The following is a 134,791-nucleotide window of genomic DNA, read 5'->3' on the forward strand; positions in this document are numbered from 1 at the left end:
CAGTTACAAATAAAGGGTAAATTCCAACTGACTGATCAACGCTGAGTCATCTGGGTTTTCACCCTTGAAATCACTAAACGTAATGAGCGGAATATACGAATGTCATATACATACATATGTATGTAGTGTGAGTAAGAGAAGGAGTACATATGTATGTACCATTCATGTGAGCATTTGAGCATGCACGTAGCCATGCACGTACTCGTACACACATACATAAGTATGTGTGTCGACCCATCAGGGTATTCCCCGCCCAAATGCCACAAAATAGCAGCACTTACTCGTATAGTGGCTGGATGGCCAGGCGGTCAAGAAATTGCTGCTGGGGCTCGAGTGGGTTAGGGTGACGGTCAGGGTGAGAGTGCAAATGAATGGGAAAAGTAAGATGGATGATTTCAATTTGTTACAAGTGCTTTTAAGTTTAGATCGAGCTGGAAGGATGCGAATGGCCCAGCGGGCCAAGCGCACCCTCAAGATCCAGGCGGCATCCCTCTGAGTGGCTGCGTGTGTTTCTGTTTATTTAGTGGCAGTTAGTTTGCTGATTTAATGCCATTTGCCACTTGAGGAGAGAGTGGACGTCGTCAATTTTACCATTTCATTTGACAATGCATTTCATTAGGGTTTACCTCCAGATTACCTCTGGTGTGTGGCTTGTATTAAATTAAAGTGGAGTCTGCACGGAAGGAGCAGGTTGAGGAGAGCTACATATCTGCTGCAAATGTCGATGCCGATGCCGATGCTGTTGTTTTGGGCTAATAAACACGGTGCTTCACACTTGGCTGACTGCAAAGTGTTCTGTGTGTACTTGGGTGTGGGGGGTCGGCAGGTACGACTATGTTTGTATAATTAAAAGCTCTTGCTGCATTATTTATAAGTCCTCTCACACCCTTACCAGGTCCGAACCCTTACAAAGCCCTTGCTCTTCAGTCCTGAAAACGATTCCTGAAAAATATTTCGCATTTTGGGTCATGCAGGGCTCATCTCTCTGGCAGGCGGTCTGTGCGACGGCTCTTTATGTTGATGCCAATTCTATAAACGGCAAATCAAGTGACGAGCGGAAGCGAAGCATTAAAATGTCAACGATGTCAATTTAGGAATCAATTGTTCCGAAACAGCTATGAACTTTTTTAATTAAATGAAATATGCCAACTGGAATCGCAAGTACTTTTTGTATTGATTTGTTGAACGTGCGCCACGACAAGGAAGTTTTGCCATCTCATCCCTTGCCCTTATATCAGGCTATGCTCCGTTCTCCATTCTCAATCTTATATTCTCCATCTTCCATGGCCAACCCTCGACCTTTTGGCCGATATTGGTATGATGACTGTGTTGCAGCGAAAATGACAAGGACAATGCCAAGACGCAGAGTTCCCGACAGCTTCGCACCGTCATAGGGCACAGAGAGTCTCTGAATTCCAAACACTTTGGAATTTTGTGTCTAAACAATGCGGACTCGCAAAATGACAGCAGCCTGAAATGTTGGAGAAGAGTTCAACCAAATTCCAATAAAAGCATTCAGCAACGGAAGACGTTGCCGGAGGGAGGCCTGTTTGTGGGCAGGGCTGGGTGCCCTCTCTCCATTAAATTCGCATGCTACTCGGATCTGTCACCAATCCCCCGGGGAAATCAAGCAAAATCAAAGGGTAGGCTTGTGTTTCATAATGCATTTAAAAACTCTTTATTGGAAATTAACTCATTCTATATTAATATACGATCCAACAATACAATATAACATATTACAATGCAATACAATACAATGGAATACAATCCAATTCGGAACAAAACCCATGCACTTGCCCGCGTAGGTAGACGTGGACTCGTACAGAGAGGCCAATGGGTAGTACTTATTCTTCGACAAAACCAGTCGCCTTAGATAAACACGAATGCTAAGTTGAACTTCAATAACTGGCTAGATGATAACTATTATTAAGATGCATTTGAGGAAATCTCGAGACCTTACTCGGTACCTAAATCGTTCATTGTTCTAGCAAAGACGAGAGGTGTCATCCGTAGAATTCGTTTTGACTCTTGGGATGCTTTCAGCTTCAACTTTTACCAGAGGATTAGTTGCCGAAACTGGATTTTTGTTTTATAAAATTAAATTATACAGGAAAGTATTTTCACTTTTGAACCAGCCCATTTTCAAACTATTGTTCGATTTGGCATCAATTGTATATGGCCCTAGATACTCGTATTTTATTTTATTTCATTTCATTTCGGGTATGCTCGTTGCGGCATCGTTAAAATTTGATTTCGTTCTTCTACCTTTATATTTAGGTTTTGCATGTATATATTGAATCGCAAATTTATGGTTGATTAAGGTATAGAAACTTTAATATATTCATATGAATTTCTTGTATATATATTTCTTTATTTACTTATTTTCTTTCTTTGCTCTTTTACTTGATCATATCAATATATGTATATATGCAAGTATAGTTCATAAAACGTTTAACAATAATTTCAGTCGGTCATTTTGGTATGTAAATTATATATACTTAGGCTATAATTACTACTGCTTCTGCTTTCTGCTTTCTGCTTGCTGCGTTTGTTTTTGCGTTTTCATCCGAATGTTCGTGTTTTCACATTTTTGAATCTCTTTTATCCTCCATCATTAACTTGTAAACTCTTGTAATATTCAAAATTAAGACACGAAATCGTTAAGGTATAGATATGATTGTATTATTGAATGATTGTTGTAAAAACGGCAGATATCTTTCCCAACTATCCTTCACATGGTGGTTGGGCCTGAACAGGCACAGACCCGTAAAAAGTATGAAGTTCGAATATCCTTCCGATCGGACTTACAAATGTCGGTACTTATGTCGGTAACATCGCCAACATATTAAGGACGCTCTTGGAAAAGATATGTAATCATCGGCGAGCCGAGTAGGATCAGTTTTTACTATGCCAAATTTATTAAGTAGTTATTCGCATGGAATCGTGAAATATCGGTTGAAATACGCAGATACATAGAAGAATGATTGAGCAGATTGTATAGTACATGTACATATGTATGTCTATCAGAAATCGTCTAAACTCAGCAATACTTTAGATCGTTTCAAGGACCTTAACCTAATACTAGACTTCCACTAGGGTCATTGGAATTTCAGGTACTTTGAAAAATCTTATGAATTATGTATTTGGCATATAACGAAAACACTAGAACCCTCTACAGTACTCGCACAGAGGTGTGCTAGTGCTTCTATATGTATGCTCCGCGAATGCTCTGAGAATGTGCCCTCTGCACCGTTGAAAGACTGGTCTGGTCTGGTATGGTATGTGGCGAATATGCTATTCTAGTTGATCTAAACTAATCTCGTTGTTTATTCATCATTGATTTTTTCACAATTGGTTTCTAAATGTATTTCTTGTCTATTCGATTGGTAAGTAGATGTAGCGTAAATTTGCTATCCTCTAATCGTTGTGCCTACGGAGTAATCGGATTTCGAGCGGCCCTAAAATATATATTAATATATGCACGTAGCTTGGCTTGTCGTTGGAGTACAAAGGAACTAACTGCATCACTGTGCGTTGTGATTTCACTCAAGTGATTTCACTAGTTCTAATACTATGTAATCAGATGTCCAACGTGCAAACAAACTACTCGTAAGTAATAACGAAATGGGGTACTTTAAAATCAAGTCCCTTTTGCTTATGTATCTCGAAGAGGGGACCACAATAAAATAGTCATATGTATAGCTGGGCACCTTCCCGGGTACGTATGTATTACCATTTTAAAATGGATGTAGTCGAGGTAAACCTAGTTCAGACACTAGTTAGTATAGCACCCATGGCATGTCCTGGGCCGAACAAGAGCAGGCAGATAATGCACGTTGAAGGGTTAAAAGAGCACGTGAGCTTCGGCTAGCCGAAGCCGGTTGTTTTTCTTACTATCATGCACACACACATACATACATATGTATGTACATACATACATATGTAGACGGTGAGACACCCGTACACCTGTACTGTTCATGGGCACCGTATGCTGGCACGCGTTTGTGTAATCTGAAACCGAGACCGAATCATATCATCATCGCAGGACTCTCATCTTTTCGTTTTGAGTCTTGTTTAGAACAAGTTTCTCAGTGGGCAACTTTTGAAAGCATCACTAAGACGTTTCTTCAACTTGGCTGGAAGTAGAAACAAGACAAATCAGTTAACACGAACACCAACGGAATGAACAACTTTGATAGCTTGGTAAAATTGCCTACAAAGGTGACATGTAGAACTGCAATAAAAACTGAAGGGAAATAATAATTCAGAACATAAATGAAAGAGTAGAGTTTGTACGGAGTTTGATTGTTTCAACCTCTCAGTATGTATGCCCTACCCCTAAGGGACTTTTGTTTTCAATCTGCTGTGGTCTTCAACTTTGTCGTTAGTGGCTGTGGCTGAGACTGTCAATGTGGTGTGATGAACAATGGAAACGGAATTGATTGGCTGAACCTACCTTTACCCAGGCCTCGAAGTGGGTGCTTGGTTATACTCGTACGACATAAAAGTTACACAGCTTAACAAAATCGAAACTCTTAAGTACATGTGCCTGTTCTTGTACAAACGAGTACTTACTGAAGTCCTTTGATGCGCGCTTAAGGCAGACGGGCCTGGGGGTGCCTGGATGACACACGCAACTCACCTTTACCTCGTGGCCCAGCTTGAATGGCCCAGTAGATCTGAAGGCTAATGCCGTCGCAGAATTGTTGGCATGGCATTTGCTTAATACATATTTGATAACGTAGCACATTCCATTACACAATCTTTTTACAGTGTTCTTAGCAATACAGGAGAGTAGGTTTTGTAATAGAGATAGGCAGCAGACAGCAGCACCAGCACCTCAGCCTGTTGACATACGTATTGTACCATATCCTATATCTGGCACACGAGCACGTGGATGTACCTGTAGGCACGTACAATATGTATGTATGGATGGTTCTGAAGTGGAAGGTGGAAGTTGGAAAATTTGGTGGTAAACAGACACAGAGATAGACGAGATCGGTGGATAGGTAGATGGGAAGATAGATAGATAGATAGATAGAGAGACAGGTACAGAGAGAGAGAGAGAAATATAGATAGAGACACGCACACACATATAGAAAAACATATAGACTAACAGTCATGCCAAATCAAGATCGCTATACGTATCGGATATCGGGCAGGCAGAAAGTCAAGGTGTAGGTAGTAGGACATGTATAGGGGTTGGGGTGGGTCGGGTCGGGTCGCTTGATGTGTTTCGAGGGGTTCTTCGGGGTAATACCGCCTAGGAATTAAAACCCAATGTATTGTTGTGTTTTTTTAATATATATTTATACATATATATATTGTTTTATTATTCTTCTTTGGTTTGGTTTGAATTAAATGTTCAAAGTAACAATATAATTAATCAACTATTAACGCTTTCCTTAGGTTTTTGTTTTGTGTTTTTTTTTTATCCTTTTCTTGTGTATAGAACTGCTTTCACATCTAATAATGACTTGAATGGTATTCTTTCCAACATTATTATTTTTTTTATTTTTTGTCTGTTGTTTCTCTATTAAATTCATTTCCCTATTAAGTTACACATATATGTACATATACATATACATATGCATATACATATACGTATACATATACATATACATACATATACATATATAGATAATAATGTATAATTATCTGCTTTAATGAACTTTCTGATATACATATACATACATTATCATAACTATAATATTAACGATAACACAATATTAATCAAACGAACAAAATTAAAATCGGCTGAACCATTTAACATTTTAAACATTTATGATTACGTTAAAAACTTGATAATGATTGAATAATATTGTATGTTTCAAGTTGCCTCTCCATTGTTTTGTGTTTTCTTATTAACGTTTATTCAATATATTAAACAATTCAACTGCCCGTCAACATCGTACATCGTATAAGTATCTGAGAGAATAACGCAATGGATATTGTAGAATCTAGGTAAACATTTTCAATACGTATTTACTTTATAGAGCGCATAGAGTTTCGAGTTCGAAAGGAGCATAAGAGCTAGGATACGAGTGTCCGGACTCGGATTTAGTAAAACTAGATTGGAATGCGGAAGGGAAACGCAGCTAAGCTAAGTAGTATTGTAGCTCTAGTAGTATAAGTACAAGTACAATTGTGGGTTAAAGTAACAGTTAAGAATTGTGGATTCCTCTTCCTTTGGTAGAATCATCATCTTAATCTCATCGTCATTGTATTCATCTATTCGCTACTCATGATCTAGTCATGTGAGCCACGTTAAGGCATTCTTTCATTAGTTCGATCGTTCCTAACTTGGTATGGAGCGATGGGGGCACGAGGGGATTGCTTTATTAGATTGACAGAGAGAGGCGTTGAGGACGTAGGTAACGATAGTCGTAATACTGCTGCCGCGCCGATATGTGTACAAGAAACATATGCAGTTAAGAACGGTTAAGAAGAATCTGAGAGTGGTGTTTTTACTGATAGACGTACTGATAGGGTCTCGGCATCTGTTCCTTTATATAATTGTTCATTATTCATCATAACATAACATAACATCTTAAGCATTTTTGGTATATTCATTATATGGTAACTTTCTATACGAATTGTACATACATTGTACATTTCTTGTTGGTGGTTGGTTGGTTTGTATTGTTGTTGTTGGATCTGTACATATGTACATATGTATGTATGTATGTATGTATGTGTCTATGTAGAGTAAGCGTTTACAACACCATTTCTGCTATTTAAATGCATGTGACTAGTGTGAATTCATGTACTTATATGAATGTGTAACTGCATGTGTATGTGTGGTGTGTATGTGTGTTTATGCTTTTAAAGATAAGCCATATATATATTGTACAAATGAAGTTCACAACGTTCAGAAATATGTTAAGAAAAACTTGTAGCAAACTGTCATGAGTTGAGATTGAGGTTGAGTTGATGTTCATGTTCATCATGTTCATGTTGTTGTTGTTGTTGTTGTTGGCTGTGCTGTGGGCTTTTATAGAAGCTCATCTCGTACATACATATATGTACATATATTTGATGTATAACATTACTTTTGTTAGTTACTTTTGCTGTAGATGTAGTTGATGTTGATGTTGTTCTTGTTTTTGTACTGGCTGTAGTGGTTTTCTTGTGCTGTTGTTCTTGTTCTTGTTGTTGTTGTTGTTGTTGTTGTTGTTGTTGATGATGATATATCATACATAAAACACCGAGAGAAGAGTACATGTCTGAGAGGGACCATCGAGTCGTAGTTGTGGAGATTTGGTAGAGTTGTTGTTGTTGTTTCGTGTTGTTGCAAATGTTGTTCAGGTTGTTTTTCAGATATAAATATTTTAGGCAGAGTAGAAGTGGCGCAGATTAAAGATTTAAGAGAGTGTTTTAAATCAAAAGAAGAGAAAGAGAGAGAGAGAGAGACACCAGAGAAAGAGAGAGAGAGATATTTATATATATAGAATGCAGTGTGATTAAAACATTTATTCATATATATGTATGTATATTATTTAGTTTTAGTTGTATGTACTTATATATCGACTAATAAACAATGTATTCGACTGATAATTACGAGGAAATCTAACTCCGGTCAACCGGATCACAAATGTCCTTCCAACTGTCCCATTAACCCGATTTATTGTGACACATGTGATTCATATTCATTCTATGTATGCTAAGAATCGTTGTGAGCGATACCATACCCATATAGAGCGTGCATAGTCATTGATAGGAATTATGGGTACATACATATATGCACACATATCACACATATGTGAAACAGATGTTCGGTTGATGATGTCGATGCATGGGGTAGTGATACGAGTATGTAACGGATGATAACACAAGTCAGTTCGAGCCTAATTGAAAGTAAATTAAAGTTCATCTTTAGCTTTACCATAGAACACCACTTCTTCGAAACCTGTTATTGGCAATGCAAGTGCAACGACTAGATCTGGAACTGGATCTGGGGATGGCTCGATTTGTATGTTTGTACATACATATGTACGTAAACCCATGCACAAAATTATTGCATTCTCTGCCTTAGAAGGATTTTTCTAACTATTTGGAATACATTAACAGGTATGTATTTATGTATATGTACAATTTTGGTGTAAGTGAGTTGCCTTGTAAACACATTTGTGTTTACATTGTGTGTAGGTGTGTTTCAATACGACGGTATAACGGACGACGGAAAGATCAACAGCTTATTGTTCCAGGAATTGTAAGTGGCATCGTATTCTGTGGGAATTTGTCTTTGTTTTTTATTTACTAGATTTGCATGCATTTTTCTGTTACTGTGACTGTGACTGTTCTGTTGCTGTTTTGTGTTCGCTCTCTGATCTACTGTCGTGTCGTTTGGGTTTGGGGTGTGGGTACGACCTGTGGGCCGGCGTGTGCGCTTATCGGTGAAAAATGTATGCTAAATGTATCACAGCATTATGCTCTCGAACTGCCTAGCGTCTCTTATAAGCTATTCTCCTTGTCTAAAAGACTACAGCTAATATTTTATTGTTTATGTTTTTATATTGTTTTACAATATTTCTTTTCCTACGGAGTACTCGAAGCCGTCGCCAATAACTAATCACCCATAACGCCACGGATGTGTGTAAATAGAAACAAATGTGAAATGAAACTCAAGTTCGGCAATGTTCAATGTATCATAGTATAGGCAAGGTATATAAGTATAATTATAGGTTTAGGTATAGTTAGTTGGTTAGTTTACTTACATTTCAGAAGCATCAATCAGTGAGATCAGTAACTGTCTCGAAAGATTTTAAACTCTCAATTGTAGTGTGGTATGTATTTTTGTATAGGAAAGAAACAAAATGTAACAGCTGTTAAAGAAGATTTGTTTTTTGTCAATTCCGAAACCAAACTGACTGAAACTTGAAAGTTTGGAATTTTCTTGGGTTGTAGGCGATCAGATCAGATAAGATCAGATGTCGGATCGGCTCAGTTTGAGAACCAGAAATAATTTCAACGTCTCTGCAGTCAATTCGTTTGCAAATGTGATTATTTTTCTGTGGTTAAATTCATGGAAATGTATATAACATGTGTACATACATACATGCGTATGTATATTTTGTATACATACATATACTTATATATTCGAATGGCAATTACAACATATGCGCCGATTTAGTTCATAATCTTCCCATACTCATTTATGGAATAAAGTCCAAAGTGATTTCAGCAAAGTATTTCGACGGTTCGACATTGTTCAGCATCCTCCTCTGTCGCACCATTCGCTTAATTGGTTTTTCTTAGCTTTTTGCTTATATTATGTTTCTATTTGTTTTTTATGTTTTTATATTTTTTAATGTTTTTTTTTTAGTTTCGTTTTGTTTTGCAGCGCATCGTACCGTTTCGTTAGTTTCATTTAGTTTCCTTTCGTTATTTTATTGTATGTTATCAACTAAACAACGGTTATGTATTGTGTATTGGGCTTGAGTATATTACATTATCATCGAAGCAAAGTGATTTATATATTATTAAAGGCGTTTACTATATGTTACTTGGTTGGAAATAATTCGGTTTATGCTTTAGCTACTTTAAAATTCCTTAGTAGTTCACCGTCCTGTTCGCATTTTGATTCGCATTCGCATGTCTCCTTCTTTGTTATTAAGTTATCGGACCTAAGCTGTTAATTCATTAGCATTTTTGGTACACCGCGTTGGAGGTCTTGCCAAAAACTCGGTAGAGTAGATCGGATCGGATCGGATCGGATTGTGTTCGAATTATTTCTGCCGGGTTACGGTTAGCCGGTTAGCTTTCTAAGGAGTTATATTCGTTTTCGACTGTGTTTCCCATAATTAAACTCAACAGATCTCATAAGTATTAACAAATTCAAGGTCAGGATGCATTAAATAAATTTGGTTTTCATCAGTTGGGGATTATTTGAATTGTTACTTTTGTTTCTATTATATTGGTTTTTTATTTTTGCTTTTTATGATGACTGACATATCACTGCATGACACATTTTCCCTCTATTTGAGTTTTTAGCTCATTTACTTGCGTTTCTATTTGATTTTTCAGTTCTGTAAAAGAAATTGAGTATGGAAACAGCAATAAATAAGCATATTTTGTAGAGTAGACTACAAATGATAGGCAGCTTAACTGTTATGTATATGTATTTTTGGTATGTATGGATTCTCATGTATGTACATGTACATGTACTATGTACTGTAACTGTTTTACTGTGGCGGTACTTTATGGGTGGGCAGCTGTAAATGTTATGTTGGGTACGGGCAGGTACAGTCGCCGTAGCCATAGCTGAACGTTCAAATTTTAAGGATTGGGTGTGGGTGTGGGTGTGGGTGTGGTTGTGGCGTGGACTACTTGTCGTAGCGCTTCGCTAGCCAAATGAGGGTAATCAAATACGAATCGAAACAAAGTTGCAGGAGTAGCTGTAGTTTTTGTCGTGTCTGCAGCAGAGACAGACACAGTACGAGTGTGTAGAAGAAGTCAAGAAGTCAGTGTCAGCTCCAGATAGTAGGTAGTAGGTAGTAGGGAATAGGTAGAGGTAGAGTTAGAGTGATAGATAGGAGTTCGTAGATGCTGATGGGATGGAATGTGTGGAGATCGGTGCGGAAGAAATACACATACATATGCAGTATACGTGCATTATATATATCTTACATACGATGGGCCATGGTGTAAAATACATATAGTACACATATTGAAAGGAAAGAGTAAACGAGAGGGAAAAAGTTATGTTTTTGTTGCTTGTCCATTTTAGATCGGAATTGGGTTTAGTTTGAGTTCATCATGTTTGCTTTGTATTGCTTTGCTTCACATTTAGTTGTTTACGAGTGTTCAGTTTCAGGATGCAGTTAAGCACGCAAGTCGTTAAAGTGTTCAGAAACATTATATAGTTATATAGTACGAGTAGTAGAATATCATACAAGCCGTTATCAGTTATCAAAAGTGCAGTTTGTGAGTTTGATGTATTTAAATAATATTGTAAATGTTTGAAATCATTGGAAACGTAATCTTACAGCTAATTGACGGGACACCCTTGCCATCTGTCTAGTATATGTACATATACCCTTCTAAATATTCGTTCATACCATAACCACTGAGTTCTCGCATATCTAACCATATCTAACATTTTCCCGAATAATTTATCTACTTTTGGTTATTGTATTCGTGTGGGAGCTGTCAGGCTGTGTGTTGAGGAGTCTTCTCTGAGTGTTTCTTAAGTATCTTCTGGGTAAACTCATTTACAGAGACACAGTTAGAGAGAGAGCGAGAGAGAGAGGGAGTGTGGCAGAGAGACAGAGAAAGAAGGTGAGCAAGAGTAATCGAAAATTGTTGTTGGTGGTGGAGGTGGTGGAGTAGTTCATGAATACAAACGTATTACAATTAGATTACCACACAAAAGGAAACATACTGTCTTACGAATGGTAGCACTTACCTTAATCTAATTAATCGAATGACATGAAACCTATTAAACCTATTCCGTTGTGGCCCAGTATCGTTTGAATACAATAACCGAATAACCGAATAACCGAATAACCGAATAACCGAACAACCAACACCAATATCGATATCAACAATATGCATAAGAACGGAAAACAAAGGGAAATCATATATAAGAAACTAAGTACGAGCATATGCATATGTACACGAAAGTCCTAGACCCACTCGCATACCATACGCGTACGTACGGAGTACTTGCAACTGAACGCGCAGTAACGGATGAAAAGGAAATGAGAAAATGGAGTGCACGCTGGTTATACGAGTAAAGGTAAGTATTAGACGTAGTTCATAGATTCATTCGTTGCATTACAGTTTACAGTTGAAGTTTAGATCTTGGACAGTTAAGGTTGCAGTTGGAGTTAGCGTTAGAGTTAGCGTTAGAGTTAGCGTTAGAGTTAGAGTTAGAGTTAGAGTTAGGAGATTAGAGCTTACATATCATACGCACAGGAAACAGATTACAGATACGAGTGTGATAGACAGATAGATAGCATTAGTTAGTAGAGTTGTTTCAGATTCAGATAGAGTTCAGTTAGAGTTGTTAAAGTTGGATAGTTCGCTAGCATTTAGATACGAGACACACAGGTACACACACAACACATACTATAAGTAGTTGCTACTACGAGCGCCGGTAGATCGAGTACGAGTATTTAGCTGTGGATTATTACTGATTGATGGTCAAACATGTTCGGTGTTGTCTGGAGCAAAGTGGCACATGAGTAGCCGCTTGGGGGAGGGGTTGGCAAACGAAAAGGAAAACAACTGAAGAGCTCATACAACACAGTTACAGGTACACAAAAGGAGAGCTTTCTGCACGGGGCTCGCCTGAAGACGGCCGATGATGAGTCGGATAAGCAGTCGTTACATACATACATATGTAGATGCCAGTAGCACTGTGCCAGAATCGGAATCAACAACAATGACTTACTTGTGAAATCGTCGAGCTCCTCCTGCTCCGCCTCGGCGGCCAGTTCCTCAGGTGTCTTCTTTTTCCTCATCAGAGGATTGGGCTCCTCTTGCGGTGCCGCCTCAACGATTTCCTCTTTCTTCTTGATGTTGTACTGGATATATGGCAAATAGAAATAAAATTATCGATATATCAGAAAAAAATAATACATGTTGGCTTTGGATGCCAGGAATTCATGATTTATTGGCAGGTACACTTTTGATCACTTGTTTCGTTCCACTGTTGTCTGTTCCTTTGTAATTCAATCTGACTCCGTTAGGGAGTCGCTCAATAAAAGGACTCCCTACTAGAGTCAATTTGAACTGCTGCAGGAAAGCACTTTGCAAAGTAATCACTAATTAGTAAGCACTAATCGCTAATCGCTAATCACTAATCACACCCGCCCCAGACACTCACCTTGTCGCGAATGTCTTGCCTCATCTTTTCGCGCTCCTCCTCCATTTTCCGGTGCTTCTCCTTGCGTCGCTCCTCGGCCTCGCGGATGGCCTCCTGACGCTCCCTCTCCTCCTCCTCTGCCTTTTCCTTGTCATCGCCATCATCGCCGCCATCACCTCCTACAGCGCCTATTAAAAGCGAAGCACAGGATACGGATGAGAAAGGTTAAAAACAATGGCTATTTATAGGGCCATATCATAGGTATGTATGTATGTCCATATATGTTTCTATATCCCTCCGCACTGCCATTGGGGAGCGGTTCTTCTTTGAATACTTGAGAACGTTCAAGAGCATTCGATTCGATTCTAAATCGGCCATGACCAATTTAAGCTCGCTGGCATCGATGCCTGACACTTTGACACATTTGATTACACAGCCCGCCTTTGGGCTAGGCTCCCTATCGGGTTATCGCTATCAGTCCCAGTCCCAGTCCCAGTCCCAGACCTATTCCCATTCCAAGTCCCAGAATCAGTGACACTGCCAGTGACAGGGTAAACAGTTTGAAACGCGATTAGTTGGGATTGCGCCTCAGCAATGTATGGTCAGTGCCTCAGTCTGGAAACACACGACCAGCAGGGCATTACGATTCGTTTGCGGAAGTGCGACGCGGAATTAGCTGTGACCTTTGGGAAACTGACCTTTTCTGAGGCAATAGCGCCAGAGTCAGTCGTCTACTCTTGTGGCAGTTGCAGTGGCAGTGAGTGCATTTCGATTCGAGTAGCCAGAGACTCAACACGTGCAGGATGTATCTGAAAGTGTTGGCTGTTCTGCTCTCTGCGGTGAGCGTGAGCTGTGCAGACAGCTTTGCCAGCGTTGAGAACGACCTACTGCACTTCTCGTACAAGCTGGAGCAGTATCTGGACACCAGCAAGCTGCCGTGTCAGGACTTTTACGGCTATGTCTGCAGTCAGAGCGCCAATATCAGCCAGACGGGGAAGGATCGCTTCCAGACCTTCCTCAAGGTGGCCGACGATGAGCAACTAATGGACATGGAGCTGCAGCTTGTCAACTTCTTCAAGTCCTGCGAGAGTGCTCGCGGACCGGATGCCTTGAAGAACTCGCAACTCTACAGGGCGAGCGGCGGCTGGCCTGCGATGGAGACCGCCAAGCCGAACGCCACTGCACGGAGGAACCAGACCCTAAGCTGGCTGGGCCTACTGGGCCACTTCCACGAAATGGGGTCGCCCTACTTCTTCAATGCAGAGCTCACAATGCAGTCGAACAAGAGGCTGGTTGTGCTCCGGCCTGACATCACACGACGGCACACCATGAGGAAGTTTGAGCAGCGGGTTGGCGAGCTTCTTCAGAGCTTTGGCATCGAGCAGAGTCGGGCTCATGTGGCCGCTCTCGAAGTGCTCAGCCTGGAGCGCAGCCGCCGGGAAATTGTCAAGGCGGACCATATAGAGGATGAGGTGCAGTTCAGCTATGGGAACTTCAAGCGCAGCGCTTTCGGTAATGCCTCCTTGGCCAGACTCGACTGGGACGGCTACTTCAGGAAGCTGCTGGGCGGAAAAACGCCACAGGCCACCGACACAATCGTAGTGAAGCAGCTGCCACGGCTCGTCAACTACTTCGTGCTGCTGCAGAACACTAGCATGAACCGTCTGCTCAACTGGATCTGGACGGACTACCTGATGGGTGAGTGAAGGAAGGCTGTTAGTCAAGTCCCGTGCCAAACTTGGCCCTTTCTTGCAGACATTGTGGACTCCGACTGCCACCAGCTGGCGGAGACGTACGCCGGAGACATATATGCCCATGTTGTGCAGAGAGTCAGTGCGGACAGGGTGGAGCTCACCCAGATGTATTCGGCGGTGGGAAAGGCCTACACGGAGCAGCTCGCGAAGAGCGTGTGGGTCGACGAAATCTCTCAGCAGAGCTCTAAACAGTTCCTAGGCCGGATCATGCACCTAACCCTTAACGGAGACGAACGCCTGGACGCCATCTACCACGACATTGTGCTGGGACGGCGCAGCTTTTACCGAAATCTCGAGAAACTGCGGCGCTTCCAGCGCAAACGTCAGCACACGTCCCAGGCGAGCCAGCAGTTGCGCCAGTATGCACAGATATTCGACAGCGTCAACGCCCTGCTGGGAAAGCAAAACCTGAGCTCTCCGCTGAACCACTTGCTGGTGGCGGAGCACTTTGCCAGGAGCCTGGTGGCAGCGGGAAGCAACAGCCGTACTCCAGGAGCCTGGCGCAGTACGGACTCGGAGCGAAGGTTCGCCGCGTTTCAGAACTGCAGCGGAGTCCCTGCCACAATGGTGAACCCGAACGAGCTGCTCCTTGGTCTGCTGGCCCAGCGACAGGCCCTCAGCTGCTTCAAGCAGTGGCTCAGGCAGCCTGCGAGGATTCCGCTGCAGGAGCGGATAGACTCTCTTCTCGGCGTTGGGCGGATGAAACTGTCCCTGATCCGGCTCTACTTCATCGGAAGTCTACTTGTGGACTGTCGCTCTGAGCTGGGTCCACTGCAGCAGGAACGCAAGCGGCAATTGGTGCACGCCGTTATGCGGAACTCACGCGAATTCGGTGATGCCTTCCATTGCCATTCCGGCGATGCTCTCGCCGGACAGTACCAGCACTGCAATCTTCTGTAGGCTCAGGAATCGGAAAGGACTCCGGGGCTGCACTGAATTTCGGTCGGACCTTGAACTTTTCAGGCTGCTCTCTGGCTCACGGAATAAAATCGATAAAAATGTGGCACTCCACGGAACTATGCAGTCACATGGTCGGACGGGCCCGCGCGTGCCGTCGGCGACCCCTTTACTTTGAATCGATTGATTTTGCGAGCTGCTTCCATCTGCTTTGGTTCTTCTCTCTCCCTCGGCAGAGGCAGCTTGGCATATGTTTACACTTAGGTTAGGTTAGGTTACGTATGTGCTTATCGTAAGGCATAGAAGGGAAACGAAAAATAAACGAAAGTTGTGGCAAAGACTTACGTTGGAGAGAGATTCGGTAAGAGTAGCGAGTAGCGTGGTGTGTGTTGGTTCAGATTGAGGTTGAGGTTGAGGTTGAGTACATGGTAGTACGTATTAGCATTGAGTAGCAGTGTGGTTTAGAGAGAAGACGAATCAGTGTTTCATAAACGGATAAACAGAACAGAAATCAAGATGCACAAGGACCATGGATCCGCAGGGGCTGCAGATTCACGAATCTCAGGTTTAGTCGTGTCATACCAATGAAATTCATGATTTCTGGGCGCCTTCAACCACTGCTATCTCTCCGTAGCTGTGCTTTCTGGTATTTCGGGGCCGAACGAATCAGTGCAAGTGCAACCGCTGCCTTGGCCGATGCTGCCACTACTGTCCACGCTGCGACGGTGCCACCTCACACACACTCTGTCGCCTGCCTCAGTCAGGAGCTGCAGTTCTGACACACTCATGCTGCCGTCGCATGAGTCGTCGTCGTTGTCGTTGTCGTCGTTTTCGGCGCTCTCGGCGGCTGCTCCGTCGTGGTCGCGGCCCCACGGTTGCCATGGCTATCCCAATCGATTGTGGCGACCACCACGAAGTGCAAGTGCGAACGCGGCCACGAGCGCACACGAACTGATAGCCGCTGGTGAAAACTGAACTTCACTGGTGCCGACTTTTGGGCGATGCGGCGCGCGGTGCGATGCTCTGGGTGTATGCTGGGCAGAGCCGCTTATGTCAAATCAGAGACGGAGTCAGAGTGATTGAACTTCAGCCGCAGGAGTGCAAACTTGGAGTAGGAGTACTGGCAGCACTCGCCTGTCTTTTTATGTCCTGCCGCCGTGCCATTTACAGCAGCCGCAGTCGCTGTCGCTGTCGCTGTCGCTGTCGAGGTCCGCGTCGCTGGCGCTGGACCACGTCGTGATGTGAGCATCCCACGTAATGACCTAAGCACAGGGGGTGACTCTGGCCTGGTCGTGGAGAAGCGCAGCGCCGGCGCCGGCGCAGATTCTTTCGATTCCGGGCCATGAGTCGAATTTCGATGAGAGCAGCTAGACAGCTTTTTCGCTCGCTCTAATTGCTGCTGTCCCACTCGTGGACGCAGGCAGCGCCATCGACTGCGGCAGCTTCGCTGTTCTTCCTCTGTCAGCTTCGGCGCAATCGCAAAAACTATACGCGCGATTCTGTTCTCTTGAGTGCTTCTAGAAAGCGAAGCGAAGGCTCTGCTGCGTCGTGGGGAGGACCGCACCACACTGTCGGGTGTCTCTGCTCTGCTCTCTTTCTCTCGCTGTGGTTTTCGTTCTCGTTCTCGTTCTCGCTCTCGCTCTCCTTTTTCGTTTTCCTTTCTCTTTCGCTACTCCCCGCTACCCGCTGCACTTGTGTGCAAAAGGCAACGCACATTAAATTGAATTTATAGTCATCAATTTGCTGAATAGCTTTGTGAATGAACTTTTTGGGGTGACTGTGACTTGATTTGCAGACGCATTTATTGTTTTCATAAATTAGTCAAAGTATTTTATAATAAAAATTGATTTCCCGAAATGGTGTCAAATGGCTGGAGGGCCACGTCCACATCCAGGACGACTATAGGTCCTAGATCTATGTTCAGTGCCATATCCGGACCAACACCAACACCAACATCTACACCCACACTCACCCCACCCCAGCTCCCGGTCCTTCCCAGGAAATGTTTCGCTTTTATGGGACTTTCGTAATTTGCTTTATGAACTTTACGAACTCTGAACTGCCAGCTCGTGCCCACTCCCAGGCCTGTGCTGTCCTGTCCTTTTGTGGCTGCAACAAAGGTCTGCTCGGAACGTGCGTATCTACGAGTATGTACATGTATGTATGTACTTATAAGTCTATGTACATGTGGTACATGTAGTACACACAATGTATTTATATGTATGTATGTACATGCATACATGTGTATGTATATGTACATATGTATAAAGCGGAGAGCTTATGGGGAAACTCTTTAAAACTCGGTCCAGTTGCAGATCTGAGAGATGCCCCGAATGGAGTGCACAATTCAATTAAAAACTAATCAAGCCTATTGTAATATAATTATCATGACAACATAATTAACACCGCTTGAGCAAGATGTTCTCGCTCCCTCCCTCCCTCCATTCCTCCATTCCTCCATCCCTTCTCTACGCATCGAGCATCTGCCTTTCCATCCCTTTTACTCTGCCCTTTCACTCTGCCCTTTGTTCGGCATTTTTCATTCCTCATTTTTCTTCGCTATCTTTTTTTTCCGGCTCCTAATGGAATCGGACAACCCGTTGGTGGGCGCCATTGATGGCCCTTTAAGACCTTCAATTTGCATCAGGAATGCTCCTGACAGCCCGAAAAATCGGTCCGTCTGTACAAATTGGTTGTTGGTTCTTGGGGTTTCTTTCTATCGTTCATTTCGCTTTTTTCTCTTTTGCCGTTAAAAGCTTTACTCTTCGCTGCGTGTCATGGGTGAAATGAGGGTACTTAATACCTATCAGGCATGTGGTGCTGGGACGGGGGCTGTAATATGTATTTACGTACATACATACATACATACATATGTATGTACGATTGTACATACACCCGTACATGTGTCTGCAAGTATTTGGTCGAAGTCATAAGTCTGATATACGAGCCGTGGCTCTTAGCAGTCTTAGAGTGCGTTTTATTGCTTGGCCTGCTATTTTGAATACCAACACGTCAGCGCAACCCGATGATGATGATAATGGAACGTGGCCGAACCGGAACTGGGAGCTGAGCAGCGGATCTGCGGAGCCGCCGTAATTGTCCCCATCCGCATATATGTGGCTGGAGGATAGAGGATAGAGATGAGGTCTAAGGCTGTACAAGTGGAAGTGGAGCGGATGCTTGCCTGGTGACACTTATTCGACTTAATACGCGCACACTAAGGAATACTACATTAGAGTTCCATTTCCATTTTTATTGCGGCTGAGGATGAGGATGAGGCTAAGGCTGAAGCTGAGGCTGAGGCTGAGGCCCCTCACCTACGCACGTTCTTTCGCATGTACATAGGACATGTACATGGGCAGGGGACAGAGATAGGGATGGGAAGTGTAGAAGCACAAAGAAGCTTCACTCATTTGCGCGAAGTGCTCAACGCCCCACCCCTCTCTCTGACGCCGTCATTTGTTCGCTCCTGTCATTGTAAGGAGCTGGTGAAAAGGCACGAACAGCAAATTATTTTCTTGCTTAATCCGGTTCTAGCCCGCTCAGCTTTGCATTGTAGGATTCTGCAGAAACCGCCACCATCTTGCACACATCTGGGTCAAAGAGACGGCAGCGCACAACGCACAACGCACAAATGACAGGAAGCTGGCGATAGGCCTTACAGGAGCAGGGCTACGCAACGGTTAAGTGTGGGCGGACTAGACGAAGAGAGTGCCTGCGACTTCCACAAAGAGGTTGGCTTAATACGCCTATTCCTCTCACATGCCCCATCCCCCGCGTTAATATTTTCATTGTCATAGTCGGTAATAGCAACTGCCTGTGTCCCCTCCGTAATTACATTTTAACAGCTTCAAGCAGCCCGATATTTACTTATGGCCACACTCGCCCCGCTCGAGTGCGGGCTACCCACGGATGCTTCCCCATGTGGAGGCTGGAGGGCGCATAAGTAAGGGGAGGTGGGCGTGTGCAAGTACTGAAATTATGCAGACAGTGCGGCTCTGTCTCTGCCAGCGCGGACAAGTAGAAAATCTCATTGGCAGCTCGTTGCTGGTTGCATACGGCTCGTGCTCGTAGCGCGAGCAATTAGTTGCATGCCTCATCTGGTGGCGGACCACAGCTAGCATTTCCCCGGCTACCCTTTTCCAGGCACGGAATGCTCGGAATGCGACTCCGTGCCGGCAAACTGGAAAATGTTCTGTCAAAAATGCTACACAGCTGTGAGCCCACTCGCAAACTGCATGCAAATATTTCGGTCGCTGTTCTGTCCTTGGATATTTGAGGAATTTTTAATATACATAATTTATGCCGAGCCCCGCAGTCCATCCACCCTATTGGGTATTGGGACTGGGGACGTTACGGTTACGAGAGTGAAACGACTGCAGTGTGTGAATTACAGCCCATTGTGCGGATTGCTATCAAGGGAAGCACACATGTCCGCTGGGAACATGGGACATGGGATTGGGGAACGTAGCCCTTTCGCACACCTAGGTGAAAATTACAATATCTGCAAGATTATGGATCGATATTGTTATGCCATGCGAAGTGTACATATGTATAAGTAGACTCGTAGTTTTCTTTGAGTTGTGTCCGCCTTGTGTCAAAGTGTGGCATACCTTCGGGCTTTCTACTTGTGGTTAGCATATGCCGTGACGCACGTGCCAAGACAATTTGAAAACCTGCAGATATCAGCAATATTTGCCTGCTCTAAAGGACTCGGACGAGGACGACCAGTGTTGTTCGAGTACTATGCATGGGGAGTGTGGCAGTCCTTGCATGTGTAAAAATGTTTACTCATCAAAACGCATTCGTTGGGGCTCTAAGGCTGGGGGCTCCTGTTCCTTCTACCCCTTTTGATACAACACACTCGTACTCGCACGAGTCTCCATGTGTCGCTCTGCTTAGTACCGCGGGTGTGGCGGGTATAGGGGGCTTTTAATGAGATAATATGAGATACTTTATACTTATACTTTACCTCATTGTAAATTCGTAGTATATAGGTGGTAGTTGAGTTGTAGTTAGAGTAGTTATAGTAGAATAGTAGAAGATGTAAGTAGGTTTGTAGTTAGTATGGTTCCATAATTGTTTGGGTAGTACATAGCAGTAGTAGTACGATAGTAGTACGATAGTAGTAGTAGTAGTAGTAGTAGTAGTACGATAGTAAAGTAGAAGTAGAGCAGAAGTAGATAAAGAAGCACTTTAACAAAACAATTTTCGCAGAAAGAAAGACTTCGAATGTAACGCTTTAAAGTTAACGTATTTTTTTGTACAAAATCAAACTATGCTTTGGTCTTAGTTTCCACTACTCGACAAAATCCCACTGTTTTTCTCAAGGAACCAAACCGATTTGTTCTGATAGAGCTAAAAACATGGTTGTTTTAGTTTAACGTCTGGAAAATATTAAGCTTTGAAATGAAAAAAAGAAATTTTAATTTTGACTTACAAAACTCAGGAAAAGTCGAAAGTGATCCGCTTTTTAAAATGAGAAAGTTCATTACAACCAGATGTACGATACTTAAGTTATGTTCAAAAAGGAGGAGCTACTTCTAAAAAAAAAACGTACAAAAAATACCAGTTTTTAAGAACTCCTTAAACAAAAAGTTCTGCCATAGAAAAAGAAAACATCATCAGACCATTTGTAAGCCCCATATCTTTCAGAAAAAGTTGGTTTGGTTCGTTGAGGGAAAATCGTGTCGGGTAGTGCTGTTGGCATAAAGATGATCGAAAGATGGATGTGTATGTGTACAATGTCTATGGAGTGTTGTAATCAGAAACAAATTCAAGAGGTTCATAGTATAATTGTCCCATAAACTTTTGCCCGCTGCGGATTCAAATTATAAGTAATTTTCCTTCTTCTCGCATTTGAGTTTGCGTCTCGCCTTTAAGCATATCTTAATGGAGTTCGATCGGAGACAAGTTTGCCGTACGCTGCTCAAAGTTTTCCCGTCTAATTAACCAAACTGAAAGCTGAAAGCGCTTTCATGGGATGGAGCTCAGGAAACTCTCAGTTTGGGTATGTACGTTTGTTGGGTATCGATCGGAGGCACACAAAAACCAATATATGGCGGAGCAGCGTGGCAAAATGATGAGCAAGTATCTACGAGTAAAAACTTCCCAATTGCCGCCGGATGCTTATCATGAGGCTGAAGTTGAAGCGGATTCTAGTTTGGAATTTCAGCGATTGATGTCGATCGAATCGGAGATTCTTCTAATATGTATTGGTTCGGGTACATTGTGGGATTTATGGAATATTTATGTTGGATGCTGAAAGGTGCGATGGCATCAGCGGTAGCACCACCATCAAGTCAAGTCGTAAAAGAAATGCAAGCGAGTACGAGTACAAGTAAAATGTAAAAATACGAAAGGTTGAGAAATTACCGCCTGCAGCATCTGTGTAGCGTGTGGTCGGGAAAGTAAAGGTAAAGTTTCATTAATATTCCGCTCTCTGTTTGGATTAGTTGCTACGCTTATGGACTGCGAGTTGCAAGTTGCAAGTTGCGACAATTGTGTGTGTGATGTACGTATATAAGTAGGAGAATAGTTAGTTAAATGCGGGGTTAATGTTACGAGTGGGTGAGCCGTACATATCATAATCATAGAAGAAGCTGAATAAGTAGAGAAACGTTGTTGAGGAGCTGTTTAATAGGAGTAATGTGAGATGTTGTGACTATGACTGTGTGGGACTCGTGGAGGAGGCACCCAGTATGGAATTGTTGTATGGACAGATCCTGGATGGCCAAGCAGCCAGTCTCTCCTCTCCTTTGATTTAAATTTCCGCTTTATATTTCAGATGGGTATGGGGATGGGGTATGGGTGGGTGCATGGGGATATGGGCGTGGCAGTCATGGCAATGTTAGAGTTCGAAATAAAGAGCGTAAAGAGAGACGAGTTCTGGTAGGCAGGAAGAAAGTGTAATAGAAGAAATTGAATTGTGTTTTCTGTATGGTTTTCTTTTTTTTATGTATCGGGGCGATGGCAGCTGGGCTCATTGCTGGCTTTTGTTGTTCATTGTGTTCCTCATTGTTGCTGTTGTTGCATGATTGTGTCGGGCATGGAAGGAGGGAGGTGTACTGGAGTGGAGTGGCTTGGGGTAGAATTGCTGTGCTTGGGAGTCGTTCTTGGTTGGTTCTTGCTTGGACTGGGTCTGGGGTCTGGGGTTTGGTGGGCTGGTTTTGGGAGTGTTTGTCAAGCTCTCGTGTTGGTGTGTTTTACAATGAGGTAAAGTTCGGCAGTGGAGGCATTGCGGGAGCGTTCAAATATATTGTATTCTTTTTCTTTTCTTCACTTTTCTTTTCTTTTCTTTTCCGTTAGTGCCTCGAAGAGGAGGTTCTTATGCTGGCAAGGGATTAACGTCATATGATCTGTGAGTGTACTTAGCTTACATAAATTACGATAACTGCACATAAATACGTAGTTTTTTGGGATTTTCATAGAGTGGTTCATGGGTGGAATGGACGGGCAAACAGGCAAACGGACGGGCGGAACGGGATCCGAAGTTGGCATTGCGGAAGGTGGGATGGGGGCACTGATGCCCTGCGGGGGTTAAGGGGAATGGCAATGGTGTGGGGGTATGAACAGGAGAGTGCATATGCATATGGGGATTACTCGGTATATGCGTAGATTACTTGAAAACATTCTGTACGTGGCTATTTGTGTTGTGCAATGCTAAGCTTAGGTCAAAAATATATCGAGACTCGTTTCGCATTGAAAACCTTCCTCAGAGTTTCAATCCTGAACGGCTCTATGTGTACTATACACACATTTGTAGGTACTACTGGGAATAGTCGCCAAATTTCAATCATGTATTCATGCTACTGCCAATCAACCGAAACCAAACCGAGCGTCCATTCAAAACTGAAACATAAGCGTGAATTGTAAATTGTAAATTGTAAATTGTAAACTAAACGGGTTGTGCCATCCAATACAATGATTCAGACTAGTACATATTATTGAATTACTCGTATGTATATTATTAATGTATGTCATCAAAACTTTCTTAAAACTTTCGGATCGTTATGTTAGGTGGGAGGTGGGTGGGTAAGTGGCGGGTCTCAGCAGCGATAGCAACTTACGTAACGTTATTTGTTTGGTGGGATGCACTTATTTGAGATTCACTTTCGAACGCTTACCTGCAAATTCAAGAAAGTTAGAGTGTTATGAATCAAGGTGAAGACATGGAAATTATTGATTTGGACAGAGTACAAGTAGTTGTCAGGCACATGCATATGCACCTGACAATGTGTTTGAAGGAAAGACGATTGTTACACCCATGTTACATGTATGTAAGTATGTATGTATGTATGTATAGTATACAGTACATACATATGTATGTGCACGGGGAAAATTTGTGCCGCTTAAGCAATACTTTATCGGATAGCACCCTCCTCCCCCTGGGTCAACCCTTTTACGATGGATCGTGGCCAGTGGGCCCGGCTAGAGCTGGTCCAACAAGTCTGGTAGCGGATACAGCAAATCCATAAATTACCCTTATGTAAGACAGGCAATAGTAATAAAGGCTAACTCGAGTCAAGCTCCAATAAATTGTCTGACAGCGAGAGCAGTCGTTGACAATGGAAACGCATTAGTCCTCCCATACCACACTCGCTACATCAAATCGGGAACCAGAAAAGATGTTCCCACATGCGAGCCAAGCGTAGGGAACTGAAACCCGTTTGCCCTCTGGTCGCCGTACAACATGCAACTAGACGAGGACGAAGGAACTAAGTAATAGCGACGGAGGCTTCCTTAAATATGGCTTTTATGGGGGATATTTTATTTCGCTTTCATCACTCATCCGCAGTTTTATGGGGATCTTTAAGTGGCTGCTTGCTGCACCATTGAGCGCCGCACAGCGTCGAAGGTAGTCGCCACGGATACGGATATCTGCAACTTAGTACAAGTCTCTCGGTAATTGGCACACGTACGAGTATCCGTGCAATCCTACATACATATACATATACATATACATATACGTATACATATGTACGAGTATGTATTTATGTATTTCGGTATGTAACCGAATTGATTTGGTTTTTCGCACTTTACGCCCATGCTAATGGCGTTTCCGTGTTCCACGAACTTGGCAACTGCCATTCCACATCACTGCCAGCTCTGACAGCCCAATGGTCGGGCTTGGTCGGGGCCGCATTAGCCGCAATCTCGACCAGAGTCGCAGCTGACAGCTCGAAAAAGGGAGCTCGAAGGGGCAGTTGCAAATGATTGCGCCCACTCGAGTAAGGGGAAAAGGTAAAGGGAAGTGGGAAAAGGGAAAGCGAAAGCGAAAGAGAAAGGAAAGTGGTGCAGCAAATCCAACATCAATCTATACAATTAAGTGTATCAATTTGTTGAAACCACTTGCCGGCGCATTCGTGCAGAATCTGTGTGCTCGATAAGGGGAGTCGGTAATGCGCACCGGGTCCAACCGGCTGCAGCCACAGCCACAGGCGCGTAATGGCGCAGGAGCAGCATCGGGGCCTGCAAATTGAACGGCTCTTCTTATGGAATAGAATGCGATGCGATGCGATGCGATGCTAGCAAAGGGGCATTGTGGCTGGGGCAGAGGGCTGCTCTATGTAAATGCTACGTTCGGGCTCCGTTCAGGCTCCGTTCAGGCTCCGGCTGTGCTCCCATGTGCGCGGGTTGATAAGCATTTTAACTTGAATATCCTTGCCACATCCCCGTCCTCCTGCTGGCCCCTTTTTGAAAGCATTCAATGATTTTCCGAGCGATTGCACAGACGCTGATTAAACAGCAGACTCGAAGGCAGCAGCAACAGCAAAAGCTACAACAATGGGACCAAATGACATTACCCAATGCCTCACCGGAGAGTGGAGAGTGGGGAGTGGGGTGTGGCGGGTAGGGTGGAGTGATGGGTGGAGGGTGGAGAGCAGGGTGTGTATCTAAAAGCGTTGGCCACTTTCCCGCTCATGTGTGGTAATTTGTTGTGCTGCTGCGCAGCAGCTTGAACATGAATTATGTATACATTCCACTCCCAGAAATCCCACGGGGAGGGGTACGGCTATATTGATCGGGTGCCAAAAATAAAACCTGCCGCCCCCGCCGCTCGGGTGTACGAGCGAGTATCTGCGCGCGCGTTTTCGCCTGACTTACCTTTAACGGCACTTAATTGGTTTCCAACCATTTGCTTTGCTATGAAGGCCGCCATCTTGGGGCTGTCGCTTTACAGGCGTGGCTTGATGAGGTCCTGTCCTGTCCTGTCCTGTTCTGTTCCTGTCGGAGACTCCTGCAGGTCGCTGGTGAGTGGTCCGCTCTGGCCTCTTCGTCTGCAAGGCAGCAAAGAGAAAAGAGCAAATTAAATTGTGATGTGACAGGACGAGCTAAGGCGGGGCCATGGCCATGGCCACCGCCGACGAACCGCCAAGCTGGCCTGTCACCTGGCCCGGGCCTGATACTTTAAGCCGCTTAGCTTAAATGCCGTTGGTAGGATGCCTTTGCGGCCCCTTCGTGGACGTTTCCTTTGAAATCTCCCTCTTTTTCCCCATTTTAATTCTGTGTCTATGTCTCCGTTTCTGTTTCTCTGTCTCAGTTGATGCCAAATCATCTCCCTCAGTTGTAGCTGTCGGCGCGCCCCCTGATGCTGTACTTAATTCGGGGAAATCTAATATCCCAGACCTCGGTTCCTCTAGCACAATAATGCCGTAATGAATGTGGGCTCAGTGCCTCCCAGCCAAAAATTTCAATTTTATTAACGCCGCTGGCGGGGTAGCATCAGCTTTGGCCTCGCATCCAGCTTCAAATTCGAGAAAAGCATCCAGCTGCTGCTGCTGCTCCTGTTGCTGTCTGTCTCTGCGTCTGTGTCTGTGTCTTTGTAACCATGTATTAATATTTGCGCAAATTGGGCTAACGAACTTAAGCTGGAAGGCAGCAGGCAGCAGGCAGAGTGCTTTCTGGCCAGCAGCGCAAATTAAAACAACACCAGCAAACGAGCAACGAGCAACGAGCAACGAAATTAGTTTGGCATTAAAAGCGTTCGCCAGCGGGCGGAGGCCAGATAGCGGATGCTGGACGACTGGCAGTTGGCAGTTGGCCCGGTCCGGGTCCCGGTCCCGATCCCGATCCGAGGCAGTCTCTCTGCTGCCTCCTGTTCGAACTAAGGAATTAAGCGGAGGCTGCATGGCATTTCCAGCTCGGGGCCCTGTGGCCAGCAGACAGTCAGGCCAAGTCTGAATTGTTTAATGGCCAGAGCTACTGCAGTTTGCAAAATTCACTTTAATCTCAAGCTTCCCAGAAAACTGAAAATCGGTAGGGGGAAGGGGTTGAGGGTTGGACACACTGTCAGTGTGTAAATGTATGTAAATAGAAGCGAAAATTTATGGCATTCGTGCTTAGAATTTTATGGGCAGGTGGCTCAAGGTGTGGCCCAGCAACAACAGAGCCCGGTTCGTTTCCTTTTGCCTCAGCAAATAAACAGCCCCGACCGGATGGCTATCCAATTACGTTTGAAGTTTTTTGATACAGCTATGAGAGTCGGAGCCAGAGGCAAAGCCAAAGCCGAAGCCACAGTCAGGGCCAATAAACACGCAAATAAGCTGTGTTCGACTTGTGTTCTACGAGTATTCCACCGCTTGACTCAGTCCTGGTTTGTAAAAGGGTCAGTAAATATCAAGTATACGCCTCGCCTCGCCACCCCTTTGCCACCTTTGCTGCTTCAGCAGAATATCAAGTATGCGCAGAGTTGGCACAAACCAATTCGCTTTGGCTTTGTCGGCTGGCAGCGGGGCCAGCTGAGGGCAAACGGCATCGAGTCCAAGTGAAATCGCAGATCTCCTTGGGAACTTGGCAGATTGTATGCCGAGGTTGCACCACTTTTGCAGCATTAGGCGCGCGTCCGTCGGCCACTTAGCGCGTGAAAATGTTCAAAAGTTTGCGCAAACATTTGACGTAAGGCGCGTACAAGTTTGGAGCACACTTTGCGCATACTTTGGACACTTTTGGGAAGTTGGAAAAAGAATAGAGGCGTACCAGAATAGGGCGGCCACTCACTCACTCACTCACTCACTTACCTGACTTTAGTTCAGTAAGTACTCCTTTGAGATTGCCGGAGATTCTCGTGTGTGCAATGGATGGCCGTGGATACTGCTGTTGCGGTTGGAGGTGGAGGTGGCAGAAGGAGCAGAGTTTGGAAATCGTTGGCGCTTAAGTGTGTGTTTGTTTCAAAGAAGTCCACAAAGAAGAGCCAGCTCGAGACAGATAGGGTTTCTGCAAGGCAAAGAGAAGAGGAAAAGTGTGCCATCAGAGGACAGATTCACGCGGTCTGTTGGCGTATCATCTAATTGGAAAATAGTGGACACACGCGTCTCCCCATCACCCATCACCCATCACCCCGCACAATATTGGATAAGGGCATATCCCGAGGCGCAGTGTTGGTGGCTTTGCTGTGACGTCGTTGTCGCTGTCGCTGGCTTTGTTGTTTTTATCAGCTTTTCTTTCTTTAGGGTTTCCTTTATGCGAGCGTGCACGTAAGTGCCCATTGGGGGCGAGGTGGCGTGCCAGCCGCGGGCTGGTGCCGGAGGAAAACAACATTTTTACGTAACACGCACGGCAAACAAATTCGATCCAATGCAATGCTTTTTTTATATTCATTTTTTGGGAACAGAGTGCCAGTGGGGTGTGTGCCCGAGGCCCGAAAGTTTTTGCGCTCGCTCGCGCAGACTTTTGACACTGATTATTACATAAAGCTCGTCTTCCCACAGCCAACTTATGGCGTAATTGAATTAGCTCGAAAGAATTTATTGCTTCTAATTGAATTAGTTTTCCATTTCGTCTGTCGGAACGATGGGCGATGCAACGGTGGGCAGGGGGGCCACGGTGATCTGTGATTGTGTGGAAGCTGCTTGCAATTTTTTCCCGATGTGCGTTTGATGTTTTTTGTTTGTATTGTTAAGCCTGAGCCTATACGTATGTATGGGTATGTATGTGTATGTGTACACATATATTCGTAAGTACATAATGTACCAGGATGTAATGCACTTGTGCACACATTCACACTCATACAGTCACAATCGAACGCACATGTGTCTGTGTGTGCTTTCTGAATACTTTTGGTTTTCCACTTTCCGTGGCTATGTTTTATTCGGCGCTTCTTACTTCGTGCTATGTTCGCACTCTTCTGCAGCACACTGTCATGTTCCCTACATGGAAAACTCGACTCGTGCGGCGCCAGAACCAGAGCCACAGCCACAGCCAGAGCCAGAGCGGTGACCAGCTGTAGGCTGCTGAGGCGCAGGCTGCGAAGTCGGCGCCAGCGCCAGTTTCGTTCCCCTCTTCCTCCCTAAAGTCCAATAATCGAGCCGAAAGCACTCAACACCCAACACGCAAGAGCGAAGCTTTTGCTCTGAGTCTGAGCTGGCCCTGAGTGCTTTTCGTTCCTCTTCTCGAGTGGCAGAGAGAGAGGCACTCGTCGCCCTGCTCTGGCCCAAGGAAAATGTACGCTCGTTGTACGCGAATTTCGCTCACCCTCGTTTAGTGTGAAGGTAAAGCGCTCAGAGCGCATCTCTTCTTTTGTGGCTGTTCTCGATGCCATCCGTGCTTGCCTTTATGTAATGCCCGATGGCGGTGGTGCTGCCTTTCTGCCTTTCTCTTCGGCTAATAATATATTTATCTGCATCTACTTTTTGTCTATTACATAATTTTTTCATCCGCTCCCAGCCCCCACTCGCGTTTGCCTATTTCCCCAATCCCAAGCTCAGTCTCGTCTCTCTTGCTCTCCCACTCTCTTGACTTTTTGACTTTGAAATACAGCGTTGAAATACATCTGTGCGCTGGCGCCTGCGCCCTGGGCCACAGGAGACACGATATTGATTCGATTCGATTCGATTCGATTCGCGTTTCGGCTCTCGCTGTCGCTCGGGTCGGTGCGTGTTCGCTCGTGGTTTGTCTCAAAGGCCAGAAGCGCTCTGATAATATGCTGCCTGTCCGTCCCTGTTATCGCTTTGTTTTCCCTGCTGCTCTCCCGTACGGGGCATATGCTAACGAGTTGTGGACGACCATCATCATCATCATCATAATCAGTCCCACTCCACATCCAAAATGTCACATACACATACATACATACATACATACATACATACATCCACAACCACTGACATCGTCTTTGGCTTTGTTCGTTTTTCAGCTGTCTTTATAGTCTGTTTGCATATGGAACTTTGTGCCGTCCATCCTCAACTTTTTCGGAGCGGAAAGCGGCGGAAGCGCACAGCTTGAAAGAAGGAAATTGCAAAGTTCTGGCCACGTCCGCCCGGTGGTCCGGTGGTGGCCTGTGGTCGGCATTTAGCCGAGACAAGTGCATCAATTGCCTTGGAGCGATCTCTATAAGCAGCTTCGTAGGTTTCTAATTAGTTTGATACAAATCCAGCCATCCCCTTGCAATCCTTGCAGCACTGCCTGCTGAACTGACTCTATTGTTTTCCGCTCAATCAATTATAGTTTCATGCCAGCTCGCAGGAGCTTTGTCTTCATGTACATATATACATATGTACAACATTATATATTTATGTATGTATGTATGTATGTATGTATGTACGTGTGGACAAGTCTAGCTTTTGTTGCTCTCTGCGAGGGAACTGGAACTGGAACTGGATTTGCTCCGCTTTTTATATACCAATCAATTATATTTCTCGCCAGTGCTCGCTGCGCTGCGCGATTTAACTTTTTCCTCCACAAATTGCTTATTCCTCCCGCTCCCGCTCCCGCTCCAGCTCCCGCGGAGCTGACGGACGCTCCCTGCTTAAGATGAACGTCACGTCCTGGCCACCACGGCATTGATGTCTCTGGGGTAATACACGGAGTGCGGCAGTACCGGAATGGAATGGAGTCGGAAGAGGGGGAATGGGTACAAGTATGGGCTTGGGCTTGGGCTTGGGCACATTGTATATTGTGGCTAAGGCAAACTGAGGGGCGTACGCGAAACAGCACTCGGGGAAACATTTTCTTTTTTCTTTTTTTGTTCTCTGATAGCTCCGGCGAAGAGTGATTAGAAATTTTCACCTCCAACTGCTGGCGGGACGACGCGTCAGTGGGCTTACCTACAACCGTCGAAGGCACCGTATTACTACAAATATTCGTATTTCGTACAATTCCCCGCCAGGCACTAGGCGCGCGGATCTACAGCAACGTCACACTGAGAGGAAAGTTCGGACAGCCACGAGGCATACATACCGAAAAATGTCTCTGCTGTTGCCTCCGACTCTGCTCTGGTGCTTTTCCTGGTGAAAAACTACACGAAACTGCCGAAAACGTACAGCGAAATGCCAAACTGTTAGCCAGTGTAAATTGTGTGGCCATAACATTCAGGCAAGAGAGAGAGAGAGAGAGAGGGAGAGAGAGCATTTCAAGTACCACGAGACCAGAGAGACAACAGAGAGAGTGCAAAAGGGGGACGGAGAAGCAGAGAGCAAGATTTGGGCCCGCTTCTGTCAGTTTTGACAGCCGCCTTCCCCCCCAAACCCAAGCCCAGAAATAGAAAGCTTGCTGGCCAAAAGCTTGCAGCCAAATAGCCAGCTAATAACAAACTTTTCCCTGCCATGTAGCTGCAAGTGAGGACGTTCGTAAGTGTTGTTGTAAGTAAATCTGCTGGATGCGGGTCTCTGCCTCAGCCCCCACATACTCGTGGAAGTTACGGCGGGGCTCTCGGGGTCCGATAAGCTAATAGCTTCATACGCCGAGTACGGGTGGCTGCTCGCACGGATGTGCCGGATGTACAGGAACCGCCGACAGGCGTTGGGTTCGCTAATTTCTGGCTCCATGTGCTCCGCCTTTTATGGGACTGTTCCGCTTGGAGGCCGCACGCACCAGCCATATGATATCGAGTGTAAGCGGCGCGCTGATAAGGTAGGCCCTGTTGCTGCTGCCACTCGAGCCTTGCTGCACATTCGTTTGGGAGTGGGGAATGCCTGCTCTTCAATGCCTGTGGGTGTGTGCGTGCACAGGGCGTATGCGTAATGTACATATACATATAAATTATTTAATTAAGCCATACACGTCATCGTGCGGTGCCGGAGCCCATTATTTTGATTAAAATCAAACCCATTTCGCTTTATGCCACCTGTTTGGCTGCTCCGCCATCTCACCCTCTGCCTATCTGCCTGTCTGCCTGTCTGCCTCGGCTTCGGCTTCGGCTCCGGGGAACTTTGTTGAGGCGCTTCGCATCGTCTATTGGTTTGGTTATGATTCTTTTTGGGACTGCCTTCCGCTCTTCGCCAGCTCTTCCTTCCATTGTTCAGCAGGCGGCAGCAAATTGGGCGCGTCTGGCGCATGGCAGCCGTTTCCAGCTTATTTGGATCCTAATGACTGCCGGGAGACCCATTCGCCTGGAGATTTCCGCCACGTAGACAGCAAGACAACGTAGTCAATTTGGTGAGACATGCACCGAAACGGAGATGCCCTTGGGGGACAATTGAACAAAAAGTGTCCCACGCCATCATCAGGTGTTTGCTGGGCACAATGTTTGCGTCTCAATACAAATGAAAATACTTTACTCGACTTCTTTCAGGAACACACCACAAGTCCAGCCGGATGAAGTCGGGTCAGATTAACAGCAATGGAAGAGAGCAATTTCCTGGAACCTCCCAGATAAAATATCAAATGGTTGCCATTTAACTCGACATGTAAAATAATCCGAATAATAATCGTAAAATGCCTTATAAAATGATTACCTCTGCCTGCATGTACATAAATATTCTATTTTTACATACAGTAGCTGGTTATACCCGGGTCTCGAAAAGTCAATAGATTCTGTTGTATTTGTGGTTGAAAAATGTAACACACAGAAAGAAACGTTTTCGACCCTATGAAGTATATACATAGACACATACATATATGTATGTATGTACATATGTACGTACATATATATGTACATATGTACTTTTGATCAGTTTCAATAGCCGAGTCAATCTCTGCGTCCGACCTGAGGAGCGTCTAGTACTTAGAGACCAGAAGAGCTGGCGAAAATGCTTTAGATGACAGCTGTAGAAATTATGTAAATGTAAGACTACAAAATTTAAAAAAAATCATAAGTTATGTACATATGTACATATGTATGTACATACATGTGGGGGTTTATGTTTATTGTTTACAAGTAAAGGTTGTTAATAAGTGATTAAATATGGCATAATGATACAAAAATATGATTTCTGCGTCGGTCGCAGAAGGAGGTTGGATTGAAATTCCCTCGGCCCTCTCTCGCCGATCGGTTGTCCGCTCTCGCTCTCAATTCGCTCTCCTTCGTTTCTTCTTTGCGTTTGCTCCCGCGTTTGGCATTCGCTTGGAATTCGTTTTGGTGCTTTGTCTAGGGATCGCAATTGGCAAAACCCAGCACACATACATAAGGTACATAATGCATATGTATGCATGTACATATTTATATACTGACCGAGTATCGGGCATAAAAGCTGTGACGTTTTCCAGCGGATGTTTCAACTCCGGACGCAAACGCTTTTTCGAATTTTGAATTGCCCACCACAGAAGATATTCATATTGTATTTTCCCTGTCACAAAATAATTATATTGAATACCACGTCCCATGGTCCCCCCACCACGGCTTCCTCCCTCCTTTTGATATGACAAGTGCTTTGCCCGTTCCGCTCTCCCCTCCTCGGCACTCTACTCGCCGCTCCACGTCACCTCATTTGCGGTCGTTTTCAATCAATGAGAGTTCAACAGCAGCCGCCGCAAAGATGACAACTGAACTTCACTTCTCCCCCAGACAATGGCAGCTCGAAGGCCCGGCAAAAGCACAAGCCCCAGCCCCAGCCCAAGCCCAAGCCCGGCGGGATGAGGCTGCTTTTGCGAGTAAGTTGAGACGAACTGTTGGTGGCATGGGGGAGTGGGGGAGTGGGGATGTGACAGGCAGAGTGGCTTAATTTAAAACGGTTTCATGTTGTGATTTTGACAAATGATAATTTTTTGCATGTGTATGTGGCAGGGCAGCAGCCTTTGTGCCTGACATGTCGGGCAATCTCATGCTCCGGCTTCTGCTTCTGCTTCTGCTCAGAGTGAGATACTCATATCTATGTGTTGAATTGTGTCGGTGTCCGTTTCCCTGTGGCGTTCGGTCGATGAGTTGGCAGATAAATACCCGAGTCTCTAACCAAAAATGTCCGGAGTCATTGCCGCACGGAGTATGTCAAAGGCTCGTTAAGTAAGTAAGCTGCCACACACACCACACCCACACCCACACCCGTACCCACACCCATACCCACACCCACACCCGTACCCAAGGACAAAAATGTTTCAGTTTCAGCACATCAAAAACTATGTAACCAAGGGAACCCACCCACCCATCCACCCGTCGCACCAGCACAACCACTTCATCCACAGTGGCAATATCAGCAAAGAGTCGTCTGCCAGGGACAGGGCGAACGGGCCTGGATCAGGCAATCAGCAATCAACAGCCCCTACTCCCAACCAGCGACATTGCACCCACTTATTGATTTCACAAAAATCCCAAATCCATTCCGCCCTTGCCCAAGGTAGGGAGTTTTCGTAACCATGGCCCCGTTGCCATGGCTTTCGGTTGTTGGCTGTTGGCTGTTCTCTCTGTCATTGCCATGGACGTGGAAGAGACGCGGGGCTTAGCTGCCAAAGTGGCTAAATGCGTATAAACGGCTTGCAGCATGTCCGAAACCCAATTCAACTGCAGACACCCGCAGCAGCAGAGCGATGCCATTTTTGAGAATCAGCAGGGAGCAAATCCGATGGCCAGCTGCAGTCCAGCGGAAGCGATTGAATCCACTGGGGAGCCGCGATGGGCTGGCTTTGAGCCGCAAATTGTGCAGCAGACGATCAACAGCGTGACACTGCATTGGACGCCATTCCAAGGTGCCTTGGTGTACAGCGTGGAGAAGTACAACAGGCGCCACGGCTGGCAGCAGGTGCACTGGAGTAGCAGCTCTCCCATCGAGATACCCAGTCTGGAGGAGAACTTTGGCCACCGACTGCGCATAAGAGCGCTGAACCTCTCTGCGGACGGCCGCTGCTACGTGACCCTAGCCCTCTCGCCGGATGTAATTGTAAGTATAATAAAGCTGGGCGTATCCCCGTTTTGTTTTACCCTGAAACGGAAATGAGGAAGAGCCCGGGAACAATCGTCGATTCCGGACACACTTTAGTCACGCTTTCTATTGCTTCTCCGAGTGCACGACACTCCGGGACTAGTCGCGGTCAGTGGGTTCATTTATTGATGTATTTATTTCACTTTTAGGCCCGCACTGAGGCGGCGCTGCCGACCACCAACTGCCTGAACCGTGCCATTCGAAAGGGGCAGCAGTTCCTGGTGAAGCGCATGCTGCGCCGTCGACCGAGCCTGATAGAGTACCCAGCCCCAAATGGCTTTCTGCCGCTGGCCAATGCCATCATGCAGGGCGAGATGTGCATCATAGATGTGCTCCTCTCGGCCGGCTGCAGCGTGCATCTGGGCAACCCGAGAAACGGACGGACTCCGCTCCATGTGGGTAGTGTTGTCTGAGGAGTGTTGCATGCTGCATGTTGCATGTTGCTGGAACTAGTGACAGCCTCGATCCATTGCAGTTGGCATTTTTCCACGGACACCTGCCCTCGGCGCGCATCCTGCTGAACAAGAAGGCGCGGCTGGAGGCGACGGACTGCAACGGCATGACGCCCACCCACTGCGCCGTTGACGCCAATCAGATGGAAATGGTGAGATTCGCCCTGGAGGCGGGCGCCAACATTGAGGCTCGGGATGCCTGTGGCTGGACTCTGCTTATGCGTGGGGGTAGGCGGGGGCAGGGCCTGCTTGACTGTTTCAAATGGAATTTAATCTTGGTTTCGGTTGCAGTGGTTATGGACGCGGGCCTGGAGCTCATCAAGCTCCTGGTTACCCACGGCGCAGACCTGGCGGCTGTGGACGGTGTCGGCAAATCCTGCAGCGACTTGGCGAAACTTTACCGCAGGCAGGAGGCACGGGATTACTTTGACAAGGTGCAAAAGTTTAGGCTGGCAAAGGCAGCCGCGACCGCAGCAGCGGTGCCACAGGAACAGCCACTCGAACAAGCAGCAAGAAAGGATTTCCGCGAATAGTGCCAGCATAAGCAAAGGAAGAACTTTCTAATGAGCGCGAGACAGAGAGACACAGACAGAGAGAGAGAGAGCGCTTTAAGACCCACTATATGTAGAGTTGTAATATATTTAGTTAGGCAAGAGCCGAGTGTTTTCCTACAATCAGTATCGTTGAAGCGAAGTCAGACACAGCTGGAGGATTGTGTCTGATGGCCGCACGAGTAGCTATTGATGAAGTCTTCGTTTTGCTTGAGACCCAAGTAGAAGAGAGACTCTGCGAGGTTCTTGCCAAACTCGCAGAAGTTCTGGGCGTAGAGGGTGAAGAAGAGGCGCTTGTTGTTCAGGTGGTACTTCTTGAGGATTGTGTCCTCGTGGTCGTAGATCTCGCGGTGCGTCGTTCGGGAGATAATCCAGTCGCTGTAGTCGTGCCACGCGTAGCGGAAGCTCTTCAGGTAGATGACAGCCAGCATTCGGGCCTCGTCCAGGACGTTGACGAACTGCGGCAGCTTGAGGCACTCCACCTCTTCGCGGAATCGCGTAAAGTCTCGCTGCCGCTCGGTGCTGTTGAAGAGGGTCATGTAGAGGTGGACGGTGAAGGTGGGGTAGAAATAGGACATCGGCTTGTTGCTGCTCTGGAACAGATAGAGGCTCCAGTCCAGCATGGTTCGCTGCACGCCCAGCTCGTAGGTGGAGTTCCTCTTGCGGTGCTGCTCCAGGTTTCGGATGTTGTGCTCGTAACTCTCGCGGTAGACGCGCAGGGCCCTGTACTCCCGGTTCAAGTCCCCAGAATGGAAGTATATCGCGGGCGTGCGGAACTTCTCCTTGTACGTGGCCAATTTGCTGAGAATGGGATGCGAGTCCGAGCGAAAGATTTCCTTTGACCTGGCCACGAAGCGGTCCAACACGTCCAGGAAGTCGCGCAGCTCGTGGCTGCTGGACTCCACCAGGTTCTTGGTTATTATGAATCCAAACAGCGGCTTGAAGAACTCAAACGTCTCGCGATAGCAGTCCTCTACCGAGCGCAGAGTGTTGCAAGATATGAAAAAGTCCATGAGCTTCTGCTTCGCCTCAAACTGCTCCGGATCGTTCTGCAGCTGCGTCATCAGCTGCATGAGCTCACTTGTCTGTGGCATGTGACCTGCGGACGAAGCATTCATACATACATGGATCTGGTCCCTCCTGGTCTGTACCTACCCATGATCGAGAAGAGTGGTCGATTACGACTGCACACGTAGTCGTAGTAGCTGTCGCAGGCGTATATCTCCGGGTTAATCGAGTCCCCTATGCGAATGGCAAGATCATTGAGCTCCTTGATCCGCAGCTCCGACATGTGTCGCACATAGGCAACCTGCGCCTGCGCTGTGCCCCACCAAACACACAAAAGTAGGGCAAGTGTCGCTCCCGCGCCCGACTTCATTCTTCCCGCTTGTAGCTGATTTTTCCGGCGCTGCGTTGTTCCTCGATCGCGTACTCGAAAGCACTGAGAACGAGCTCTGGACTGCTGCAGCCTATCCGCGCCACGTCCATTACTCAACCTCGAGCATCTGAGCACCCAGTAATTGCAGATTACGAGGCTACCCAAGACGTACCCTCTAGATCCGCACTGACCTAATGGCGGGTATCTTTCGTTCGAAATGAAATACTTTGAGTATTTGTTTTTATAATTTTGTATGCTTAAGCTTGAGTTTCTGTTTTGCGATAAGCATGTCAAGTCGTATCAGTGAACTGCTCTCCCGCTGCTGTTAATTGTTCTTTATTATTCATTTAAACTCGTAGCTTCAAGGGTCTGCCTTAGGTTCGGCCTTAGCATACACATCGGTGCGCCGTTGCTGGTAAATGGGAATTTGACGACGAACTTGCTCAACCATGTCAAAGTCTGTGGGAGGGAAAGTGCTCTGCTGAGTTGGGCCTTCGGCATGTAGGGAGCAAACCGAACTCACCGATTCTCTCTACAATGAACTCGCATCCCTCACCCGCCTCGCGCTGGACTCGGGCCCAGGGGTCGACGATCATCGAGTGACCGTAGGCCACATATCCCGACATGTTGTCCCTGGCGGGCGAGCAGGTGACCACGAAGAGCTGATTGTCCGTGGCCCTGGCCCGCTGCAGTAGCTCCCAATGCATCGGCCCCTGGCAGATACAGAAGGCCGACGGATAGACCAGCATGGAGCAACCTTGAGCGAAACGCATCCTCGTGTATCAAGTCAACGCTGGAAGACGCACTAGAGACCTACCCATATTGCGGTAGATCCGAGCCAGCTCCTCGAAGCGTTTGTCATGGCAGATGCCAATGCCGACCTTTTGCTGGCCAATCTTCACCACCGTCAGCTCTGAGCCAGCCGTCAGCGCAGCCCCTTCATCGAACTGCACACCCCCTCCGTGAGCGGCCACAATGTTCATGGTGAATAGATGAATCTGGCAGGATGTCAGCAAATGGACTCGGATGACTTACATACGAGGGCTTACCTTGCGATGTCTTCCGATGAGGCTCCCGTCGGGCGCCCATACGGTGCAGGTATTGTACAGTCTTCCCGCCTCGCGCTCCACGATGCTGCCCCCAATTATGTAGATGGCTAGCTTCTGGGCGAGGCGCGACAGCGCTTGGCAGGTGGCCCCATCTGGTACCGACTCGGCGTACTTGGCAAAGTGCTCCACGCCGTACGGAGCGTTGAAACTCTCCGGCAGAATGGCCAGCTGCAGCGTCGGATTCTCCGCCTTCAGCCGTTCAATGCCCTCCGCCGCTCGACGTACGTTCAATGCCACATCTCCGCCCACGGGCAACTGCAGCAGTGCGAGAGTAAGGGTATCTGCAAACAAATTCTAATTCAGTTAACATTGAACATCCTCCTCAAGTTATCCCACTGTTGGTCATCGGTAATGCGGCACTGCTGGACAGCTACTCAAATGTGGCACTGAACTGACTGACAAGCTGCTCTTTATATTCCTCTTAGGAGTCCGTTTACATAACGCAATAAACGTTGTACGCTCATTTACTGTGCCTACTAAATATTTTACAAACAACCGATAAGAGATTTTGCATATATAAATATATGTATGTATATGTATATGTATATATGTATGTACTATACATATGTATGTATATATTTATTTATGTATTCGTATTGCATGCACATTGTGTGCATTGGCTTTGCCATTTTAGATTGTGCATCTCATCCTATAGTATGTACATTCAAATGCATTCATGTATATGTAAGAATATTGGGAATATTGGGTACTGTAAAGCTATTAAGCGTTTTTAATAGCTGTAGATTTTTAATTTAAAGACAATGTCGAGGGGGTTCGCTTCAAAGTTAAATGTACCTACCATTTGTTTATTCGCTATAATAGCTACCGTCATAGATCAAGGCTGATGCAGAGCCGACGGGCCGAATTGCCTGTGCCCTTATGCAGAACATCTTAGGCCTCCTCTCTCTCTCTCTAGGTTGGATGAAGGCAGCTTGGGGCTGCTGCGAAAGAAATATAGAGAGCGAGAACAACGCGGGAACGAAGAAGGCGGGACAGATAGGCCATGGTCGCGCGTAGGTATATTCTAGACATACATACACACATATGTACATATGTACATCACACATACATATGTACATATGCACACATGGACGCATATGTACGCAGGGGGTATAAACTGAAATTGATTCATTATACGATAATATAAATAAATCGGGCTGGGAAAATAATTGTGCTGAATGTTTTTAAATGAATATCAATAGCAAAAAGGTGTGCGAAATACATCAGTCACCTTACAATGCTTATGATCTGCTGTCAAATCTTCTTCGTTGGGTTTGGTCTAATGTTATTTGTCCGAATTTCGGTCAAGATATTGACCGAAATGGCAACAACAAAGTTCAGTAGAAAATCCAATGAAGTTTCGTTAAAATTTAAAACGAGAAGGGACGTGTGAGACGCTTCTTACGCGTCACAACTAGTATGCCCGGTACTCAGTAATACATTTGTACCTTAGTGGTTTTTTTTCTTCCAATTTTACATTTTTTCTTCATCTGTCATCTACATCTACATCACTTCTCACGCCAACACGCTCCTTTAGCTCGGCCCCCTCCCATAGAGCCACATACTGAAGAGGGACTGCATAGGCAGGGGCACGGCAGATGCAGAGGCACTGCAGAGGCAGAGGCCGCACACTGTAACAGCAGAGTGTGAATGACAGAATGTGCAAAAAACAACAAAAAAGCTGCGGGACGGGGTGGGCTTACCCCCTGAAAATTATTCTTCTTCTTCTTTATTTCTTCATTTTGGCTATAATAATGATTCAATCGGATGCCACTTTGGTGATCTGATAGATATGGTCATTCCCTACGGAATGCCGTCTTTAGTTTTCTTTTATCTTTAAAATTGTTGGTTTGTGAGGGTTTCGCCCTTTTGCGGGGGCGGGGCTCATTTTTGAAATACACTTGTAACAGTGTGAACATACAGAAGTCTGGATGCAAAATTTGGTGGCTCTAGCTTTTAAAGTCTCTGATATCCAGGCGGTCAACAAGACGGACGGACAGACAGACATGGCTGTATCGACTCTGCTATTGATGCTGAATATATATACTTTGTGGGGTCAGAAACGTTTCCTTCTCTGCGTTACATGTACATATGTATATGTACATCCAGTTTGTGCACAAATACAATATACCCTTTTACTCTTCGAGTACCGGGTATAAAAATATGTTCAACTATTGGACGATAGTCTTATTGATTTTGGGCAGCGCATCATGAAGATTCCTGGACATTTCAACAGGAAAATGCCGCTATTAAAGTGTTTATGTACACACAACAACATTTTGTAGAGAGAAATATTCCGATTTTGATGTATGCAGCAAAAAGTCCGGATTTATACCTAATTGAATACTTTTGGTGCATACGTTCTATCAAAGTGCACATGTACGGAAGACAATCTGTCACAATAGAAGAGTTAATAGAGGATATTGTCACGGAATGGGCGACCTTGGATACCAGCTTACTTCTAAGATTGTTATATTAAATGCCAGGTCGAATAACATAAATTTTAAATAGCAAAGGTTCCAACCTTAATTTTTATACCCGGTACTCGAAGAATAAATAGGGAATATTGCATTTGTGCTCAGAAGTGGATGAATTCTCCTTTGAATTGTTATTTTGTTGACATTAACACATTCAATTAAATTAATTAATTTAATTAAATTAATTTAAAGACTTAAAAGAATTAAAGAATTATATTAAAAAATAAAAAAAATGTACTAAAGGTTGTTATATTCGTAAGGTGACTTATTTCGCACACAGGTTCTTGGTCCCCATCCGAGCGGTTTTACTCAATCGATTTAATCAGAGTTATAAACGATAAGGCAGCCCGACATATCTGTAAGAGGAACCAATGGACTCTGATAGCTTCAAACTAAGGTCTTCAAATTCAATACCGCAAGGAAGTTCCCCAGAGAAGCCTCGTAGAAGCCAGCCTTGATGAGCAAATCCCGCTGGGCTCGCTGTATGATGAATGCCAAGGATCTCCGTTGCTTCGGGCCGGCCTGATACCAATTGGAGAGTTGGACGGCAACATCGACCCGATGACTCTGGAATGCGGCAAGGACCATTAAAACAATAGCACTACGGAAAAAAGGACCGGAAAGTTGTACCTCTACTTTTATGATTTCTCCGCCATAGCAATATATGAATAGTTGCAGCATGATGGAGCCCAAAAATGACAGGTACACCAGGAGGGCCATAACCGAGTCCATGTTCTGTAAGTAGGCAACATCATTGGAAAGAAGTGTTCTCAGGTGGCACGCCAACGACTCTGCTCACCGTCACCAGCTGGTATATGATTACGCCGACCTGCAGCGAGGTTATGAAGAACTGCCCAAACACAATTGGCATGTACATCACGCGTAGCCGCTTGGAGAGGGCCAACAGCCGCACATGGTAGTCCACCACGTCAGTCAGGGCCTCCTGCATCTCCTGTTCGGGCAGAGCAAAGTCCGTGTCTTTTATGTCGCGTTGCAAGGTCTGGAAGTGGGCTCGCAGATTAATGGCGAACGAGATGAACAGGCCATCGACGGCCGAGGCGTAGGTCACAACGACGATGGTTACGAGCAGAATGTACACGAATCCGATTTCGTATCCGGGACTATCCACATAGTTGAATGGGAGCCTGGCGGAAGAAAGTTTGCAGACGACATGATTCAATTAGAGAATCACTTCCACAGAGTGGCACCTACCTCAAGGGCATTGGCAGCTCCCTTACATACGTTGTGCCAAGCCAGCTGTTGGCAATAATCTTCAGAATGGGCGACACCATGAAATAGAGTCCTGTGGCGGCGCAGGAGAAGCAGTATGCGCGGCCCAGCAGGGAGGCAACCTTGTTTGCCTCGGCCACGTATCCGCGACCGTCTCCAGTATTCCGCTCACTCGCTGTCAAAAGTTTTGCTCATTATAGTAATTAGCATTGGGCTTGTGCATATTGCGCATAAATTAACATCACATCGAATTTACATTGCTGGTGCATTCGCCTGAAGCTCCGGATCATCCGCCAAAAGTCCTGCTTGTACACGAGGAAAGTTGCTATCTTGAAGAGGGTCAGCAGATTGGTGAGGAGCACACTCAGCCCCGCCGTGGCCAGCTCCATGTCGTTGCGGTGGTACACCACATTGTGGATCAGGGGGTACTGCGCTGATGCTGCAAACAGCAGCGACGCAACGTGCTTCAGGCTCAAAGCCCCACCGACGGAGCCATCCGGCTCCTGGCTGTGCCCCATCGCTCTCAGGCAGTATTCCTGCAGTTTAAATATTCTCGTATGAGCCATGGCTATCAATGGCTCAACCCGTTATCCTCTCACCTGTTATATATACTCGCTTGAATATTTTAATTACCGCACGCTTATGAATTATTAGTTAATTATTTGTTTTGCCAACGACTCCCCTAGCATTCGACTAATAACCATAATTGCCGCCATATCGATGACATGTTGACATGATAATTGGGACAAAAACTCATTTTGATTGAAAAATTGGTCCGTTGAAGGGAGTCCCTTTTGCCATCAGTCCTGTCCTTATATTCTTACTTGAAGTCACAAACTAAATGTGACTCTATCGAATGGGTAATACCTCAGCCTGGTACAAGCAGATTAGGTTTCACCATCTACAAGAAGTACTTATACTTCAGACTTGAAGTACGCGGGAAAATGTAAACGAAGAGTCAACCCAATGATCCTTACTGTGGGGTCCAATAAAGAGAGTTAAAGAGTGAATGAAGTACACAACTGGCTTTTAAATTGTTCCATGTCTTCCACGGAATTTGACTAGTATCTGCTATCAATGACCTCGATCAGCCTTATGACTTTGCACAGACAGTTCGTGGTAATCTCGCAATGGATTGCATACATCTATGGAGTCAAGTAGGCAATTATGAATTCGATTTGGTCGTGCGATGAGACTGTGCAAGACAAGTTAGATTTTCCATTGAAAGTCAGCGGCTAAATTCAACAACGATTTCAGTTTATTATTAACAACGATTTTTTTTAGTAGCTTGGAGTTTGATTCGAAATTCCCTGCTCAGCTCAACTGTTTAGAAATTGGGCGGAAGATAGGCATTGCCTGTGTGCGAGGAGCCTGCGGAGCCAGAGGAGATGATCTGGCCGCCTCCAGTGCCGCCAAGACCGCCAGCCTCGACATGTCCATCGTTTCCGCCCAAGGCGCCAATGACGGAGGTCACGGGGGCCACACCTTCGTCGGTCAGCTGGCTGCTGCCTCCCAAGGCGTCGTATTGGGCCTGGATCTGCTGCTGCGCATGGGCTGCCTCCTCCTGGGTCTTGTACTTGATGAAGAAGACCTCTGGCTTGCTGGTGGAGCTGGCCTGCTCAACCACCTCGGCCTGGACGTCGCTCTCGCCCTTCTTACTCAGAACATAGATGACCGTCTTCTCCTCATTGGAGGCTGGGCTGATCTTGATGGTCTTCTTGTTGTTGCGCTGCGGCGACTTGATGAACACAACGTTGTAGTTGCGCTTGGGCACGCCTACGGTGATGTGACGCTCCTTGTAGTCCTCAGCCTCCTCTGGAGCTGAATGGATGTAGAAGCGCTTGGACACGATAGCCTGCTGCTGCTGCTGCTGCTGGTGGTGGTGGTGGCTGGACCTGCTGCACCTGCTGCACAGCTGGCTGCTGGAAAAAGGTCTGCTGCTGCACGGGAGCTGCCTGCGCACTGCCCTGGAAGAAGGCCGACCCGCCACTGGCGGTGCTGACTCCGCCAAAGCCGGATGGGGCAGGATTGTAGTTGTAGCCTTGAGGCGCGGCCAGCGCCATGGCGGAGAGGCACAAGACCTAGGTAGAGAGTAAGAGAAGAGTCGGGTTTAGTCCGTTAATTAGCCGCAGTCCTGCCACAGTCTGCCGCCTTACAATGAATCCACGCATTTCTGGGCTTGGTTGAGCTGGTTTAGTCGGGCTAGGAGGATGGATGTATAACTTCCTTAGTTGTTCGCTGTGAACTGTATGACTGGTGTGCTGTTCGCTCGGCTTTTATACATCACCCGCAATTTACGGCTCCGACGCCGGCACTCGACGACTTGCTCGTAATAGGTGAAGTTCAGCAAAGATTCAGAGGCAGAGACCCAGAAAGAGTTGCTCTTGGTGTCGGGGTACGGGCCAAAGCTGCCAAAAAGAGCACACACAGCGTCAATTTGTTGCATGTTCATTGTATTTGTCTTAGTTCGCTTTTCTCCCATCTTCCAACTTCCAACTGCCATGGGGCTCTTCTTCTTTGCCATTTACCTTCGCGGCGCGTCTCTTCGGATCCCTCGTTTAATGGCGAGACTCGCTTGTAGTTGCTGGCAATACACACAGATACATGTCCAATTAGCGTGGTTCCCCTGGCCATCTCTTTGTTGGAGAGCTTAATTGTTAGCCCCGATCCCTCTATGACTCCATACCTCCCTTCCCCCCACCTATATGCCCACACGGCGCGAGGCTGTCCGGTGTCATTACGCTGCGAGCCGCAACTTTGGACAACCTCTGGCTGTTTTGGCAACTGCTGCACAGCGCATCGATTAAAGTTATTAAAAGTGAAATTGCACACAAATATTTAATCAATTTTGGTACGGCATGAAGCCCAAGCTAGAAACTGTAACGCTCACCCACCACAGACGTGACGAGACGAGTCGAGACGAGGAGAGGAGAGGTGAGCTGAGTTGAGATGAGTCAATCATGATTCGCGGTTTCCTGCCCCGTGCGTTGCGGCCACTTTGAAGCGGCCCTCAACATTTGGGCTATCCTCGGCTCCAGACGATGCGCTGAGCATTGTAAGGTTTAATTAATGACCCGCCGAGTTGAATATTTGCTTGCTTGTTTTTTTCTTGGCGATCGTTTCTTCATCAGCTGCAACGCGGTCCATTTATCATGTCCAGCGGCTGGCCCCAACTTTCTTGAACATAAATACCCCTTTTGATTGTTTCTTGAAACGTTTTTGTTCAAACTCATATCTAACAGATGTACTGAGGCCAGCCCTGCTGGGTCCACTGAACACTTTGCGGTTTGTGTAATGAGCCGTTTACACGAATGCACAGAAGGGATAGGGGAGAGGCAGGGGTCTCCTGCTCGAGGGGCAGGCTAATGAGTATGCCATATTCACTCTTCATCAGACGCAGCCGAAGCAGTCACAGCAATCGAATCGGGTGATGGGCTTGCAGCTGGACACGACAAGCCATTGTGAAACACGAAAATGTGTACCCGTCCGTACGTGTATTTCGGCTAACAGCTAACAAGTTCTCGGAAATATTTCAATGAAAAGCGGCCAAGTGATGTTACTCGTCTTTTGAACGACCATTTTGCACTGGATGTATGTACAAACACACATATGTATGTATGTATGTATGTACATATGTATGTACGTGTACAGATGTATTTATATTCAGTATTCATAGCATGGGCTACCATGGTTATGATATTCAATAGTCAAACAATAACATACATACTTTCATTTTAGATGCTCCAAATGCACCAACAGGGAATTTAATTTTATAGTCAATTTCCCGCCACAAACTACCCTCAGTGTCTAAATTTGTTGGGCTTAAAAGAAGAATTCAATCACGTTCAACATTTCGAGTGATTTAAAGCAAATCCATGAAGTTGTCCAACACTATGATGGATAGATACATTGGAAGTCTACGTGCCCAGTTCTCTATCATCGGACTGTTTGATATCCCACTGCTGGTACGAACAGAAGGCATCCACTGTTTGTTGCAACCATGGCCCTGGCGGGTACATAGAGTTCAACGAATGTACCTCATATAAGAATAAGTAGTCTACTTGTTCGATTTAATTTTCAGCAGCTTGAAGCATTATCAGGCTGGAATTATTGGAGATAATGGAATGGAGCTTTCAGTAAACACAAAGCTTTGTCCATGCTCTGCTTGTTATTCGATGCCCAAACCAAGATATAATGGAGAAAGCTTTGCGCTTTGCGCTTTGGGGCTCGCTCTCAACACAAAGGGGTAGGTAGGTGTTGTGTGGGTCTTGAAAGTTGTTGTTTCAACTCCATTGGAGTCTTCTTGCGGTTGAATGGGGAATGTGAATGTGAATGGGAATGCGTGTGTGTGTGTTAATCCATGCAAACAACGTGATTTTGCAATTAAAAAATAGTAATTGAAAACCAACAAACTAATTATCAGACTTGATGAAATGAAGAACTGATCTGCAAGGCAACCAAAATTCATTTTCACACTCAGCCACTCACCATTGGGTGCATCGCCATCGACTAGCGGCTGTCAGCGGGAATGGCTTTGCCAATTTAATATTATTATTTTGCTTTGAATTTTTATAATATTTTAATTATTAAATTCGCATTTGTGACCATATTAATTTCCCTCACACGAAGGGCCACGAAAGAGAAATTTATGTGCTTCGAAATAGCAAAATAAATAAACGAAAAAGTATGTTCATATGTACTTGTGTCTCGTATTCAAAGTTTATGCAACAGTTTATGCAAGACAGTGTTAATGCACGCCCCCATTGCATAATGCCCCCAGCCAATGACGGTCAAATTTGAAATTTGTGAAAATAATGCTCGTACATACGAGCAGTGGGGAGAACAGGAGTCGGGTGTGCCCACAATTTGCGTACTGCACAGTACGCCCCCTCCCCACATAAGACCAACATAAGCCCTTACGCAATAGCTTTTTAGATGAATTGTTCGAGTAGTAGGAGAGTAGACGGGGAAAGGGAAATGGAAAGGGAAAAAGGCGGCATAGAGACGCACGCCACGCGGTCATTTGAAGGGATTGTGTTTCATCTTGACCCCCCCGATACCATTTGGGCTTTGATTAATCTGCAGCCACACATCAAAGCATCATCATCATTCATCTTGCCACGCTGTGCCTGCAGAAAATGTGACCCACATCGTCATAGCCAATGATGGACTGCCATTCGGATTTGGAGTTGCGACTGGCAGCGGCAGCGGCAGCGGCAGAGACTGCTTGCCAAAAATTAACTTAATTGTTGACTGCAAAAAGGCAACACACATCATAGTCATAGTCATAGTCATGGTCCACACCATAGTCCCCGTCGCCCCCAATTATGCAACCATGTATGGTCCAATTAAATCTGCAAGCCGAGCAAAACGATCCGTGATCCTCGATAATTGGGTCATCGAAACCAAAGCTAAAGCCTCGAAGCTGTTCAAGTTGACGCCATTGCTGACGGAATTATTGTTAATCCCAATGGTTCGTCAATCATCACATGTGGGTATATGGGCAAAAAACGAAAACGATGAAAGCTAGCAAAAATTTCGGAGCCCAAACAGAGTCTTTTGTGTATGGACACTCGAGTGTATGACTTCCGGCGAGATGGCTCTTTTGTGTCCAAGTCCAAGTCAGAGCCAAAAGATGACGCAGGGCTTTGCGGAGTTGGAGAGTGTTTCGTGGGGCTTTTCGGTAACTGGTCACAATAGTCAACGGTATCTCAAGGTTGTTTGAAAACGCAAGCCAGTTTCTCAAAAGACGCTCTTCGTCTTCATCGTAGTCTTCATCTTCGCGTGGTCTAGCCGCATTTGTGGGTTTGGGCTCAGGTTCAGGTTCAGTTTCAGTTTCATTTAAACTCTTCGTCGCATCGGCAACACATTTCGTGAGCGACACTTTCGAGTCTGGGGCTTATAAGTCTGGGCGGACAGTGATTAGCATTTAGTTGAACGGTGATTGCCAAGCGTCCAGGTGATAGATACCCGAGCCGAGACATCTATCTTCATCTTCAACTTCACCAGCGGAAATGCGTGTCTTCATTGTAAGCAAGTCCACTGCCGTTGCTGCCTCAGAGAGTTATTTATGCCTTTGCATTTTTGTAGTTTTCGTGTCTTCTGGGCCTGGCAGTGGCCGTGCCCCAAGGATACAACTACCAAGCGCAACAGCAAGCCCAACAGTCCGGCTCTGGTCCGCTGCAGTTGCCCGCCATTCCCCAGTTCGCCACCATCGCAGAGCAGAACATCCTCCAGCAGGCGCTGCAGTCCCCCAGAGTGCATCAGGTGTTGTCTGGAGGCTACCAGCAGAACCAGGCTCCACTCTACCAGCAGCAGCAGTCAGTTCTGCCACAGCAGTCGCAGCTGAATGGAAACTTTGCGTACAACCAGCAGCCCCATCAGCAACAGTACCAGCAGCAGCAGCAGCAGCAGCAGCATCTTGTCTCTAAGGATATCTATGTTCATGTGCCGCCAGCAGAGGACTCCGAGGAGCATTATCCACAGCCGGCACTGCCGATCGCGCCGCCACGCAAGCACTACCGCATCGTGTTCATTAAGGCGCCAACGCCGAGTGTCAGCAAAGCTGCTTTGCGAGTACAGCAGGCTCCAGTGGAGGAGAAGACCATCATCTATGTGCTGACCAAGAAGCCCGATCCACTGGATCTGCAGACCGCCCTGGAGGAAGTCGCCCCCAAGCAGCCCAGCAAGCCGGAGGTCTTTTTCATCAAGTACAAGACCCAGGAGGAAGCTGCGCATGCGCAGCGAACCATCCAAGGTAGGCAGCACCCACACCCACACCATCCGCTCTTGAGTGGCTCATAAATATGCATCGAGCTGGTCTTTTGCAAGTTTGAGCCCAAGGCCTTCTAGCGGCAGTGACCGAGGCATTTGTCATCGAGTCCATTATACTCCAACGGAGCTGAGAGCGTAGCATTGCTCACTGATGATTCTTCTCTTTATTACAGCTCAATACGACCAGCTAGGTGGAACTTCGCAGGTGTCGGACGAAGGAGTGGCGCCCGTCACGTCGGTGATTGGAGTTTTGGATAGTCAGCGGGCCAGCGGGGCACCTATCGGGGGGCTGACGGGGGTCGTGCCCAACAGGTATTTGCCAGCCCATCTGCGCACCTAGGAATGTCCATACTCAAAACGTAATTTAAGCTGACTGTCGTACTTATAAGTATCCAAATGATGTACATATTAAGATCAATACATTTTATTCTGTCAATCGCCACGAAAACATCAAATATGGAAATATTTCGACACTAGATTGCTGTTATTGCATTTGGAGATTATGCAATGAATCGGCCTCACTTTAGGCTCACAAAAATGTGTCAAAAGATGCGATCGAAATGGTTTTATATGGCATCACATTACCACATCCATTAGTCGAATGATCGATGGGCAACGGCGAAGAGCGGCGAGCAGCGAGCAGCACGAGAAACCGGTCGCATTAATTAGCATATGATTTGTCTTACATAATGTCGATGGAGCGAAATTAAATCTTGATTATCGATGCAGCTACCAAATATCAAATACCAAATGAGCATACCAGGGCCCAGAGCCCAGAGCCCAGAGCATTTTGCCCAGAGGAGAAAGAAAAATCCAAGATTACATAAGCAGCTTAATGACACCGACATGGATGGATCCCAGAGTTTCTCAATGGCTTTCTATGTTTTCTATGATTTTTAATATTTTGCTTTACTTTTGCCTCGACAAATCGCGTTTACAATAAATTAGAATAAGCTAGAATGGGGCGACTGTTGAGTGAAATGGAATGCTCTGCTTATTTGAAGCTCTTCGCCGGGACATACTTCCTTTGCGGCACGCTGGATGCAAAGGAGGAGGTCTGCTGCACAAAGGAGTTCTGCTGAGGGATGGGCTGCTGCTGCTGCTGAACGATGGTCTGGATATGGTGCTGCTGCTGCTGCTGCTGCTGGACAATGCTGGGCCCCTGCACCTGGGACAAGATGTGGCCCAGGTTGAGGGAGCCACCAGAGACGGTGGTGATGGGGGCAACGCCTTCGTCGGAGATATGGGTTGCGCCACCCAAAGCATCGTATTGAGCCTGAATCTCCTGCTGTGCACGCTGTGCCTCCTCCTGGGTCTTGTACTTGATGAAGTAGACCTCGGGCTTGTGCACCTTGGACTCTGTCTGCGTGACCTGCAGCTGCTGCTGGATCTCAGTGAGATCGGGCTTCTTTGACAGCACATAGATGACGGTTTTCTCCTCGTTGCTAGACTGGGCGCGCTTCAGAGCGGCGGCTGTGTACTTTAGATTCTGGGACGGCGCCTTGATGAACACAATGCGATAGTTCTTGCGAATGGGCAGGCTGTCGAGCTGCGGCTCGTCCTGGCGGATCTCCTCGGTCTCATCGGGGGCGGAGTGAATGTAAATGTCCTTGGTGACGATAGCGGGACGCTGAACGAACTGTGTCTGCACGATCTGTTGGGGTTGATGCTGAATCTGTGGGATGTGCTGTATCTGCTGGATCTGCTGGGGCTGCTGCTGGTGCTGGATCTGTTGGACCTGCTGCAACTGTTGGGGCTGCTGGTAGACGATCTGCTGCTGCTGCTGTGGCTGTTGCACGGTATTGAACACGGTCTGCTGTGGCAGCGAGCTGATCACTGTCTGCTGAACGTGCGGCTGGGACACAGGAATGGGAGCACTAGTCTGCACTGCTTGGATAGGTGGCTGCTGGACGGAGATCTGTCCCAGGGCAGGGCCTGCCGGGGCTGAGTATATTCCTGTGGCGGACACGGGCGTCTGCGGGCGCAGATTGCCGATGGAAAGCGCAGGTCCCTGAGGCTGGTACTTGTAGCCTTGGGGGGCGGCTGCAGCAAGAGCCGCTAGACACTGCAGAGGAAACGAGAGGAACGATGAGCATGAGAACGGGCAGCTGTTCGAGATGTTCGAGGTGTTCGATCACTTACCAATAGAACAGCAAACTGCCTCATTTTTTTCACTTCGAACTGTCTGAACTGCAGAGGTCGACTGATGCCCTGGCTGCACGATAGCAATGTTTTTATAAGACTCCAACTTGGTAGACGCCACGCATTAGAAATGCCATTTCGTTTCCCCAAACAAGAGACAAATATTTGGGCACTGCTATAAAATTATCGAATCTATTGTCGCCCCGGCCAGGCGGCAGCGAATATGTAACCCACGAAAGCCTCGTTAGTGGTTGGCAAATCACGGATCTATATCCGAAGATGCATCGCAGAGGCGTCACAGCCCGCCCGCTGTTATCTAACTCGGGCCCAGTTCCAGCCGCCAGCCGCCAGCAGCCAACCGCCAGCTTCCAGCTTCCAGTTTGGTCGTTTTTATATTTGAATAATCGTCTAATATTTTCCATTGTCATCGCTGAATCCAAATAAATGCAAAATATTAATAGCCAAAGACTCGCATCGGTTGACAAAACGAGGAAGACCAAAAGAAAGTCATTTCTTATGCAGACACAGACCCGCAGGTGTGCCCAAGTCGTGGGAGACGACCCGCCTTGATTATACGCTGAGAGGGGGAGGGCAGTCCGGACCACATAGGCTCCTCCCCCCCTGCGCATCAACTAGTTGATGCTTAATTTATTTAGTGGACAAAATCATCGCCACATTTGCAACCCAAAGCAAAGACAAAACCAAACCAAGAAATAACAAAACTTTTGTTTGTGGCCAAAGAAAGCCACCTCTGGGATATTCCACCTTTTGTTTGCTCTAATTTCAATAAAACTCTACACAATGAAACAAGTTTCATTCCATCACACGTCCAATCTCTAGTTCGTATGATCCACCTTTTGTGTTGAGAATGAGGCTGCGGATAGACTGTAGACTGTACAAGTCCTTGTACTTCTTGGCTGCTTCTAGTTTCCAAAACTGTGGATTCTATTAGTTCACGAAGCGGTTAGGGCACATAATTTCCTATGTTTATTGACACACTGAAGTAACACTGAAGAAAACAGTTGTTTGCTCAACCAAAGACAAAACGAGAAGGGACGTGTGAGACGCTTCTTACGAATCACAACTTTTATACCCGGTACTCAGTCAGTGTACCTGTATTATTTTGTTTTTTTTCGAATTTTACATTCGACATTTTACATTTTTGCTACACCGGTCATCTACATCTGCATAACTTCTCACGCCAACACGCTATTTTCGCTCGCCCCCCTCCCCTAGAGCCACACACTGTAGATCCACGGCAGAGGCAGAGCAGCGACAGAGGCAGAGGCCGCTTCTAGAGGCCGCCACACTGCAGAAGCAGAGTGTGAATGAGAGAATGTGAAAAAAACATCAAAAGCTGATTGACAGGGGGAGTTTAGCCACTGCTCATTGTGGCTCTAAAAATGATCCAATCGGATCCCAATTTGGTGATCTGATAGATATGGTAATTTCCTACGGAATTGCTTTTATTGTTTTTATACCCGGTACTCGAAGAGTAAATAGGGTATAATGTATTTGTGCGAATAACGGTTGTATGTAACGCACAGAAGGATACGTTTCCGACCCCATAAAGTGTATGTGTTCTTGATCAGCATCAATAGCCGAGTCGATTGAGCAATGTCTGTCTGTCCGTCCGTCCGTCCGTCCGTCCGTCTGTCCGTCTGACCGTCCTGATGAGCGCCTGGTACTCAGAGACTATAAGAGCTAGATATGATCTGATAGATATGGTCATTCCCCAAATGGCGTTTTTAGTTTTCTGTTATCTTCTAAATTGTAGATTTGGGAGGTTTTCGCCCTTTTGCGGTGGCGGAATACACTGGTTTCAGTGTGAGCATACAGCAGTCTGGATGAAAAATTTGGTGGCTCTAGCTCTTATAGTCTCTGAGAACTAGCCGACAAACAAGACGGACAGACGGACAGACAGACATGGCTCTAACGACTCGGCTATTGATGCTGATCAAGAATATATGTATATACTTTATGGGGTCGGAAACGTTTCCTTCTGTGCGTTACATACATCCACTTTGTGCACTATTGTATTTGTGCACCTATCCCATTTACTTTTCGAGTACCAGGTATAAAAAAGACTTTATAGAAGTAATACATATTACGAAGAATTTAAATACGAATACAGAGAATATAATTTTTTAATTTTCCAACCAGTCAATTGGAAAAAGATTTTCGAATTCCATTCGAATGTAAGAGCGTTACTTATCTTACTTATTACATTATTATTTATTATCTTATTATATTGAAATTGGCTCAACCTTCCCCTACTGATGTCATACTCGTTCAGAATGAACCTCTCTCATCTCGCATCGTTACACTTTGTACTCACATTCTGTTAATCAAGGCATTTGAATTCTATCGCAACTAAGATTGGGACGTGCAACCGCCGCTTAACAACTTCTTTAATTATCCAAGTTAATATCCAGACATGTATTCGTGCATCCACAAAAACACTTCTGGGATCAACCCCAAAAATAAACTGTACGTTTATCTGTTGTAAGAGTTTATTCCATGGTGATTTTCAAAAAACAAATAAATTGATCCGATAAATAAATTAACAGTTTTTGCAATGTTCGATTTCAGTCTGTTTTATTCTGAAAATTGTATCTCCTTCTTGTAAAGTTCGAAATTTGCACTTAGAACTGTGTGAAAATGTATTTTAAATGTATTCTCTAAAAAAAGATATAATAAATCGAAATAAAAAGTTTCAAGCATCAAATGACTTTATAAAATAACAACGAGTAATGTACTCTTTAGCGAATGCTAATTGGATTGATAATACATTTGGAAAAAGTACGGACCTGTCATATTATTTTTGTTTACCATGGTCCTAGAGCGCACAACACTTCCGTATATTTTCCGGAGTCTCTTCGTCATCCTCCAGGCCTGCACTACATGCTGAAATTTCTGTTGTGCTATCTTTGACTGTGATGATCCGAAGAGCCATGTAAAAGTACACACCTCCCTTTACAGTTCAGCTAATTGTAAAAATCTACGTTTATTATAATAATAATCTACATATACAGGAAAAGTTTCTTATGTCTAAAACCTCCGGTTGGGCGGTGGCAAATACGCGCTAGTCGATGGAGCATTTAGATCGCTCGTGCCCACAGAACCAGCACCTCCCACGATAACAGCACCCTTGGAGGCAAAGTCCAAAACCGGGGACGAGGAGCCCGCATTGTGGTTGCTGGAGGGACCGGGCAGCGAGTCATACTGAGCCTGAATAGTCCGCTGAGCATTCTCCGCGTCGCTCTGCGTGCGGTACTTGACGAAGTGAACCTCTGGCTTGTGGTTTGCCTGCCCCTTGATCTGGTTGAGCTTGTTGGTCAGATCGGCTATGTCAGCCTGCTTGTTGAGCACATAGATGGCGGTGCGGTCGTCGGAGGCCGAGGTGGCCAGCTGGAGGGCAGCCTGCTCGAGTCCCGTGTTCTCCGGCCCCTTGATGAAGAGAACTCGGAGGTTCTTCTTCAGCGAATTGGCAATCTGCTCGTTGGCGTGCGGGCTGTCATACTCCTGCTCCGGGGCGCTGTACGAGAAGAACTCCTTGTTGAACTCGTTGGCAATGAGGATGGGCTCGGAAAGCTGCGCAGCCCCACTGCTGGATACTCCAATGAGTCCGCCGTGGCCGTCTCCCGCATGCGATCCGGGCGTGTAGTCGTACTGGCCTCGGGCGATGGTCACCAAGCAAAGCATCTAAGGTTGGTGGGTTAGATTATTAGACATTTGAGCTTCAGCCAGCGCACGAACTGGGCCAAGAACTCACCAGAAAAGCGCGCATTTTGGACGAGTGTTTGAGGATTGCGCACCGGAAGCCTGGGGAAGATGTGTGTGCTGCGTGGCCGTCTAGCTACCTTTGTCTCAAAATTGCATCGCAGCCAGTATTTATACTGCAGCAGGTGTCTCTACGCCTCTGGCAGATGAAAATGCACATTCCACATCGCTGTGGTTGAGAAATTCGGCCGAAATTGATATCATTTTCCCGCCTGTTCCAGTTAATATGTCCGTTGATTTTTAATTGGATCAAATACTCTACACATTTGTAGGTCGCAGAAAGTGTAAGTCTATTCAAATTTGGGAATCGCTGCGGCTCAGGCTGTGTTGTATTTAGGCAGAGCTGTGAACCCACTGCACTCTTCAAATGCATTTCAAACGGTCACCGACTTGGTCAGACTTATGCAATCTGATTGAAGGGTGTGCCTAAGCCCTCGGCTTTCATTTGCATATTGCATCGAAACATTAATGACAAATGTATGCACATATCCGTCCTCTTGCACGATCTTGCATGAATGCCCCTGTTTCCCCCTATACTCCTTACGACACATACGTGGACTCTTCTACTCTTATTTGAACGAATACAACCCAGTGCAGGTGAAGTTTCAATGTCTCCTAGCTGCCAGTTTGATTGTTGAAAATGGAGTCCCCTTTTGCAAGGGAATACAGTCTTCCAATATGCGAGAAGATGGCAGGAACATGGCGAAACTTCGTTAGATATCGGTTGCTTAATAGGTAATTAATTAATTTATTTCGCCACACATCCCACTGCCCCCGTATCTTGTACATTAGAATACATGTATACCATCATGGTATAAGGAAACCGAGTAAACTTGAACATGTGAATCAGAAGAAAGCTGGAACCTCTCATGGTGTCGCAGTTTTCCGCAACAACAAAAACATTTTTTGATTTTCCTATCGGGAAATCGACAAATTTAAAGCGAATTACCGAAAGAATGTCATTTGTTGTAGGTAATGAAGTGTATTATATTTTACTCTGCAGTCAATCCGTTCACGTTTATGCTTTAAGAAACTTAATACAAAAAACGACTGCTTCTTACGCGCTTTTATACCCGGCACTCAGTACTACATCTGCAACTTAGCGGTTATTTGTCAAATTTTACATTTTTTTTTCTTCATCTGTCCCCTACATCAACAACACTTTCACGCCACACGAGCTCGTCCCCAGGGCAGAGTCAGGGCAGCGGCAGAGGCAGAGATGTGAGGGGCAGAGGCCATAAACTGCGCGAAGCAGAGTGTGCTGCTATAAGCTGCGGGACGGGTTGGGTTTGGCCACTGAAAATTAATTTCTCCATTGTGGCTATTATAATGATCCAATCGGATCGGTGATCTGATAGATATGGCCATTCCCTACGGAATGGCGTTTTTAGTTTTCTTTTATCTTCAAAATTGTAGATTTGGGAGGTTTTTGCCCTTTGCGTGCGGAAGGGGGCGGGTCTCATTTTTAAATACACTGGTTTCAGTGTGAGCATACAGCAGTCTGGTGCCAAAATTTGGTGGCTCTAGCTCCTATAGTCTCTGAGAACTAGCCGACAAACAAGACGGACGGACGGACAGACGGACGGACGGACAGACGGACAGACAGACATGGCTCAATCGACTCGGCTATTGATCCTGATCAAAAATATATATACTTTATGGGGTCGGAAACGTTTCCTTCTGTGCGTTACATACAACCGTTATCCGCACAAATACAATATACCCTATTTACTCTTCGAGTACCGGGTATAAAAAGAGAATATAAATAATAATTAACTCAACTAAATGGCTTGAAGTGAAGCCAACGCATATATGTATGTATATACATATGTACATATGTATATAGATATCTACATTTTAAGTAGCATACTTTTGGCGGACAATTTCGTGTATTTATGGTGTAAAATGGAAATTTGGAGCCGTGACTCCATACAAAATACAGTCAGCAGTTTGGACATCTGCGAAATACAAAAGCGGACAGTTGTCCTTAGACGGCCAATATAACATTTTAAACCCGGTACTCAAAGAGTAAATAGGGGAACTTGTGGGGAAAAACGGATGTGCATACATATGTATGTAACGCACAGAAGGAAACGTTTCCGACCCCATAAAGTACATATATTCTTGATCAGCATCAATAGCCGAGTCCGTCTGGCAGTCCGTCTGGCAGTCCGTCTGTCCGTCCTTATGAGCGCCTAGTACTCAGAGGCCATAAGAGATAGGGCAACCAAGTTTTGCATCCAGCCTCTGTATGCTCACACTGTTACAGGTGTATTTAAAAAATGATTCACTCTGAATGGGTTTACTAGATTAACTTTTACACCCGGTACTCAGTCAGTATACCTGTATCTGAGTGTTATTTTCTTGAGTCTTACATTTTACATTTTTTCTACATCAGTTCTTCCTACCCAATTCCCTTCTTGCTCATTTACAGAATAATTTTTTTCTTTTCCTCAAAATTGTGGGTACAGCAGATTTTCGTTCTTTGTGGGTGAGAGTTTTGGAAAAAAACTTTATTCAGTGTGATATCACATGAGTCTTCACACAAAGCTTTTATAGTCTCTGAGAACTAGCCGACGAACAAGACGGACAGACGGACTGACAGATTTAGACACGGCCATTGATGCTGATCAAGAATATATATACTTCCTTCTGTGTGTTACATTTTTCTACCACAAATACAATATACCCTATTTACTCTTCGAGTGCCGGGTATTTAAATAATCATTCTGCAGTGTTTGTATTCCAAATCGAAGTCATTATCATAACGTATCATTCAGCGACTTGTTTGTAAATGTGTAGCACGACACTCTCTCCATCGATGAAAGAACAAGTTCGGTTTTAAAAAAAACGAAATTGGGAGATTTGGTTTTGTTTTGGCATTGCCATAGCGATCTTAGAATAACTCTCACCCAGTTTTGAATCCAGTTTAACAAAATCAGACGAATTTATGCATAAATGAAGTGATCAGAGATCAGAGATCTAACGTCTGCCGGCAGCCGACAGCACCGAATTTTCGTTAAAAACGGGTATCGACTCGACCCGTGCGATTTCGGAAAATCAGAGCTCTAGGAGGGGTAAATGTTTTACGCGGATCAAATCGAAAACGTGTTTGGTCAAAGTTGTTCAAGTTCAAATCGCTGCAAATTATCACAATGATTATCACAGATTTTTGGCTATAAAAGCGTCTGCCGGATAGGGCGAGCTGTTTAGTTTGCTTCCAGATTGTCGCCAACATGAAGACGATTTGCGTGAGTTCCGATGTTTCTAGAAAGGAATCTATTACCTAACTAACAACTTGCATTTCTCATTCAGCTGCTCCTGTTCGTTAGCCTTCTGGCGCTGGTAAATGCTGCCCCAGCACCACAACCTAAAGCCGCCGGAAATGATCCCACCGTGAGCGTGCTGCGCTACAGAAACGATCAAGATCTGGAGGCCATACAGCGGGCCATCATTGCTCAGTATGAGCAGATCGGTGGCACAACCCAAGTGCACGCTCCCCGTGTGGCACACACTGTGAATCCCTCCAGCTTAAGAATCAACATTTAATGTTCTCCGAAAATAAATTTGAAACTGTTAATGATTCCAAGACTCCGCCAACGCTGATAAGGGGGGAACGATTGTGGTTTCTTGGGATTGTTGTGACCGCGTGAAGCGTTAGTCTGCCTCTGACAACCGCCGCGCTCGCAGGTTTTCGAGAATGCTTCGTTCCGCCGCGCTGTCCCTGATATCAGTTTTCGTGCTCTTCGGCCACGCCCAGCGGCCACCACCAACTCCTCCGCCGCCCCCGCCACACCGAATGGCACACCGAACGGCACGGCACCAAGGACCACCACCGAACAGAGACACGATTTATTTTCCGCTCGAACGGGACATATTGTTCCCCGACACGAACGGGTCCAGTGAGCTGGAGGACAAGATGTGGTACCACATAAGCGACTTCCACTTCGATCGCGTCGAGAATCTGCCCCAGCCAAAGCACAAGCATAAAATGCCCCCTCCCAGGCCAGGCCAGCCCTTTCCACCGCCTCCAGGTGGCTTCAAAACGAAGAAGAACAGGCGACGACGTCGCATCTGCGAGCAGAGTAAGTGCCTCAGTTAAAAGTTGTTGCCCGAAAGCCAATGGGCTCTGCTTTATCCTTGTGTCCAAAGAATACTCCGAGTATGTGGAGCGCATCTTTCCGAACGACACCGCTGTAGTAGACGACGCCAACGACGCCGACTTCGATGGACGTATACTGGCAAGGCCTGGTGAATACCCCCATATGGTAAGAGAAGAATCAGCTCGTGCTGATAAACTGGCTTTACGACGCAGACGCACGCTTTACGAACCTGAAATCTGGCTGAACCATCGAATTTGTTTTCGCAGGCGGCAGTAGGCTTCGAGGCGGACGCAGGGCAAATCCAATACAAGTGCGGCGGCAGCCTGATAAGCGAGAACTTTGTGCTGACCGCCGCCCATTGTACTTCCATATACGAGTGAGTGTGCTTGCCTGTAGTCTTTACTCTGTGGAAATCGTGTGGCCTTACACATGTTCACGCACCTCCTTTAGCACGTCCCCGAAGTGGGTGCGCATCGGCGACTTGAATCTGGTTTCGGATGAGCGAACAGTGGAGCCGCAGCTAATGCAGATACAGGATATTTTCCGGCATCCCAATTACACCAAGGAGCTGTACTACAACGACATCGCACTGCTGAAGCTGCAGGGAGAGGTGGAGTGAGTGATGTTAATTATACAACAAACAAGTATCGTCTGCAGCATCTTGCAGGTTGACTGTGTACGTGAGGCCCATTCGCCTATGGGTGTTCTCCGAGCTGCCCACTTCGATTGCGTTTGCCATGGGATATGGCTCGACCAGCTTCGCGAAGCCCATGACGAATCGCCTGACAAACTTGAACCTAACTGTCGTGCCCAATGCAGAGTGCAACTCCGGACTGCCGCCCATTGCCGAGACCCCAAATGGTGTGGTGGCTAGCCAGATTTGCGCCCAGGACTACATCCTCAACCGAGACACCTGCCAGGGCGACTCGGGAGGTCCCTTGCAGCTGAACCTGCCGGGTCGCCGACGTCGCCAAAATATTCACTATCACCTCATTGGCATAACGTCGTATGGAGTGTTCTGCCGCAGCAGCTACCCGTCGGTGTACACGCGGATATCGACCTTCTTGGATTGGATCGAGGGCACAGCGTGGAATGACGCAAATGATTTTATGCAATAAAGTATTCTTTGCCTCGAAGCTTAAGAACTGGATTTTGGTCCAAGAACAACCTAAGGATTGTATACAGTTTATAAATTTTTAATTAATTATTAAGTTACACTCGGTGCAAACGTTTTAAAAGGTGAAAAAAGCGAAAAGTTATTTGGTAAATTTTGCTGAGATTGCTTCGGCTCTTCTAGACCTCATTGTTGGCATCAAGCACCTGCTGCTTGACATCCTCGTAGGAAGGCAGTGTCTGTGGGCGAGCGATCAAGAAAAGGCGATGAATTACACATTTGAAATGTAGTTTTCTTCAACACATGCAAGCAATGCAACTAATTAATGTTCTACTCACGGACGGCATTGGCGAAAGTTTTTAGTATGTTTTAAGTAACGTGTTTGAGGTTAGGCAATGCACAAAGCACAATGCACAATGATGAAAGCAATTACAGACTGTTACGATTATGAGTGACTAGTTAGCGCCAAGGTGCATCTCACTAACCTGCCAGTAGTTGTCCTCCCAGTTCGGGAACATGCGCTTGAAGGCGCGGGGCTCATGGCCCTGGGTGACGCGCACAAGGCTCACGGTGTCGATGGTGCGTGCGGTGGGCTCCACTCGGATGTAACGCTGTGCAGGAGAAAGACGCAAGATTAATTTAGATTGAGAACTGTGAGGGTGTGCGTGGTGGAACACACCTTTGCCATGTCTACAATCTTGCTGTTCTCCTCGGCGGTGGCTCCAGAGCCGACCCACATGTAGATTTCATCGCCGCCATCCAGCAGCATGACATCGTCAGTGTCCAAGTCCTCCTGTTCGTACTTGGCTACCTCCTCAACCTTCACAAATCCGTTGCGGGTCAGGCGGCAGTGGAAGAGACGCGGCTCCAGCAGCGGTGCTCCATGGTCGTCCAGGCTGCGGTCGTACTGGCCCTCGCCGTTCAGTTCCTCCCAGAATTCCTCGGGCTCTGCGCCCTCCTCGACCACCTCCACCTCAGCGTCGTCCCAGTAGTGTGCAAAGCGTTCATTGGCCGCAGTCTTCTCGAAGCTGGACGCTCCCAGGCCATTCCAAATGAAGATTTTATGCGACTTCGCGGACACGAGAGCGAAGGCATCCCCAGAGGCCAGGGAAGAGCTGTCGGCGGGCACTTCGCTGGCGTGGATATCGCTCTCAACGGTGCCCCGAATGCGGAACAGCTGCGCCGTCACTGGCAAGGCGGTGTACGAGGCCAGAAGCTTGCCCTTGAATATCTTATAGAAGTGGCGCGGCTCGTGGCTTTGGGCGGTCAGCACCAGAAGGGCATTCTTCTCCTCAGCCATGGAGAGTCCTTCCTGGAAGGCTCTCTGCTTAACAGCAGCGCTGGCCTTGGCTCCCTGCCACACGTACACGATAGGTCCCTGGTCGCCATTGTTGGCCTCGTAGTTGTAGGTGAGAACGTAAGAGCCGAAGCCCAGAAGCGGAAGGTTTTCCTCAAAGGGAACGGTGTGGACCAGGACCTCGTTCGAATCGGGCTTGCTGACGTACTGCGTGATGCTCTCAATGCTGTTCTGGCCGTGGTCCGGCATAAAGCCAATGGCCCGTCCACCACTCCTCTTCAGCTTGTGCACCACAGCGTCGATCTCGTCCACATCCAGCGACTCGTCGGAGCCGATGTCCAGGGCGGAGCGAACGAGGCGTGTGTGTGCCATGCCGGCATCACGCCAGGTGGCAAAGTACTGCTTGAATGGTGCGGACTCGGCGCCCTCGACAATGCGCTCGATCTGTGTCCAGGCAGGGTACTTTTTGGTGCGGAGGAACTCTTGGGCCTTGGCCATCGCGTCGGTCTTCTCCTTTGGAGTGGCGCCTCGTCCGACCCACACGAAAATGCCAGAGCCTGTGTCCAGAATGAAGCAGTCCCGCGTGTCCAGCATGGCCTGGGTCAGAGGTTTCTGGGCGACGGTATCCACTTGCAATTTGCCGCTGGCATCGCTCACCTTGTAGAGGGTCACGGCTGCAGCGTCCGCCCTCTCAAAGGCGCTGTCCTCCTCTGCGGTAGATTCCTCGGGCACCTGGTCGGCAGATCCGGATCCGAGCACATCGAAGAACTGCTGCTTGTCTGCCTCGGTGCTGAACTCGTCGACTATTTGCACGCGGGCACGTCCATTGTGGTCCTGATCTCTGATCTGATTCGCAGCACTGATGGCCTTCAGCTTCTCCACGCGCTTGGCCTGCGCTCCCACGTAGACGTAGATATCGCTACCCGCATCCAGGATGAAACAGTCGCCCTGGTTCATCGAGGACACGGACAGATTCACCTGGCGCACACGCACGTTCCGCTTGCCCTTGACCTGGAACAGACGCTTCTGCCCCTGGGCGTTGGTCTCTACGTGCTTGAAGCCGGTTCCGACACCGCCCTGCTCGTAGCGAACGCCTGAAATTGTTGTTTGGTTATTTGACTGCTTAAACCGGCAACTGGAAGATCTTCGAACCATTTTTGAAGTAACCCAGGAACAGCTGCGACTCGTGATCCTGCACCTCGCGATGCTGTACAGGGCCGCCATTCAGGAGATCGTCCAATTGGACGGTGAGGATGGCAGCAGCCCCAGCCTCATCGGTGGACGTTTCGGAGCCCAGCCAGAAGTGCACATCCCAGGAGAGTTTCTTGTCTTTCTTGTTCTCAATGGTCTAGAATGGCAAAGAAATGTTGTGCGTTATTAATGGGGAAATTCGAAAATAATGTATCCACCCACGCTCCCCACCATGCAATACTTACATTAAGTACAATGAAAGAGTCTCCAGTGTAAAATTTTCCGTAGTTATTCTTTGGGTAGGCCACCGGCTCGAAATTCTGGAGAAAGTCAAAGGAATGAATAGAACGAAGGAGAAATGAGTATAAGTGTACATTCATGATCTGTTCTGCACACAAAAATAGAAAAATGTGCGCCTGGGATAAATGTTTTGACCGTATCCCATTATAAACAAAAAGCGCTGGCCATTCCGGACCTAATAAATTGAGTTAATTAACAGAACATTAGCAACGAGTATATGTTTGGACGGATATATCTAGCACTTATAAACATGTGGCAGCCACATTGCGTGCGTTCAGCTCACTCCCCGCCGGGTTGGGGATGCCGCTGCACGAGCAACGCAGTCAGTCGTGCGTGGGAGCTCCGCTGCGCTGCTCTGCGAACTTTCCCCCAAACGATGAAACGGCGCCAGCTATTTATACACTTCTTGGAACAGCTGGCACTGGCAGAGAGTGAAATTGACTTACCTCTATGCGCCAGATCTCCAGGCCTGCTGCACGGCCGGCGTTGGCGAAGGCTGGATTCATGATGCGTCGTCCGGGCTGCTTGCTGTTATCGGCAGAGGGCTGGATTTGTCCGGTTTGCACGGGGAACGCGGGGCGGGCGTTGAACGTGCCCGCTGAGCAAAGAGTGGCGGATAGGGCGAGGAACACCAGCAGGCTGGAAGGCAGGCAGGCAGACAGATAATGGTTACACGAGTCTCAATCAGTTTGTACGAGGTCAAGGCAACCAGAGTCCGCCCGGTCGGACTGTGGAATTGTGGAATTGTGTGATTGAACCCCGCGGACCCCAAGGACAATGGAACAGTCAGCCGACAGCCTTCGTGTGAGTCATGTACATAAATGCCCATAATTGGTAATAAATGTCACATGGCGGCGAAAGTTTTGTCATCAGAGGCGTCCCATGATATGATAAACTCGCTCGTAATTGCCATGTATAGACACTCGCAAGACACTCTCCCCTACTTACGGATCGGTTTTGTATCTGAGCCAGATGTGTGCTCTGACGCGTGTCGTATGAGTAACCGAAACCCCTTCAAAACTGTTTGCACTAATTAAACTGTCTTATATTTGCTGTCGAGAGCTTTATCGGAGCCTGTTAGCCAAGAAGAGAACTGTTCGCTTGCATTACCTGGAGATGACTGCCATGCTGGTGGCGCCCGAAGTTTCCATTTCGCGTATCGTGCCGAAGCAACAGCGGCGCCGCTTTGTTTATTGTTGCGATAAATATAACAAGTTGCCCGTATATCGCGTATTCCCCGATGTGTCTGGGTATGAGTGTATATATATATATGTATGCGTGTATATGTGTATCGCAGTCGCTTTGTTTTCTCGTTGCGTTTGTTTCCACCGCAAACAGAGATGATTGTCCGCGTTGATCCCAGCCAAGAGCGTGTGATCTGTAATTGTAAGAGAAGCAGCCAGTTGGCATCAGCTGTTAAGAGTGTTTAAGAGATAGCCCCGATAAACAGATACATATATACATACGTACATTTATTTGGGGAACAGTTAGAGTTAGTAGCTAATTAATGTGTTAACAAACACGTTTTTGCTGTATAGTTTCGTTATTCAAATAATATCATCATTAGCCTCCCACTATGCAAAGCGTCTTGTCAGAGAACAATTCGTGGTAGCTGCCAACTAGTAGATCCTACTTATGATATCATTTTCCTACACGCATAAGTTCACACAAACGCACAGTGTCGTGGCCAAGCCAGGAGTTCCAGTTAGCATCCAACAAAGTAATGTACTGACCGATACCTTTAAAGTTTAAACATACATAAATACATACATATTCCATTATCTTCGTGCGACTATTGTTAAAAAAATCGTTCTTCGTACGTCCTTTATTTTGTCAATGACGGTTGTGCACTCTTTACTGAATAGTGGCTTCGTACGAGTACGTAGACTTTTTTCCGCCACTATTTACATACATTTGTAAATATGTATGAAAATATGTATGTACATGCATATTTATGTATGCTGTGATGTCTGATCGGATCTTAAGGCCATCCGCCGAAGCTGTGAATTAAAAGGCTGCACGCATGTTTTGCAAATTGCTTTCAAGTAATTAGTTTTGCGACATGACGACATGAAACGTCTGGGGCAGGGAGCATGATATCATCGTTGATCCCAAACACCAAGCCCAACGAGCCCTTTCTCTGCAAGTGGGTCACAATCATAAAAAAGGGGAACAAATGTCTACATATGTTCATATGTATGTATGTACATATATTTCATTGGAAGTATTTGCCTTTTGGGGCACTTTCTGTGCCGTTTTCAAGTTCGCATTTGTTTCGCTTGACGTCTGTCCTCAGAGAGTGAATATCAATTATAGTGAACGTGGTTCGAGTATCAATCATGAATACCTCAAGACAAATCCACAAGCATTGTAGTTAACGCATGACAAAAAGCAGCGTCAACAAGCCCATCAATCACAATTAATAAAGAGTTGAGTTGATGGCACAAAAGGTATGTACATACATTTCTCATTAGGGCCATCATTAACAACAGCATTTCGGGGGATGCTAATCTTTCAACAATATTGTATGACAATGGAGCTTAAGAGGCACACAGAACCTCAAATAAATACGCATTTTGAGGTACATTTGATGTATGAGTACACAGTCCTATGAATGTTGATGTTGATTATCGTTTCCGTTGTGTACATACTATATGTTACATATATAGTAAACACACACTTGTGGTACATATTATACCATCGAAAGGTCATACAATAGAACCAGGGATCACTTTATATTTTTCAAAACAATTGATAAGCCAAATCAGCATCCGATTTAATTGGATGAGCTCTACACATTTTCAGAACCAGCAAATTGTTTGATTCTCTAAAGTGCATTTATGTAATCAGTCATCAACCATCAATTTAACTCAATTGAGCAGGCCACTCCAGTCTTGGGACTTAGATTAATTTCTTAAAGGATTATAAAAGCCGACTGTACCACTTCAGTACAATTCCAAGTCCAGTACTAGTACAAGTACGTACATACCTAAGTAGTTATCATTTGAGGCTAACGAAAAAATGACCATCGAACGCTCACCGACTCAACGCAAACAAGTAAACACTTACTCTTAGGTCAACACGAACTGCCCGAACAATGATTTAAAGAGCGACTGAGAACTACCACGGGAACTTGGAGCGAGGTGTGAGCGACAAACGGCCGATCGAGACACTGAACGAAAGGCAAATCTCGTCTTCGCTTTTATTAAGTCTGGACCGGGCCGGGCTTCGCTGAAAACTGAGTCGCACTCGCGACGTTCGGCTCAGTCGGTCGCTTGCTGCCGCTGTTGGGCCGCCGCCGTCGATCGTTGATAAGGTGAGCAGTGTGTGATAGGTAAAAGTGAAAATTACCCGGACCGCGCACAAGCTGTAAACAGATTCAAAACAAAATTTGAGAATTCTTGGAAATCAGGTTGAAAGTGCGGGCAGTGCTTCACCTAACTTGGAATTCCCAGCTTTATTTCAATCCATTCGTCAAAGTAGTCTAAGAATAATGTCTAGTAATCGGCCGCAGTGTTCGAAAGGTAGTCCCTTCGTCCGATGTTGGAGGCCTGCTTGTTCTGAACAGCCTCCAGCTTGGGGCACTCGGTGATGCGATGGCCAAGACCGCCGCAGTAGCTGCAACCATGAGAATCGCCCAGGTCCAGGTGCTGGTGCTCGGCCTCAGGTGCCAGTTCGTCGAGAAAATCGGGCACCTCCTGCTTTCCCTCAAGAAGGAGGTGCTTCAGATCCAGAAGTACAGACTGTTCGGTAATCTTGTTGATAAGTGTGGTGGCCAATCCTTTGGTGTTCGAGCGGCCCGTTCGACCAATGCGATGCACATAGTTTTCAATATCGTCCGGCATGTCGTAATTTATGACATGTTGCACGTTGGGGAAATCCAGACCCTTCGAGGCGACGTCTGTGGCCACAAGCACGTCTTTCTTTCCCACGCGGTAGGCGTCGACGGCTCGGGAGCGCTCCTCCTGGTCTTTTCCGCCGTGTATGGCCACCGCCTCGACCCCCTTCAGCAGCAAATACTCGTGTATGCAGTCCACATCCTGCTTCTTCTCGGCAAAAATAAGCACGGGCGGCGCCGTTTTCTGTAGGCAGTCGAGCAAGTAGACCACTTTTGCCTCCTGCTTCACATATTCCACCTGTTGGGTGACGTTCATGGAAGCGGCTCCCGCTCGCCCAACATTTATGGTGACTGGTTTCACAAGCGCGGACCGGGCAAAGTTCTGAATCTTCTTCGGCATGGTGGCAGAGAACAGGAGGGTCTGGCGCTGGCCCTTGAAGAAGGAGAAAATTGTTCGGACATCCTCCTCGAAGCCCATGTCAATCATTCGGTCAGCCTCGTCCATGCATAGATATCGGCACATGTCCAGCGTGAGGATCTTTTTGTCCAGCATATCCATGAGTCGCCCGGGCGTCGCCACAACAATATGGACGCCTCGGGAGATCACTTCCAGAGCCTCGCTAACCGGCAGCCCTCCCATGGCCAGACAGGAGCGCACCTCAGGCATGCCACAAGCCTGCAGGTGTTTACTGTAGTGCTGAATGATCTCGTGCGTCTGTTTGGCCAACTCCCGCGACGGACAAATGATCAGCCCGTAAGGCCCTTCATTACGTTCAAAGGGCAGACTGTACTCCTGCTCAAGCGCGAACATGAGGAGGGGCAGCACAAAGACCAGGGTCTTGCCGGAGCCAGTGAAAGCAATTCCAATGAGATCCCTGCCAGCGAGGACGGTGGGCAAGCCTTGGACTTGGATCGGAGTGGGAGTCTTAATGCCCTTGGCAGAGAGGCCATCGAGTATGCCCTTTGGGAATTTCATCTCGCGGAAACTGCGTATGGGGGGGCTGGGATTCTCCCCCTCCACTAGGATCCTCAGGTGTTTCTGGATTGCTTGTCGCTCCTCCTCAGGCATCGCTTCTATGTAGCGCGGCGGCCTCCAGGATGTCTTTATGGGATCCTCGTACTGTATGCCCTTGGCCAGCTCGGCCACACCCATCAGTGCCTTCTGCTGGGCAATGCTCTCCATGATCTTCGCCTCCTCTCGCAGCTGTTTCTCCACAGCGCTTAGTTTTTTTGCCTCCGCTATCTTTTTCAGCTCCGTATGCTGGTCCAGTAAGCTGATGTTGTACTTACGTCCATAGGTCTCTGCATCGTGGGCACCCTGCGAGTCGTCGTCGTTCTCATTCTCGCTGGACGACTTGTGCTGTGCTGTTTCGGACGCCAGTTGGACGCCGCGCCCTAGCTTCACCATGTGCTGCTTTTTCCGCTCTCTGACAGGCACATACGGTACATAGTCATCGTTATCCTCCGCTCCATCATCGGATGACTTTGAAGTTCTCCTGTATCTCTTTACATTTGCCATTTTGGTAAATATTTTGTAATGAAATCAATTTAAGAAAAAATGTAAACAAATGCTCAGCTGCAGTACGATAGTTGTTTGGCGATAGTCGATATTCAGATATCGATACACAAAACTCGTGAGTTTTTTTAAACTGCACACACCAGGGCTTCGCTATACGTTTGCTGAAAAAATTATATTATTTAATTTGTATAATGGCACGATAATGGTCTGACGCAGAACAAACAATCCACATTAATATGTTCGTTTTTTAATGAATCAGCAATTCGGCGATGGAATATAGAATATTACTACATATTTTAAGGGACTAGCGAAATACCATCGAATATTATAGTTTGGTATTCTTCAATATTAAATTTCTTGTAACTGAGTAGTGATCTGCCGCTGTTAAACAATTTGTGCTCGAATACATTACACATTGGTTTCCCACGATTATAAGATAATCTGATTTTGCTAGCGCCCACTTTTCTCGGATCTGATTTCCAGCCTTTAAATATATGGGGGTTTAGAGGGCCAAGTTCGGTATATGTCGTACTATTTCTAAGTGTCATGCAGTATATTTTAGCGATAATTCCGTGGTCAAATTGGTCACACTGCATCCTAAAATTTTAAGAAGTAAATTAAAAAAAAAAAAATAATCGTGGCGTCGTCATGTCTATGTCAAAGACCACAAACACCTACAATCGACAGAACTGGGAAGACGCCGAATTCCCGATTCTCTGTCAAACCTGCCTGGGGGACAATCCGTACGTGCGCATGATAAAAGAGCGATTCGGGAAAGAGTGCAAAATTTGCACGCGTCCTTTTACCATATTCCGCTGGTGTCCAGGAGCGCGTATGCGCTTCAAGAAAACCGAGATTTGCCAGACGTGTGCACGACTAAAAAATGTTTGCCAGACATGCCTGCTGGACCTGGAGTACGGACTGCCAATTCAAGTGCGAGACGCTGCCCTCAAGGTGGCGGACACTATGCCCCAAAGTGATGTTAACAAGGAGTACTACATACAGAACATCGACGCCCAGCTTCAGGATGGCGATGGCACTGAGGCAGCCGGAGCCGTGGGCCGCTCTCTGGCTGCCAATGAGATGCTGTCTAAATTGGCACGGACTGCACCCTACTATAAGCGGAACAGGCCCCACATCTGCTCGTTCTGGGTGAAGGGTGAGTGCAAGCGTGGTGAGGAGTGTCCGTACCGTCACGACAAGCCAAACGAGCCCGACGACCCACTCTGCGAGCAAAACATTAAGGATCGCTACTATGGACGCAACGATCCAGTTGCCGAAAAGATCATGAAACGAGCGGCTTCACTGCCAACGCTGGAGCCTCCAGAAGACCGCAACATAACTACCCTGTACGTCGGCAATCTTCCCGAGGAAATCACCGAGCCAGAGCTGCGCGACCAGTTTTACCAGTACGGCGAGATTCGGTCGATTGCACTTGTGCCGCGACAGCAATGCGCCTTCGTGCAGTACACGAAACGCGGCGCTGCCGAACTGGCAGCTGAACGCTCCTTCAACAAGCTTGTGATCCATGGCCGCAAAGTGAGCATCAAATGGGCCCACTCGCAAGCCAAGCAAGGAACTGCGGCCAAGACGGACAGGCGCTTTGAGGTAGCAGGCATTCCCCCGCCCAGCGCCAAACCGAATGACTACTTCAATCTGCGACAGGAGCAGATAAATGTCATGCCAGCTGGCATGAAGCTCCACCAGTTACCTTCAAACTTGGTACCGGCCTCCGCGTACCAGATGTACGGACAACCAACCTACGCGGCGCCCTACAGCAACACCAACAGCTCCACAAGCGCAACGGCCACGTCTACCTCTGGGGTGAATCTCGACTCGATCTCGATTCCTCCGCCACCTGGTCATGTGCCCTATCCAAGTCAGGATGCCACCCGCATGGGTGCTCTGAAAAAATAATATTTTTTAACCACAATGCAATTAGCAATTTTTTACAAATTCGGAATTACTTTTGAAATAAAGTCAAAGGAAACCTCCATTTATCTCTTTTCAACTTTGGGAAAAAAAACTGGCAAAACAAATTTTGATTGGAACTCTTCTTTAGCTTCCTCTGTTATCATAAGACCATTTCAGGAAACACTAAAGTCGTATTTCATTTACAGTTGGTTGATTTTTAAGACATCTCCTAATCAAAATAATAAATATTTCCGAGACTCGCCAGCACTGTCAAAATGTACATATGTACATACATATGGATGTACAGATGTACATATACAAATTTTATATTTTTTCGAATTTTTTCTCTGCATCTGCAACATTTTTTAAAGTTTAAACAGGGCCTTAAACATGCTTTAAGATCTTTTTTTTATGGAAACAAATTTTGTTTAAAGAATTTAGCCATCCGGTAATTTGTTTACAGCTTTTGTGGTAGCGCATTTATCAATTTATTTAATTTTACATAATATAATTTAAGAATTGTACATCTGGTTGTTAAGAACTTTACCATTCTAAAAGCCGATGAATACATCTAAAAAATATACACAAATTCTTTGCAATTGCAGCTTACCGTCGGGAAATATTAAGCTTTCAATTGCATCATTTATGATTTAATTGCAGAACTTTTTCAAAGTTTTGACCTTAAAAACTCAGACAGTTACATAGATATATCCTGTCTTTATATTTTTAGTGTGTAAGTGCATTAAATAAGCGTCGTTTAAAGTATTCTCCATTAAAATATTTGGATAAATAGCTGAGCTAAAAATGGTTGAAAAACCGTGCTAACCCTAATTTTTCCGTTAGATACCGTGGATTAAAGACGCACGGCCCCAACAAGAATACTTAAAACTACGAAAAAAAAGGGGAGGGGCGTGTGAGACGCTTCTTAAGCGTAACAACTTTTATACCCGGTACTCAGTAAGAGTAACTTTTAAATTTTACATTTTTTCTACATGTGCATGTCATCTACATCAACATCACTTCTCACGCCTAAACACGCTCTTATAGCTCGTTTCCTTCTCTTTGAAAACTTGGAGCACTTAACCTGGTTTCGCCTTTTATTCAAAGCCATCAGGACGTGCCAAGTCCCCGCAGCCCACCACCTCAGCACAAGCCGACGGGCAAATTTTAGCCATTTTTCTCCATCATCAGAAACCAGGCCCTCATCAGACAAACGCTGGACCTGGAGGCGTACAAGAGAAGATGGAAGGCCAACACTACAGTTACGCCGCCCAGATGGCAGAGCGGATTCGGAAATGGGGAATCCACCTTCCAAACGAATAACGCTCCTATGGGGTAGACACCAACCAGCTTCCAGCGGGCTGACGCCGAACCAGTCAACTACAGAAGACCCCATGGAGGGATTTCCGACATGGAAGTCCTGAACTTTTTGAACCAGGTTAAAATGTCAACTCACCATTTGTAGCAATTTTTTCGTCCACCTGCAAGGTGATGGATTTTTCTTCGAATATAGGTAGGAGCACCCGTGCGTGGTTTGATTTGGCAGCGTCGATCAAATTATGTGCCGCGCAAATTATCAAAAGGAAACATGTACACGTCGCAGGCTGTCATTTCTAGTAACTGCTTGGCTGCGTCGACCACTTTATGTATGTGATGCGATGCCAACTAATTAGCGAAAATAACAGTTTTATACCCGGTACTCGAAGAGTAAATAGGGTATATTGTATTTGTGCGAATAACGGTTGTATGTAACGCACAGAAGGAAACGTTTCCGACCCCATAAAGTATATATATTCTTGATCAGCATCAATAGCCGAGTCGATTGAGCCATGTCTGTCTGTGCGTCCGTCCGTCCGTCCGTCTTGTTTGTCGGCTAGTTCTCAGAGACTATAAGAGCTAGAGCCACCAAATTTTGCATCCAGACTGCTGTATGCTCACACTGAAACCAGTGTATTTAAAAAATGAGCCCCGCCCCCTTCCGCCCCCGCAAAAGGGCGAAAACCTCCCAAATCTACAATTTTGAAGATAACAGAAAACTAATTCCGTAGGGAATGACCATATCTATGAGATCACCAAATTGGGATCCGATTGGATCATTATTATAGCCAAACTTTTTTTTAAATTTTCAGTGGCCAAACACACCCCGTCCCGCAGCTTATAGCAGCACACTCTGCTTCGCGCAGTTTATGGCCTTTGCCCCTGACACGTCTCTGCCGCTGCCTCTGCCCTGACTCTGCAAATTGTGTCTCTAGGGGAGGGTGGCGAGCTAAAGGAGCGTGTTGGCGTGAGCAGTGTTGTTGACGTAGATGACAGATGAAGAAAAAATGTAAAATTTGACAAATAACCGCTAAGTTGCAGATGTAGTACTGAGTGCCGGGTATAAAAGTTGTGAAACGTAACAAGCGTCTCACACGTCCCTTCTCGTTTTTTTTTTTTTAGGTTATTTGTTACCGCTCTACCCTTGGGTAGAGGGGGATTATTTGGCCGCCCGCCTTTAAAAGGTGGAAATCGCCACGTCGAGATATGTAACGCAGAAGATTGTAGCAGTCCGGAAGCTAGCTCCCCCGAGCACAGTCAAGGAACTACGGCGATGCCTAGGAATGGCGTCGTGGTATCGCAGGTTCGTTCCGAACTTCGCTACCATTGTACAGCCCATGTCAAACCTCCTGAAGAAAGATAATAAGAGGGCCTGGACCAGCGAACAGCAAGCAGCATTCGAGGAACTGATGGAGAAATTGACGCAAGCAGCAGTCCTAGCCTGCCCCGACTTCGCAGAGCGATTCACCCTACAAACCGACGCAAGTGCATACGGGCACAGCAGATCTCGGGAGAAGAGAGGGTCATAGCATACGCGAGTCGCCGCCTCCTGAAAGCAGAGGAGAACTACTCAGCAACTGAGAAAGAATGCTTAGCTATCGTCTGGGCGATAAGGAAGTTGCAGTGTTATTTAGAAGGTTACCACTTCGACGTCATCACGGATCACTTCGCCTTGAAGTGGTTGAATTCCATCAACAACCTGACCGGACGCATAGCCCGATGGGCGTTAGAGCTGCAGCAGTTTCGCTTCGATGTTCACTACCGACGAGGGAGTCAAAACATCGTAGCAGATGCCCTTTCTCGCCAACCCGTCGAAGCCCTACAACGAACGCAAGAGGAACCGCCCAAGTGCTCGTGGATACAAAGATTTCTGAAACGGATCCAGACCCTACCCGAGCAGTGCAGTGAATTCATAGTCGAGAACGGCCAAATATATCGGCGACCAAGAAACCGACCGGACGAGGAGGACTCCCACCAATGGAAATTGTGCGTCGCCAGTGACCACCGCCAGCGGGTACTTCAAGAATGCCATGACCATCCGACCGCAGGACATCAAGGGATACGAAAGACGATCAACCGAGTGACCCAGCGATATTACTGGCCCGGACTTTACCGAGACGTAGCCCGATACGTGCAACGCTGCGAAAACTGCCAGAAGTTCAAGGTGAGTCAACGGAAACCCGCAGGACGGATGTACACGCGACAAGCAAAAGGCCCGTTTGATATACTTTGCGCGGACTTCGTCGGCCCATTGCCCCGCTCCAAACACGGCAACACGATGCTCCTCGTCTTCTTCGACTCTTTCTGCAAGTGGGTGGAATAAGTACCCCTTCGGAAAGCCACCAAGGCTCACCTAGAGAAAGCGTTCAGGGAGAGGATCCTCAGCAGATTCGGCGTCCCATGGAAGTTTGTGTGTGATAACGGCACACAGTTCACGAGTCGGTCATTTCGCCGGTTCTGCAAACTGGCAGGCATGGAACTAGAGCATACCGCCCCATACACCCCCCAGCAAAACCCGACGGAAAGAGACAATAGGACCATCAAGACAATGATCGCACAGTACATCGAGGGAGACCAACGTACCTGGGATGATCTGCTACCGGAGCTGAGCTTAGCAGTGAACAGTAGCACATGGGACACCACCGGCTTCAGACCGGTGTTCCCGGTATTCGGTAGAGAACCGAGACTACCCGGCTCCTTGTACGACGAGGTAACTCCGGGGTTGGGAGATGAATCGAAGCTGCGCAAGACAAGGCCACCCGGTAACAGGACATCTTCAAAATAGTACGAGAAAACACCCAATGGGCGACCCAGGCACAGAAGAAGCACATACGACCTACGCCGACGCGAGTGGCGACCAGAACTAGGATCGCTGGTTCTCCTACGTCAACACCACCTATCCAAGGCAGCCGACGCGTTCGCGGCGAAACTTGCACCGAAATACGAAGGACCGTACAGGGTAATCAAATTCTTGTCCCCTAATATAGTCAAACTCCAGATGCACCCAGGACGACAAAGGAAGACCGCGAGCCTAGCAGACCTGAAGGCTTTCCACGGCGATGAAGACAACGAAGAAGCCCCGACAACGACGGAGACATGCACAGGAGCTACTAATTTCGCAAGGGCCACTTATGGCGGCTCGCCGCCATAACGTCCTCGTCCCGCAAGGGGCGAAACGCACAAGTAGTAAATTACGTATGCATCCCCTTAAGGGATTAGTTAAGATAGAATAACACAACCATTGTAAAACTTTCTCAAGCGCACCGCCCAAGCAGGATAGGGGGAAGGGTATGACATAAACTTACTGAGGTAGGAAAGTACTAATCTTTAGGGGTTCTCCCTATAGGAATCGACCGAAATGAAACGACAAAGCGACGGGAGCATGGCCCGACCCCTAGGGGCACGTGACGACGCGACGGGAAACACCCGAGGAGACACAGAAGGAGCCCGGAACTCGGGCCCATCGACGACAGTACTCCACCAGGCCCAGCCTACTCACTGGCAGTTCGACCCCATGGGACCCTCGACGTCAAGACAAGCACGCTTATTCCGCGTGGAGCGGCTCGGCGTCACCAGACACGACCGACTCCCACTTGAGCAACGCTTACGTGCAAGGTTGGCTGAACCGGCAGCCCATAAACGCCGCCGCAGGAGACTCACCCGAGGAGGTCGAGCCCGACGGGCGTTTCGCGACGTCAGGATGCCGACAAAGGCCACATAGAGACCTGGTAGTCCTTAACCGGCGATGGACCCTGGATTATGACCCCGAAATCGATGACGACAAAGCGACCACCGGCCCGGAGGACGAGGCCACGACCCCTTCGATAGGCAATGCAGGATCGATTGACCACCTGTTAGCCTACGCATCTGACAGCAACGCCGATACCCACGCCGACACCAACGCCGAAACCCTACCCCGCCCGGAGTATTGGGAGGCTACAATGTGGGCCGATTGAGAGCTAGCCGCGCCCCGCAAGGTCGAAACCCAATCTACCGGAGAGGCCGAACCCAGCCTACATGAGCCAGCATCAGCACCCGTCGCGCCGAACTACTGCGTCCTGTCGCCGCCTATCCCACCTGTCGGCGACCACATGCCACACGCCCTTTACGGGATCAAGGAATTAGAAGACATGGGGTCCGAGTGCAGCATACCCGAGAGCCTCGTGGCCAAAAGCCAGCAGTCAGCAGGCAAACGCATTCAACTATAAGTAAAATAGCAGCCCCAAATAATTGTAAGATAATGCTAAGGATAGTATTGATACAATAAAATATATTCATCGGAACGTGAACTGGCTCCCCTGAACCTGCTGGTTCAGATCCAGGTTGGAGCTGGTTAACGTTCCGATGAACTAGTATAAGTATTGCCACCGCAGCATACGACAAACAACAATTCTAGTGTTCGTTCGGCAAACAACTCTTTTTTGAGTTCAAAATTTTCAGTAACTTTTTATAATATTCAACACAAAACTGAAGTATCTGGTCAGTATCTGGACTACGACGTCGACGTGCACCATCAGCATGAGGCGACCGTGCCTATGCGTGGAGACGAGTGCGGTCGGCGAAGTAGCTCTCCCGTGCTGCAAGTGATGGCGTCGCCATACGTGTCGCCGGCGCCGTCGTCATGCTCGTCGACGAGCCCGGTGGTGTCGCCGGTGGAGAGCGAGAGCGAGGATGACGTCGTCATTGTGGAGTGGCAGCCGGCACCCAAGCGAGGGGAGCTGAGACGCGAGGTGCGCGCGGCAGAGGAAGAGAGGCGCAAGGAGGCGAGCGGCAGCGAGATGCCCAGGGAACCAGGCACCGTGAGGGACCGATGGAGCTTCCTCACACCCGAGGAGAGGGTCCGCGTCGTGCAGCTCGGGGAGCGGATAAGGCAGTCGAGGAAGTGGTCGATTGCCAAGGAGATGGAGCTGAGTGAGCGGGAGGCTCGGGTGCGATGGAGGGAGGAGAAGGTCCGCACCCAGTGCCTCTGGAGGAACCTCTGGAGGCGATTAAGTAGAGGTGGGTGGAGGCCAGGGAGAAGGCCCTGGTGGAGCGCGAGGCTCAGGTCAGGAGGAAGGAGCAGCAGCCCGGCATACCGTCCTTCAAGAGGACAAGGGAGCACTCGCCCACGACCACGCCCACGCACGCGCACACGCCCACGACCGCCACAACGCACGCGCACACGCCCGCACCCACGTACCCGACCGAGCCCACGCCCACATCGTAGGCCGAGGTGAGCTGGGAGGAGCGGCTGCGGCAAGCCGAGGAGGAGGAAGAGGCCATGTGGGGGGCAGAGGAGCCCACGGCAGATGCCAGGGAAGCGGCCCAGGAGATGCCGGCAGCACCGGAGGAGCATCAGCAGCAGCAGCAGGAGCATCAGCAGCAGCAGCAGGAGCATCAGCAGCAGCAGCAGGAGCATCGACAGCATCAGCATCGACAGCATCAGCAGCAGCATAAGCAGCATCAGCAGCAGCAGCATCAGCAGCAGCAGCCTCGGCAGCAGCAGCATCAGCAGCAGCAGCCTCGGCAGCAGGAGCATCAGCAGCAGCAGCATCAGCAGCAGCAGCATCAGCAGCAGCAGCATCAGCAGCAGCAGCAGCATCCGCAGCCAGGGCCCGGCTGGCAGGGGCCCCAGGGGGCCGTGATCGGCCCGTTCGTGTCCCAGGAGGTGCGCACGGCGGTGCACAAGGGGATGGTGTGGCACCACCAGACGTTGCACATCACCTGGGCCTCGGGGCCGGCGCCTGTGGACCCGGATCCAGAGGAGGCGCGTGTATGGGAGGAGGCGCCATCCCACGGCAGCAGCCGCGACCCAAGATGGAAACCGGCGGGCCCAACAGCGGACGCGAGCGGGGCGGACGCCAGCGCAGCGGAGGTGCCGAGGGTAGTGGAGCCGGAGGCGGCGGAGCCAGCGCAGCCAGCAGAGGAGGCAGCGGAAGTGGAGACGGACGTACCGGAGGCGCTGAAGGTGCTGCGGGCTGCGGCGACGATCCTGCGAGCGGAGGCCCTGGCACAGGAGGAGAGGGAAGGGCAGGCGCAGCAGCGACCAGCGGCGGAGCCACAGGCGGAGAGCGCGGCCGAGTCCTCGGAGCCGTGGGAGCGGGGTCCGTGGCCGTGGTCTCTGGCTGTGGCCAGAGCCGGCACCACCGGCGCCAACGCTTAAGCGGCCGACAGCCGAGACGGCACCCACCGTTCAGACGACAAGCGTCGTGCCCGGAACCGCGACGAGGACACCGGCCGACACTGCAGCGACATGCGTCGGAGCCAAAGGCGCGCCGATGGACGCTGCTCGAGCCCGAGGAGTGGCCTGAGGCCGTGGTCCGCGCACAGGCCAGTGCGAGGTTGACGGGCCGGCGCACCAACCGGCTGGTGACGGAACGCGGCGTCCGCTACCGGATCACGATGTCAGCCGCGGGGACTACGGTCTTCCGGGACCGACAGGCGGTGTAGCAGGCGTGGGAGAGGGGCGACGCGGGGAAAAAAAAATGTATGTGGAAGTAAAATAAATGCACAAATCGGCGAGATCGGATAAGGGCAACCACCGTTAGGAGAGGTGTACAACGGTGAGAGAGAGTGCAAGGGCCCACGAGGAGATGCACCGTTAGCCGGAACGAGTGGGAGTGCAACGAGGGTATAAGTAGGGGAGGTTAAGGTCTGGACCGGCACTTTGTGAACACACGCGGTAAGCAAACGGTTGGCCACAAAAAAAAAAAAAAAAAAATGGAAAATTTGGCACACGTGCCAAATGTGGAGGAGCAAGAGGAACGGCTACGGTACGGAGACTACGACGTCGACGTGCACCATCAGCATGAGGCGACCGTGCCCATGCGTGGAGACGAGTGCGGTCGGCGAAGTAGCTCTCCCGTGCTGCAAGTGATGGCGTCGCCATACGTGTCGCCGGCGCCGTCGTCATGCTCGTCGACGAGCCCGGTGGTGTCGCCGGTGGAGAGCGAGAGCGAGGATGACGTCGTCATTGTGGAGTGGCAGCCGGCACCCAAGCGAGGGGAGCTGAGACGCGAGGTGCGCGCGGCAGAGGAAGAGAGGCGCAAGGAGGCGAGCGGCAGCGAGATGCCCAGGGAACCAGGCACCGTGAGGGACCGATGGAGCTTCCTCACACCCGAGGAGAGGGTCCGCGTCGTGCAGCTCGGGGAGCGGATAAGGCAGTCGAGGAAGTGGTCGATTGCCAAGGAGATGGAGCTGAGTGAGCGGGAGGCTCGGGTGCGATGGAGGGAGGAGAAGGTCCGCACCCAGTGCCTCTGGAGGAACCTCTGGAGGCGATTAAGTAGAGGTGGGTGGAGGCCAGGGAGAAGGCCCTGGTGGAGCGCGAGGCTCAGGTCAGGAGGAAGGAGCAGCAGCCCGGCATACCGTCCTTCAAGAGGACAAGGGAGCACTCGCCCACGACCACGCCCACGCACGCGCACACGCCCACGACCGCCACAACGCACGCGCACACGCCCGCACCCACGTACCCGACCGAGCCCACGCCCACATCGTAGGCCGAGGTGAGCTGGGAGGAGCGGCTGCGGCAAGCCGAGGAGGAGGAAGAGGCCATGTGGGGGGCAGAGGAGCCCACGGCAGATGCCAGGGAAGCGGCCCAGGAGATGCCGGCAGCACCGGAGGAGCATCAGCAGCAGCAGCAGGAGCATCAGCAGCAGCAGCAGGAGCATCAGCAGCAGCAGCAGGAGCATCGACAGCATCAGCATCGACAGCATCAGCAGCAGCATAAGCAGCATCAGCAGCAGCAGCCTCGGCAGCAGCAGCATCAGCAGCAGCAGCCTCGGCAGCAGCAGCATCAGCAGCAGCAGCCTCGGCAGCAGGAGCATCAGCAGCAGCAGCATCAGCAGCAGCAGCATCAACAGCAGCAGCAACATCAACAGCCAGGGCCCGGCTGGCAGGGGCCCCAGGGGGCCGTGATCGGCCCGTTCGTGTCCCAGGAGGTGCGCACGGCGGTGCACAAGGGGATGGTGTGGCACCACCAGACGTTGCACATCACCTGGGCCTCGGGGCCGGCGCCTGTGGACCCGGATCCAGAGGAGGCGCGTGTATGGGAGGAGGCGCCATCCCACGGCAGCAGCCGCGACCCAAGATGGAAACCGGCGGGCCCAACAGCGGACGCGAGCGGGGCGGACGCCAGCGCAGCGGAGGTGCCGAGGGTAGTGGAGCCGGAGGCGGCGGAGCCAGCGCAGCCAGCAGAGGAGGCAGCGGAAGTGGAGACGGACGTACCGGAGGCGCTGAAGGTGCTGCGGGCTGCGGCGACGATCCTGCGAGCGGAGGCCCTGGCACAGGAGGAGAGGGAAGGGCAGGCGGAGCAGCGACCAGCGGCGGAGCCACAGGCGGAGAGCGCGGCCGAGTCCTCGGAGCCGTGGGAGCGGGGTCCGTGGCCGTGGTCTCTGGCTGTGGCCAGAGCCGGCACCACCGGCGCCAACGCTTAAGCGGCCGACAGCCGAGACGGCACCCACCGTTCAGACGACAAGCGTCGTGCCCGGAACCGCGACGAGGACACCGGCCGACACTGCAGCGACATGCGTCGGAGCCAAAGGCGCGCCGATGGACGCTGCTCGAGCCCGAGGAGTGGCCTGAGGCCGTGGTCCGCGCACAGGCCAGTGCGAGGTTGACGGGCCGGCGCACCAACCGGCTGGTGACGGAACGCGGCGTCCGCTACCGGATCACGATGTCAGCCGCGGGGACTACGGTCTTCCGGGACCGACAGGCGGTGTAGCAGGCGTGTGAGAGGGGCGACGCGGGGAGAAAAAAAATGTATGTGGAAGTAAAATAAATGCACAAATCGGCGAGATCGGATAAGGGCAACCACCGTTAGGAGAGGTGTACAACGGTGAGAGAGAGTGCAAGGGCCCACGAGGAGATGCACCGTTAGCCGGAACGAGTGGGAGTGCAACGAGGGTATAAGTAGGGGAGGTTAAGGTCTGGACCGGCACTTTGTGAACACACGCGGTAAGCGAACGGTTGGCCACAAGAAAAAAAAAAAAAATGAAAAAAATGGAAAATTTGGCACACGTGCCAAATGTGGAGGAGCAAGAGGAACGGCTACGGTACGGAGACTACGACGTCGACGTGCACCATCAGCATGAGGCGACCGTGCCCATGCGTGGAGACGAGTGCGGTCGGCGAAGTAGCTCTCCCGTGCTGCAAGTGATGGCGTCGCCATACGTGTCGCCGGCGCCGTCGTCATGCTCGTCGACGAGCCCGGTGGTGTCGCCGGTGGAGAGCGAGAGCGAGGATGACGTCGTCATTGTGGAGTGGCAGCCGGCACCCAAGCGAGGGGAGCTGAGACGCGAGGTGCGCGCGGCAGAGGAAGAGAGGCGCAAGGAGGCGACTCATCTCTGCGACCAACCAATTTCGCTGTAGCGATTAAATATCAAAAAAAAAAAAATACGACAAACAAAAAAGTACACTAAAAGACCAACCCTCACATAATCAAAATGTACACCACTACAAACAATGTCCGCCAAAACAAACTGCACATCTACAAAGCACAACGCCATTCAAATCATATGTGAATAAATTAAGACACGGAACAAAGAAAGAAAAAGAACAAGGGAGGACCGGGAGTCACCAGACGTACTGCGAGTCCTGGTCCAGGTCATTTGTCGCCAAAGGTATATGGAGCACATTCATGACCACTGGTTAATGAGGAGCCTTGCTGTTAGAGGATATAAAGATGTTCGAGGTGGTTTTATCGCCATCCCCTAACCGCCTCCATTACCGGGTCCTTGAACTGACTCAAATCGAGGGAAAAAGGGTCTCGATCAGCATGCTCTGTGGGCCGCTTGTCCCGGACCAATGCTTCCGTTGCCAGAAGTACGGGCATTGGTGTGCCGACTGTAAACGCCCATATGTATGCATAAAGTGTGCTGCTCCACACCGTACAATCGCTTGCACCAAGCCAATGACTGAGACATCTACATGTGCCAACTGCAATGGCGAACATGTCAGCACATAGAAGGAATGTCCAGTTTCCTACTGGTAAAGGAGTTCATGATTCGAAGACACATTGCCTTCCTCGGGCCGCTGCCGTAGACGACGACGATCTCGGAGCATCCGGAACAGAGGGTGAAGGATGTTTTAAAAGAGCGCACTAAGGTCCGCCCCCAACAACATCAGCGAGCACCTGGACAATTCCACCTTCCCCCACCCACCGCTGAAATTACTATACAAACAAAACACTACTTTGAAAACACAATGTATATATTATTCTACACACACATACATATATACATTACTCAACACACATACATATTATCCACTTCATATTACATTCTAAGTTCATTATAACTCTGCACATATTCACCAGTCGCTCCTGAAGGAACCTGAAAAGGAAAGAAATAAATTAAAATTTGGCAGACACTTCTGCTAATAAATGCAAATTACCTTAATTCCGTGGCCGGAACAGTGTCACGGATAAGGATGAACGTCACATGTCCCTGAAATGGGAAAACAGGCAGCCATTCACATCATCATATATATTGTAACTTTGAATTGAAATTAAATAAAATTGAAACACCTTAAATGGAATTAAAAATCAATTAATACTGGTGGACACTCTTGAGAATAAATGCAGTTTACCTATATATTGTAATTTTGCACCGCAACACCAGCCGCTCTTGAAGCACCTGAAATGGAAATAAAAATCAATTAATACTGGCATTTTTACTATTATCATAGGCTAAGTATTTCTAGTTCCCTACTTTTAAGCTGAATTTACCCCCCTGGAATTTATCATTTGTTATTACACGGCCCGAACTGCTTACAAGATCCGTGAGTCGTGTTATCATTTGGTAGGAAGGTGTGATGACGCGGGCATCACTGACAAGATTCGGCATCTCTAGTGCCGAGATTACGGTACACACTAGAGGGAGAACGAAAACGTAGGAGCCCAGGCGAGCACCCTTATGACAGCGGCAGCGAGGCCAAACGGTTATTAGCGGATAGGAGTAAAGCGCGAACGGATAGCAGGCGACACGCCAGGGAGAGTGCGGACAGCCAATCGCGAGGCCGGCTGGCCAAGCAAAGGCGAGAAGCTGCCGATGCCGACGTTGACGTCGCCGCTCAAGCAGCCCCCAGGCGGGACCGAGAGCCACCGACGCTGAACGCAACGGACCGATCCGCCGACCCGAGAGAAGAGAGCGACACCGCTGGCTAGAGAAAACGAAAGCGCAGAGCCGCCGACGCCGACGGAAAGCCAGCAGAAGACCGACAGAAAACCCAGGAGCGACAGCGCTGGTTAGAGAAAACGAAAGCGCAGAGCCGCCGACGCCGACGCCGACGGAAAGCCAGCAGAAGACCGACAGAAAACCCAGGAGCCCGGCTGCAAATTAAAAGACAAGAGAAGTCGATCGCGAGAACGGGAACTGGACAGACGTGCCTGCGGAGCCAAAAAGTGAAAAGTCGTGAAGTGCGTGTAGAGGAGCAAGACCGGAGCAGCGGGACCAGAGCCAAGAACAGCAGTAGCAACGGGACCAGGAGAGTTACCGCATAGCCGCAACGGGACCAGGACAGACGACAAGCCGGCGAGGAAGCTCAACGCAGCACCCCCTCCGTCGGAGGGGGTTGTCTTGTTTAGTCTTGTTGTGTTGTTATATTAAATTTTATATGCGATGCGTTATCGATGGCAAGTTGGTGCCTATTAAATGCACTGCCGCTAAGCTTTTAGCGTATTTAGGAATTTTTGGAAGCTGCCGAGCTTTTTCGGCAACTCTGACTCCACATTTACGACAAATTATTCTCCGTTTTAGTTTTTATATATTTTGTTTATTATTCGACGAATTTATACAATTTATAGGGGCGTGCCCGTGAACTACAATTCGGTGCGTTAAACTTCACAATAATTTAGAGCTCGATAAATATAACGGGTTCGCGCTGGACATAGAAAATAGTTGGACTTCTCGGAGATGCGCGGCGATCGAAAATATTTTAGACTGGGACCAAGAAAAGGTCAAAGCACTGCAATATAAGCAGTACGAAGGGTGCATACATAAGCGTGCGCTTCTATGCACTGTAAGAGGGAGCGATGAGCGCGCCAATAGCATATTAATATAAGAGTTGATAAAGAGAGGACAAATATAAGCAAGGCGAGCTGATCTTAATAATTATGTATTGCTGCTGCTCCGAACAGGAACCATGGTTTAGAGCCCCGTTTTTGCTGTTCGTTAGGATGGCTATACGAGAAAAACCGCGCGAGATAGCATGGTCCAAGGCCTTATCAATTGCAAGCAACTCGGCGGACAGAGATGACAGGGTATCTATGGGTAAAGCTGCGTTAGAGTGTCTGTTTGCTACTGATCCATCAGTAGGAACACCGTCCTACTCGCTGGGAGGTTGTACGCAATGCCTTGGCTAACTCTTTTGCCGCTAGGAATCTCATTCTGTATTCCGGGGGAAGTTCTCCTGCCATGTGGTAAACAATCGGGATTGGAGTGCAAATGATTAAGCCTAGTGACTTTCTGAGGTGGTGGTTACAATGAGATTTGATTTTGGCTAGAACGGATTTGGACAAGTTGCTGAAAGACGAGCAAGCGTGTTCTAGTCTACTTCTGACAAAGGCCTTGTACGAAACAAATGATTCTGTTGATGTAGATTCACTTGGTTCTGATGATTGTCAATATGACAATCGTATGCTGAAATAGAAATGTGTATGCCACCGGTTCATGTACCAGTAACAAAAGGTCGCCGCAATCGGTACTTGAACAAATTGGGCTTCGGAGATGTGAATACGTCAGAGTTTTCTTTCGTACTGATTTTATTTGGTAAAATGTGAGGTTTATATACAGTTTCTAGTAGTACACTTGTTTACTTAGGATCATAGGCTTGTGTAATTAGATCTAATAATAAGTAAGTATGGAAATATTTACTTATGACTTTCACTGCATGGGTCCGGCTGCAAAGGTCCGTGGGTCAGGTCTAAGATATGACCTTTTTTCCAACTGCAGATCATCTTGCATGTAATTTATGACTGTGTGACATGATTATGTGCATGCATGTGCATGCACTTGAATATTTATTTGGGTCAGCGGTGCATATCTCATATTTCTTGGGTTAGTCTGAGAATATTTATTTAGGTTGCTTAGAATTCTTAATACCTAATAGCAAACATAAAATTTAGGTCTAACCATACGGTTTGATGTTTACATCTAAATCGTACATCCTCCCGGCCGTTGACCATGGTATGTTCAACCATCATTAATGTTGATTGTAAACGGCTGACTTGATGTGTTGTCTCCATTCGCTGATGTGCTAGGCTGTTGCATTCGCTGCGAGGTTTTCCTGGCTTTGTGCCATTTCTTGACCAAATGAACTATTACAATAATCATTATGAAGATCATTGCAATGTATATGGCAATATGGTGATGACTGATATTTTCAAGGTTGTGGGGTAACTTGAAACTATCCGCTGGTAACAGCCTTGTTTTCATTTGATACAGCTCCTTGTAATTTAAATTTTCTTCGTTTGTTGAAACTGTATCTGTCGGACGTTCAGTTGATGTTTTGTTGATGTCATTTTCTCCGAACCGAGCGTATGACGAATGCCATGTCGTCTCCATTGTGCTTTGACTTGTTACGGTCATCAAGGAATTTCGAATGATGCATCCAGGTTTTGCGATCAATAATCCTGAATTTTGTAGTTTGATATCCGATATTCCATCTGCACATACTGCTGATAATTTCAACGATGATTTTGTTGAAAATATCCATTGATTTTTACCATGCATACTCAACCATATAAATGATTTTTTAGTTTTGATTAAGTTGCATGATGGATCCGTTTTGTTAAGGAACATTTGTAATTCACAACTTGTTTCAACTGAGAACATTGTTTGTTTATTATAGCATACAAAATCGTTCTTTGCTCTTGGATGGCAATTGTTTAGATCAATCTCTGACAGTTCAACGAATTCGTCTCGGTGACTGTTGATTGCGATGTATGGTGTCTTGACTTCGAACATACTTATCCCATTTTCAGTTGGTGATGGGATAGGTGTCAGCTTGTAGATTTCCACTTCGTATGCTGAAACTAATGGAAACGTAACTCTGATGATTGCATGATCATCTATATTGTGCCTTCAGCTTTCATCATCTGATACACCATTAGCATATTTTCGGGAGTTACTGGGAGAACTTGTCCTGGCTTTAAAGGATCTCGTATCTGCTCAAGTTGTTCCTTTAGTTGTCGTGGTGAAATTAACACAGGGCTTATCGTGTTGTGTCGGATATCTGTTAAGACGTTGATAATTTCCGTTTGCATTCGTTGTAGATTTGCAGATAATAGAGTCAATTGAGATGACAATGTTATATACCATTGAAAAGCGATGAAGTGATCAGCTCTTCCCTTTGATTCGGTGATAAAGTCCTCAACTCGACTTAGTCTTTTGGAGTTTGAGATTTCATCCCTTTTAATTACATTAATTGTAGAGTTAATCAATGATGTCTGATTTTTGAGCAGAGTTAATAAGTGGTTCTCGTTATCCTTAACCTTTGCTATCGTTTCCGAAATTTCACGGGCATATGTTGAGTCTAATACGCCAAACAAACTGCTTGCGATGTTTCCAATGATGTCCATCGGAGCTCTTTGTTTCCGTATCCTTGCTATTAGCGCATTTTCAGCTTGCAGGTCCTCTTCTATGTGTTTGAAATGTTGATACATACTGGTGCATGCGTCTACTTGTTGAAGTTGCTTGCATAGATGTCCAATTTTTTAAGTACCCATGGTGAAAGTGTTCATGTCTTTCCAATAGGGCTTTAGGTTGTAATAGACAATTATGGTCCAGTCAGTTGTCGCAAGTTGGCTGGTTCCTACTTTTTCGAAGTATATACCCGGGTTTGAACCAAACTGGGTTATGTTGATTGACTGCGCCATTGCCAACGGTAAAAGTAACAATATGACAAACATTGTCATGGTTAGCGACAGTCTATTCGGCTGTGTCCTTTTTTTAGGCTGTCTATCTTCAGATGACTCTTCATTTTCAGATGGATAATCTATCGGATGTTTATGTGTGGGTTCCTCTTCATTGAACAGTGGAGCAACATGTTGAATCTCACGTTTGAAGATTCCCTTGGATGTTTTTACTTCAACCACTCGTACGAAATTGTCTGGACGTTGATATGCAATGACTGCACCATCAAGTGGCCCATGCGACACCAAGCCAAAGCCTGTTACGCGCGGAACCCAGCAGAACGCCGCCCTCCTCCCGGGCAACCGACCGAGGGGCGCTGCCGCATTCCGCGCGGCGCGATTAACCGAACCGGTCGCGAGCATGCAGGAAAGATAGATGTTAGGCTAATATTCGAGGAAAATTAGAACTAAACACAACTAAACTAGAGCAACTTATAGCTAAGCAAGCAAAATTATCAAAGTCAAAAATTAAATTAACTACGGGGGAGGTAGGCTAGTATAAGTGATTTAAGAAGAGGAAGGGAGTGAGTCGAGGATATAATGTGATAGAGAGAATTATAATCCGAGCATAACACTCTAAAGGGCTCGTGCCAGGCATAATTCGATCTACACATTGGAAGGAACAAAGGAATATAGTTTCTAGTGGGTCTAATGGGAATCGTAAAGTTTACGCGGCTCAACAAGTCAGGGCTGTCTACATCCCCCTTGATCAAGTTGTGCATAAAAATTACACCAAGCATTTTTCTACGACTTTAACTAAGGATGGAAGATTTATTAAAAGAAGTCTACTACGGTAGGATGGCAGTCTCACAGTTGCATCCCAGTTGAGGCCCCGTAGGGCAAATAATAAGAAGTTTTTCTGTACTGATTCAATACGGTCCTGATGTATGTTGTACTGAGGGCACCATACAGATGAGCCGTATTCTAAAATCGGACGAACAAGCGAGATATAGAGAGTCTTCGTTAAATAGGGGTCATCAAATTCCTTTGACCACCTCTTTATAAACCCAAGCACACCCATGGCTTTATTTACCATGGTAGAAATGTGTTCAGAAAACTTTAACTTGGGGTCTAGTTTAACACCAAGATCATCAACTAATGTAATTCTCTCAAGAGAACTACCGCTGAGGGTGTAAGGTGCCAGTAAGGGGCTATTGAGATCAGATTGCAAGCGAGAGTGAAATGAGATGTCCTTATACTGGACACAGAGCTTAACATCATCCGCATACATAAGTATTCGAGAATTTGTTAAGACAGAAGGCAGGTCATTAATAAAGAGTGTGAAAAGTAAGGGGCCTAAATGGCTACCCTGTGGTACTCCAGAAGTAACCATGACAGGTAAAGATAAGGAGTTTTTGAAACGGACCCTTTGAGACCTAGAACACAGGTAGCAAGAAATCCATCTCAACAGATTGGGCGGAAACCCTAGAAGGTCGAGCTTTTGTGCAAGAAGAGAGTGGTTTACAGAATCGAATGCCTTACTGAAGTCAGTGTAAATAACATCCGTCTGCAAGTTACCTTTGAATCCTTTAATGACAAAGGAGGTGAACTCTAAAAGATTAGTGGTTGTTGATCGTCGCCGTATAAATCCGTGCTGAGCTGGAGATATAAGTGATTTGCAAAGATGTTGCAAGTGCGGAGTTAAAATTTTCTCGAACATTTTAGGAATAGCGGATAACTTAGATATACCTCTATAGTTTTTGGCGTTAGACTTGCTACCTTTCTTATGGAGAGGAATTATATAGGATTCCTTCCAGATGGGGGGAAAGCTAGAAAAATGGATGGAAAGATTGAATAATTGAAGCAAAGGTCCGCACAGAGACTCGGCACAGTACCTGAGTACACAGCCGGGAACTCCGTCAGGGCCCGGTGAAAATACCGGCTTAACTAATTTAAGTTCATGAAGTAAGGAGCCTTCATTTAACATAGGGCAGAAAATGCCATTCGACCTTGGTAAACTATATGGATACATAGTGCCTGGGTAGCTTTCCTGGGAATAGGTGGTTTGGAAAAATTGTGCAAAAAGATCGGCGATTGCCTGATCATTGTTTGCCGACATATTCAAAAATGATAGCATGGATGGATGTGCGGACGTTCTACGCTAACTGTTTACAAAGCTGTAGAACTGTTTAGGGTCCTGTGAAAAACGTATCCTGCATCGAAGTAGGTAGTTCCTATAGCATTGAGCATTAAGAACAGTGAAATTTGACCGAGCTATTAAGTAATTAGAAAGAGAAGAGGGAGAACCAACTTCTTGAGATTTTTTAAATAGTCTTGATTTTAGGTTCTTTAGACTGGATAACTCTTTGGTGAACCAAGGAGGTTTCGCAGATCTAGTCGGACATGAGAGTGGGACACACGTGTCAAAAATTGTGTCAAGTACATTGTAAAAAATGTTTGTGCCTTCAATGACGTCAGTGCACGAGAACAGAGCGGACCAATCAAAATCCCTAATTAAGTTATTGAGCTTCGTAAACTCGGCTTTACGAAAGCAGCGGACCTGTTCAGATAGCCTACCCGCACGATCCGATACAGTAGGTCCAATATCTACCGACACTTCGAAAGTAGGATGATAGCAGTCTTCAGGAATAGTGAGCGGGAGTGCTCGTGTTAACAACGCTACGGTCGGATCCGAGACAAAGCACAGATCTAGCAATCGACCCACGGAGTTTTTCACATGGTTGACTTGAGACAGGGATAGGTCTAATAAGCCATCAATAAAATCATGTCGTGACATGGGCACAAGGTTATTTGACTCGTTAACCGAAGACCAAACAGTACCTGGCAGGTTGAAATCCCCAAGAACTATTAAATGGTCTTTGTCAGATAGCGAGGAAGATACAGTTTTTAAGGCGGACAAGTGCTGCTCGTATATTAATACATCCGAAGTCGGTGGAATATACGAGCAAGTGACATAAATAGACTGGCCGGGAAGAATCAGTCTAACACAGAGGAATTCCAAGTCTTGTGAAACCTGGACTATGAAAAGTTCCGACGTGAAGTAAGAGTTTACTGCAATCAGAACGCCTCCTCCACGCCGAGACGAACGATCATTCCTATAAATTGTGTACCTATCTGCCAAAACTTCGGAACTAAGAATGTCCGGCTTTAACCAGGTTTCGGTAAACACAATAACATGGGATGAAAATGTGAAACTATCCATAAAAAGTGTGCTCAGCTTACTACGTAAGCCGCGAGCATTTTGATAGGCTAAAACGAGGGAAATAAGTTTTTTGACTGCGAGGAATTGCAGTGGGAAGAGGTGGGCAGAGCAGAGGAGGAATAAGCAGAAGAGGAAAGAGTAGAGGAGGAAGGAGCACTGGCCTCACTACTAGGAAGAGTTATGGGGGGCCTATTTTTCTTCTTAGCCTTAAACTCTTTCACAACCAGGTGCTCTGTCCAAAATTTGGATGAGCAAATGGTCTCGAAATGAGTTGGAGACACGCTAATCTTGAAAGAGGATATCTCCCTGGCATAAGAGAAATTAAACTTCTCCACCTTTAAGCCATCGGTTTTTATTTTGCTTTGTATAAAAGCATTTACATCATTAGATGTGTGGTCAGGGGCAAGCCGAGAGACAAAAACTTGCCGCTTTGGTGGGACTCCCACCAGAGGTTTTGGCACCACAGGTCGGATACCTGTGACGGCAATATCCGGTGGTCCGGGACGTTTATTAACTGATGGGATCGAAATAGATGGGATGGGCTTTGGAACGGACTCGACAGACACGGACACTACAGTGCTAACTGGCTGCATGTTCTCCGAGATGATCGATTCGGTAACCGAAACTTGATCACCAGCAGCTGTCGTTGCCATTGGAGTGGCAAACGAAATTAGCTGCTGCACTATCGGAGTGGACGGAGACAGTTGATCAGCAGCGAGCGATCGAGGGACAGGCACTTGCAGATCACGAGGAGTGACTTTTTTGCGCCTAGGAGACTCATTCAGCAGTTTACAACCGCTGAATTGAGACTCCATGGCTAGAAGCCGATCGTACTGCTTCTTAAAGCCCACGGTCAGCTCCTTAAAGCCCTTTCGCGTCTGCCTCATAAATGTGACCATGTCGTTCTCGACAGACCGACATGCCTCGCAACTGTAATGCAGACCATTACGCTTTGAAATTGCGTCACCCACGAGGCCTGAAAACCCAATACATTTTGCGTGCACTACATTATCGCAGAGCCAGCATGGGATGTTCGGCTGGTCGTGGGTGATCTGCTTCTTGCAAGCCTTAGCGGAACACACAACCACGTATTCCATTATTTCTATTATTTATATTAAATATAGAAATAAAAAAACGAAATAAATAAATGAAATACATAAAAATTATTTTCTCAAAAAACAAATAGCAGTGAAACCAGTGTGCCGACAAATGCAAATAAGCAGTGCTTAAAACGGGATCGAAAACAGATGAGCGCAGAGAGTAGAGAAAGAAGAAACGCAGCGACAGCTAGCGCGCGCTACTGCACAGAAAGTATTGAGAGCGAGAGAGGGAGAACAGTTATTCGAGCTAGAGAGTGGAAGGCAGAAGCGCAACTACAAGAGAGAGCGGCTAATAGTCAGGGCGTACTTACAAAAAAGAAAAAGCACAAACACACAACCAACCGACGCACAATTTAACACGATTAAATTACAATTCTAAACAAATAAAAGGCATGCACTCGCGTATTAGCATATGTAAGAAAAGTGGCAAGTTATTAGGCAATTATTAGAAGAGTTATTTTGAAAAAAACCCGGTTGTTTATCCAAAATAGAAAGGAAAATACGGAGCGCAAAACAAAAACACGTCTGGTCACTACGAAAGAGAACGAACGAATTGTCCTTGCCATGAAACAATTGAGTGATTCTTCCAAGTTGCCATTGTAATACCGGTGTATTGTCCTCCTTTAGTATTACCAATGTTCCTTCTTTAATGATTGCTGACGATTTCCTCCACTTTTGACGCTGCTGTAGTTGTTGGAGGTATTCGTTGGACCATTGCGTCCAGAATGAGTGTTTCAATTTGGACACTTCTTGCCATCGATTACCTAGCGTCTTCGGTTGCTGGGATGGCTCACTGTCAGCTTGTGCGGTTAACGGCTCTCCTATCAGAAAATGCCCTGGTGTTAACGCTGTTATGTCGTTTGGGTTGTCAGATAACGGTGTCAGTGGTCAAGAATTTAATATGGCTTCTATTTCGACTATAACCGTTTCTAATTCCTCATATGTTAAATTTGCCGTCGTCACATTTTTTAACAGCAGATGTTTTGCAGATTTTTCTGCGGCTTCCCATAAACCGCCGAAGTGTGGTGCATGAGGAGGTATGAATTTGAACTGTACTCCTTTGTTGTTGCACTCCTGTACAATTTGTTCCTTTGCCTTTTCTGAGAATATGGCCTCTTCTAATTCTTGAAGTTTGTTCCTGGCTCCTACGAAATTCGTAGCATTTTCGCAATGGAGCACTTGACATTTTCCTCGACGAGTGCCGCTAAAAATGCTTCTGTGGTGAGATCGCTGACTAGCTCTAAATGTACTGCTTTAGTCGCGAAACAACAGAATATGGCTATGTAAGCTATATTTGGCTTCTTTCCTCGTATTTTATAGTGGATTTTAAATGGTCCACAGTAATCAACTCCAGAATTGAGGAATGGCCTTGCTTGGGTGACTCGAAGAGGTGGCAGATTTCCCATAATCTGCTCTAGCAGTTTGGGCTTGGCTCTTGTGCATTTCACACAGTTCTGCACAATGCTTCCGGCCATGTTTTTTCCTTTTAGTTTCCAGACTTGTTGTTTCAGCAATGCCTGGGGCCACAATGCATGTTGTCCTTTGTGTATTTTAGCAAGGATCAACTTGACAATGGATTTAGGAGCATTGGGTGTTTGGCGTCAAATGAAATATTTGCTGCTTCCAGTCGACCACCTACTCGTAAGATTCCTTCCTGATCCATAAACGGGGTAATCGACTTAATCGAACTTCCCTTTTGCGTTTCCTTATGTCTTGTTAAGTAACGTATGTCCTCTTTGAAGTCATTCTGTTGTATGTTACGAATGACAATTTTCTGAGCTTCTTTCATCTCATTGAATTGAATAGTATTGCTTGTGTACGTTTTCCTTCCTCGGAAACGCATCATGTAAGCAATTATTCTTAATAGTTTGTTGTATGAGTTGTTGTGCTTTATTTTGTATATAATGTCATCCTCCTGAGTGATGGTCATAATTGATGGCTGACTCATTTTTTGGGGATTTGCACTGATACTTTCGTCTTTTGTAGCCACAAATGCTGGTGGCCATGTAGATGGTGGGCCATGAAGAAATAGTGGGCCATAAAACCACATACTATTTTTCGTGAACTTAATCGCCGTCATTCCTCTAGACAATGCATCTGCTGCGTTATTTTCAGATGAAACATGCCTCCAATGCCTTTGTATCGTTAGTTCATGAATTGTAGCTATTCTTGTAGCTACGAATTTGTCTCGAATGGATGTTGTACAATTAATCCATGACAAAACATTCCTTGAATCAGACCACAAAAAGGTTGTGGCGTTCTCCATGGATAAATCTTCTTTTACCTTAGCTGTCAGTTGTGCACCCAATACACCGCCTTTAGTTCCAGACGAGGTAATGTTAAAGCATTTATAGGAGCTAAATGTGATTTGGCACATAACAATTGAATTGTTACTCGTTTATCCTTGTGAAGTGCTCGGATATATACGGCAGCTCCAAAAGCCTTTTCCGATGCGTCAACAAACGTGTGTATTTCTGATGCTATCGGAAATTTTCCTTTATGGTGTTTAATATTTTTAACTCATCCCTGTACCTTTTCCATTCCTCCTGGAGATGAACTGGAAGCGCTTCTTTGTAGTCAAATCCTTCCTTTGTGAGCTGTTGCATGAAGATCTTTGCCTTCATTACCACCGGTGAGAAGAGTCCAAGTGGATCGAAAATCCTAAAGATCTCTGATACGACATCTCTTCTAGATATTACATCCTTGGTGGCAATTTCTGTTCTTCCACAAAACTGGTCAGATTTAGGCATCCAAGTGATTCCCAGGGTTTTTATGCTGTACTCTTCATAAGCAGTATCATCCAATTGTACGCCTGAAGTGATGTCTTCCGTTGGAATTCCTTGAAGTACGTGATCGTTGTTCGTGCACCATTTTCTTAAGTTGAACCCTAAATTATGCAGTAGTTTGTTAAGCTCTTGTTGTCTTTGGAGGGCCTCTGGTATGGAATCTGCTCCTGTTAAGCAATCATCCACATAAAAATCATTTTCCAACGCAGCAGCTCCAAACGGGTATTCCTTTCTGTCTCTTTGGGCGAGATATTGTAGACTTTTTGTGGCTAAAAATGGAGCCGCTTTTGTTCCATAAGTCACTGTTTTTAGTCTATAGTATCGTAGATCTTCTGATGGATCATTGCGCCATACTATTGTCTGATAGTACTGGTCCTCAGGATTGATCCAGATCTGACGATACATTTTTTCGATGTCTGCAGTAAACACATATCTGTGCATCCTGAACCGAAGCAATATTGAAAATATTGAATTTTGCACAGTTGGACTTTTATGCATCAGGTCGTTGAGCGATTTTCCGGACGAGGTAACTGCAGATGCATCAAAAACCACTCTTAATTTCGTTGTAGAGCTGTCAGGTTTTACGACACAATGGTGTGGGATGAAACAGCGTGATCTTGCTATTTCTTTTGTCTGCATTTCCTTCATATGACCAAGAGCCTCATATTCTTTCATAAATGAGACGTAGCTTGCCTTGGTTTCCGGATCTCGAGCGAGCCGCTTTTCTAGGCAAAAAAATCGTCGTGTCGCTAGATCACGACTCTGCCCCAGGGATGAAGGGTCTTCCAAAAAAGGCAATCGGACGATGAGTTTATTGTCTGATGCCATCTGAACATTTTGTAAAAAATGCTGCTCACATCGTTTTTCCAGTGGAGACAAATATGTTATGTTATTTGGAAATGAGTCCAGTTCCCAAAATTTTGAGATCTGTTGATCGACTTTTTCTTCTTCCGTCAATACTGCAATGTGCTCGGATTTTTTGAAGCGTCTTTTAGCTTTCCAGCCACAATCCATCCTAATTTGGTTTTTTGTAGTTTCGGCAGTCCTCTTCCAATCGATACATGCTTGTCTTGCATGATATCGAAATAGTGTTCTGCTCCCAACAGAATGTCTATTTTTCCAACTTTGTCGAAATTGGGATCAGCTATCGTTATGTTTTCCGGAAGCTTCCAATGAGTCGTATTAATTGACTGTGCTGGTTGATCTGAGACTATGTGTGGCAGTACAATTGCTTCAAGTCTTGAACTGAATTTGTTATGTCTTGATTTGAGCATAACATTGACTCTTGCTTTTGAAGTTTGTGTTCGTCCGCCAATTCCATTTATTTGTAGATCTGATTTTTCCACTTTCAGATCTAATATTTTCAATGCTCTTTCCGAGATTACATTGACTTGTGAGCCTGAGTCAAGCAATGCTCTGAACTCAGCAATTTGTCCATTGTTGCCTTGTATATGAACTCGAGCGGTAGCCAATAGTACATAATTATTTTGTACACAATTTGCTGATGCTGCAGTTTTGGCTTTGGACTTAGTTTCCAAATGAAGAAGAGTAATATGCCCTTTGTTGCATTTAAAACAATCTTTTCTTTGGCAATTTTTTGCTGTGTGATCGCGTTTGAAGCATTTGACGCACAGTTGGTTCTTTTGAACCCAATTTAATCTATCTGCAGACGTTTTCTTTTAAAACTGTGTGCATTTATAGATCGCGGGATTTGGCTTTTCACAAAAAAAGGCAGACATACTGATTTTCAGCTCCTGCTGAGGCACATGTGATGGGTTTCCTTGGTTTTCCCATCCAATGGCTTCCAATGTAAGAAACCTTTGCTCGAGGATTTTCATGAATTCGCTCAAAGGCTGTAAATCCTTCGTATTCTGTATAGATTGCTCATACAACGTATGAGTTTGAAGATCTAATTTCTTCGTCAGCAAACATAGAAGCAGCGTATCCCATTTATACGTTTCTATGTCGTAATGCCTTAATTGATTTGGCATTACTTGATATGCTTGGTTGATCCAATAATTTTTGGATCAATGTGTTACTGAGCACTCTCTTGTTGCTAAAGCGCTCTTGTAACATATTCCATGCTATCATGTAATTTCCTTCTGTTAACGAAAGGTGGCATATTAAATTTTCTGCCTCTCCCGTAACATTGGTTTTTAAATACCACATCTTTTGAATGACGGGTACAGATGCTTCATGAATAATTTTCTCAAAAATGTCATGAAATTGTTGCCACTTTAGGTAGTCTCCATCAAATTTGGGGATTGCAACCTTTGGCAGGGGTAATGCATTATGCATATGTGGAGCATGGAGTGATGGCTGAATAGGGTCTGATACAGTCATTGTTTGTATTGTTAATACTGCATCTTCAGCTGAAATATAACTGTTAATGTTATATCCCATTTTCACAGGATCTTCAGCTGAAATCGCTCTAATCTCATAACTGTTGGTTTGTCGTCTTTGTCATTCTGTTCATGGATCACTTTCAAGCAGCACCCTTTGTTCTCGGATCATGGGCTCTATTTCAGACTCATTTTCCATAGAGGTAACAGATCCAGAATCTACATATCTGCATTTCCAAGGAAGACAATTGTTTGTCCAGCATAACATTGATGCTTGATGATGCCATTTTTTATTATTTGTCTTACTACTTTGACCCGATGGAGGTAATTTGTTTGTCGTTATGACAGGCTGTGCCTCCACTCACAACCAAAAAGTGGTCAAGGTTAGGTTAGGTTAGGTTGAGGCGGCTGTCGGGGATTGTCAGAGACCCGACACACTTAGGCCGGTTTCGGCCCATTGTGATACCGCATGTTTCGCTCCCTTCTCTCCCGTGAGACTCTATTTTATCCATTATCCCATCCGGATGCCCTTATGAAGCCTGCGATCCGTCTGGGACTTATTGTAGACATGTCCGAAATGTCATTTAGAAAAGGAGCGCCCAAGTATTGGAGTCTCCTTCTACTGAGAGCCGGGCAGGAGCAGAAAAGGTGTTCCACAGTCTCCTCCTCGTCCTCATCTCTACAGCTTCGACAGAAATCGTTATAAGGGGCTCCCAGCCTGTTTGCATGTGTGCCTATTAGCCAGTGTCCCGTAAGGGAGCGTATGACTGAGCTGCACCTACTCCTACTGAGTTTGCAGAGCTCATCGGTGCGCTTCCTATTGATGTTAGGCCATGTTTGCCGAGTTATGCGACATAGTGGCACAGTTTGCCATCTGTCATTTGTTAGTTTCTTAAAATGTTCTTTTATTCTGAGCTTGCAGGTGGCCATTGGCATACGAATATCCTCCTTATCATAGATAAGGGGGATTGTTGTTCCAGCTCTGGCCAGCTCATCTGCTATACAGTTGCCTTCAATGTCCTGGTGGCCCGGGACCCATATTAGGCTGATGACGAACTGATAAGCCATCTCGTGAAGAGATTTGCGACAGTTCGCAACTGTGGCCGAGCTTGTCGTTATCGCATTCAATAATTTGATTGCAGCTTGGCTATCACTGTAGATGTTTATGTGAGTCGCTTCAGGGGTTAGTTCCTGAAGACAGCTCAGAGCTTGTTTTGATCGCTATGACCTCCGCTTGGAAAAAACACTGCAGTGATCCGGGAGCCTGAAGGAGTAGCTTATGTTCAGCACTTCGGAGTATATTCCTCCTCCGACCTTGTTGTCCAGCTTTGAGCCATCAGTACAAATTTGAATGGCTTCCTTTGGACCAGGTGGTCCCTCAAGCCAGTCGTTTCTGTGGGGGATGATTGTTTCAAAGGGGGTATCTGTATACTCCCTCGGAACGCAGTAGTCCGTTTTTGCAGGGACGATGTTGTTTCCATTTAGGATGGATGCATGGCCGGTGCGATGTGACACCCATTGGTCGGAGTCTCTGAGACGGATTGCTGCCATTTCTGCCTGCTCCTTACCTGCAAGGTCAGGGCTCTGCAGGCAAAGTAAAGCATTTAGCGCATCCGTTGGCGTTGTGCTCAGAGCTCCACTGATGCTTAGGGCTGCAGTTCGCTGCACCTTGCTTAGTTGTTTTGTGATGGTCCCCTTCGATAGGGCAGTCCACCACACTGCGACTCCGTAGAGCAGTATTGGTCTAACTATTGCTAGGTAGATCCATTGGACTATTCTTGGGTTCATGCCCCATTTTAGCCCAATGGCCTTCTTGCAAGTGTAGAGGGCTATCGTAGACTTCTTCACTCTGTCTTTGATGCTTAGGTTCCAGCTGAGCTTTTTATCAATTACCAACCCTAAGTAACTGGCACTGTCGCTGAAGGAGAGCCTGCATCCGTTTAGTATTGGGGGGTTGAGGGGCGGGATTTTGTATTTGGTTGTAAACAACACAAGTTCCGTTTTAGAGGGATTAATTCCCAGTCCACGCGACTTTGTCCATTCTGACAGTCGTGCGAGCTTTGCGGTCATTAGTTCGCAGAGTGTTTGAGGGCCATTGAGAAGATAATGGCAACGTCGTCCGCGTATGCTACCACCTTGCAGCCCTCCCCTTCCAAGTCACACAAAAATCTTATTGACGGCTATGTTCCATAGAAGGGGAGACAGGACACCGCCTGAAGGGGTGCCTCTGTTGACATACCTTGACTGAGTGGACGATCCCATTGATGATGTCACTGTCCTGCATGTGAGCAATTGATCTATGAGCATCACCAAGTGACGATCCACCCCCAGGTCAGTCAGTGCCTCTGTGATGGCTCCCGGTATGACGTTGTTAAAAGCTCCCTCAATGTCTAGGAAAGCGATTAGGGAGTATTCTTTGACGTGAAGAGATTTCTCTACCGCCGAGATTACTTCATGGAGTGCCGTTTCCGTGGATTTCCCTTTTCGGTAGGCATGTTGAGCGCCTGACAGCCACTGAGGTTTAATGGTTGTCCTCAGCTGCAGCCCGACTAGTCTTTCAAAGGTTTTAAGAAGGAAGGACGATAGACTTATTGGTCTGAAGTCTTTTGGGGTTGTGTGTGAGGGTTTCCCTGCCTTGGGTATAAAGACTATTTTAGCCTTTAGCCAAGCGCGGGGATTTTTCCCACTGTCAGTATCTTCCTGAAGATACTTTGCAGCCAGTTGATGGCCACGTCCCCGGCTTTTTGTAGCTGAGCCGGAATGACTTGGTCCGGGCCAGGCGATTTGTAGGATTTAAAGCTGTTTACTGCCCAGCTTATATTCCGTTTTGTGAGGATGTGCCCCATCGAGGTTTCCGGGCCTTCACTTGGGGTGTCTGCCGGCTCGATGGTCGTACACCCAGGAAAGTGAGTTTCGAGAAGAATGTGTAGGGAGTCCTCGCTAGAGTTTGTCCACGTACCATCAGTTCTCTTGAGATATCCCACCGAGGGGATGTTTTTGACAGGACCTTGCGTAGCCTTGCGGCTTCTGACGTGTCCTCAATTTCGAGCAAAATTTATGCCAAGAGGCCCTTTTGCTCTCCTTGTTTCTTTTTGTATAGGGCTAGCTTACTTTTGTAATTTTCCCAGTGCGCTACCTCGCTGCTGCTTTTGGCTCTGTTAAAGAGAGTCCTGCAGTCTTTTCGGAGGGTATCTATATGTTTAGACCACCAGGGGGGTTTCTTTTTCCCTCTTGGTTTGGTCGAGGGGCAAGCTGCCATGAAGGCCTTATTGCAAGCTTCCGTGAAATTGTCCACAAGACGATTAAGATCGTCTTGTGTATCCGGGCATTTTGGGGCTAGGGGGGGGAGTAATTCCTCCATTTTTGCGCTATACGTATCCCAGTTGGTTTTTCTTGGGTTTACATAGCTAGTGGGTATGGTGCTTTCGAGCGATAGGATTGTCTCGATGTACCTGTGGTCGGAGAAGGAGTGGTCCTCTAGGACTCTCCAACTTTTCATAGTGTCTAACAGTTTGTGAGATAACAGAGTGAGGTCAATAACCTCTTGGCGGTTTTTATAATGAAAGTGGGGTCATTACCCCGATTTCCAATAAATAGGTTGGAGTTAAGGATGAAGCTAAAAAGTGACTCACCCCTTACATTTGTATCCGAGCTCCCCCATTGGGTGTGATGAGCGTTGGCATCGCAGCCTATTAGTAGGTTTGTGTCCGACCTCTCGCTGTCGCTGACAATCTTGCGAACGAGGTCACTGGGAGGATCGCTTTTTCCTCATGAGCCATGTAGGACGACACCAGGTTCAGGCGTGTCCCTTGTAGCTCTAGGCTAGCCGCCGTGTTGTCGCCGTTGCTAAAGTTGTGGAGCAAAAAGATATTTAAGTGCTTTCTTGCTAATATGCAGGTTCTGATTTTACCTTCCGTTTGGGCTACAATCAGCGTGTAGTCCTTCGTCGCTAATCCACAGACCCTGCCTCCTACCACCCAGGGCTCTTGGATTAGGACTATGTCTCCTCCGCTCGCGACTAAGCGGAGTATAAGGGCAGCGGATGCTGCTTTACAGTGGTGGAGATTTATCTGCAGAAGCCTCAGAGACTTCATTAGAGTCATTCTCCACCACTGTAATATCGGCGTCTGAGTCGTCGAGGATGTCGTCCCGACACATCGCCTCAAAATCGAGCAACAGCTCCGTCTCCGAGGAGTAGCTCTCCAGGGCCGGCTCCGGCTCCGGGTCTACTTCCGGTGCCTCGATCTCCGAGGCAACGTCCTGCTCAACTGGGTTGTTGACAGAACGCGCCTCGGCCGCTGCATCCGACTTGTAAACCTTCATGGTCACCGAGCTGAACCCGAAGTTAAGCTCTCCCCTGGCTGCCTCGATCGGGGCTAGCGATTCCTTGTTCAGGATCACAACCGCCTGGTTTGTGGGGCCCTTTGATGCCTCCACTTTAGCCACCTTCCAGTCTGAGGTTGGCAGTGTGGGGTTGCATCTCTGCAACATCGTTAGGATCCGCTCGGGCTCCTTGAACGTGGCCGGTACCCATATACGGGCTCTTGGCCTACTTGGCACCTCGCTCCAGTCTACAGCGACGAGCTTCGCCCCTGCGTAGACCTCACCGATTTGCGCCACCGCAGCTTTGTATAGCTTCACGGAGCGCTCATCCTCGCAGGCTACCACTTTTATATTTCCCTGGAACCATCCCATGTCCTTGCAGACTGGGGGTGGCCCGGGATCCTTCTCTAGAAGCTCGAAGCAGCGGTCGGCCAGTGCCGCTTCCACCCACTTCCATTGGCTTCTGGGTATTTTCCCCTCCGCGCTGCCTTTATCGAGAACGCCTATCAGCGTCCTCTCCTTGGCAATCTGCGCGAAGGATACATTAGGTAGAACCCTGGATCGCTTCGCGGCAGGTCCGTGCGTCTCTTGAGAGCGTTGCCTCTTCTGTTGTGCGGCCACCTTCTGTGGCTCCACACTGAAGTTGGGCAACACCGTCGAGGCCCATTCTACTTTTTCAGCCAGTCTGCTGTCGGACTGACTTCTTGGCTGGCGTTCTGCCGACGGAGTATGTGCCCAGCACTTCTCTTTTCGGCATAGCTATACTTCTTGGCTTGGACGCTGGTAGATGGCAAGTCCTCACCCGCCGCTTCACCGGAAGGTTGAGCAGCCGCAATATTGCTTAGCTGCCCTACCATGGTATCAGTTTTGGGTGTTGACTTTCCACCCATCCCAGGTTTGGGATGGGATCCACCCGGATTCGTACCCGCGTCTTTTACCGTGCAGGTATTTTCTGCGTCTGAGCGGATCGGGCCAGGCCTTTGGGCCGCTGCTTCTCCCGCTTGGGATTTCTCCCTGCAGGCATTTGGGGAGTGCCTCTCTCGTTTTTTTTTTTTATTAGCAATATTTAATTTTTCCATGTAGTTCCCACGAGCTGCAGAGAAGGGGAACGGTCCACCCCGGCAGAGCTCTGCGTTACCCGGGTAGGGCATAATTAGAACAGGGGGCTGCCAAATCCCTGAGCTCTCCGTTCACGACTGGGCTAGTGTTTATACCGGGCCCCCAGCCAGGCTGACTCTTGGCACGGGTCGAGTGACACCTTAGTCCGGCCCGGTGTGAGGTGAGTGTTGGGGCTAGGATGTGGGTAGGTGTTGTGTAGGGATGGGATTGTGGGCTACTTAATGAGAGGCGGGATCAGTGTTGCTGCGTCGCGAACACCCGCTGGCTGTCCGGGACTGCTTATTTCGGCCCTCAGAGCCAACTTAGTTGATGCTCTTTAGGATGCCCGCCTATTCGCAGCTGACCTACCCACTGGGGTAGGCCGTTCGCTATCCGCAACCTGCGACCCGTCCGGTGGCCTCAGCTAGGCCCCCTCTGAGCCACCTCAAAGCCCAATAGGATCATCGGAAAACGCATAGTTAAATAGGTCACCAACAAAACAAGACCAAGATCTTGAGGCTGCGGTAAATAGAAGAAAAGATACTGACCGTTGAAGTGAGAATATTGATCTATTCGTGGTACAGTTTTGCTTGCTTGATATTTATTCCTATTCCTATTCCATAATTAGCAGTTAATTCTTAATTGAAAATACATAAATAAATAAATTAAATATGCTATATATTTTCCATTTTCCAATATTAAAATATTTTATTTGTTTGATATTTAGTTTTATTAGTTGTCTCATTAGTTGATCAAATTCCCTTCGCAAAGGAAAAGAGCTTTCAAATTCCCTTAACGAAGCAAAAGAGCTTTCATGGTGATAAATTTGTACTAAAATGAAGGTGTCGACTACAGGTAAATACGTCACAAAAATTCCAGTGGAGCCAGGTAAATTACATGGCGATTTTTCATCCCCCGTGAACGATTTCTTTGAAAATAATATTAATAATAGAAAAACAATTTTGAACTCAAAAAGTTGTTTGTGACGTAGCTAGACCACCTGAAAAAAATCGGCATGCTTTAGTTTTTCGAAAAATTTCGAGGTTTTTCATTGGTTGAAAGTTGGAAACGCGTAAAAAGTGGAAAAAGTATTAAAAGTATTTATTTTTGAGTATTTTTTTCAAAGAAATTAAATACACAGAATTTAAATACCTGCTTGGCAGCTTTCTTGCTCGCGCTTCTTGAACACGTTGATAATTGATAATAAATTGCTGCCATGACAACTATCTACCGAGGAACGATTTTACACACGAAGGCTTTCGATGAGTTTGAGTCCTTTGAAAATGGGTTCTTGGCCGTTTCTAAGGATGGCAAGGTATGGATGAATGGAGTTTTATAATAAGCTCGAGCTAAGAAGAGTTTCGTCTTCCTTAGATTATCGGCGTGGGCAACGACTACGACTCTTGGCTGTCCAGTTACAAGTGCAACGCCTCGACGCTGTCCGAGGTGCGTCTGTCGGAGGATCAGTTCTTGATGCCAGGATTTGTGGACTGCCACATCCACGCACCGCAATACGCACAGTATGGCCTGGGACTGGACATGCCACTGCTGGACTGGCTCAACACGTACACGTTCCCTCTGGAGGCGAAGTTCTCCGACCAGAGCTACGCCCTCAAAGTCTACAAGAGCGTTGTCGTAAGCGTCAATTAATCTTCAATAAGGCCCAGTCATAATTTTCGTTGCTTATCAACTCTGTCGCACACTGTCACACTCGTACACTAACTCATAAACGAACGATCGCGGTCTCCCGCAGATCGCTTACTGCCTATTGCCCCATCCATCCGATTCACTCTCTCAAATGTACATACATAGCACTTGATTGTGGCGCTTGCAGTGCTGATAATGTGATACGATACCCCTACCCCCATAGGAAGCAACGATACGCTGTGGAACCACTTTGGCCTCCTATTTCGCCACCAACAACCTTGAATCCACACTGGTATTGGCACGGGAAGCTGCTCGCCAAGGCCAGCGGGCGCTGATCGGCAAGGTATGCTCTAATTGCAATAGTCCCGACTATTATGTGTGAGTACCGCGTACAGCCGTCACAAGGTATAGAACTCAAACACTTTGTTTTGCAGTGAAACGACGGAGGAGTCGGCAAAGGCGACGGAAAAATTCGTTGCAGAATTGCAGGGCCTCAAGAACCCTCTTGTGCTTCCAACTATAACCCCGCGGTTTGCACTCAGCTGCAGCAAGGAGCTCTTGCAGGAGTTGGGCGATATAGCAAAGCGTCTTGACGTCCATGTTCAGAGTCACATCAGTGAAAACCTTGCAGAAGTGGAGGTGGTGAAAGGCATTTTTAGAACCAGCTATGCTGGGGCCTACGACGACGCTGGCCTGCTAACCAAAAAGGCAAGTCAAGTCTTTTGTGCGACTGTAGTCTGTACTAATTTCATCTTTGTCTTCTCTGTCTACAGACCGTGATGGCGCACGGTGTACATCTCGAGGACGAGGAAATTGCACTCCTAAAGCAACGCGGTACATCCGTTGCCCACTGCCCCGCATCGAATACGATGCTAAACTCCGGTCTGTGCGACGTTCAGCGCCTGATCAATGCCGGTGTAACTGTGGGACTGGGAACAGACGTGTCGGGTGGGAACTCAGTGTCCATCCAGGATGCCTTGCTTCGCGCCTTGGATGTGTCCAAGCACTTGGACTTTTTCAAGAAGCAGAACATTCGCGGTACGGGCGAGGCCAAAAATCCCGACCCGAAGTACGCCCAGCTTAAGTACAAGCAGGCACTCTACTTGGCCACACTTGGCGGCGCCAAGGCCCTCTCTCTCGACCATATGACGGGCAACTTTTTGCTGGGAAAGGAATTCGATGCTCTTCTGGTGGATGTCGGCGTCGTGGAGAAACCTGTGCGTCCGCTCAATGTCAATGAGCTAATCGAGAAATTCATCTATACTGGCAACGATCGCAATATATTAGAGGTCTTTGTGGCCGGCAAACGAGTCAAGACACCCGAGTCAGCGTAGGGAAGTCGGATATAACAGTTGCATTTCACAGGGAAACGAACATAGAGAATTTATTATCTGGCGGACATAATCGTAAATGCTGAAGTGAGACTTTCGTTTCGCTTCTAAATAACATTATCTATATATACTCATTTATGTACACTTGGAGGATTGCCATGGAGTCAACACTAACAGCTTCAATTACAGCTTGTACATTTACAAAGACTTCATTCAACTTCTTAACACCTCAGGATGCAATCGTAGATAGCGTATAACGTAAGTATTACAATCACATATTGGCTAAATGGGCTACACGGACAGGTAAAGGGTTGCATTTGTGAAACGATAATATTTTAAGGGGGCATTATACATGTATGTGTACAAGTACGTTGCCTACAGGTCGAGAAGATTACTCAAATTCCGTGCAAATTATGGTGGGAGAAAATGATAATCAAATAATTGAGGGCTTTACCCAGCTTCAGCATGGATCATGGAGTGTTTGGGGGCAGCGGGAATGTATAGGCGTTGGCTTGATTAACATACAAATTAAGTAAATTGTCCATAAATAGGGGTCTCGTTTGGGCTAGCTAACATGCCTAAGCCTTAGGCGGCATAGGCAAAAACACTCGACTCGTACTCTCACTTTACATACTTAAGCTTACACTCTTAAATGGCTTTACACTAGTTTCAGCTAATTGTAGGATAGTTAGAGCTAAATAAGACAGGCTATAGACTATATGTATATATAGACGTAGGACGCGTTTTACGCATTGAACATGTTCTGCTGCGTGGCATCGTTTTCGAAATCGGTCCACGCGTTGTTCAGTTCCATAAAAATGAGCTTGGCAATCTCCTCGTTCTCTGTCCCATTGTGCTGATAAGTTCGAATGTTACAGAGTGTATTACAAATTGTTTGCGAGTCCCAGCACTCACCTTGTCAGGATGTACGGCCAAACAGGCACGGCGATAGGCCTTTTTCACCTCGGCGGGCGTCACCATGGTAGACATTTCACACCGCTGCCATTTGGCGTTCTCCCACAGCACCGAATGCATAGAGCTAAGAAGAGCCCGAATGTTGTTCTTTTTACCATCGGTCTGTAAGTAGGATTTGTGATTTGTGGTGACCATGACCATGGGCATGCGTTGTAATCATTGCAATTATCCTTACCCATTCCATAATGCGAACTTTCTTGGGGTCCATGTCCTTGACGAGCTCTTCTTTGCGCATTTCGTTGATGGACCGCGGACCGTGACTCAATTTGCTGCCAAACGAGTATCCCTGCTGACCCAGGATGTCTGCAAAGATGTCAGAGCCCTTAGGCGCGCCAGCTGTGGCCTGCTGCGGTGCTTTTGTTGAATCGAAGTGCGCGCGACTGTAGTCCGCACGCCCCTGAGCAGGGGCGGACTGCTGTGGCGGAGGAGTCTTTACAAATGTGGGCTGTGGCTGTGGCTGTGGCGGAGGCGGCGTCTTCATAAATGTTGGTTGTGGCTGCGGCTGGGGCTGGGGCTGGGCCTGTTGCTGGGACTGGGCTGCCTTGTGCGTGGGGCTTGAGTACTGAGTCGGCTGGGGACTGTGGCCCACCGGGGACTTTCCACTAAGTGTACTGCGATTGAAGTTTATGTTGAGTCCAGAAGCTAGATTAGCAATGTCCGCAAAGGGGTCCGAAGGCTTTTGGGACTGCGAGGGTGACGGATTCTTTCGGGCAGGTGCTGGCTGGCTTGCAAAAGTGGGAACCGCTCCCACAAAGGGCGGAAGTCCTGCACTAGTCGAGGGCTTTAGGCTTGGAGTAATGTTCTGGTCGGCTGAACCAAAGATGTCGAACAGGTCAGAGCTGATTTTTGGCAGTTGCGCCTGCTGCTGTGGAGGAAGAATGTCTGGCACTGAGGCCGACCCAATGCCAGTAGAGTCATCATCGCCGAACGCTCCCAGCAGGTCAAAGCTGGCATCAGTGCTGGGCATTGCGCTTGCTAGGGGATCTGCGGCTGGTACATCACTCGGCTGCTGGTTGAGATTAAGCAAATCGATGGGCGGCGATGGCTCCGCCACAGTAGCGGGAGCATCATGAGCTACTTCGGTGACATCTGGCAGCACAAGCGGAGAGCTGGATCGCTCTGGTTTCCTCGCCAGTGGCGGCGACGGACGCTTGGTTGGCTTTGTAACTGAAAATGCAGCCGTGTAGTAGATAGCTGTCCAGGAGCAGGATCAAGCTTACCGAAGTTGTCCAGCATCTCGGCATATTCCAGGTCCGAACTAAACAGTGTGTGCGCCGAGCGTTTGGGCTTGGCTGGTATCCATGGGGGCTTGTGGCTGGGCGGGCTCTCCGACTCTGTCACAGCCAACGATAGCGACACGCAAAAGTTTGGCGTCACCTGCTCCGGATCCGGCAAGTCGTCAAGGTCGTGGCTTCTGAAGGTAATCAAGGTTTCCGGCTCGGGGATAAAGCCCGTGTGGATTTGAAACTGACAGATCTTCAGCCCCTGGGGCCGCACCATCCCCTTGAGTGCATTCCGGGCGTGGTATAGTACTATTGTAACATCGCCGCATACGGTCAGATTAATGGGCAGCACAATTTTTCCAGGGCCGGCCAGGTGCAGACTGCAGAGTACTCAAAATATTACCTTTGTCCCTTACCGCACCAGTAGGCGTGTCCAGTGACCAGGCCAACTCATTCACTGCATGCTTACCGCATCTTGTCGTAGTCCTGCAGTGTGCTGACCAACATCTTCTCGTTGCAGTAGACCTCCATGTAGATTCGGCAGCCGTCCCGCGCTTTGGTCATTCGTGGAACGGGCTGACAGGTGAGCGCCACCATATTGGTATTCTTATAGTGAGGCAGCAGCGGCGTCGGTCTCAGGATGTCGCCAAAGTAGTACAGAAAACGAAATTCAGATGGACGCAGGTTGATGGTGTGCCGCTTGACCGCAAACACCTGCACAGCGTCCTCCGGCTCGTGAAGAAGGTCCGCGTACATGAGCAGCGCACAAATCACGGTGGCAGCTGTGCACCCTCCCGAATCGCCAGTTTGCACCACCACAATCGACTTAGGATCTGCGTTGAGAAAGTTGTAAATGTCCGCCGACACAGTGAAGAGACCCTAAAGGAACGACGGAATACAGAGAGCGGAGCTAGTACGGGCACTCGACGCAAAACAATATTGATTTGAAAAGTGAACTTTTCTACACACCTGAAGATTGGGCGCATGTGCCTGGGGGCAACCATAAACGGAACCTGCCTCCACCGTTCGCACAGGCGGCGGGAGACGGGGCACGGTGCGCTGTCCAAAGTTGTAAATACTGATCTTTTGGGGGGCGAAGCGACTTTCCAGGGACAGGCGGACGTCTTCGATGTTGTTCATCTTGTAGGCCGACTCGAAGCCATCCGATGGGCAGGGCATGACCAGAATCCTCGAGGTAATATGGCTGATATCGAGATCGTTACGCGCTATTGACTGCTGCATTGTCTGCATGACCTTAGTGGAGGTGTCTTTGATGTTTTTGAACAGCGTGCCAGCTCCTCCGCGCAGCGACGACAGAAGACTTCCCTGTCCATTGCTGGAACCAGTTGCGGTCCCAGCGGTGGCTGCAGCGGCAGAAGCTTGCGGCGCTGGGACAGGTGGTGCATCGGTATAAAACTCCGATTGTGTGGGCGTGTTTCTCGCCGGACTCTCGGTCGGTGACGACGTGATCGGAATTCCGCGCAGGTCTATCGGACCTTTCAGGGACCAGTTGTTTGTTTCCGCTATGGCCGCCAGTCGTTCGAGTATCATGGAGATGTCCAAACGCTCGACTGGATTGATTTTGAAGCAACATTTGATGATGTCGCGGAAGCACTGATATCGTGGCTCGGGCGGCAGGATGTAGTTGGCGTTAATGATGCGCAGCTTGCCGCCATCCTCGTACGGGTGCCTTCGAAAGCACAGGAAGTAGAGAATGCATCCCAATGCCCAAATATCCGCCTTGGTGCCGATCGGATTGTTCGACCAGGTGTCCAGCATTTCGGGTGCGCGGTACATGGGCGTCGTTACAGTGTTCAGCTGGTCCTCCAGCATGTTGCGCTGGTGCGCACTCCATTCAAATGTCGGCGAGAGTATTTCTCTGCTTGCAGAGCCAAAGTCGCACAGCTTGATCTGCTTGTCGTTTCCGATAAGGAAGTTCTCGATCTGCAAGGCCAGAGGATGAAGGGGTACAGATAGCAAAACGGGTGGAGTGCTTACCTTTATGTCTCGGTGGGCAATGGGCGGCTCCTGAGCGTGCATGCATGCGACGGCCCGTGCCATTTGGTAGAAAATTCGCAGCACGACTGGCGGGTCAATGGCTCCGTTGTCCACCTTGAAACAGTCCACTAGAGAGCCGCCTGCAAGCAAATGCGACAGGAAATGTAAGACAGCAATCCGATAAATGACAATCCCTTACCCTTGCAGAGTTCCGTCAGCAGCAGATACTGAACGCCCTGCTGGGGCTGTTGCGGCGCTGCGGCCACACAGCTGGATCCGACGAAGGCCACAATATTCCCATTGCCCGAGAGCTGCTTGTGGACGTCGATCTCGTTGGCGATGGCAATGCAGGCCTGCTGATCGGCCCCAATCAGGCGCTTGAGGGCGTACTCGGTGCCAGTTTGCACATCTTGCGCGACATACACGAACGCATAGCCGCCTGAAAGAGGGAGGAAGCGAGTCGAGCGGGTGAGGAGCATACAACTGCTGATAACATACAACTCTGATAAGAAGGCATTTTAATTTCATTTACTGTGAACACTCTCTGCGATGGACAATGACCCCGTGGACACCGTCGTGTGGCTAGCCAAAAGGGGAGGGGCTAAGCGGCCTTCCGCTAGTTCCTTTTCTAAATGTTCGGCCAGATTTCTGCTAAGAAATGCTCTCACTTATATAAGAAAACAGGCCGCGCAGACAAGTTTGACTTGTGATCGCAAATGCGTTCTGTGCATGCGTGATTCATAGGTCAGGGAAACGTTAAAGGTACGTAAACGATGGTACGTCGCGAAGCTCGGTGCCAGCGCAACGCTTCAAAATATACGCGGATGTTTTGGCTGCCATCGCATTTGAGGCCCGACGAGGCGAGTTTTTCGTGGAAAAGACAAAATCAGAAAGCGTAAACAAAGAGCCCGCCCCTTGCGTTGCATCGCGCTGATGTGTCGCCTTCAAGCTACCATTCAAAGCGTGGGCTCCGCTTCCTATTGATTTTTTGTGTGCTCTCCTTGTTGCATCTGATCTGCCAGGGCGGCTGCACCCACTCCTCTTACCTTCGGCTATGACGCACTTGGTGCGCAACTTGTGGCCCCCAACCTCGACGAGCTGGCCAACGTATTCGTTGTCCAGTCTGCCACTGTTGGTGGCTGCTGCAGCTCCTCCTGCGGCCCCGTTGGCAGCTGTGCTGCCGTCGCTGGTGTTGAAGTAGCTGAAGTTCAGCGACTTAAAGAACTCCCCCATTGCGCAGGGTGACTAACGACGTAGCGGACTGTCTGAAACTGTTTAACGCGAACGATTCAATTTGAGCTTTTTTGTGTTTATCAGAATTTAAACATTTTTTTTGGGACCACAAAAAAATCAACGAATGACCAGCAGTGTGACCGCGGAATTATCGATTAAATATATCGCAAAGCCGTCAAAGATATACCAAAATATACCTTCTCATTTTAAAAATATACCGTAATCTTAAATCCGCGATTTTGATATTTAATATTACATAGTACAGCTAGTTAGAAGTTGCAGCTCTAAAAGCTATAATTTTTTCCAGGGATGGTAATCATTAAAAGTTTTATTAAAACAATTATATATTTTTACAATTTCTAGTGTTCGTTCGGCAAACAATTCTTTTTTGAGTTCAAAATTTTGAGTAACTTTTTATAATATTCAACATAAACTGAAGTACCTGGTCAATGCGGACTCATCATCTGCGACCAACCGATTTCGCTGTAGCGATTATTTAAAAAAAACGAGAAGGGACGTGTGAGACGCTGTACAACACTTCTCACACCAACACGCTCCTTTAGCTCGCTCCCCTTCCCTAGACCAACACACTGCAGACTCGCGGCAGAGGCAGTGGCCGCACGCTGCAGAAGCTGAATGTGAATGAGAGAATGTGAAAAAAACAACAAAAGCTGCTGGAGGTGGGTTTAGCCCCTGCAAATTTATTTCTTCATTCTGGCTATAATAATGATCCTATCTGATCCCAATTCGGTGATCTGATAGATATGGTCATTCCCGGTCACTGTAGCTTTAGGAGGTTTTCGCCCTTTTGCGGATATTGATGCTGATCAAGAATATATATACTTTATGGGGTCGGAAACGTTTCCTTCTGTGCGTTACATACAACCGTTATTCGCACAAATACAATATACCCCATTTACTCTCCGAGTACCGGGTATAACAATTTTCGAATCTGTAAAGTAACCAACCTTAGAAAGCGATTCGGGCGCACACATTTTGATTTTTGATATATTTGTTGGGTTAATTTATTTCTGGTGTGGGGGAAATTATCTTGGGTGTGGATCGCAAGAAGTACGCCTGGAATGCGTACAAGTTTGGCAATCCCGAAATTTTAATATGCGAGCGGAATGTTGGTGTGGTATGTAGATATGTCGGTATTTTATTATGGGATTATTCTTTATTGTTTATGATAAATGTGCAATGTAAATATAAGAAGTGTGTAAGGACAAACAATTCTACAAAACTTCAACAAAAACAGCCAGTAAAACCACTGTGGATCAATTTACTTTTTATTGGGGTGGGTTGGGTACGTGTGGATCGGACACTGCAATTATTTTGGAATATTTAATATGCATATATGCACATATATGTATATGTATGTGTTAACTTGCTAGTAATTTTCCATATGTTTCGCTTGTTCTTCCATCCTTTACGATTTCCTTTAGGTCTCTCCTTTTTTAACATGCTTTCCTCCTCCCTTCTCCTCCTCTTCATCATCAGATAACCGTGCCATTTTCGCCATTGTTGCTAAACCGGAGGGTTCCAGATCCTGACCGTTACTGGGAGTGGCATGTCTACTTAAAGTACCCGAACGATTTGATATGTTCAAGAGGGTGTTGAGTTTGAGCAACCTGTTTTCCAACACTTCCGTCATAACTTGCAGTTCATCAGCTGTCATAAATGGCAGCAAATCGGAATCGAGGCGTCTACTTTGAAGGATAGCCTCATTTAATATTGATATTACTTTGGGGGAGAATTTCGTTATGCTTAATTCCATTCTGCCGTTTTTCGTAGTGACTGGCACATTATGTTGCAATGCTATATGGATGACAGTGCGTAGCTCATACGATGTCAAATCATCCACGTTGCTGTCCCACAACTGTCTGCAGTCACCATGTGTATCAACATATGCTGGGATACTTATATCGGGTGGCTGAAGGTAGTGCATCAGCTGCGTTTTGCCCAGAATTGTTGTGATTATCCGCAATGAATCATCCTCTTCATAGGGCTCTGTCTCAACAACTGCTTTTTGAGATGGTGGCCCCGGAGGTCGGCCACGACCACGACGGGCCGGTGTCACAGGCGTGAACTGTTTGCAATGGTGCCGATTCGGATGTTGATTGGGAACGGCCTCAAATGAAGGCAGTGGATCGTCTGCCTTTGGCTGATTTAAATCCTCGATTTCCACATTAGTCTTTTTCGGAATGACAGCCTTTTCCTGGCGCGGGGTCTTCGGCAATGGAGAAGTTTTTGAAATGGATGCCTTCCGCGGACGCCTGGTCTTGGCCTCAGCCCTACACTCTTTGTGCAATTCCTGCTGCATTTTCGCCATGCGCAGCCAAAAGCATTCGCACAGGGTGACAGCAGCTTTAAACACGGTCGAATCCGGACTGTTGTAGGTTCTGCAGTTTTCGAAAATCAATAGAATGTCCTCCAGGACGTCTGCACCGCCCCAGTAGTATGTGTACTCAAATCTTTTCTTGATTGTGTTCAAGTCCATGGGGTTTGCGATTTTTTCGTAGTAGTCCCTGATGTTCAGCTTCACGGCATCGACAGGTCGGCGAAAGTGCAGCGAGGAAGGGTTGCGCGACAACGCATTCACAGCGGTTCTCAGTTTTAACAGGAAATTGGTGACCCTTCCCTTACGATTGGGTGGCGGCATCACCGGGGGCTGCACAATGCCATTTACCGGCTGCACTCTGGGCTCACACCGTGGCGGCCGCTTCTCCCTTGGGTTCTGGTTATCGAGCACGAATAAGGCTTTCGCAAAGTCCTCACGCCGCCTATCATCCATTGTCTGAGAATAGAGATTTCAATTAGATTTTGGACCGGCCAAATGGCTGTTCCAATTGCCACAGGTAGACTGTTCGTAGAATGTTCGAATTTCCACGTTCTATCAACCGAAAAAACTCAAGTGTAGAGGGTACTTACATGCCTTTTCTTCTCGCTGATAGTTTAATTAAATTTGTAATTCAGTTGCTTTTTTTTGACAAGCATCTGAAAAGTTTTAGGGATGGCCGATACAAAAGTAAGCACATCGATACACGCATTGTGCGCTTTCGATATTCAGTGTTGAGCAATGCCAATAATATGGCAAATGAAAACGGGCTCTGTCGATATATCAGCGACCGATATGAGCCAAAGGCAATGGATCGGGCACGACCATTTAATGTATATTATATACTTTCCAGGATATTTTGACCACGAAATTGAGTTCATTGTTCTATTAAATTCCATTTTTAAATTAACAACGAACGAATTGGAACGCTGATTGCTGATTGATCTTTAGATCAATCTTTAGATCTTTAGAGGATCTAACTGATGTGCGGACAAGAGAGTGAGTGTCAGAGAGGAGCCAGAGAAGTGTCTGAATTATAATTTCCTTTTATTCTGCCACTGCGGCGAGGACCAAATCGGTTTTGTTCCCTTAGCCGATCACGCTTTAGGTGAATTCGCATCCGCACTATAATTCGAACAGTCCTCGCCACACCTTTCCAATGGCCCAGTCATCCGTCACCTCCGCACGGGCGGAGTTCGAAGCCATGCGAAGCCATCGATAGGCTGACCACCATGGAAGCACGGCTCACCACCCCGGGACCAGCACACCATCCTTCGAGATCTCTCAGGTCCGCCGAGACCAATTGCAGAACTTGTGGGCAAAGGTGGATGCGGAGTTTGAGGCCTGTTCGGTGGCAATGATGGGCGAGGCTCCGGTAGACCAAAAACAACTACAAGATATGTACGCCGAGTGCTATGAGGGCTTTGAGCAATGCATAGCTGACCTCATTGCCCAAATTGACCGCTCAGAAGTCCCAGGACGGCTGTCGGCTGCCCCCTGTGATATTGAAGTTTTCGCAGAGGAAGCTTTCCGAGGCTGTCTCCAGTAGAGAAGCTGTGCCATCTCACCACTAAGACCCGTGGCGACCCGAAAGCCATAGTCGAGAAGTCCCCACTCACCAACGACGGTTTCGAGGCAGCATGGTCAGGCAGAGGCAGAGGCCGCACAATGCAGAAGCAGAGTGTGAATGAGAGAATGTGAAAAAAACAACAAAAGCAGCTGGACAGGGTGGGTTTAGCCACTGAAAATTAATTTCTCCATTGTGGCTATAATAATGATCCAATCGGATCCCAATTTGTGATGGTGATCTGATAGATATGGTCATTCCCTACGGAAGGTTTAAAGGAGGTTTTGGAGGTTTTCGCCCTTTAGCGGTGGCGGTAGGGGGCGTTTCATTTTTGAAATACACTGGTTTCAGTGTGAGCATACAGCAGTCTTGAGCCAAAATTTGGTGGCTCTAGCTCTTATAGTCTCTGAGAACTAGCCGACAAACAAGACGGACAGACGGACAGACAGACATGGCTCTATCGACTCGTCTATTGATGCTGATCAAGAATATATGTATATACTTTATGGGGTCGGAAACGTTTGCTTCTGTGCGTTACATACAACCGTTATCCGCACAAATACAATATACCCTATTTACTCTTCGAGTACCGGGTATAAAAAGGATGCTGAACGGGGTGGGGGTAGTCACTGCATATTAAATTCTTCATTCTGGCTATAATAATGATCCAATCTGATCACAATTCGGTTTTCTAATATTTATGATCCTTCCCTACGGTATGGACCTTTGCTTGGCCGGAAGGGGACGGTGCGAAATTTTGAAATACACTTGTATCAGTGTGATATCCCGTCATCTGGATGCAACATTTTATGGCTCTAGCTTCTATAGTCTCTGATAACCAGGCGCTCATCAAGACGGACGGACAGGCGGACTGACAGACAGACATGGCTATATCGACTCGGCTATTGATGTTGATCAAGAATATATATTATTAATGGGGTCGGAAACGTTTCCTTCTCTGCGTTACATGCATCCATCTTTTCAAAGATTCTCTCAAACATTAATATTGACTTTACCTTAGACTGACATGTTTTTTACTAGCAAGCTAGGACCCGCTGCACTAAACTAATAATTTAGTGAGATAGATGAATACATTTTCCTTAAAAATGTTTAAAACATCCTTTTAAGGGATTGTCTGTAAAAGAAGGTTAAAACAAAAAAGATGCAAAATGTAAATTTTTTACAAAGCTTTTTGTTTTTATTATTTTTTTTAAACTGTGTTTCAATTTTATTTAAAATCTGTCTTTCGCAGACAATTATTAAATTTCCTGTTTGGGTACTTGGCAATCTTATTTCAGGTTATCTTACTATTTTACAAGGTAACTCGACACTTGATACATTTCAAGTGATTGACATTTTTTCTACCTATGCATGCGAATGCAAACATATGTATGTATGTATATGTATGTATATGTACATACATACATACATATGTATGTGGCTCGATATCATATTCTCTATTCGGTCATTTCCTCAATCCCCTTTTGGAGAAATTTGCTGAGGAAAATTCCATGCAAGCTAAAATCCACAAAAATGGGATTGCTGGTTGGATTTTCTGAGGTAGTCCGAGCATAGGGGTCTTAAAAATCTGATCTACAAAGCGGAATAAATAAAGGAAGAGGATGGTTTATTATGCACTTAATAACCTTTCTACAAGATCGTATCTGTGGTCTTACAAGAAAAATAGTTATAATAATAATATTAGATCCGCAATTCATTGAAAATGAACTTTCAAGGCGACAGAAAATGTTCTCTAATCTGTTCTCTGAAGAGAATTTGCCGAATGGTTCGACCGTGATAGAAGCTTTAGTTGCCCGCATCATTGCGTTATGGGTTGGAAATTATTGAAGCAATATAAACAAGTACAATTATACCTGCATATTTCACATTTTTTCAACCACATGTGTCTTTGAACCGAGGCGAGGTCACTCTTCGAGCATACATATGCCACGCCAGCTGCAATCAAATTCAAAGTTTCCTATATGAAGTCACAAAAACAGAAATCCACAAATCATTGGGAAAACCAACACCAACACCAACACTAAATTTACCTTCCATTTCCCCCTTTCCCCTTTGATTGCCGTTTTCCATGGGACCACGGATCGGATCGGATGGATGGATGGTGGCACTGGGGGAAAGGCGGAATATGACTTGTAAACCTTTTCAGGGCGTTTGCAAGCCCCCCGCCTGCCGAACGTGCAATAAAGCACACAAATTGTCTTTCTTTGTTTGAGCCATGTTCGTTACGTTATGTTTGGCCCAATGATAACTGCTGCTGTGTCTCTGGCTCGGGCTCTGGCTGTAACTGCAGCTTAAGGCAGATGTCTGACGGCTGATGGTTGATGGTTGATGGTTGAAGTCTGATGGCTGGCGGCTGATGTTGCCGCAGGTTTGCGCAAATTGAGCTGTGCTGTAATTTTGACACACTTTAGAGTGTCAAGTGTGCAATTTTCTGTTACAATCTTGTGCGTTCCACGTAACGCCTTAAGATAGTTAAAATGCAAATTGTGCACTCGCTTATCTATCAGCGGGTAAGAGTCGACAGACCACAGAGCTCGTTCATTAATGCGCTTGCGAGACAACACTCTCTATCGATCGTCGTGATCTGGCATTGACACATTTAACGGCTATTTTCGTTTTGGGGCATGTCGCAGTACCCAAGCCAGACCAAAGCTAATGCAAGTCAATAAATATTTTCCGAGCCATTTAGCGGCCACAACACCCGCTGGAATGTTGTTCTACTGGGGGCAAACAAAAGAGTCATTCTGTTTGGACAATTGTGCCGGGGAGCACGCGCCTGGAAAACCCCAAAAACCCACAAGTTTTCACTGGACAGCTGTCCAACCCGCAACCTCCAATGTTAAGTGGAGCACAGCCTAGAAACAGTCGCACGACATGAATTTACACCTGCGAGATTTCCTTGGAATGGAGCTGGTTCACCTACTGGCAGCCATTGCCATTCTGGCCGTGCAAGGGACGGAGGCTCAGTTCTACTACCCGATGGCCACTACGGAGCCACCGGAGCTGCCAGTGGATCATCGGCAACGCTTCTTGCTCTACAACCCCTTCAATGGCCAGCAGCTGGAGCCGCTCCGATACATGTCCTTTCTGCGGGGCGGTAACCGCCAGGCGGGGCAGGTCAGCGGAAACCTTGTGGAGCTTCCGCAACTCTGGCAGCCCTGCTCCTGCTCGGAGTTCACCTGCCGGTGCTGCCTGGGCCTGGTTTTCGGTTTCGGGGAGTCCTTCAACCAGCGCGTTTGCACGTCCATCGAGTACAGCCGAGCGGATCTGGGCCTCCGCCTCAGCATCGAAGTGAACCAGAGGTCTGTGGCAAACTTTGGCTTCTCGGCCCGCAACCCGCCGGACTATTGTGTCCCGCTGCTGCTCCCGCTGCCGCTGTTCAGCTGCCTGCGGCTGTACGACATCCAGGCCTACGGGGAGGGCAATGTGCAGGTCTGCATATCGGTGGTGTTCAAGGTGCTGGTCAGCCAGTTCTTCGAGTATCGCTTCAACTGCATCCGCTTTGGAGTCAATGGAGTGCACTTTGTGCGCGACTCGCAACAGCAGTACCAGGACAAGGACAAGGACAAGGAAAAGGATCAGGGGCAGGCCGGGGAAGTGGAGCTGGACAAACGGGGAGTAATGACCGTAGAAACACCAGAGAAGGGCCCCAAGAGCTTCAAGCCGCCTAATGACAACTTGGCGGCCTCTGGCAGCCGCTTGGATTTCCATCCCATCTAATGTGTGTCTTTCTCTTGTTGTGTCTACCATTTCTCATCATGATCCATCCCATTCCATGCCTCATTCTACGAGTATTACACGTTAAGTAAAAAAGTGAAATTTCTGTTAATTAAAAAGCTTTTTATTCCGCGCCCCAGCCCCAGCCACAGCCACAGCCCCACCGTCACTGACAAACAGAGCGCCATGAAAATTGCGAAAATTGCCAATAAAACTCGAGCCTTACTTCGGTTTTGTGTGAGCGGTGATGCGACTTCTGCTCTGCATGAGATTGTAAAATATACAATATATGTACAAAATATACTGTCTACTCTTACTCAAACACAACATACAACACACCTACTTCTGGCCACTTTCGTTAACGAGCGCGCACATGGCAATTATTTTACTGGCCGCTATCGGTTCACTCATCTGCGGAATCTTCCCACCTTACTTTGCTCCAAATGGCGGAGGAAGGGGGGAGGAGCCCAGGCTGGCTAAACTCCCGGCGACATACCTAAAATACCATGGCAAAACCCATTCAGTAAGCTACGAGTACAATAAATAGTTGCTGATTGGTCCAAACAATTTGGGAAATAATTTAGCTTGAATTAATTAATAATTCTATTAATTTGATGATGTGGCACAGACAATTAGACTGTGACAATTCTGCCCTATATTTGATTCTCGAAAATACGCCACCAACAAGAAACGACAACCAATTGTCATCCATTCTGCGGTGTTTCCCTAGAACCGTCATGATGACATAAATTGCCACTAAGAGTGATAGTTTTTTTGTAAATTCTAATTGGATTTAATAAGTATGATCAGTAAAGAAGACACAAATGGTCGGTGTGGAATAAAGACGTGACGTTTTCAGATGGTAGATGTACCATGAGATCGGATCAAGTGGAATTGTTGATCGCAGTTCACTCAATTTCCGTTAAGGAAACCTACAATTTGAGGGATCGGCCAGGTGCAGCGAACATGTTGTGCTTGAGTGACAGGACGTTGCCGAAAAGCGAATCCGCCAGGTTGTGCTTCCGAGAGAAAGACACGCACTCTTTGTATCCGACAGCTTTGGGTACAACGCACTGCGGCTGGGCAGAGCTCAACTGAGGCCCATGTCGTTGTTTGTCGGGGCTTGTGGCAATTGCGCAATTGCTGCTCGCTCACTTCGACTGCGTCTTTTATTTTGGCATACTCCGGCTTTGTTTGCTGTCTCGACCAATGCTTCTCCACCTCTCCACCTCAGTTTCTTGGCTCGAGAGTAATTTTTGCTTTGGCTAGAGAGATAGCCTGCCTTCGTCTCGTCTCGTCTCGTCTTGTATCGGCCCGGTCTCTGGTGAGCGTGAGCGTGAGTGCTGGTAGTGGTGGTGGCGTTGGCATCAGCGGTTTAGCCTTAGCTGCTGCTGCTGCTGCTACCGCTGCCGCTGCGGCTGCTGCCTCGTCAGCGTCTCTGTCGGCCTCCAAACATACATGTGTATACATAATAATTTTTTTACTTTTCTGTCGTTTTCCAGCTCGCTGCTTTTTTACTTGCAAGCAAAAGTTTTTCATGTGCCGTCAGTTGTATTTCGGTTCGCGCCGCGATCTGTCGCACACTTCAGTAGAGTCGTAGTCGTATCCCAGGAAACAAGTCCCTCGCACCCCACAGCGCACTTTCGTAGCATCAGCATCAGCATCAGCAGCGTCTTGGAGCCCAATCTGAGAAGCGAACACCACCATCTTGGAATATCCCCGATCCGAAGCGACCACACCAGACCAGATCCGACAACAATGTAAGTTGACATCGGCCAAGAGTCGTATGCGTAACATTTGCTGCTTGGAGCGGGGGAATGGATCCCTCGGAGCGCCTGTCTGCGGCCTCTAGTCTTTGGTTTCGGGGCCTAATTTCTGCATAGATAATCAAGGAGTCTTCCCGTTGAGTGTCCCATGTAAAATGTTGCCTCGCTTTTTCGGATTGAAACCGACCTACCTCAATTTCCATTTTGAATTGCCGTCGAGGACTCTCCGTTTCCCAACCATTCAATGGTATCTTTTACCTTTTTGGATCGTGCGTGGGCCAAGACTAAGATGAAGATGAAGATCAAGAGGAAACAGCAGCGGCGGCACCGCTTTGTGCCGGGTGACGGTGACTTCGAGTGACATCAAACCCACAAATCTGCGCAGACAGTCAGACGCCGCACTTTGCCCTTCGCACCGAAAGTAAGAAGAGTTTCACTTTCAATTGCGACACCCGACACCCGGCTCCCGGGAGAGCTCGGACCTATCCTATGCTGCAGAGGGCATCGTCGTCGTCGTCGTCATCGTCATTGTCCATAGTGCTGGGATGAGTAACCGCATATGTAATTAAAAAACATAAAAAAGATGCTGGCAAAAACCATAATCCGGAGGGGCAGAGAAAGAGGCAGGGGCAGAGGCAGAGGCCAAGAGCAAGAGCAAGTGCGCAGCATCTCTAAACTTTACGATCTATGAAATTTCACATTTCATTGCAGCAATGGTCGCCGCATGGGAGTGCGGGGAGGGGGTACAGACGGTACGAATGTGTACGGGAATGGATGCGGACGGTGGTGCGGTGGGGATGGGCAAACTGCAGGAAAAAATCATGTAAAGTTTCTCACTTTTGGGTGGGAAATGTTAATCACGAAAAGTAAAAGTGAAATTAATACAGTGTCGACAGCAGCAGCATTAGCAACAGCAAACCGCATTAGCCGCGCCACATTTGCATTTCGCACATGACAGGAGCAACAGCAACAGCAACAGCAACAGAAATTACAGCAATCGGTGATAACAATAAGCGGCGGAGCCAGCGACCGTTCAATTGCTGCCCGGCCACGTCTTCGGAATCGCCCCGACTACCAATGACAGACAACTCCCACTCCCAATTCCCCTGAATTGGATGCATTCAGTGCACTGCTGTGGAGAGCAATTTGTGGGCGTAACCGTAATTTCAATTCAGCCTTTGTTGCCAGATCCCCCTTATCGAGGGGGGTGCGACGTGACGTTGAAGTTGATTGACAATCTAACAAGAGGCCGAAGAAGTTAATGGAAGGGCTCCGCCGGCTGTCTGCAGACAAGTATAAGTGAGAGTTGCCCTTCTGGGTCCACAGATTCTACCATCGCTGCCACAGAACGTCACAGAGGGAAATATCGCGGAAAACAAAAAGGTTTCGGGCCAAAGTTTCCACATCGGACGAGAAATTCACTCTCCGATTAGGTGTGCGTCGCCTGTCGCTGCTGGAAAGAAAGGCGACTGAAGCACGTGTGGGGGCGAGCTTTTCGGATAACGAAACATATCACGGCAGATCGGATTTTAATTGCAGTTAAAATTTCAACACTCGTTCCGAAAATGGTTAATAGTCACAATGCGCGCCCCCCTGCACCCATAACCCACCACCAAGTGACGTAACTGCCGAAGTGCCACGAAGCCGAGGAGCTGCAAATCGATGAGCAAAGTTGCCGAAAAAGCGAACAAAACAATCGTGACATTGAAGCGTGCTCAGCGACGACGACGCCGACGAAGACGCAGACGCAGACGCAGAAGTCGACGCCACTGCAGTCGCCGGCCAGCGTCCTAAAAACGATGACCAACGCGAAAGAAAGAGGAGCGGAAAAGAGACCAAGCGCTCAATGGCAAACATTGACTCATGTTGTTGTTGTTGCTGCTGCGCCAGTGCAAAAAGCAAAACTCGTTTTTATTTCATTTTGTTGCTGTTACAGTGGGACGGTTTCGTAACAACAACAAAGGCAAATGGAAAAGCAAAAGCAAAGACTTCGGGACCCCGCTGCCGGAGCGGGTTCACTGGGGAGCAGCCGCGAGTCGGCGCAGTCGGCCGCATCGAGTTGAAAGTGAAAGTCGCTCCGTGCGGAGCGTTTTGGGCCGGCGCGCACAGCCCCATACTTAGCCACCCAGAGCTTCGGCTTCGGCTTCAGCTGCCGCCAATCCCAATCGCAGTACCAATCCCAATCAGAGTCGTTGTCGTGCCGTGAACTTTGCTGTGCGCGTTTATATTGAAATTACATTTTACAATTTAAAATTGACTTAATTATTTCTTTTCGCATTTTGTCGGCAAATTTTCCCTCATTAGTGGCTTAATGCGTAATACTCGTATTAATGGACTGCACCCAATCACAAAATTGGATAATCAACAGATAAACGTTGCACATTCGTCGCACAAACACCCCAATAATTCGAGTAGCGGTGGAGTCCACTCTTACAGAGTGTATACAAATAGTCAGACCGGGATAATGTCGGTCTTCCATTCCAAAACATTAGAATGTATTTGTACGATATGACAGTCAAAGTATATTTATGCATTGTCAAGTCAGTCACTCTATAGCAGGGCTTGGCTCGCATATGTACATTCACGCGTCTTTTTTGCGTTTGTGTGTGAAGACAGCACGCAAAACGGAACATTGAAATGCATTGGCATTGTACTATGGGGAATTTGACCACTTTTTTCCACAAAATAATATTATTATTATCATTGATTTACCTTTTCGATGGTGATATGATAAAACATATTGGTGAGAGGAAGGTATGATAAAAAAATGGACTAGGTAACGCCTTTCATTCAGTGTAAAATCAGTATATAATAGTATATAATATATATAAGTATATACATATATTCTTGATCAGCATCAATAGCTGAGTCTATAGAACCATGTCTGTCTGTCCGAATGTCCGTTCTTATGAGCGCCTAGTACTCGGAGACAATAAGAGATAGGGCAACCTAGTTTTGCATCCAGACTTCTGAATGCTCACACTGTTACAAGTGTATTTCAAAATTTCACCACGCCCCCTTCCCCCCCCCGCAAAAAACAAAAATCTGCTGTATCCACAATTTTGAAGATACAAAAAAATTCCGGAGGGAATGACCATATCTATCAGATCACCGAATTGTGATCCGATTGAATCATTATTATAGACAGAATGAAGAAATTAATTAGCATTGGCTGCACCCACCCCGTCCAGCAGCTTTTGTTGTTTTTTTTTCACATTCACACTCTGCTTCTGCAGTGTGCGGCCTCTGCCTCTGCCGTGACACTGCAGTGTGCGGCTCTAGGGGAGGGGGGCGAGCTAAAGAAGCGTGTTGGCGTGAGATGTGATGTAGATTTGGTTGACAGATGAAGAAAAAATGTAAAATTTGACAAAAAACCGCCAAGGTACAGATGTAGTACTGAGTACATTTATTTTCTTCATCACTGAGTTCAACATTGCAAATAACTCTAAGTTTTCCAAACCTTCGGTCCTTCATCCTTAAAACTAGAATTGCAGAGAAAGTGCGCGACAGTGCCCACTGGTATGCACAGCATATAACAAGAATTGAATACTCAAGATTATGCATTAAGTCTTATGCTGCCAAGAGGTGTCACTCTTTTTGTAAGCCTCTTCATAGAACACTTTTCGTTACAAATTTTTACTATTTAAGCGATTAGAGACTCCGCAAAATATAAGTACCATTTAATCCGTTCCAAAGCTTAAATTGTTTAACTTTAAATTTTATATTATTCGAAAGTTACAAGCAATCATTTTCGTATTAAAAGATATTGCATCTCGCTAGCTACTAACTTAAAAGTGGTAAGCTCTGTTAAATGTTAGACTACATAACTTTGAATATCAATGTTCTTCGGATACATACCGGATAAAAATATAATATATTAAATTGCAGAGGCTATTATAATATAATTTTATCTGATAGGTACTTTTTCAGGTTTTCATGTACTTTTGAAGAATGGGTTTTGGCCAGAAAAAGTGTCAAATTCCCCATAGTGCATTGGTACGAATCACTGTAATAAACGTGTACGTGAGCATCAGTGCCGCGATAGAGCCTTTTCCAATGCTTTTGCCAATGCCTTTTCCAGAGCTGGCCGTGGTAGGGAAGGGCTTGTCACCGTCGCAGATGTCGATGGCCTAGCGCCTATACCGCCGATTTTGCGACTATTAATATTTTCCTCATGCCGGAGCTGCAATCGAAAGTTGCAGTTTTTAATTGATGTTTCGCTTTCTGAGCCCAACGCACCCAGCACAGACACGCAAGTGCAACGAGAGCTTCGTAGCCGGCGATGCAGTCGAGCAAGCAGCGTTGTGGTCACAGCCGCAATCGCGCCTCTTGTCGATCATTAAATTAAGAGTACTCAAATTACGGCCAGTGGGAGGCGGAATCCGAGCAGGTGTTAGAGGAGATCACACATTCCGCCAGCCAGGTGCCAGTTTCGGCACCACTTGGAGTGCGAATACCGATGGGCTCATTACCTGGAGAAGTACACATTTGACTGTAAAAGTGGGATCAGTGGAAAACGCTAGTTACTGTCTAACAGGCAGGGTACTCTCATAAATAGACATTCGATGGCATTTTTATACCAGGTACTCGAAGAGTAAATAGGGTATATTATATTTGTGCTCGAAAGTGGATGTAAACGTTTCTGACCCCATAAAGTCTGTCCGTCCGTCTGTCCGTTCATCCGTCTGCCTGTCCGTATTGATGGGCGCCTGGATCTCAGAGACTATAAAAGCTACAGCAACCAAATTTTGCAACGAGATTGCTTTGATATAACACTGTTTCAAGTGTCCTTCAAAATTTCGCCTCGCCGCTTTCCGCCTCCACAAAGGCCGAAAATCAGCTATATTCACAATTTTGAAGATAGGAAAAAACGAAATGCGCAGTTCCGTAGAGAATCGAATTAGTAGCAGATCGGATCATTATTTTAGGCAGAATGTCGAGATTCATGTCCGGTAGCTGACCCCCACCCCATCCAGCTGCTTGGTTTATTTTTGTTGCTCGTACTAAGTGTGCGGATCTGGGGGAGGGTAGTTGTAGATGACAGATATACAAAATATGTAAAATTCCAAAAAACATAAGTTTACATACAAATGTACATAACTGAGTGCCGGGTAGAAAAGTTGTGACGCGTACGAATCGTCTCATACGAGCAGCTATTTCCATTCAGTTTTGAGATGTAATTTTGTATAGATCCCTTAATCGTAACACTTGTGTACATTGGATATTTGCGTGACTACTTTTGGGTCCGTTCGCTTATCTGTGACTGTCTTCTCTGGGAACTTACTTAAATACTTACATAAGAGTATGTGCAAATAATAATGGCGGATATAATAAATTGGAAAAACACACACTCAATAATGTAATACTAATTTCCCATAATTTCTTTCTATTTGACAGAGCATTGACCTGAAAATGAGAGGGACAAGCTCTTCAACATGGAGTGCGGTGGCTCTGATGGGCTGTTTGACTGTGTGTCTTTCCGTGGGCCACGTCCACGGCCACGCCAACAACGACAATGACCGTGGGAGCACAAGCGTGACCGGAAAGCCCGCCCTGATCCGAACGGAGCTGCGCTTTGGTCGCAACCTGGACCCATCCAAGGTGCGAGTCGTCAGCGTCAAGTCGAGCAAGGGCGACGATGTGGAGATCCTGGTCGGCAAGAACAGTCGCAAAGCTAGGGCCGAGGAGGCGTCCGGCTCTTTCTTCGTGCGCAGCTCGGACGTCAAGCGCCCCGTAATACAGCCGAAGAGCAATGCGAGCGGGCGCCAACTTACCTTCGAGCACAGTCCGGCCCTGCTCAAGCAAAGCGAACTGGCCCAGCAGCTTGAGGCCTATCGTCAGCGAAGGACCGAGGCGGAGCAACGCCAAGCGAAGCTCATTCAGCTGCAGCTGGCCAAGGCGCAGAGCAAGATTCTGGAGCAGCACGCAGTGCAGGGTGACTCCCGCCGAGGGCGACAGCTTGGGTCCGACTTGGCCTGGCAGCCGGTATACGTCGTCCCGTCACAGCAGAGTCCTCGCAGGAACTTCTCGTTCGCTGCGGACCGTCAGTGGCAGCAGTACTTGTTTGCCGACGCGGTGGAGGCCCAGCCCCGAGTGCAGCGTCAGGCGCAGGGGCCGATCGTGAGATTCCCGCAGGACATGCAGTACGCTGCCTCTGAGCCAGGAAGCCAGCAGTACTTACCCAGGGACAGGGACACGCGCTCCTATGCCAGCAGTGGATCGCCATCGCCTCAGCGGCACCATCCTCAGAATATCATCACCAAGCACAACTACAACAACTTGCCGCAGAAGTCGAAGTATGTGAGCTACATGCCGCACTCCGTGGTCGTCACAGCAAGTGCAGGCGTGGCAGCTCCCTCAGCCTCGCCGAACCGTAGGCGGCAGCCCGTGCCAGTGCCAGCGGCAGTCCACAGTGGGAGTCCGCACCGCAATCCCATCGGACAGAGTACCCACAGCGTGGTGGACGGACCCGCCGTGACGCTCATCGAGGGCGTCCGAGTGCCGGACACAGCTGAGGACAAGGTGAAGACTTGGCGCAACGCGCGCGTCCTGAACAACCAATTGGTGCCATATCCCGAAGGCTACACGCCGCCCCGCGCCCAGATGCCCAGCTTCGACAGATGAGCGAGCGGGAGGCAGCAGGACGAAGGAGGCTGAAGTGGATGCTACCGTTTCGGTTCTGGGTGCTTGGCACTCGACACGAGTGTGCCGGGGCTGGATCGCCTCACACGTACAATCTTATACATACGTATATGCTATTTATTGATTTGTTCATTGTTTAAGTTATTTATAAATGTTACATTAAACCTGAAAAGAACCTGTAAGAACCTGTGGTCCATGGTCTAGGGCATGAAGTCGTTGACGGTCAAAATCTTGATGTCCGCTTTACGCAGCAGTCGCGCACAGGTGGTGGCATCGAAGGTGAGATAGACCACGTGCATGGGCGTGGTTTGCATGTAGCCGTTCTCGGAGAACGTGTACCGATAGGGCTTCAAGAGCTCGAGGTATACGAAAACAGCGGGCCGCTTCACCTGGATGCTAATACTCAGGCTATTCCGGATGACGTTGCCAGTGGTGAGACAAGAGCGAGAGGCAATCTCGTACTACAGAAGCATGGGAGAGTTAAGCCGACGGCCACCTCATGGAAGCTCATTGAGTACCCACCTCTAGGCCGGGATCCTCGAGTCCGATAGCGGCGGCAATGTTGCTTGGGAAGAAGTAGGTGCGGGAGAGCACCTCCTGGCGACGACGCAGCTGCAGCTCCAGGAAGGCATTGCGCCTATTGAATTGCTCATGGAACAAGTCCTTGATGGGGATGACCTTGTCATACTGCACGCCGTTGGGCCGCAGGGTGACCGTCCAGTTGATGGACTGGCGCGGAAGCAGCTGCGACCAAAGATGGATGTTGGCGACAACGATCAATCCCTCCGTCTCCACCTGGGGCTCATCGCAGAGGAGGATGATGTTGAGCGAATCCTCGGACTTTTCGTACTGTGCAACGATGGCGATGGGGGCCAGGAAGTCGCGCGCCCAGTAGTGCAAGAGCTGGAAGAATCTGGATGATTTCTGGGCCTACAGACTACACCACTGGCGCAAGCTTACCTTCCAATTGCCATAGAAATCTATGCCGGACCAGGAGGGCGCCACCCAGACATCGTTCAGCTGCCAGTAGAGGGCGCCCATGGTGTTGTGCGTAGTGTCCCGCAGGCTGCGATACAGTTCGGTCTCCACCTTGGTGGCCATGGCCTGGGAAATCTGGCTGAAGTAGATCAGCGCCTCTGCGAAGTTGTCGTCCTCCGGCAGGGGCAGTGGCAGATGGCGCTCCACCAGGCTTATGATGGGGGTGCTCCCCAGAGGGTGATGCTGTCTGTGTTTCAAAAGAGTGAGGAGGTCATCGTCTTCGTTCTTGCTGCGCTGCCAAGAGTAGAAGCTGGGCAGGCTCTGGAAGCCGTACTCGCTGGCAAACCGTGGCCGAGGATAGATCCCTGGATCCCAGGCGTCCTTCAGGTAGTCGTAGAAGTGCACTGTGAGAAAGACATTATTTTTGTTTAGAAATTCCTCACGCAGACATGCGAGAATGCCTCACCGTCGCCATTGTGTTCGTCCTGGGGGTTTTCTGAAATGTAATTGTCCACCGCGCTGGCCTTTCCATTCGACGGCGAGGAAACCAGCGGCTGAGGGCGTGACTTGTGGGAGACAAGCTTTAGCTCGTGGAGGACATTGGCCACGTAGAGCTCTCGGTACTCAGCCTCGAAGCGCGCGTCCTCGAAGGATGTTTGATACCAGTTCTGTACCAGGGCGGCCTCGTTCTCGTTATTAGTGACAAAGATCGCAACGCTGGGGTGGTGCGACAGTCGCTTGGCATTCTGGCGCACCTCCTCGCGAACAGAGGACAGATACTCCTCTCCCACCGGGTACATGGCGCAAGCGAACATCATGTCCTGCCAGATGAGCAGGCCCAGGCTATCGGCAAGACTGTAGAAATAGTCGGACTCATAAATCCCACCGCCCCATACCCGCAGCATGTTCATGTGCGCCTCCTTAGCGGACTTCAGCAGATGCTCAACTACGAAAACATTGAATATATCTCTGCGCTACTTATGGGCATGCACATGGACTTACTTTGGTCTTTTGTTTGATTTTCAGGCAGGATGTGGGAGGGTATGTAGTTGCTGCCCTTCATGAATATTTCCAATCCGTTGACCTGGAAGAGGAAGGTGTTGCCGAGTCCGTCCGCCGCTGGCCTCTCTATCAACTCAAGCGTGCGGAATCCCACGCGGAGTGACTTTTGCGATTTGGTTTTTGAGCGCACTTCAGGACCGTCTGACCCTAGCCAGGCTTTGAGCGTGAAGTGGAGCGGATAAAGCTTCTGTTCGCCATAGCCATTGGGCCACCAGGTTACGACTTTCTCCTGTGGATCGACGAATGCACTTGACACACAAGCAGACATTGAACTACATACAAGTATGTACATGCTTATACGTACGTACATACATATAGTCACGGGTATAGGGGACGGTACTTACAATTGGCACGGTCTGATCGAACTCAATTACTGGCGTCGAGTAGCTGATGGGTTTCCAGGTGTATGTGTCCACCACAACCGGATGGTCCAATAGCTCACTGCAAGCGAGTTCGCAATTTAAAACTATTTGAGAACTAATTTGAACTATGCCAAGGACGCTTACACTGCATAGAGGATCAGGGTGGCATAGAAGTTGTGCCTGCCCACCGAATCCAAGTAGCAGCGGATGTGCATGTTCCAGTGCGAGCCGTTGGCGGTGCGACTGATGTCCACGTCGACGTCGCGTATGACTGCCACCTCGTAGATCTCCAGCTGCACGTTCTTCCAGAGACCCATTGAGGGTGCCGCCGGACCCCAGTCCCAGGCGAAACTAGACTGCATCTTTCGCAGCATATTGACGTGGCACTCGCCGTTGTAGCGTCCGGGCGGACAGGCCGGCGGCACAGAACTGCTCGCAGCGTCGAGAGCCTGCGACTTGGCCAGGGCCGCCCACACGGGCGACACTATCTCCACCTCCAGGACATTGTCCAGCTGAAGGATCGCACTGACGTCGAACGAGTAGCGCACAAACATGTTGTCCGTTCGCCCCAGAAGCTGATGGTTCAGGCGAATCTCGGCCACAGTGTCGATCCCGTGGAATGTCAGATTGATGTGCCCGCGCTTATAGTGATGAATATCGACTGTGAAAATTGAACAGAAAATCTTTTATCATTATATGGATACACTATGTGGAGCAAGATAGCCTTGGCTTACACTGAAAGCTATTTGTGTATGTCCAGTTGTCGTATGCCAGCCAGCGTAGATGGATGTCATTGTAGGACTCGAGAACCTGGGATCCAAAGACACTGTATATGCCAGAGGGCAGTGTTTGGTCAGCAATGGACAGGGCTGTAGAGTAAAATAATGAGGATTGAATCGTATCGTTCAGCCAACGAACTGGCGCTTCGATAAGAGGTACTCTGATGGTCTGTAAACAAACAGCTGGAGCCATCTGTTCTTCGCGCAGCTAATTGTGGACACTATCATCAACTAATCGCACTTTTCGTAATTTCATTTATGATTTAGGGTCTATCTTAGAATCACAAGTACGCCAGATTAGACAAGTCGATTTTCACCAATAACTTGTGCACCCTTGTACTCACTTCCGTTCTGGTTGGTTATACTCCAATTGCTCCACAGCTCGATGACTTCCACTGCATCGCCCCGGATGCCATGGACAAGAAATCCACACCAGAGTCCAACAAGCAAACTCCAGGCGGGGCCTCCGTTGTGGCATCCACCCCCAGGCCGACACTTCATCGGGCAGTAGGTATTCGGCCTAATTTGTTATGTGCTATTTTCAAGTAGACTAAAGTAGCGGAGTCTCCTCAATAATAATATCAGAAACCTATATGTACGAGAATGTAGCCAATGTAGACCCAACGCCGAACCGAGTCACTAGCAGAGCAGTCCCACGAACCGCGAAGTTGCTCCAATGGCACTCACTCTAACTGCAAATAGCGACTGGGGACTGGGCGACTGGCAGCCGACTGATCGTCTGCCGTTCCATGCACTGGGGCCATGGAGAAGTGAGAGTGGGAGAGCGAATGCGAATGCGAGAGAGAGCACACATCGATAATGAAACTAATTTCAGTGTCATGCTCTTCTGCACACATCAGCTGTTCTTTGTGGGGCCTGAGAGCGTAAGATCGAGATAACAGCAACGACTCTCAGCAGGGGACGCGACAGCAGTGGTGCCCCGTCCACGAGATACCCATCTTTATATGTACATACACATGTATGTACCTCTCTATATGAGTGAGAATTAAGGTGCAATAATCTAGCATGTTATTATAAGTAATGAAATTAACTTCCAGCTGAGAGTACTCATGAAGTTACAGACAAAGTAACCCTTGCTTGGGGTATGGAAATCACATTAATTGTACCAACTCAGGGTACTAAAAAGTCCAACACATCAAAGCAGAGAATAATAAGAATAAGAATAATGCCCACAAACTATTCGGACTAAAGTCGTTTCTGATAAAATTCCATCTTGCTCGTATTTGGTTTTCTATCATCACTATCATTGTAAACAAAGATCCGTTGGCAATCTTTTGTCTAAAAATGTACTACATATCGGTTATCTATCTGCCTAATGCGTCGATCGCCTCTCTACCAAAGGACGAGCCTTGCTTGCACACGAAATACGAGTACATTAAACACTTTAGTTAAACATCAAGTTAACAAATAACAATCTCTCAGGCATATGTAAAGTACATACTTATGTACATATTATGTTTTATCGTTTAGATTACACTCAGGATTACATTTACCTATTGGGATTTAAATGTATATTTTTAAATTTTATAGACATAGAACTTTTAAGAACTCTCATATGTATGCATATTATAGCATATTCCTTTGTATTTATTTGTCATTAAACCCGGTACTCGGAGAGTAAATGGGGTATATTGTATTTGTGGGGAATAACGGTTGTATGTAACGCACAGAAGGAAACGTTTCCGACCCCATAAAGTATATATATTCTTGATCAGCATCAATAGACGAGTCGATTGAGCCATGTCTGTCTGTCCGTCCGTCTGTCCGTCCGTCTTGTTGAGCGCCTGGATCTCAGAGACCATAAAAGCTAGAGCCACAAAATTTTGCATCCATACTTCTGTGTGCTCACACTGTTACAAGTGTATTTCAAAAAAGAGCCACGCCCCCTTCCGCCTCCGCAAAAGGGCGAAAACCTCCCAAATCAATTTTGAAGATAGCAGAAAACTAAAAACGCCATTCCGTAGGGAATGACCATATCTATCAGATCACCAAATTGGGATACGATTGGATCATTATAATAGCCACAATTAATTTTCAGTGGCCAAACCCACCCCGTCCCGCAGCATTCACACTCTGCTTCGCGCTGCTTATGGCCTCTTCCCTGACACGTCTCTGCCTCTGCCTCTGCCGCCTGCTGCCTCTGCCTCTGCCGCGACTCTGCAGTGTGTTGTCTATAGATGACAGATGAAGAACAAAAGACGTGTAACCGCTAAAGTGTTGTTGATGAAGATGACAGATGAAGAAAAAATGTAAAATTTGACAAATAACCGCTCCCTTCTCGTTTTAATTTAATTTAAGATGTAAGTTTACAATGTGAGGGACCGCGGTACGAAGTAAAAGTTTTGTAAACGCGATAGTTGGGCCACAGGATTGTTTCATAAAACCAACTCGAGATTCAGCTTTCAGCCATTTCTACGAAGCTATTTATTTATGTGTTCTGCATACTTTATACAAACGGGAGGAACTTTGGGAGATGCGTCCAAGGACGCGTCACTACTTTTGTATCAGGTGTCGAATCTTCAATATTTGACCAGCTTCAATTTGGTCTTTACATTTACACCACTTCTCACACAAACAATCCGTACCAGTTTCTTGTCCTCCGCCACAGATTTTCGTCCGGAAGAAGCCTGTGCAAATTTTTAAAAAAATCTTGATTGAGGGTAATATGACAGAAATTTGGATGCAAAATTGGATGCAACTAGGCGTCAAACAAGACGGATATGGCAATTGATGCTGACCAAGAATATATATGCTTTATGGAGTGTACAGCTCTACGCTCTTCGAGAACTGGGTGTAAATAGAAACAGAGTCTATAAAAATAATAAAGCTAAAGTCGGCATTTGATTCAATGATTATATTTAAAGAGCTATCGAGAGGGAGTTTCCACAATGGGAGATCCTACACCGATCTGGTTGTTTTAATAATCAATTTTGGCTGCAAGTTGTGTTCAGATTAAATATTGATTCATCGTTTGCACTTTGATGTGCGCGCTAGTCAACTTCAGGCACTCGGAAGAGGTTTCAAATTCCAGGTGGACGGTTTTCCTGGGCTCCGTCTGGGTGAAGCCGTTCGTCGAGAACTGGTGTCTATGCTTGACATAGTCGGGATGGGAGAGTTCCAAGTACACCAGCAGAGCTGGAGATTTCACTGTGATGCGTAGGCTGAAGCTGTTGGCATACGGCGGCTTGGCCGTGCCGCAGTCGGGTCCAACCACTTCCAGCTTATGGGGGATAAATGTAGACATGATGGGAATGAAAGTACTCTCATGGCATCCGCACTCACCGCCAATTCCGGATCTTTGATGCCTTTAACGTTCTTCAAAGGCACCGGATAGAAGTGATTTCTTGCCAATGTCCCACCGTCGTTATCCTCCAGGACAATCTCGAGGAACATTTCTTCCTTCGAGTGATTTTCATACAGAAAAGTGTCCAGAGGGATTGGGCGCGCTTCTAGTTCATTAGAGCCCTGTCAAAATGCATATTGTTAATGTTTCGGGCTTAGCTATGTACGTGCAAAATCTATTATAGTTACGGCAAAGGCATAGGAGAGATTCTTAGTCAGTAAAACAGAGTTGAAAACGAAGAGGAAAGTAATGCCAAGTCGGGCGGGACGGGACGGGACAGAAATGCAAATGAGGGTGATGATGGCAGTGAAATCAAAATCTCGAGATACGGATAACAGGGAACTGTGAAAGGGGGTTAGCTGAGAAGTGACACAGACAATTTGAAATCTTTAAGGGGATAGGATATGAGTGCAAAGAAGCGAGAAAAACAATGTTCTGAAAGTCATACTGGATGGGGAGTTAACTCAATTGCTGAATATACGCACCAGAGCAAAGGCACGGGCTATAGTTTTCTTGGCAATAAAGTCTGTCCAGAGATAGGTGTTGATTTGGACGTGGTATAGGCGCGTGTCCGCGTGCTCCACGTAGTCCTCCCTTGTGAGCGTCACATTGAGGCTGTCGGAGCTCTTGTCGTACAAGGCAATCACCCTCGTCGGGGCCAAAAAGTCCTTGGCCCAGTAGTAGACCATCTTATAGTTGCCATAGAAGTCGATGCACGACCACGTGGGGGCCACCCACACGTCGTTCAATTGCCATATGAGGGCGCCCATTGTGTGGTTGTCGGTGCGCAGGGTGCGGAAGAGATCGACGGCCGTCTTGGAGGTCATTGCCTGTGCGACCTGGCTGAAGTAAATGAACTCCTCAATGTTCTCATCCCAGCTGTGAAGCATGAATGGCAACTGGAGGGCAATCAGCTTAAGTATCGGTATGAATCCCTTGGGATCGTGCTGGTGGCTTCGGATCAGGGCAGCCACGCTTTCGTTGGAGACATCTGTGCCATTACCCAACGCTCGCTGCCAGCTGGAGAGCATGGGCAGACTGGCATATCCGAACTCGGATACGAACCGAGCGTGCGGGTAGGTGTCCGAGTCGAATCCGTCCTTGTCGTCGTCCCAGAAGTGGACTACGGTGAGAACAGAAATAATGGGTGACAGGTGATAGAAGTTGTCATGGGTGGCAGCAGAGTTTGCTTACTGTCGCCGAAACTGGGATGCTGTGGATCTATGGCCAGCTCCTTGCCAGACTCTGCAATGCCCAGCGATGGCGTGGAAATCATGGGGCCAGGACGAGGGCTGAAATCATTGCGGGAAATAATAGTCAGCTCGTGCCTGAGCGTGCCCATAAATAGAGCCTGATAGTCCTTCTCAAGGCGTGCCGAATTCTCCCCGAGCTCCGAGCGATTCTTCACCAGGAAGAGCTCGATCTCGTTGTTCGTCACAATCATCGCGAGACTGGGATGGTACGAGAGCCGTTTCGCATTCTGCCTGGTCTCGAGGCACACAGAAGCCACAAAGTCGTCGGTGAGGGGGTAGGCTGCCTTGGAGAATGCCATGTCCTGCCATACTAGGAGGCCGTAGTAGTCTGCCAAGTTGTAGAACGTCTCCGACTCGTAGAGACCGCCTCCCCACACGCGGATCATGTTCATGTGGACGTCGTGGGCCGACTTCAGCAAGTGCTGCACTGTGAATAGCAATTTGTGATTAGCCAAGTTCTTGGTCTGTGTCTGTTCTTGGATGGTACTCACCCGTATCCGCCTCTGCGGACAGTTCTGGCAGTGTATTGGCCGGCACATAGTTCGCACCCTTCATGAAGATTGGATGGCCGTTCACCCGAAAGAAAAAGGTTCTGCCGCTCTCTACACAAGAGATGATCAAGAATGGAAGTAGCTAAATCAACCCAACTCACTGTCCATGTCCTCCACCAACTCTATGGTGCGAAATCCGATCTTCAAAAGCTTCTGGGACTCGGTGCGCGAGCTCAGGTTGGGGCCCTCTTTGCTGGGGTAGCACTTCACTGAGAAAAGCACCGGGTAGAGCCGTTGCTGGCCATAGCCATTTGGCCACCACAGAGTGACTCGGTCCTAGGGTGAATCAACCTCAATCATCTGAGTGGATTGCTGTTCTTGCCACGTACCTGCGGAATGTGTATTTTGAACTCTAGAATGGCGGATGCGTAGTTCACCTCTTGATGGTCCAGAACCAGTGGTTCGTCCAGGAGCTCACTGAAAGGTTCACATTGCAATTGTCCATGGAAACATTCTAGTTAGCTCTGAATACCTGGCATACACCACGAGCTTGGCGTAGAAGTTCTCCGAGGCAGGTGAGCTGAGGAAGGCCCGACAGTCCATCGTCCAGTGGGTGTCATTGCGGTTGATGGCCACATCCACGTCGCGGAGGATTGCCACCTTGTAGTACTCGATGGCCACTGGCTTCCATATGCCGGACGAAAGGGCTGCCGGGTTCCACTCGCCGCCGAAGCTCATCTGCATTTTGCGCAGCATGTTGCGATGGCATTCGACATAGCCCTGCGCAACCGGACAGTTGGGAGGAGCGCCGGCGTAGCCCTCCTCCTCCAGTTTCTGGGCGCGCCTGCGGGCCTCCTGAAGTGGCGAAAGCAGCTCGATCTCCAGGGTGTTCTGGCTGGGACTGGGCAGGAGCAAGTGCCCAATGGCGAACGAGTAACGGACGAACATGTTGTCCGTTTCGCCGATCAACTCACCGTTCAGCCTCACCCTGGACACGGTATCGACACCGTGGAGCGTGAGGTTCACCAAATTGTCGTGACCTATTTCGTCGCCTGCAGATCGATGTTCAGAGTCAGAGTGGAAACATGAAGGAGCGAACCATTTACCCACTGTCGAAGGTGTTGCTGTAAGTCCACGTTTGGTTGGCCATCCAGCTGAGGGCCACATTGTTCTCCGTTTCCAGCAGGTCTCCATAAGTATCCCTCAGCGCCGTATACACACCGCTCGGCACCCGGGCAACGTCGATCCTCAGTGCTGAAATTACAATGGGAAGGGGCAGGTACTGTGAGTAAACAAAGCGCTGGCATGCGAATCACAGTGCCATCGA

At 47.4% G+C, this 134,791-nt stretch overlaps 22 protein-coding genes and 1 long non-coding RNA gene across 34 annotated transcripts in view; 9 read left to right on the forward strand and 14 right to left on the reverse strand.

The window, feature by feature from the left end:
* Positions 1 to 5,410: 5,410 nt before the first annotated feature.
* Positions 5,411 to 9,054, reverse strand: LOC117899610. Its single transcript, XR_004649193.1, has 2 exons — positions 8,718 to 9,054; positions 5,411 to 7,226 (listed from the first exon to the last, which is right to left on the reverse strand). It is a non-coding gene; the product is annotated as an uncharacterized LOC117899610 (long non-coding RNA).
* A 233-nt stretch (positions 9,055 to 9,287) lies between these two features.
* Positions 9,288 to 30,522, reverse strand: LOC117899609 (complexin). 7 transcript variants are annotated; one of them, XM_034809738.1, is made up of 7 exons: positions 30,504 to 30,522; positions 27,483 to 27,678; positions 25,570 to 25,742; positions 21,838 to 21,849; positions 12,833 to 12,999; positions 12,398 to 12,530; positions 9,288 to 10,028 (listed from the first exon to the last, which is right to left on the reverse strand). In XM_034809738.1, the coding sequence occupies exons 3-7, from the start codon at positions 25,622 to 25,624 to the stop codon at positions 9,955 to 9,957; spliced, it is 441 nt and encodes a 146-aa protein (XP_034665629.1). In that variant the 5' UTR covers positions 25,625 to 25,742; positions 27,483 to 27,678; positions 30,504 to 30,522; the 3' UTR covers positions 9,288 to 9,954. The 7 variants fall into 7 exon arrangements, with proteins under 7 accessions (XP_034665629.1, XP_034665630.1, XP_034665628.1 ...); XM_034809739.1 differs by lacking the exon at positions 30,504 to 30,522 and adding an exon at positions 28,567 to 28,668 and having other exon boundaries at positions 12,833 to 12,990; XM_034809737.1 differs by lacking the exon at positions 30,504 to 30,522 and adding an exon at positions 28,567 to 28,665.
* On the forward strand, positions 13,351 to 15,806 carry LOC117899607. The gene is made up of 2 exons (XM_034809736.1): positions 13,351 to 14,509; positions 14,567 to 15,806. Exons 1-2 carry the CDS (start codon positions 13,615 to 13,617, stop codon positions 15,463 to 15,465), a joined length of 1,794 nt encoding a protein of 597 aa, XP_034665627.1. The 5' UTR covers positions 13,351 to 13,614; the 3' UTR covers positions 15,466 to 15,806.
* A 3,640-nt stretch (positions 30,523 to 34,162) lies between the features above and the next one.
* Positions 34,163 to 35,543, forward strand: LOC117897265 (ankyrin repeat domain-containing protein 65). Its single transcript, XM_034805990.1, has 4 exons — positions 34,163 to 34,487; positions 34,679 to 34,924; positions 35,005 to 35,209; positions 35,273 to 35,543. Exons 1-4 carry the CDS (start codon positions 34,173 to 34,175, stop codon positions 35,512 to 35,514), a joined length of 1,008 nt encoding a protein of 335 aa, XP_034661881.1. The 5' UTR covers positions 34,163 to 34,172; the 3' UTR covers positions 35,515 to 35,543.
* Positions 35,544 to 35,604: 61 nt separating this feature from the next.
* On the reverse strand, positions 35,605 to 36,979 carry LOC117897683. Its single transcript, XM_034806694.1, has 2 exons — positions 36,688 to 36,979; positions 35,605 to 36,631 (listed from the first exon to the last, which is right to left on the reverse strand). The coding sequence occupies exons 1-2, from the start codon at positions 36,908 to 36,910 to the stop codon at positions 35,676 to 35,678; spliced, it is 1,179 nt and encodes a 392-aa protein (XP_034662585.1). The 5' UTR covers positions 36,911 to 36,979; the 3' UTR covers positions 35,605 to 35,675.
* A 174-nt stretch (positions 36,980 to 37,153) lies between these two features.
* On the reverse strand, positions 37,154 to 38,432 carry LOC117897684 (omega-amidase NIT2-like). Its single transcript, XM_034806695.1, has 5 exons — positions 38,356 to 38,432; positions 37,960 to 38,300; positions 37,728 to 37,908; positions 37,434 to 37,667; positions 37,154 to 37,369 (listed from the first exon to the last, which is right to left on the reverse strand). Exons 1-5 carry the CDS (start codon positions 38,363 to 38,365, stop codon positions 37,272 to 37,274), a joined length of 864 nt encoding a protein of 287 aa, XP_034662586.1. The 5' UTR covers positions 38,366 to 38,432; the 3' UTR covers positions 37,154 to 37,271.
* Positions 38,433 to 40,801: 2,369 nt separating this feature from the next.
* Positions 40,802 to 42,292, reverse strand: LOC117898645 (odorant receptor 82a). The gene is made up of 6 exons (XM_034808206.1): positions 41,983 to 42,292; positions 41,709 to 41,901; positions 41,296 to 41,641; positions 41,127 to 41,231; positions 40,911 to 41,063; positions 40,802 to 40,852 (listed from the first exon to the last, which is right to left on the reverse strand). The coding sequence occupies exons 1-6, from the start codon at positions 42,290 to 42,292 to the stop codon at positions 40,802 to 40,804; spliced, it is 1,158 nt and encodes a 385-aa protein (XP_034664097.1).
* Positions 42,293 to 43,024: 732 nt separating this feature from the next.
* Positions 43,025 to 44,045, reverse strand: LOC117898292. The gene is given in 3 exon segments (XM_034807547.1): positions 43,025 to 43,617; positions 43,619 to 43,807; positions 43,883 to 44,045. Coding segments are annotated over 3 exon segments (768 nt in total). The 5' UTR covers positions 43,898 to 44,045; the 3' UTR covers positions 43,025 to 43,053.
* Positions 44,046 to 47,591: 3,546 nt separating this feature from the next.
* LOC117898290 (uncharacterized protein DDB_G0285291) lies at positions 47,592 to 48,928 on the forward strand. The gene is made up of 3 exons (XM_034807546.1): positions 47,592 to 47,755; positions 47,817 to 48,483; positions 48,674 to 48,928. The coding sequence occupies exons 1-3, from the start codon at positions 47,741 to 47,743 to the stop codon at positions 48,838 to 48,840; spliced, it is 849 nt and encodes a 282-aa protein (XP_034663437.1). The 5' UTR covers positions 47,592 to 47,740; the 3' UTR covers positions 48,841 to 48,928.
* A 464-nt stretch (positions 48,929 to 49,392) lies between these two features.
* LOC117898294 (putative mediator of RNA polymerase II transcription subunit 12) lies at positions 49,393 to 50,695 on the reverse strand. The gene is made up of 3 exons (XM_034807549.1): positions 50,643 to 50,695; positions 50,239 to 50,565; positions 49,393 to 50,169 (listed from the first exon to the last, which is right to left on the reverse strand). The coding sequence occupies exons 1-3, from the start codon at positions 50,664 to 50,666 to the stop codon at positions 49,495 to 49,497; spliced, it is 1,026 nt and encodes a 341-aa protein (XP_034663440.1). The 5' UTR covers positions 50,667 to 50,695; the 3' UTR covers positions 49,393 to 49,494.
* Positions 50,696 to 53,671: 2,976 nt separating this feature from the next.
* LOC117898293 lies at positions 53,672 to 54,510 on the reverse strand. Its single transcript, XM_034807548.1, has 2 exons — positions 54,418 to 54,510; positions 53,672 to 54,347 (listed from the first exon to the last, which is right to left on the reverse strand). The coding sequence occupies exons 1-2, from the start codon at positions 54,430 to 54,432 to the stop codon at positions 53,694 to 53,696; spliced, it is 669 nt and encodes a 222-aa protein (XP_034663439.1). The 5' UTR covers positions 54,433 to 54,510; the 3' UTR covers positions 53,672 to 53,693.
* A 3,136-nt stretch (positions 54,511 to 57,646) lies between these two features.
* Positions 57,647 to 58,014, forward strand: LOC117896057. Its single transcript, XM_034804070.1, has 2 exons — positions 57,647 to 57,676; positions 57,741 to 58,014. Exons 1-2 carry the CDS (start codon positions 57,662 to 57,664, stop codon positions 57,972 to 57,974), a joined length of 249 nt encoding a protein of 82 aa, XP_034659961.1. The 5' UTR covers positions 57,647 to 57,661; the 3' UTR covers positions 57,975 to 58,014.
* Positions 58,015 to 58,065: 51 nt separating this feature from the next.
* On the forward strand, positions 58,066 to 59,670 carry LOC117896056 (serine protease snake). 5 transcript variants are annotated; one of them, XM_034804066.1, is made up of 6 exons: positions 58,068 to 58,190; positions 58,248 to 58,510; positions 58,578 to 58,693; positions 58,795 to 58,904; positions 58,979 to 59,143; positions 59,196 to 59,670. In XM_034804066.1, the coding sequence occupies exons 1-6, from the start codon at positions 58,126 to 58,128 to the stop codon at positions 59,644 to 59,646; spliced, it is 1,170 nt and encodes a 389-aa protein (XP_034659957.1). In that variant the 5' UTR covers positions 58,068 to 58,125; the 3' UTR covers positions 59,647 to 59,670. The 5 variants fall into 5 exon arrangements, with proteins under 5 accessions (XP_034659958.1, XP_034659959.1, XP_034659960.1 ...); XM_034804067.1 differs by having other exon boundaries at positions 58,066 to 58,510; positions 59,186 to 59,483; XM_034804068.1 differs by having other exon boundaries at positions 58,066 to 58,510; positions 58,979 to 59,138; positions 59,196 to 59,483.
* Positions 59,671 to 59,706: 36 nt separating this feature from the next.
* LOC117896058 (gelsolin) lies at positions 59,707 to 63,679 on the reverse strand. The gene is made up of 7 exons (XM_034804071.1): positions 63,541 to 63,679; positions 62,877 to 63,069; positions 62,376 to 62,450; positions 62,092 to 62,287; positions 60,322 to 62,033; positions 60,128 to 60,253; positions 59,707 to 59,881 (listed from the first exon to the last, which is right to left on the reverse strand). Exons 1-7 carry the CDS (start codon positions 63,579 to 63,581, stop codon positions 59,822 to 59,824), a joined length of 2,403 nt encoding a protein of 800 aa, XP_034659962.1. The 5' UTR covers positions 63,582 to 63,679; the 3' UTR covers positions 59,707 to 59,821.
* Positions 63,680 to 63,752: 73 nt separating this feature from the next.
* On the reverse strand, positions 63,753 to 67,858 carry LOC117896059 (ATP-dependent RNA helicase abstrakt). Its single transcript, XM_034804072.1, has 3 exons — positions 65,868 to 67,858; positions 65,500 to 65,797; positions 63,753 to 63,808 (listed from the first exon to the last, which is right to left on the reverse strand). The coding sequence occupies exon 1, from the start codon at positions 67,785 to 67,787 to the stop codon at positions 65,928 to 65,930; it is 1,860 nt and encodes a 619-aa protein (XP_034659963.1). The 5' UTR covers positions 67,788 to 67,858; the 3' UTR covers positions 63,753 to 63,808; positions 65,500 to 65,797; positions 65,868 to 65,927.
* Positions 67,859 to 68,359: 501 nt separating this feature from the next.
* LOC117897869 (pre-mRNA-splicing factor RBM22) lies at positions 68,360 to 69,783 on the forward strand. Its single transcript, XM_034806943.1, has one exon. It carries the CDS (start codon positions 68,436 to 68,438, stop codon positions 69,702 to 69,704), a length of 1,269 nt encoding a protein of 422 aa, XP_034662834.1. The 5' UTR covers positions 68,360 to 68,435; the 3' UTR covers positions 69,705 to 69,783.
* Positions 69,784 to 101,869: 32,086 nt separating this feature from the next.
* On the forward strand, positions 101,870 to 103,900 carry LOC117896331 (guanine deaminase). Its single transcript, XM_034804571.1, has 5 exons — positions 101,870 to 102,032; positions 102,092 to 102,352; positions 102,588 to 102,742; positions 102,799 to 103,072; positions 103,138 to 103,900. Exons 1-5 carry the CDS (start codon positions 101,934 to 101,936, stop codon positions 103,696 to 103,698), a joined length of 1,350 nt encoding a protein of 449 aa, XP_034660462.1. The 5' UTR covers positions 101,870 to 101,933; the 3' UTR covers positions 103,699 to 103,900.
* Positions 103,717 to 109,266, reverse strand: LOC117896330 (cyclin-G-associated kinase). The gene is made up of 9 exons (XM_034804570.1): positions 108,938 to 109,266; positions 108,091 to 108,330; positions 107,892 to 108,031; positions 106,863 to 107,837; positions 106,363 to 106,772; positions 105,891 to 106,273; positions 104,846 to 105,837; positions 104,611 to 104,772; positions 103,717 to 104,551 (listed from the first exon to the last, which is right to left on the reverse strand). Exons 1-9 carry the CDS (start codon positions 109,122 to 109,124, stop codon positions 104,441 to 104,443), a joined length of 3,600 nt encoding a protein of 1,199 aa, XP_034660461.1. The 5' UTR covers positions 109,125 to 109,266; the 3' UTR covers positions 103,717 to 104,440.
* Positions 109,267 to 110,501: 1,235 nt separating this feature from the next.
* On the reverse strand, positions 110,502 to 112,181 carry LOC117896799 (bromodomain testis-specific protein-like). The gene is made up of 2 exons (XM_034805298.1): positions 112,056 to 112,181; positions 110,502 to 111,921 (listed from the first exon to the last, which is right to left on the reverse strand). Exon 2 carries the CDS (start codon positions 111,916 to 111,918, stop codon positions 110,566 to 110,568), a length of 1,353 nt encoding a protein of 450 aa, XP_034661189.1. The 5' UTR covers positions 111,919 to 111,921; positions 112,056 to 112,181; the 3' UTR covers positions 110,502 to 110,565.
* Positions 112,182 to 115,745: 3,564 nt separating this feature from the next.
* LOC117899460 lies at positions 115,746 to 117,026 on the forward strand. Its single transcript, XM_034809474.1, has one exon. It carries the CDS (start codon positions 115,925 to 115,927, stop codon positions 116,768 to 116,770), a length of 846 nt encoding a protein of 281 aa, XP_034665365.1. The 5' UTR covers positions 115,746 to 115,924; the 3' UTR covers positions 116,771 to 117,026.
* Positions 117,027 to 118,334: 1,308 nt separating this feature from the next.
* On the forward strand, positions 118,335 to 125,274 carry LOC117899459. Of its 2 annotated transcripts, XM_034809472.1 has the most exons (3): positions 118,335 to 118,506; positions 123,620 to 123,625; positions 123,931 to 125,274. In XM_034809472.1, exon 3 carries the CDS (start codon positions 123,946 to 123,948, stop codon positions 125,155 to 125,157), a length of 1,212 nt encoding a protein of 403 aa, XP_034665363.1. In that variant the 5' UTR covers positions 118,335 to 118,506; positions 123,620 to 123,625; positions 123,931 to 123,945; the 3' UTR covers positions 125,158 to 125,274. The 2 variants fall into 2 exon arrangements, with proteins under 2 accessions (XP_034665363.1, XP_034665364.1); XM_034809473.1 differs by lacking the exon at positions 123,620 to 123,625 and having other exon boundaries at positions 118,335 to 118,527.
* Positions 125,275 to 128,978, reverse strand: LOC117899457 (beta-mannosidase). The gene is made up of 9 exons (XM_034809468.1): positions 128,701 to 128,978; positions 128,312 to 128,446; positions 127,722 to 128,238; positions 127,560 to 127,656; positions 127,156 to 127,444; positions 126,620 to 127,099; positions 126,136 to 126,557; positions 125,698 to 126,078; positions 125,275 to 125,636 (listed from the first exon to the last, which is right to left on the reverse strand). The coding sequence occupies exons 1-9, from the start codon at positions 128,855 to 128,857 to the stop codon at positions 125,376 to 125,378; spliced, it is 2,739 nt and encodes a 912-aa protein (XP_034665359.1). The 5' UTR covers positions 128,858 to 128,978; the 3' UTR covers positions 125,275 to 125,375.
* Positions 128,979 to 131,216: 2,238 nt separating this feature from the next.
* Positions 131,217 to 134,791, reverse strand: part of LOC117899456 (beta-mannosidase-like) — a 4,047-nt gene continuing 472 nt past the window's right edge. Inside the window, exons 2-10 of the mRNA XM_034809467.1 lie at positions 134,575 to 134,718; positions 133,997 to 134,516; positions 133,854 to 133,941; positions 133,626 to 133,800; positions 133,465 to 133,575; positions 132,915 to 133,400; positions 132,206 to 132,843; positions 131,660 to 131,842; positions 131,217 to 131,597 (exon numbers count right to left, since the gene is read on the reverse strand). Of these exons, the coding sequence (XP_034665358.1) occupies positions 131,325 to 131,597; positions 131,660 to 131,842; positions 132,206 to 132,843; positions 132,915 to 133,400; positions 133,465 to 133,575; positions 133,626 to 133,800; positions 133,854 to 133,941; positions 133,997 to 134,516; positions 134,575 to 134,718 (2,618 nt within the window). The 3' untranslated portion in view covers positions 131,217 to 131,324. The remainder of the gene's footprint in view (positions 131,598 to 131,659; positions 131,843 to 132,205; positions 132,844 to 132,914; positions 133,401 to 133,464; positions 133,576 to 133,625; positions 133,801 to 133,853; positions 133,942 to 133,996; positions 134,517 to 134,574; positions 134,719 to 134,791) is intronic.

The sequence above is a fragment of the Drosophila subobscura genome, chromosome O, assembly GCF_008121235.1.
Source record: "Drosophila subobscura isolate 14011-0131.10 chromosome O, UCBerk_Dsub_1.0, whole genome shotgun sequence".
Taxonomy (NCBI): Eukaryota; Metazoa; Arthropoda; class Insecta; order Diptera; family Drosophilidae; genus Drosophila; species Drosophila subobscura.

Coding starts and splice junctions, on each gene's coding strand:
- LOC117899607 (XM_034809736.1), top strand. CDS start 13,615: ATGTATCTGAAAGTGTTGGCTGTTCTGCTCTCTGCGGTGAGCGTGAGC. Junction 14,510..14,566: donor CTGGACGGACTACCTGATGG/GTGAGTGAAGGA, acceptor CCTTTCTTGCAG/ACATTGTGGACTCCGACTGC.
- LOC117899609 (XM_034809738.1), bottom strand. CDS start 25,624: ATGGCGGCCTTCATAGCAAAGCAAATGGTTGGAAACCAATTAAGTGCC. Junction 12,531..12,832: donor GGCAAGACATTCGCGACAAG/GTGAGTGTCTGG, acceptor CCATATATCCAG/TACAACATCAAGAAGAAAGA. Junction 10,029..12,397: donor GGAGCTCGACGATTTCACAA/GTAAGTCATTGT, acceptor TTTCTTTTACAG/AACTGAAAAATCAAATAGAA.
- LOC117897265 (XM_034805990.1), top strand. CDS start 34,173: ATGGCCAGCTGCAGTCCAGCGGAAGCGATTGAATCCACTGGGGAGCCG. Junction 34,488..34,678: donor CCCTCTCGCCGGATGTAATT/GTAAGTATAATA, acceptor TTTCACTTTTAG/GCCCGCACTGAGGCGGCGCT. Junction 34,925..35,004: donor ACGGACGGACTCCGCTCCAT/GTGGGTAGTGTT, acceptor GATCCATTGCAG/TTGGCATTTTTCCACGGACA.
- LOC117897683 (XM_034806694.1), bottom strand. CDS start 36,910: ATGAAGTCGGGCGCGGGAGCGACACTTGCCCTACTTTTGTGTGTTTGG. Junction 36,632..36,687: donor ACCACTCTTCTCGATCATGG/GTAGGTACAGAC, acceptor CTTCGTCCGCAG/GTCACATGCCACAGACAAGT.
- LOC117897684 (XM_034806695.1), bottom strand. Junction 37,909..37,959: donor TCATCGGAAGACATCGCAAG/GTAAGCCCTCGT, acceptor ACATCCTGCCAG/ATTCATCTATTCACCATGAA. Junction 37,370..37,433: donor GTTCATTGTAGAGAGAATCG/GTGAGTTCGGTT, acceptor TCCCTCCCACAG/ACTTTGACATGGTTGAGCAA.
- LOC117898645 (XM_034808206.1), bottom strand. CDS start 42,292: ATGGCTCATACGAGAATATTTAAACTGCAGGAATACTGCCTGAGAGCG. Junction 41,232..41,295: donor TCATATACCAGCTGGTGACG/GTGAGCAGAGTC, acceptor GCCTACTTACAG/AACATGGACTCGGTTATGGC. Junction 40,853..40,910: donor CTCTGGGGAACTTCCTTGCG/GTATTGAATTTG, acceptor TTCCTCTTACAG/ATATGTCGGGCTGCCTTATC.
- LOC117898290 (XM_034807546.1), top strand. Junction 48,484..48,673: donor TGCGCAGCGAACCATCCAAG/GTAGGCAGCACC, acceptor TCTTTATTACAG/CTCAATACGACCAGCTAGGT.
- LOC117898294 (XM_034807549.1), bottom strand. CDS start 50,666: ATGAGGCAGTTTGCTGTTCTATTG. Junction 50,566..50,642: donor GGCAGTTTGCTGTTCTATTG/GTAAGTGATCGA, acceptor TTTCCTCTGCAG/TGTCTAGCGGCTCTTGCTGC. Junction 50,170..50,238: donor AGCCCCAACAGTTGCAGCAG/GTCCAACAGATC, acceptor CCACAGATTCAG/CATCAACCCCAACAGATCGT.
- LOC117896056 (XM_034804065.1), top strand. CDS start 58,126: ATGCTTCGTTCCGCCGCGCTGTCCCTGATATCAGTTTTCGTGCTCTTC. Junction 58,694..58,794: donor CTGGTGAATACCCCCATATG/GTAAGAGAAGAA, acceptor TTGTTTTCGCAG/GCGGCAGTAGGCTTCGAGGC. Junction 58,905..58,978: donor CATTGTACTTCCATATACGA/GTGAGTGTGCTT, acceptor CACCTCCTTTAG/CACGTCCCCGAAGTGGGTGC.
- LOC117896058 (XM_034804071.1), bottom strand. CDS start 63,581: ATGGAAACTTCGGGCGCCACCAGCATGGCAGTCATCTCCAG. Junction 63,070..63,540: donor AGCATGGCAGTCATCTCCAG/GTAATGCAAGCG, acceptor CCTGCCTTCCAG/CCTGCTGGTGTTCCTCGCCC. Junction 59,882..60,127: donor GGGAGGACAACTACTGGCAG/GTTAGTGAGATG, acceptor GCTCGCCCACAG/ACACTGCCTTCCTACGAGGA.
- LOC117896059 (XM_034804072.1), bottom strand. CDS start 67,787: ATGGCAAATGTAAAGAGATACAGGAGAACTTCAAAGTCATCCGATGAT.
- LOC117897869 (XM_034806943.1), top strand. CDS start 68,436: ATGTCTATGTCAAAGACCACAAACACCTACAATCGACAGAACTGGGAA.
- LOC117896331 (XM_034804571.1), top strand. CDS start 101,934: ATGACAACTATCTACCGAGGAACGATTTTACACACGAAGGCTTTCGAT. Junction 102,353..102,587: donor AAGTCTACAAGAGCGTTGTC/GTAAGCGTCAAT, acceptor CTACCCCCATAG/GAAGCAACGATACGCTGTGG. Junction 103,073..103,137: donor CTGGCCTGCTAACCAAAAAG/GCAAGTCAAGTC, acceptor CTCTGTCTACAG/ACCGTGATGGCGCACGGTGT.
- LOC117896330 (XM_034804570.1), bottom strand. CDS start 109,124: ATGGGGGAGTTCTTTAAGTCGCTGAACTTCAGCTACTTCAACACCAGC. Junction 108,032..108,090: donor GCTGACGGAACTCTGCAAGG/GTAAGGGATTGT, acceptor ATTTGCTTGCAG/GCGGCTCTCTAGTGGACTGT. Junction 105,838..105,890: donor CGAGATGCTGGACAACTTCG/GTAAGCTTGATC, acceptor CTGCATTTTCAG/TTACAAAGCCAACCAAGCGT.
- LOC117896799 (XM_034805298.1), bottom strand. CDS start 111,918: ATGGATGATAGGCGGCGTGAGGACTTTGCGAAAGCCTTATTCGTGCTC.
- LOC117899460 (XM_034809474.1), top strand. CDS start 115,925: ATGAATTTACACCTGCGAGATTTCCTTGGAATGGAGCTGGTTCACCTA.
- LOC117899459 (XM_034809473.1), top strand. CDS start 123,946: ATGAGAGGGACAAGCTCTTCAACATGGAGTGCGGTGGCTCTGATGGGC.
- LOC117899457 (XM_034809468.1), bottom strand. CDS start 128,857: ATGAAGTGTCGGCCTGGGGGTGGATGCCACAACGGAGGCCCCGCCTGG. Junction 128,447..128,700: donor TATAACCAACCAGAACGGAA/GTGAGTACAAGG, acceptor TTTACTCTACAG/CCCTGTCCATTGCTGACCAA. Junction 127,657..127,721: donor ACCCTGATCCTCTATGCAGT/GTAAGCGTCCTT, acceptor ACTCGCTTGCAG/TGAGCTATTGGACCATCCGG.